The sequence below is a fragment of the Martes martes genome (genome assembly GCF_963455335.1).
Source record: "Martes martes genome assembly, chromosome: 10".
Classification (NCBI taxonomy): Eukaryota; Metazoa; Chordata; class Mammalia; order Carnivora; family Mustelidae; genus Martes; species Martes martes.
In genome coordinates this window covers 61,063,788-61,207,025 of record NC_137898.1, presented here as the reverse complement: position 1 = coordinate 61,207,025, position 143,238 = coordinate 61,063,788, and the positions used below count along the sequence as shown (strand labels likewise).

Below are 143,238 nucleotides of genomic sequence, written 5' to 3'. Positions count from 1 at the left end.
AAACTCAATGTAAGAAAAATGGGCACTTAAGACCTGGGAGTGAGCATTGCAATCTTGCTATCTTAGCAGGAGTGGCTGGAAAAGTACGAAGCCAGGAGGCTTATCTACCCTTCTGTACAATGCAAGTGTCTTCCTGGGGCTCCCTGCTCCCCCTACGCCAGGCCCTCATTGCCCCTCAACCATTGTCTTCTGCTGGCAAGCAACTTGCCAAGGTCTGGTCGTGTCTGCAGCATGGAGGTAGAGACCACCAGCCATCACAGATGGCCTGGGAGAGGACAGCTGCTGTCTTTAGCAGCTCCCAGGTATAGCAGGATGAGGGTGGAAGGGCAGGAGCTGAGCTAACAGATGCTGCTCTTGGCCTGCCCATTCCTGGACAGGCTGCTCCGTGGTCCAGGGTGCAGACTATAGCTGCGGGCAGTGACTAGGTGGGGTGGGAGGCAATCCCTCCGCCACCCTGCCAGGAACCGCAGGCCCACCTTTTACACTGCCCTGCTCTTCAGGAGCCACAGCCCTCAAGAGTCTGAAGGCCCCTGGGCCATGCCCCAAGCCCCTGATGGAACCACCCAGTTCCCACAGTCTGCACTCCCCGGCACAGGGCAGCCCTTTCTGCCCCGGCTCAGCTTTGCCACCGTGAAAGTTCGTCCTGTCATCAAGCTAAAACTTGCAGCGGGTGGCTCCCTGAGGATTCTTGCTGCCACCTTTGGGGTCCCAGAGGCCTGGCTGCCTGTCCTCAGAGCAGCCTGGAGGGACCTGGGGACAGTGACAGGGATATGAGCCAACTGCCCCCCATCCAGGCCGACCAACCCCAGATTCTCCAGCACTTCACCTGGACTTGGTTTCTGCAATCCCCCCACCCCTGCCCAGTATGGCCCCCAGTTACCCACTGATCCTTTGCAGAAACCTACAGGGACCACAGTTGGAGAGGCCACTGCCTCCTACACGAGGACAAATGTCTCTGCTCCCACAGGGGGTACTTATTAGAGGTGAAGCTAAAGCTGGAAGAGAGAAACCTCTGGTTATCCTCAGTGGGAAGGGCGCTTGCTTGGGAACCCATCTGGCGTGTTCCTCTACAAACACGCCTGGCTCCCCACACGGACGCACAGGCACACGAATTCTTCCTCGGCCAGCAGGAAGGCAATTTTGCACAAGCCCTGGAAAGGCGATTGCGCAATAGCTGAATACCTAAAAGCAGGTCCGACCTTTTACCCTAGCAACTCCACTGCTGAGGAGTTTCGGCACGGTTTTTCATTTTGGCTGTGTCGTTTTGTAAAATGACCCGTGGACGAGATTACTAACCGAAGCATCATTTTTTTGGTACTATCCAAACCTCAGCACCCCCTCCAGTGCCCATCAATAGGGCCCATTGAGGCAAATTCTCACAACATCCACACAGTGGGGCAAAGGGCAGCCCTAGAGAGGTAGGAACAAGATCTCCCTGGCCTGGCAGGGGAAGACGGCCCCAGTCACTGGTTAGGACAAAGCAAAGGGCAAGTCAATGTGGGCAGAGTGTCACTGACTGTGCTGGGAAAGGGGACACGCACTTGTTCATTTGCAGACACACCAAACGCTAGTGGTCCTAGTGGCCTCTGGGGCGGGGAATTTTCACCCACGTACCCCCTCGTCGCTTTGGAATTTTGAACAAGAACATATTACCTATTTTGAATGAACAATGAACGTATAAATGAACAAATGAATGAAAGAATGACTATCCTTAATAAAGAAGCCTTTGCATATAGAGAAATACCCTGGTGAATGTGAGGGCCCGTGTCTGGGCATGCGTGCCAGTATCTGCCTGGGCACTGATGTATGTGTGTGCAAGTGTGTGCACTGACGGGGCCATCACTGTCCCGCCGTCTACCCAGGCCCATCTCTCAACAAACGCCCTTGTGTCCTCTCACACACTTGATGGTGACGGCCACTGTCCTGATCGGTCCTTTATGGCTCACAAAGCACCCACGCCGCCGGCTTGTGTAACCGTGGCCCTAAGGAGGGGGGCTGCAGTGCAAGAGCCCCCATTTGACGGCTGAGCAAACTGAGGTGCAGAGGAGGGTAAGCGACCTGCCCAAAGACACAGACGACCTGAGCTCAGTCTCCCGCTGAGAGCACCTGAGAGACCCTTTGTTCCAGAACCAGAGAGACATCCTGAGACTCAGGACTGTCTCAGGGGCCATTTCCTTTCAGTCAAACTTGGAATGTCCAGGGCTCTCAGGAGAAGGCGCTTCCTGCACCAGCAGCCTGCCCCTCCCAGCTCCAAGACCTGGCCCTGGAGAACCTGTTCATGACCTTTTATATACCTCGATTACTTGGCAGTTTAAAAATGCAGGGCAAGCAAGGTCTGATTCAGTATTCTGGCTCGGGCCTTGGGGCATCTGATTTGTGGCAGATTTCCCAGAGGATTATGATATATATCAAAGTTTTAGAGTCACCCCCTTTACAACAAAGGAATCCCTTCCAGCTTCAGGCCTTTGGCCGTGTGTGTGTGTGTGTGTGTGTGTGTGTGTGTGTGTGTGTAGGTACTCGAGTCCTTTCCTGTCTCCCATCATGGCCAGTGGAAGGAAAGGCTTGGCTATTCTCTCTGGCCCTGGCAGCCTGGGTGTGCCATCAAGATGGGCTTCAGACCCCCTTGCCCCTGCCCTCTCCCCCTTGCACTCACGGGCTCACAGAACAGACACCCACTGACATCTGCTGCTGTATCCCCTCAATTCTAAGATACACCATTCCTTTGCATCTTAACATTATGTTCTCAAGATGCATTTGATGATTTCTCTGGAGGGATTTTTTTTCTTAGTGGTACATAAAATACTGCTGCTTTACCATTAAGAGTATCTTAGAGGGGTGCCTGGGTGGCTCAGTCCCCCAACTCTTGATATCAGCTTGGGTCTTGATCTCAGGGACACAAGTTCATGCCCTGTGTTGGGCTCCACACTGGGCGTGGAGACTACTTTTAGGAAAAAAAAAAAAAAAAAAGGATGTCTTAAGAGTTTAATACAGGATGTGCTGAACACGGATAGCTGGAAAGACTGCCCCAGGTGGTGCCCATTCCCAGCACCTCCCATGCCGAGGGATGTCAGTATACTGACTTGAGCCATCTTCTGTTCATGCTGCCAGGGAAGTAGTGGTGACAACATCCCTATTTTACAGATGAGGAAACTGAGGCATGAAGTTAATTAACTGCTTCTAGGTCACATAGCTAGTAAAGTGGCAGAGGCAACACTTCAACACAGGTGACCTGGCTCCTGCAGGCTCTGCCGCCTTGCAGGAGTCCCCAGGTGAAAAGTGGTGGGGGTTAATGGGGTGAAAGGGTGCACTTCCCAGTAAGGGTGCCAGCCCAGGGAACACAGCTCACCCCTGGAGAACTTGAAAGGCAAAGGGGGAAGGTGAGGCATAAGCAGCGGTCCAGGGTCCAGGGACCTGCAGGCTGGGCAAAAATTAGATTTGATTTTTAGGTGTCACGGGAGTCACAGCTGTTGTGGCATTGAGTATCCTGGCTGCTGTGTGCAGGATGGACTGTAGCAGAGTCCAGATAAAGAGCTGACTGGTCAGGATTCAGGTAGCTAGTGGGGGAGGAGTTTTGGAGACAGACCCTGGGCCCCAGAGCAGTTCTCAACCAGTGTCAGTTCCCTGGGCCCACCAGGGGACATGTAATGTCTGCAGACGTTTTTGGTTGTCACACCTGGTGGAGGGGAGTGCTACTAGTGGGTAGAGGCCAGGGATGAAGGCACCCCCCCCATCCATCATTTAGCCCCAAATGTCTGTGCACAGAAAGCCTCCTGAGAGCTGCTGGTTGGGGAGGGACAGCAAGGACAGGAACTGAGCAGGAAGGAGGCCCCCTCCCTGCAGGGCAGCCGGAGGGCTGAGAGAACAGCTGTGCCCAAGGCAGAGGCAGGACCCCTGGGGCGGGGCGGGTGGTCAGGACAGGCAGAGCTCAGTGTGAAGGAAGACCTTCTCCCAGGCAGAGCCCTCCTGTGATGAAAGGAACCATCACAGGATGAAGTGTTACTCCGTCCAAGTGCACGCTGGAGATCTGTCCTGGGCAGGCGGCTGGCTACCCACCTTCTTCTGACTCAGGTTAAGAGCCCCCAGTATTCTTGGTAGTGGGGGGAGTGGGAGGGAGGGCCTGAAGTCCCCAGTGACGTCCACAGGGCTGTGAGGACCTTAGGGAGGTCCCAGGTGTGGGAGGGGAGGTATCCTGTGCTTCCCCAGGCCTGCAGCATTTCCTGACACCAGGCCACAGCACTCCATCCCTTCTCAGGCCTTGGCCTGTGGAGACAGTGTTGACTCCAGGAGGATGAAATCTTCACCAGGGGAACCTAGCTCTGTAGCTGGCCTTCAGCATGAGGTGGGATCAGTGTCTCCTACGGGAAACATCGCCTGATTCTTCACCATCAGCTCTTTAGAAGCCTGTAGCATGAGTTCAGAAAACTGCAAGGCCCAGAGAGTTTCCCAATTCTGCTTGGAATTCCATCCATAGATGCTAGTTCATAAAATCACCCTAAGAACTGATAGAAGAATCTCAGAAATCTATATGCATTTGACAAGGGAAAACAGAATTCTGTGAATGTGTGTGGGAGAGTTACCTACCTTCTGCACCTCTCAAGATCCCAGCGTGGCGGGAGCTGTAAACGTATGTGGAGGAGTGGGAGGGTCTTCTGGGAAGAGGTGGGGATGGGGATCTGTGGGCCCCATCCCCAGCCCTGCAGGCTCCCAGCCTAGAACCTGCAAGTCAAGTGCATGCTATCTCGCCCTCTGCTGGCCACGTGGTGGTACTGCCCGTCCTCTGCAGGGGTGATGCAACAGGCCCTCAGCGGGCATCAATCCAGAAACCCTACACAAAGGACTGAGGCAGATCAGGGCAGTGTCCCACCAGGGCCAGTAGTGCCTGGCTAGGGGAGGATCAGGAAGGGCAGTGGATAGGATAGGCGCAGACCCTGTTTGTCTTTGTGGACAAGCAAATATGGGGAGAAGTCCTCCCCCAACATGGACTCCTGGGTTAGTTCGGCGCTGCCCATTCACTCTGCCCTTCCACAAGTAGCATCCCTCACGAGCGTGGAATTCTCTGCCACTCAACTTCCTTCCCTCTCCCCAGCCCCCACCCCGATGCCCTACCACCCAGCCCTGCCCCGTCCCACCCTTGCCCTTTGCCCAGGAGGCCCTGCTCACTGTGGAGCTCGGGGCTTCGTACCCCAGCTCTTGCCCAGCTTCCCCAAGTCCTCGCTGGGCCCCAGGACACTCAGAAGGGAGTCAGGCAGGAGCCCTGAGTCCACTGCTGAGTGCCCAGGAGTCTGTGTCCTCCACGCCCTCCCCCTTTGCCAGCTAGGGACCTAACACCAGGAGGGGTGGGAAGAGGTGGAGCTCCAGGATGGGAGAAGCCAGGCAGGTGTGAAGGTCAGAGCAGCCGGGCTCTGGGTTGTCAGAGCCCTCCCCCCAGCCACAGCCACATGCACGCTTCTCCACGCTCCCCATTGACTCGGTCACGTAATACTAGCACCTAGTGTCCTGCCAACCTGCACGGTGCGTTCCTGCTGGCTCAGCAAATCCGCCCAACTCAGTGACATGTGTGGCGTCATCTTCACATTACATATGAGGACACTGAGGCTAAGAGAGTGAAACTCCCCCAAGGGCACCGCAGGCTGCGGTGGCGCTGGCATTAGAACCTAGTCTGCCCTGCTCCAGAGGCCGCACTTTATGCCTTTCTTCTCCCGTTTCCAGGGGACGGCCAGCTTTCCCTGCCTGGCACCTCTCTGTGTTCCCCACTCCCTTCCCACCCTGTCCCATCCAGCCAATACGCCAGCCCTACCTGGCTGCCCAAGTCCCAGGACTGTCTGTCTGGCATTCGGTAAAGGAGCCAGCGGGTCTGAGGGTCTGCTTTACTCAGGACTGACGTTTGAGTCCAGGGTCAAGTATCCACAATGAGATGCCCCGAGTCAGAGTGAGAGATTCAAACGTGCACAGGGGAGGAGGGGTCAGTCTGCTTTCTAGATATCTGGGGAAACTGAGGCTCAGAATGGGCGAGGTTTTGCTCAAGGACACCCAGCAATCTGGAGATGGGGCAGGATAGAACCGAGAACCAGTTCAGGGCTCTCTCTCCCCTGCCCCTTCCCCCATAGTTCATGCACACGCCTCAAAACCAGAACTTGTTGTGTGGAGTTGGTCACACCTTTGTCCCTCTCAGGGTGTCATTCTCCCCCTCTGATAAAGGGTGGGGCTCGATGGTCTCTTGGGACCTTGAGCTTATTACCTTCACTCCCTCCCTGGCCGCTGAGGGCTTACACCTGTAGGATACATGTGTGTGCCCACAGAGCTCCTCCAAACCCTGACACTTCCCAACCCTGGGAAATGACGGCCAGAGCGAAGCGGGACTCTTCCCCAGGCCCCACAGTGGTGTAAGCTCTGGCCCCTCCCACCCAGCCCAGCATTCTGCCCCCCGCAGCCCGAGGGGCACTTACCCCGCAACCCTATCCCCGCCAGTGCCAGTACTCACCGAGATGGGGAAATAGTCCCTCATGTACTTCCACAGGAAGCAGCGCCTTAGGGCTTGGATGGGCCTGCCCCCCTGCAGTGGCTTGTCCCAGTCCAGGTACCACCAGGTCGCATATAGGACACTGACTAACCAGAATCTCGTGAACAGGAGGCCTATGAAGACCACAATGCAGATCTGGGCTGGGGAGGGAAGCAGGAGCCATCAGGGGTCTGAGAGAAAGGAGGTGAGACGTCCACACAGAGTCGCCTGTATGCCCTGCACTAGCAGCACCGCCCCGTCCAGCCTGTGGCCCCAGGAGGAAGAGCTCAGCTTCCCACGCCTTCAGGGAGGAAATGCACCCACCAGTGTCTTGCTTGGAGGAGACTGGAACCTAGGTAGGTTCAACTTCAAAATTAATAGTTCCCACTGTCCCGGCTCCCTTGTTCACCCTGGCCTCCTCCCTCCCCACACCCCACATCCCCCTAAATACCCCCCTCCCCACCGTCCCACCTCCCTCTCTCTGTAGTCTGCACTCCCCAGATGCTCAGTGAATGCCTGCTTCAGGACTGATTGGATTATCCATTTCTGGTTTCCATTTTGGGGGACCTCAGAGAAAATGGGGACACTCTTTCTGCCTACCCTCTGCCCCATCTTTCCACAGATCAATCTGGCCAGGTCTTCCTCTCTTTAAAGCCCTTCCCTGGCTTTCCTGTAACTCTGGGAGGAGCTGGCTGGCCCTACCCACCTCCTGCTCCAGCCTCTCCTCACCCACTTGCACCCCCAGTGCTCTGGCCACATGAACTGCTGTGTTCTTACAGCTCCCTGAACTCCTTTAGTCCCTTAGCTTTTGCTCATGCTGATTCCTCCTTCCCACAGTGCCCTTTCCCAGTGAAGGAGGGAAGGAGATGGCTGGCCGATGCTCAGGGGTGTGCCCTTTCCCAGTGAAGGAGGGAAGGAGATGGCTGGCCGATGCTCAGGGATGTAGCAGGGCTGGGCTAGGACAAGGCCCAGTGAGGAGCTCTCCCTCCGACCTGCAGGTCCGAATCCCTTGCCATAAACTAATCCCAGCTTCATTTCAGGGTCAGCTGGTCTGTGGGCCGTCCCTAATCTGATGCTGATGGAAAGAATACTGCTAGAGAATATGGCTCCTTCCCCACCCCCTTTCCTCCACTCAACACCATGCACTCATTCTCTTAAAGGTCAGCTTTCAGTTGTATATTCTACTGGAAAGGACGGTAGTTGGGCGTATCATTCCTGGCAGGTTTCCTGGTGGAGGGGACCTTGACCCAGTCCAAACAGTGGTAGAGTTCATAAGCCAGATGACATAGCTCGGGGCTCACAGGTGTTCACTTTACACAGAGCAGCTGTGACGGGCCAGGTGCTAGTGGGCGGCCTTGAAGGACAGACACAGAATCCTACCCTCAGAAAGCTAACGTTCCAGGGTCACCGTTTGGGGCACTTTGTGTTTTAAATTGTTACTGCGATAAAAGGCGCATTAACATAAAATGTATCACATTAACCATTTTTAAGCACAGTTCAGATGCATTAAGTCCATTCCCTGTGTAGCCATCACTACCACCATCTCTGGGACACCTTCCCCCCTCCTTTCCCTCCCCCTCCCAAATTCGAAACTCTGACTCCCCGAGCCCCCTCCTCCAGCCCCTGCTGGCCACCATTTGCTTTTCCGGCTCTACAAATAGGACTGTTCTAGGAAGCTCGTAGAATCGTCAAGTGTTGGCCTTTTGGTGACTGGCTTGTGTCACTTCACATGATGCCACGGCGGTCTGCTCGTGCCATCCGTGCTGCCCCGTGTGTCAGAATTCCCTTCCCTTTTGGAGCTAAATGCTACTCTCTCGTGTGCGCCAACCACGTGTTGTTCATCCAGTCCTCTGTCGATGGACAAAGGGCCTCTCAATCTGCCCCGTGGCCCCCATCTCCTAAACAGCTCCCAAATGGGGCCACATCTCCCCACCCTCTGCCAGCCTCGCTAGACCAGACTTGGCAGTCTTTTTCCTAAAGGACCAGATGGTCAATATTTTAGACTTTGCGGCTCAAGACCCAACGTGGATGATATTACATAGGTCCCTAACCATTTAAAATACAACCCCTTGAAAATGTAAACTTAGCTCATAAACTGTACAAATACAAAAGGGGTCAGTGGGCTGGATTCAGCCATGTGCCATAGTGTGGTGGCCCCTGATGAGGACTGGGATGGTGCCTTGCCATCAGCCCATCCCCCCACACTGAAAACACAGTACATACCTCCCCTGCAGCCAAGGGATCTTCAGCACCCAGAGGGACCTCGTCACTCCCCTACCTAAAGCCCTTCCGAGGCTCCCCTTTGCTCCCAGGATGAGGGATAGGGTAACACCTCCTACTCCCAGGACCAGGGGCCCACATCCCTTTTCCCAGCCTTCCTCCTTCTAGTCCTCCAGGCCCGGAGCTACTAGACCTCTCTGGGCCGCTCCTGACATTCCCAGGCTCCTATGACATCGCCCGCAGGGCTGGGGGACCGAGGCCGGGTGGGGTGCAGGGACAGGATGTTCAAACACACTCCGGGGCCCCAAGATCACAGAAGGCACGCTGGGCCTGACAAACCTTACCCCCTGGGATCCCCAGGCCACAGCCTATCTCTAGGCCCCCAGGCGACCTTTGTCCGGGAGCCCTCAGACTCGCAGCCTGTCCTGTTAGGCCTCCTTCCCAGGCTATCTCCACCAGCCTCTTAGCCTCTTACGCACACCTCCTCCCACACCGTCTGCCCTCCTCCTCTCTCTGCCCCTCCTTCCCTTTCTTCCTTTGGCTGTAGAAGGAGCCCAGGACTCCAGACCTACAACCTTGGGCAGTTAAGTTATTTCATTTCTCTGCCAGGGGTGTTTAAAATGTTTAAGAACCCGTGGGAGAGAGACACAGATGAATCATAAGGGAAACAGGGTGCTGGAGGCCCGCTTTGCTGGGGGTGAATCCTTCAGTGGCAGAACTGTGAGGGGGTTCTGAGGGAGCACCTGAGTGTGTGTGTGTGTGTGTGTGTGTGATGCTGGTGACCAGCTGGTACAGAGGAACCCCGGACTGTAACACCTGGATAGTGGCATCCGTGCACAGGCTGAACACCAGCCCCCAGGGAAGCACAGCCTACACTGTCTGGTGCTGGTGTGGGAACTAAGGAATCCCACACACACACCAACCCCCACCCCACCCCCCACCCCTCCACCATCACTCTCTCCCCCCGCCGTACCCCCCCCCCCGCCCTCCTCAAAAGAGTTCCCTTCAGCAGAGTGGAGTCTGGGCCAGGGTGGTCTCCCTGGCCACCATCAGTGTGCTTGTGGTGGGGGTGGGATGGGGAGGGGGACTTAAGCATACTTCCCATGGGACCCCAGCCCAGGGGTCCAGCCCAGTGTGCGCTGGGCAAAGCAAGCACATTCCTCACTTCATCCCACAACAGCTCTACCAGCTCAGCAGTGATATTCCCACTCCGCAGCTGATTAGAATTAGAGACCTGCAGAGGTTAGCTGCTCTGTTGCCCAGCCAGACTCTGAGCCAGGCTCGCCTGGGAACCTCCCTTATGCCCCAGTACCCTGGCAGTCTCTACCTTCGCTCACACTCCTATTCTTTCCCTGTTCCTTTCTCTTTCCCTACCCACCAGTCTGTTTCCTCCTCTCTGAAAGGAAGGAAGGAAATCCATCCCTTCTGAGAAGGCCTACAGAACCTGGAACTTTTCCATAATCACCTAGGTCCTTCCACACACCACCACCAGGCAGCCTGAGGCAGGGTCTCTGTCCTTGTACTAAGCTAGAAACCTCAGTAACCTGTCCAAAGCCACACACAATGGCTTCTACCACAACCTGCTATCCCTATGCTCTGAGACCTCTGAGAGCAGCAAAGGCCCCATTAGGGCGAATGTCTTTGCACCATCAATACACTTGTGCACCCGGAGTGGCAGGTGTCCATGATCTCCCAGCCCCCAGCCCAGCTCGCCTTACCCAGGGCCAGGAAGGAGAAGACCCACTGCAGGACCATGAAGGTCTGCAGCCTGCGCTCCCATGGCATGAACAGCGGTGCAAACTTCACCATGCTGGCTCCTCTGACGGCTCCAGCGGCTTCTCAGAGCGTGTCTATCGTCCGCGACACCAACTGATTTTTGTTGATTATTGGAGGTTGCATAAGAGTTTGTGGGGGAAATGGGGGAGGAGCATGCCCCACCCAGCCCCACCCAGCCCCACCCAGCTTCAAGGCCTCTGCCCCTACTGGGACGGGCTTCCTAGGAGAAACCTTTGAATCCACTTACGCTGGAGCTAGGAGGAAGGAGGGAGAAAAGGAAGTGTATCAAGCAAGGCCTTATCTGCCAATGACCTTTCTGTTTGCTTGAATCTTGCCCTTCACTTGGAAGGTGAAGCCCCAGGTAGATTAATATAATGCTGTCTTCATCTGTCCAATGACCTGGCTCCAATAATTATCTCCTCTCTCTCCTATCATGTGGACTGCTCCTCCTTCCACGAATGGGCAGTAATAGTTCACACCTAAAAATTCCTGGGTCCCAACATCTCCTCCATCTCCTGCGCCATTTCTCAGCTTGCCTGCATGGCGACACGCTTGGAAGAGCTGTCTGCAACCCCTGCCTTCACCTTCCTTTCTGTCCTCCCCTCCTCCATACTTCAGATGCCACTTGTCCGTGGAACTACCCTTGGCCAGTTCACCAATGGCCTCCATGTTGCTAAATCCAGCATCAGTTCTCAGATCTCGTTTCACCCTATCAGCGTGACCTTGAAACCACCTGGCCAATGGACGGCATGCTCTCCTCGTTTCCTTCCTATCTCTCTAGCAGCTCCTTGGTCTCCTTTGTGGCTCCCGTCCTTTATCAGATTAAATGTTTGAGCACCCTCCTGCCCCCTCAGCCCTTGGGCCTTCTCTCTTCTCTTCACACTCCCTCCCTCAGAGATCTCATCCACACTCATGGCCTTGCAGTCTATCTACACAGTGAAGATTTTCAAATCTCCATCTCCAGCTCTGACATCCCCTGGGGCTCCAGGCTTGAATATCTAGGTGGCTGCTTGACATCTTCACTTGAAAGCCTGATGGTCACCTCCATCATAGAATGTCTGAGACCAAACTTGATTTCCCCTCACCTGCCCATGCCAACCTTCCCTCTGCTCTTTGCCATCTCAGTGAAGGGTAACTCCCAGAACTTGACTCCTTGGGCCAAAGCCATAGGGTCACACTAGACTCTGTCCCCCTTCATCCACATCTATTGGTTGATTCTCCTTAATCTCTCCTTTTACCTATACACCTTTGAAAGGTCCCCCAGTAATGGGTCTGCGATTAAAAGAGCGAGACTGATACAAAGCGGAGTTCAAGCAAAGCTTTATTTTGCACCAAGCATCAAGAATCAAACCGAACGTTCGGGGCTGTGCCTCTTACAGAGAGGGCCACCTCTCTCTGCTTCACAGACTAGCTTTTAAGGGCAGAGGCCATGTGGTTGGGCCTGGCCACATACAGGTGGCCAATGAAATTGTAACGCACAGAGAAAGCTGTACAGTTATGTTAGGTCACACATAAGTGACCAATTGAATTACAATTTACCCTAATAGATATTTGAATTAGCCTATCACCTTAGTGAGAATTGGCGCCCAAAGGGCGGGGCCCATACCATCCTTGGTAACTAGGGAGACAGTATGCACCCCCCCACTGATTGGATGTCTCCACCTGGCCTGACCCACCCTTGTATTTGGGCTGTGTTACCTGGGACTGGCTTCCGGGATTTGTTTTTAAGTAGGGACAGTTTTAAGGGTTAAACAACAAAATTATTGTTTAACTGGATGGAAGCACTCCGGTTAATAGGTTAATACACTTAATTGAAGTGTATTCAACATATAGTAAAATGCACAAATCCTGAATGTACAGACTAATACACCTTCACAAAGTGAACACACTCATGGAACTACCACCCTGATCAATGAATAGAAAATGACCAGCACCCCATGTCCTGGTCAGCCACTCTCCTCCTCCCCGTAGGCCATTACCATCCTTACCTGTGCTTTTGAACTTCATGAAAAGTGAATCTTACAGGATATACTCTTTGACTTACAGAATATACTTTGGCTCAAGATTGTATTTTTGAGAACCACCTGTGATGTAGGAAATAGTGGAGTTCAGAGCCAACAGCCAAGAAAGAATTCTTGAGACATCTTTAGTGCAAAAGGTGGTTTTATTAAAGCACAGGGACAGGACCTTTGGGCCGGAAGAGCTGCACTGGGGTTGTGATTGATTATATACTTTCAAGTGAGAGGGGTTAGGGACAGCGTAAAATGTAGAGTTTTACAGGCGAGGTAAACACAACACCAGGCGAGGTAGGCACAAGGCAAGATTTATTAAAGGCGCTCTCCAGCGAAGTTTCAGGGCTCAGGAGAAGGGGAGCCAGGAAAGTCGCGCTGGAAGGAGGTGGGCATTGTGAGCCGAGGTTCGAGGTTCAGTGACTCGGGAAGGGGGAGTCGAGGAAGTCTGCTGGGAGGGAGTTGACGGGGTCTTTCATCCGGCCAAGGCAGGGCATGGGCTCATATCCATACATGGTAAGGTATTTGGTGATCAGAGGGTATGGGGTGGGGGTGGGGGTCCTGATGCTTCCGTTTCCTGCTAGGTATCGGGTTACCTATGGAGACGTGACCTGGGCATACAACATTTTGGCGGGAGAGTCAAGGGTTAAAGAAGGGGGGCGGGACTGGAAGATGGTGGCCCCAGCGTCATTTCTATTGTTCCTCCTTCTATTGTTCCTCCAGCATTCCCGGAGCTGCTACCCAACATAAGTCTCTAAGGAATTTTGGAAGCAAGGTCTCCAGGACCTCAAGGGAGGTCATTTATTACTATCTAATAAAACCATAGTCATGAGACTCTTCAGATGTATATCAGTGGGCCATATGCTTGGAGGATGAGAATGATTGTTAGCATGTATCTTGGGGAGGGGCGCTCGGGGAGCTCAGGCAGTTGGGCAGCCTACCCTTGACTTAGGCTCAGCTCATGATCTCTGGGTCTTGGGATTGAGCCTCACATCAGGTTCCGTGCTCAGCAAGGAGTCTGGTTGTCCCTCTCCCTCTGCTCCACTCCTCACTGGTGTTCTATCTCTCTCGCTGTCAAATAAGTAAATAAAATCTTAAAAAAAAATATATATATATAAATATATATATATATTTATATATATATGGGAGTAGAGATAAAGGAAGTTTGTAAAAGAATTTTTACAAGATAAGGTAGACTTATAGGATCCTGGGGGTCAGGATAATATTAAGCTAAGATCGCCTTTTGCCCTTAGGGAAGTTTAATGTGGAAGCAGCTGAGTTCCTGGAGGAATGTCACTCTATTTTAAGGACTTGTCAATGGGCTGTAAGTAGTAAGGAAATTGAATGTTTCTTTTTCTTTGCCTTTGTTTCCCACATCAGTCTAAGTTGTATTTGTAGTACATTTGTTCTCACGGCCATATGAGATTTACTATGTGAGTGTGCCACGATTTATCCATTGCATTGCTTCGAGGCATTCAAGTTGGCACATGTTTCTGGCTATTATGAACTGTACTGCTATGGATGGCCTCCCCCCTCCGCCATTTTATTGCAAAATACTTGCCGTGCATCACGGTATAAGTTTCAGGTACACGGCACGATGATTTGATTGGCATGTTTTATGAAAGGATTGCCACAGCAGGATTAGTTTTGAACCATCATCTCATACAGATACAACAAAAAGAAAGGAAAATAATTTGTGTTTGTGATGAAAACTCTTGGGAGCTACTCTCTTAATGACTTTGCTATGTATCCTAAAGCAGCGTGGATATTTTTGTCCATGTCTTTTGGTGCAAACTGGTGTATATTTCTGTCTAATGTGTGCCTGGGAATAGAATGCTGGTGTCCCTGGGATAAAACCATATAGTTTTCCAAAGCAGCTGGTGCACATTTACACGCCCACAGCCCAACATGGGAGTTCTGCCTGCTTCATATCCTCCTCGACATTTTAAACATTTTAGTGAGTGTGCGGAAGGGCTTCATTGTGGTTCTAGGATTTTCCTAACGCCAACTGACGTTGAGCACATTTTAATATGTGTATTGGCCACGTGGATTTCATTTTCTCTGAAGTTCTTGTTCTGGTCTTTTGTTGATTTAAATAACCCTTGCTTCGGAAAGCTGCTTTCCACCCCCACAGCCAGGCCCTTTGACCCGCTTGACACCAGCTTTTCTATTGGTCCCTCTGTCGCTAATGCCTCTTGGTCCTCCCACAGTCTCAGCACAGCCAGAGGGACAGCTGGGTCAAAGAGTGTGTGAATGCTCAAGCTTGGGAATAGTGCCAAACTGTTTTCCAAAATGGTGGCATGAGTTTACATTCTGACCGGGAATATGTGAGCGGTCCCATGGGTGCATACCCTCTTTGACCCTAGGTATGCTCAGACTTCTTATTGTTTTGCTAGGGTGTGAAGTACTATCTCATTGTGGTCCTGATTTGCATTTCCTGATCACCAGTGGTAGACACGTCTTCATTTGTAGGCATTTCCTTTGCTGTGAAAAGCTCATTCTTCATTTTTACCATTTCTACCAGTGTTGTTTGTGGGTTTTGCCTGAATTTAAAGAAGCTTTTCTATGCACTTATGCTACTGGTTCTTGGTTGGTTGCATATATTGTGACTCTCATCTCCTAATATTTAGTTTGTCTTTTCAGGTGTCATTTGATGAGCAAACATTCTTAATTATAAAGTAGTCGTGCTTATCAAGTCTTTTAGTCAATAGACTTTGCTTGGTCTGATTTAAGAAGCCTCTTCCCTTCTGTATTTTCCATTAAGAATTTCAACTTTTGTTTTTCACATATAAATTCTTTTTTTTTTAAAGATTTTATTTATTTATTTGGCAGACAGAGATCACAAGCAGGCGGGGGTGGGGAGGGAGGCAGGCTCCCCCACGTGGGATCGCAGGGCTCGATCCCACGACCCCGAGATCAAGACCTGAGCTGAAGGCAGAGGCTTTAACCCACTGAGCCACCCAGGTGCCCCTTTAAAATTTTTTAAATTAATATATAATGTATTATTTGCCCCAGGGGTACAGGTCTATGAATCGGCAGGCTTACACACTTCACAGCACTCACCACATATAAATTCTTGATTCATCTGGATTTTTATAGAGTATGAGTATAAGTATAGAGTATTTTATAAAGTATGAGTCAGGTTCCACTTTTGTCCTTAAAAGCAGATGACCATCTTTTGCAGTTCCATTTGTTGAACAGCACCCCCCTGCCACACCATCTCAAGGGTGTAACGTACCACTTCTGTCATCCGACAGCATCCCATACGTAGCAGGTCTGACTCTGGGCTTTTCTTCTCTTCCATTGGCCAATTTCTCTACCTCTGCCAGTGTCACACCATCCTAATCATTTAGTTCTCCTCTCTGGGACCACAAGCCTTCTCCTTGCTCTTCTAACCTGGAAGTGTCCAGGCTGACATCACCCCTTTATTGTACCATCATTTATGAATCATCTTAACAAATTCCCCCAAAACTCTCCTAAAACATTGCAGTTTATAAAGTGTTGAATCCACAGTTCATTTAGAGCAAACACATACACGACTAAAAATGAAACAGGGGTACCTGGGTGGCTAAGTAGGTTAAAGCCTCTGCCTTCGCTCAAGTCATGATTCCAGGGTCCTGGGATCGATCCCCACATCAGGCTCTCTGCTCAGCAGGGAGTCTGCTTCCTCCTCTCTCTCTGCCTGCCTCTCTGCCTACTCGTGATCTCTGTCTGTCAAATAAATAAATAAAATCTTAAAAAAAAAAAACAAAAATGAAAGAAAGCAAAAATGGGTTAAATTCATGGATCATAGTATCAAGCAAAAGAGCAATAGAGACACCCAAAAGAAAACACAAGGAGGAAAATAAAGCAGAAATTAATGAAATAGAGATTAGAAAAAGACTAGATCTAATAAATACATTAAAAGTTTTGTTTTCTACAGTGTGGAGATTCCTTAAGAAATTAAAAATAGAGCTTCCCTATGACCCTGCAATTGCACTACTGGGAATTTACCCCAAAGATACAGATGTGGTGAAAAGAAGGGCCATATGTACCCCGATGTTCATAGCAGCAAACGCCACAGTCGCCAAACTGTGGAAAGAACCAAGATGCCCTTCAACAGACAAATGGATAAAGAAGATATGATCCATAGGGGCATCTGGGTGGTTCAGTGGGTTAAGCCTCTGCCTTCGGCTGAGGTCATGATCTCGGGGTCTAGGGATCAAGCCCCACATCAGGCTCTCTGCTCAGTGGGGAACCTGCTTCTCCCCCTCTCTCTGCCTGCCTCTCTGCCTACTTGTGATCTCTCTGTCAAATAAATAAATAAAATCTTAAAAAAAAAAAAAGGATATGGTCCATATATACAATGGAGTATTATGCCTCCATCAGAAAGGATGAATACCCAACTTTTGAATCAACATGGATGGAACTGGAGGATATTATGCTGAGTGAAGTAAGTCAAGCAGAGTCAATTATCATATGGTTGCACTTACTGTGGAGCATAAGGAATAACACAGAGGACATCGGGAGATGGAGAGAAGAAGTGAGATGGGGGAGATTGGAGGGGGAGACAGACCATGAGAGACTGTGGACTCTGAGAAACAAACTGAGGGTTTGGGGGGGCGAGGGTTGGGTGAGCCTGGTGGTGGGTGTTAAGGAGGGCACATATTGCATGGAGCATTGGGTGTGGTGCATAAACAATGAATTTTGGAACACACACAGAAAAATTAAATTTAAAAAATTGTGTTTTCTAAAGAAATCAATGAAATAAACAAATTACCAGCTGATGAATCAAGAAGAAAAGGGGCACATCACACAAACACAAAATGAGAAAGGATAGTGGAAAAATAATTGAAACAGAAGAAATTTTAAAATTCAAAAGAAATGATGTTGCAAACTTCAATGCAAATAGATCTGCATGCTTGGATGAAATTGCTAGTTTCCTAGAAAATATAATTTACCAAAATGACCCAGTTAAAGATAAAAAACTTAAACAGATTAATTTTCATAGAAGAAACAGAGAAAATTATCAAGGAATTTCCTCAGAAAACACTCCACATTTACCAAATCTTTAAAGACTAGATAGCTCCAATGCTCCGTAATTTGTTCCAAACCTTTTTTTTTAAATTAATTAATTTATTTATTTGACAGAGAGACAGATCACAAGTAGGCAGAGAGGCAGGCAGAGAGAGGAGGGGGAAGCAGGCTCCCCGCCGAGCAGAGAGCCCGGTGCGGGACCTGATCCCAGGACCCTGGGACCATGACCCGAGCCGAAGGCAGAGGCCTTAACCCACTGAGCCACCCAGGCGCCCAGTTCCAAACCTTTTGAAATGAACAAAAACTTTCCAATTCTTTCTTATATAGCAAGTACGACATGGATATTTAGGTAATTTTTTAGAAAGCAGCAAATGAAAAAGAGACTATAAACTTATTGAATTGCTTATGAATATTAATACAAAGTATTTAAATAAAATACTAGAAATATTATATTAGAAAATACTAGAGGGCACCTGGGTGGCTCAGTGGGTTAAGCCGCTGCCTTCGGCTCAGGTCATGATCTCAGGGTCTTGGGATCGAGTCCCACGTCGGGCTCTCTGCTCAGCGGGGAGCCTGCTTCCCTCTCTCTCTCTCTGCCTGCCTCTCTGCCTACTTGTGATCTCTCTCTGTCAAATAAATAAATTTAAAAAAAAAAGAAAGAAAATACTAGAAAACATTCCATCACATATATCATGAACAGGTGGGATTTGGGAAGTCATTAATATAAAACATGAGCTTAATAGATTTTTAAAAAACATTTTATCTAAATTCAATTAATTAACATATAATGTATTATTGGTTTCAGAGGTACATGACTGTGATTCATCAGTCTTACATAATAATCAGTGCTCATTACATCACATGCCCTCCTTAATGACCAGTTACCAGTTACCCCTTCTCTCCCTCCCCTCTCTCCTCCAGCAACCCTGAGTTTGTTTCCTATGGTTAAGAGTCTCCTATGGTTTTTCTCCCTCTCTGGTTTCACCTTGTTTTATTTTTTACTCTCTTCCCCTATGATCCTCTGTTTTTTTTCTTAAATTCCATGTATCAGTGAGATCATATGATAATTGTCTTTCTTGATTGACTTACTTCGCTTAGCATATACCCTCTAGTTCCATCCATGTCATTGCAAATGGCAAGATTTCATTTTTTGATGGCTGCATAATATTCCTATATGTATATACACAGCACATCTTCTTTATCCACTCATCTGTTGATGGACATCTAGGTTCTTTCCATAGTTTGGGTATTGTGGACATTGCTGCTGTAAACATTGGGATGTAGGTGTCCCTTGGGATCACTACATTTGTATCTTTGGGGTAAATATCCAGTAGTGCAATTGCTGGGTTGTAGGGCAACTCTATTTTTAACTTTTTGAGGAACCTTGATGCAGTTTTCCAGACAGGCTGCACCAGCTTGCATTCCCACCAACAGTGTAAGAGGATTCCCCTCTCTCTACATCCTTGCCAAAATCTGTTGTTTCCTGACTTGTTAATTTTAGCCATTCTGACTGGTGTGAGGTGGTATTTCACTGTGGTTTTGATTTGATTTCCCTGGTGCTGAGTGATGGTGAGTATGTTTTCATGTGTCTGTTGGCCATTTATATGTCTTCTTTGGAGAAATGTCTGTTCATGTCTTCCGCCTGTTGCTTCATTGGATTATTTGTTCTTTGGGTGTTGAGTTTGATAAGCACTTTATAGATTTTGGATACTCGCCCTTTATCTGATATGTCATTCGCAAGTATCTTCTCCCATTCTGTCAGTTGTCTTCTGGTTTTGTCAACTGTTTCCTTTGCTGTGCAGAAGCTTTTGATCTTGATGAAGTCCCAATAGTTCCTTTCTGCCTTTGTTTCCCTTGCCTTTGGAGACGTATCTAGCAAGAAGTTGCCGTGGCTGAGGTTGAAGAGTTTGCTGCCTGTGTTCTCCTATAGGATTTTGATAGATTCCTATCCCACATTTAGGTCTTTCATCCACTTTTTTTTAAAAGAATCTATTTATTTATTTGACAGAGAGAGATCACAAGTAGGCAGAGAGGCAGGCAGAGAGAGAGAGAGAGTGGAGGAAGCAGGCTCCCTGCCGAGCAGAGAGCCCGATGTGGGACTTGATCCCAGGACCCTGAGATCATGACCTGAGCCCAAGGCGGAGACTCAACCCACTGAGCCACCCAGGCACCCTCTTTCATCCATTTTAAGTCTATTTTTGTGTATGTTGTAAGGAAATGGTCCAATTTCATTCTTCTGCATGTGGCTGTCCAATTTTCTCAACACCATTTGTTGAAGAGACTTTTTTCCCATTGGATATTCCTTCCTGCTTTGTCAAAGATTAGTTGACCATATAGTTGAGGGTCCATATCTGGGTTCTCTAGTCTGTTCCATTGATCTATGTGTCTGTTTTTGTGCCAGTACCATGCTGTCTTGAAGATTACAGCTTTGTAATAGAGCTTGAAGTCCAGCATTGTGATACCATCAGTTTGGGTTTTCTTTTTCAACATTCCTTTGACTATTTGGGGTCTTTTCTGGTTCCATACAAATTTTAGGATTATTTGTTCCATTTCTGTGAAAAAAAGTTGATGATGTTTTGATAGGAATTCTATTGAATGTGTAGATTGCTCTAGGTAGCATAGACATTTTAATAATATTTGTTCTTTCAGTCCATGAGCATGGAGTGTTTTTCCATTTCTTTGTGGCTTCCTCAATTTCTTTCATGAGTGTTCAATAGTTTTCTGAGTACAGATTCTTTGCCCCTTTAGTTAGGTTTATTCCTATGTATCTCATGGTTTGGGTACAATTGTAAATGGGATTGACTCCCTAATTTCTCTTTATTCTGTCTCATTGTTGGTGTCCAGGAATACAACTGCTTTCTGTGTGCTGATTTTATATCCTGCCACTTTGCTGAATTCCTGTATGAGTTCTAGCAGTTTTGGGGTGGTGTCTTTTGGGTTTTCCACATAGAGTACTATGTCATCAGCAAAAGTGAGAGTTTGATGACTTCTTTGCTGATTCAGATGCCTTTTATTTCTTTTTGTTGTCTGATTGCTAAGGCTAGGACTTCTGGTATTGTGCTGAACAGCAGTGGTGATAGTGGACGTCCCTACCATGTCCCTGACTTTAAGGGAAAAGCTCTCAGTTTTTCCCCATTGAGAATGACATTCCCTATGGGATTTTCATATATGGCTTTTATGATATCGAGGTATGTTCCTGTATCCCTATGCTTTTCTGTGCATAGAGTTGCTGCTATTCTTTTCTTCGATCTCCTGTTGAGTTTGCAAATGTTCAGAATGGTTTGATAACTGTTTCGCTGAATTCCTGGGACCAGACGAAATTTAGGTCTCCTACTCCTTGCCATCTTGGACTTCTGACACTAATAGATTTAAAAGAAAAAGTACATGATTATATCCATAGGCTAAAAAAGCTCTTAACAAAACACAGCATAGAATGAAAGTGATGTGTCTTTTTAGTATAATAAAATATATTCTTCATTCTTAAAGCTAGAATTTTACTTAACAGAGAAATACTAGAGACATTTTCGCTAAGATTAGCAATAAATTGAAGAGGACCTCTACTAGTCAGCATTGTACTGGAGGCAGTAGACAAAGCTGGTAGAGAAGAGAAATCAATAAGAGCACAAAAATTAGGAAGAAATAGAGAAAGTCTATCCCTTGCCGATGATAGGATTGTGTACCTGGAAAGCCCTGAAAGTATTTTGTATTTGTCTTTATTTTTACTGCCTCTGGAGTTCTTCATTTCTTTGTATAAACCCAAGCTTTACGTGGTATCATATTCTTTCTGCCTGAAGAACTTCCTTTAATGTTTTTTATAGCACAAGTCTCCTGGAATTAATTCTCTTGGCTTTTGTTTGGCTAAAATCTGCATTTATTTTTTAATTTTGAAAGCTGTTTTCACTGGTAATAGAATTGGGGGTTGGTAATTTTTCCCTTTCAGCTCTTTAAAGTTGTAATTCTTATCTTTGTTCCTCTGTCTATAATGTCTCTCTTTCTCTGGCTGCCTCCAAGATTTTCACTTTACCTTTGGTTTTTAGCAGTTTTAATATAGTGTCTATATTTTTCACTCTACATTCTTGAGTTTATGGTTTCATATATTTCATTATTTTTGGAAAATGTTCAACCTATATATTCAAATATTTGTTCTGCTCTGTTATTTCTTTTCCTTCTGGGATTTTGATTACATGGATATTGGACTGATATTGTACAGCTCTTGAAAGCTCATTCTGTTTGTTTGTTTTTACTCCTTTTTCTCTTTGTCTTTCAGTTTAGGTAACTTTTATTGACCTATCTTCCAGTTCATTGGTCCTTTCTTTGGATGTGTTGAGTCTTCTGATGAACTCAGTAAGGTTCTTCATCTCTGTTTTTGAGTCCTAGTGTTTCCATTTTACTCTTTCTTATTGTTTCCCCCTCTCTCTTAATTTTAACACTAAGATCTCAGCACAGCAACCTGCCTATCTTTGAGCCACACACTCTCTTCATCCCCTATGTTCCTCATCAACAAAGGTGCTTCTTCCATTCTCTACCTGCTGGGTCTCCATGGGTTGGCGGCATCCCTCCACTTAGCTCCTGTCAGATAGCTCACTCCTTATACCCATTCCCCCAGGCTCCAGTGAGAGCTCCCTCCCCTTGTTCTGTAGTGCCTGTGAGGGGCAAGATCCCCTTAGTTTGGCACACAGTAGACACTCATATGTTTATTGAATGAATGAAGAATGAATGAATGAAAGTATCTGAAACATAAAGTGTTGGGGGACTGGAGGGGGACAAGCATGGAATTAGGAGTTGAATTAGGACCATTTGGTAAAAAACCTTGAATGCCTCAGGGCTCTCACCCAGCAGGCTGAATTGCCTAACTAGAAAGAACTGAACTGACCTGGGACCAAAGCTAAGTGCTACGGGTGGACTACAGAATGCTGTGGACGCTGGCTGCTGAGTCCCACCCGTGCAGACAAGGTCCTGCCTGTTCTGTTATTCTAATGTCCTCTTGCCTTTAGCAGATGATGAAGGAACCTTTTTTGACAGTTTGGTCAGAGCCCAGGATTTCTTTTGGGGCCCGGGCTGTATGCTGGGCACAGAAGAAAGATGTGGAGTGGTCCCTGCTCTCTCCTCATTCCCTAGGTGACTTTAAGGAAGCACAGACTTCCCTGGGCCTCACTTTCTACATCTACACAATAGAGATGGGGCTAGAGGTACAGGTAAAAGAAAAGAGGGAAAAGGGAAGTTGGGGAGTGGGGCAGAGGAAGAGAAAGAGAGGTGCTCCCTCTGGTGGTCATTCTGAGCAGCAGCGTGCAGCATGGACTTTCTCCCAGGTCAGGCCTGCCCGTGCTCTGGAGAAGCCTGGAGAACAGGCAGAGCTGTGAGGGGACTGACTCACTGAGACGGCTGAGGGATCTATTTCTGCTGGCTTTGGCTGGAGAACCCTTTCCTGGCCTTGTCGGGATGGAGAATTCAGAGCCCTCCTAGGGGTGTTGTCATCTGTTGAGCCCCTACTTGTGTGTCTGGGGCTTTGGGGTCTTGTTCTGTGAGGAAGATTTAGTATCTCATTTTACGAGGAGGAAGCAGACTCAGAGGGCCTAGACAGGTTTCTCCAGCTCATCACACGAACATGACCTTGCTTGTTTGGTTGGTTTGGGTTGGGTTTTGTGGGTTTTCAGACCATTTGGGCCGCACGTAGGTCCTGGCCCTCTTCTCCCTTCATTCACACTCTCTCTGGCTGACCTGGCTCGGGCCGTGGTTGCCCCTTCCACCTTCCCCTCTCCTCTGGGCTCCAGACGGCCGCCTGACATCTGCGCTCACGCGTCCCGAAGGCCTCTCACAGCTGGCGCGCTGGGGTGTGGACTCCGGTTCTCTTGCCCACCCCGTCCCGGTGCTGCACTCCTTCGCCTCTGCCAGTCTTCCCCTGTGCAGAAACTGGCACATCATCCACCCGTTGTTGGAGGCAGAGACCCGGGAGACGTTCTAGATTCCTCCCTTAGCTGGCTGCTCAGCTTCGCCCATCAGCAACTCCTGTCACGTCTCATTCCAAAACACCTCCCGCTTCCGTGTCCCATCTCCGTTCTCCATCTCCCGAACCGTCAGCTGCAGGCACTGCGGCACCAGCCTCTGGACTGATGCTCCTCCTCCTCTTCTTGGTTTTCTCCCTCAGCACATGGGTGTTGGGTAGGCTTGAGCTGTTTACCAGGCACTCCTCTGATCACTGGGAACAAGGTAGGAGCTGGACTTAGGCAAATCTTCAATGGTGTTGTTGTTCTTATGCAGATCCCCAGCTTAGCAACTACAGGTGCCTTTCAAACTCTCCACCTTGGCCCCCAAGTATCTACGTGATCTGGTCTCTCCAGTAGCTTCTGCAGCCAAACTTCTCTTCTCCATCCCGGTGCCTACGGTTTAGCCACACTGCTCTCCTTTCAAACTTTCACTCCCTTAACTGTGCCATCCCCAGCCACCTGGGGGCTCTACTCATGCTGTCCCTTGGCCTGGAGCACTATCTCCCCAGCCTCTGTATTCCTGTGTCCTCTGCCTTCAGGTCTTGGTTAAATGACACCACACGTTCTTCCCTCTCCTTGCATTCTGGGTGTTTCCTCCACAGCCCTGATCTCAAGGGGTAGTACTGAGATCGATAATCTTTTACGTTTTAAAAACAAATAAACCCAAAACAATAATCTTTTATGTCTATCTATTACATAGTGGTAAGCTCCTTTCAGGCAGGAAACATGGTTATATAATTCACCAGCACCTCACCCTTACAAGGCGCATTTACCGAATAAGGGAAAGTGGAACTAAGGCTTTCTCTTCCCCCCTTGGGTTTTCAGAGAGCTGAAGGAGGACCTACTCCCCTGAAGCTTCTTTTCTTCAGGCCAAACACCCCAGGAATTGGCCTGGTCTATGCAACATTGCCCAAACTCTGTTTTGTTTTGTTTTGTTTTTTAAGATTTTTATTTATTTATTTGACAGAGAGAGAGAGATCACAAGTAGGCAGAGAGACAGGCAGAGAGAGAGGGGATCCCCACCGAGCAGAGAGCTCAATGTGGGACTCGATCCAGGGCCCTTACATTACTATCTCAGAAAAGTTTCATGATGAATTGAATTTAGAGAGTCAGAGTACACAGCATGGTGAAGGCTGTGAGAAGTCCTGCTGTAAAGAGCCCATTTAGGTCTGTTCATCCTTACTGTCCCCAACCTTGTCTGCCTAATTGTTTGGAAGACAATTTAATTAGAAAGTAAGCAGTCTCTGAGCTCAGGGGCAGAGGCCAGATTCTGCACAGGAAATGCAGCAGTCAGCCAGGAATAGGGACTGAAAGCCGGGGCCTTAGACCAGACAGGCTCCCAGGGTCTGAGTGTGGTTCCCCATGTCCTGGTGATGACACACATGCTGGGCACTACTGGCTGATTAATGGCCCCCAAAGATGACCACAACATCACCCCCCGATACTGTGCATGAGGCTAAAGGGACTGTACAGGAGTGATTATGAAGGAGTTTATGATTATCCTGGATTATTCTGTATTATCCACATGGACCCAATATGACCACAAAGGAGGGAGGCAGGGGTGAGTGTCCCAGGAGAAGGAGAGGTAATGATGGAAATACAGGCTGGAGTGAACTTGGAACACAGAGGAAGGTCCACAAGCCAAGGAACATGGACAGCCACAAGGAGCTAAAAAAGCAAAGAGAGCAGATCCCCCCTGCCTCGGGGCCTCTAGAAGGAACACATCTTGCCAATTGATGCCCTGATTTTAGCCTAGTGAGACTGATTTCAGACCTCTGATGTGTAGAACTGGAAGAGAATACAGTTGTGTCATTTTAAACCACCAAATTTGCAGCAATTTTTTTCAGTAGAGATAGGAAACTAACACAGCCCCTTGCCGGAGTTCAATAAGTCTTGGTTCTGAACTTTTTCTTTTCTCTTGCTGTGCCCAACAGCCATAGCAAAACCCTTAGCTAATAATCTGGGTTCCAGGGGCACCTGAGTGACTCAGTTTAAGCGTCTGACTCTTGATTTTGACTCAGGTCATCATCTCGGGGTCGTGAGACCGAGCCCCAGGTCTGGCTCCACTCTGGGTATGGAGCCTGCTTAAGATTCTCTTTCTCCTTCTCCCTCTGCCCCTTCCCCTCTCTCTAAAAAAAATATAATCTGGGCTCCATGAGCCAGTCTGCTCCTCTCTGTACTAGAAGACTCTCTCCCATATGTACCCCACCCAGCTTTCCAGACTCAATTCAAAAGCCACCTCTACCACGAGGCTTGCTGTGTACCCCCCACACCCACCAGGCAGAAGCAGAGACCCACATCACCTGAGATGGGGAGTCCTTCCACCTCGCAGCACAGCTCCCCTCATCCATGTCTCATTCTCCACCGGACTGAACATCAGCAGAAGTCTTGTGCATGGAATGAGCCAGTGGTGTAGTAGGGGAAAGCCCCAAGTGAAAGGGTTCCGCTTTATGGTCCTCTGGTGAAACAAACACGTTCTTTCTGACCTGGCTGGGTACTCTCATCTGTGCCTTCACCTAGGACCCCCCTCGTGAAGCCAGCATGTCACTCTGCATCCTGGATGGTTTCCTTTGCACATCCCACGAGCCCTTCAAGCCCAGTATGTTTGCATGCCGTGAACTGACATCAGTATCTCCTGAGCAGGTGCTCCTCCCACATTCCCTGGCCACGACTGGCACCACCACCCTCCACTCCACGATGCTGACGCTACCCAGAACTCTTCCTTCTCCTTCTTTCCACATCCAGTTATTTAGAAAGTCTTGTCATATCGACTTTAGGCACCTCTCTCAAATCCATCTTCTTCCTCTGTCTCCACTACCCCTGGTACACCCAGAGACCCCCAACACCTCCTCACTGGACCCTGCTCCAGCCTCGTCCCTGGTCTTTTTGCCTCCAGGAAGGCCCCAGCCAGCTCCTTTTCCACAAGTAGCCACCAGGGGGCGTTGTGAGAAGCTGCGCGGACCGTGTTACTCTCCTGTTTCAGGCAGAGCAAAGGACAGACAACAGCTGTTGGCAGATGCCCACCACCCCCCTCCCCGGGAGGTCCCCACCTACTGCATGGTGCTCCCCCATTCCACCAAGAGATGGGCTGCAGCTTCCTTCCTCTGTAGCCACCTCTGTGACCCAAAAGGACCCTGCACTGCGAGGCCAGCCAAGTCCTTCTCAGGCATTCCTAGACTCAAGTCCCATCCTCATCATGACAAGTGTTATAAACTTCTCCTGCGTCAAATACCATGTACTGCAGTAGACGTTTTGAAGAGGATTTTTGTAATTTTGAGTTTTGTGAAGAACAAATTATTCATTTTGTTTTGTAACTTAACTATAGTTATTATAAGTACGTAAGAATTGGTTTGGGTTGCCCATGACTGGTTGGCATAATACTGCCTTTGTAGACATTTTAATTCAACATTTGTTAATTTTGATGTTGCTGTTTTTCTGCTCACATTTTGGAGTCAATGTAGTTTTCTTCCCAGGGCTTAAATATTGGTGTAAGCTCTTGAAAGGTTCAGGGGCCCTAAGCCACGAAGCCATGAGACCATTAAAATATCCCTGGATCTCTGCAAAGAGGCCTGGGTCTCCAAAGAGTTTAGGGCTAAGCATGCAGCTGAGCTGGGTGGCTGGGGTCAGAGGGCTCCCAGAAGCTCACACACACACACACACACACACACACAGGCATCAGGGCCACTTCTGCTATGCCACCGAGTGGTGAGAACAAGGGGGGAAGAGGCTTTGGGTGGGGAGGAAATCTGGAAAATTCTGAGCATCTGCTGCCTCCATCTTACACCTCCTGTCTACCCTGCCCCCACTCCATGAGTTCTGTTTCAGATCTAGCTCTTTCTCTCTCTCTCTCTCTTTTTTTTTTTTTTGAAAATTTTATTTATTTATTTGAGAGAGAGCATGTACACATGAACAGTGGGGAGGGGCAGAGATTTTTATTTATTTGACAGAGAGAAAGAGCACAAGAAGAGGGAGCAGCAGGCAGAAGGAGAGAGGGAGAAGGCTCCCTGCTGAGCAGGAAACCCAGTGTGGGTCTCCATCCCAGGACCCTAAGCCAAAGGCAGATGCTTAATGGACTGAGCCACCCAGGTGCCCCTCTCCAGCCATTTCTGAACCCACAATGTGAACAGGCACGGAGTTCGGCCACCCGTGCCCTGGCTTCCTTCCCTTTTCAGGTGGTCATTGACACCAGGACACCAGGATACCAATCTGGTGGGGAAAAATGGGTGAGAGGTCTATTTATGACAAAGTTGATGTGTGTTGGGCACAGTGCTGGGTGCTTTAAGCAGGTGACACTATTTAAGGTCTACCTGACAGAAATCTGTATCTTTTCCTGACAGGCTGGCTCCCCCTTCTGCACTTCCAGTTTCCCCAGTGCTCCACCACTCTGCAGAGAGGTAGAAGGCAGAATGTGGCTCCTCTTGGTCAAGTTTCAAGCCACAGTCCCCCATATTCATCAAGAGAATGTTGATTCTAACTAAACACTGCTTCCCCTGACCCTTGCACTTGACCATACTATTTAAGGCCAGCATGAAGGCATATCTTTTAAAATAGAAAAAAAAATGTAATTACTTAATTTAAGCAGTCATCATGAAAGATTCTGAGTCAGCAAACCAATATAATGGATTGTGGCTAATGCATTTTCCTTGCAGAAAGCAGATGGCTGGTATCCAGCTTCCATCAAAACTATAAAAGATGGCAACACAAACTTGGCCCATCCTTCCACTCTCCACCAAAACTTCATGTGGCTTTCTCGATTCCAGGGGCAATGTTTCAAGAAATTTAGGTCAAATACTGCTCAAGAAGCAAGAAGTAAGTTTTCTAAACTGTCTTCCAGTTACTATCACTGTCATCATCATCAACACCACCACCACCATCACTACTTTCAACCCTATCATCACCACCACTATCATCAACACCACCATCCCCAACACCATCAGCACTACTATGACCATCACCAACACCATCACCACTAACATCATCAACACCACCACCATCACCACCATCACCAACGCTACCCCTACCACCACCACCATCATCACCATCATCATCACCACCATCCCCAAAACCAACATTATCACCACCACCACAACCATCACTACCAACATCACCATCATCATACCACCATCCCCAATACCATCATCACTAATACAACCATCACCAACACCATCACCACTAACATCATCAACACCACCACCATCACCAACTTCACCAACATCCACAACACCACCCCTACCACCACCACCATCATCACCATCAACGCCATCCCCACTACCACCACTATCACCAACACCACCACTACCATCACCAACACCACCATTATCACCAGTGTCCATCCATCATCTATGAATGTCTACTACGTATCTGGCAGGATCTACTCTACATAGCTTTGAGGTTAGTATCTATTTTCCATGGAGAAAACTGAGGCCCAGAGAGAATAAATCATTTCTCCAAAATCACCCAGCTCGAAAAAAGTAGGGTTGAGAGGCAAAGTGTGGTCACTCTAACTCTAATGCCTAAGTTTTTTCTACTGTGACATAATTTTGGTCCTCTTCCTCCTCTTATCACCCCAACACACCTCTTCCTTTGTTTATCAGCTCCTATTAGCACCTCCTCTCCAATCCTCCCTAATTTCTGGCATGCCCTCAAGATTAAATTCTTCATTTTCACCCGCATGTCTTCATCCATGCTCTGTATAATGCGCAGGTGGGCACCTTACTGCAGTGCTTACCAGTCTGTTATTATTTTATGGCCACTACTCTCCCATCCCCCTCCACACTTATACTCCTTGAGGACAGACAGTCTATTGGTCAGTGTATCCCTGGAACCTAGGGCTTGGTTCGTGATTTACTCATGGTTTACTCAAAAATCTGCTGTCTGAATCCATGAATGAATATATGGACGCATGGACAGATGAATGAGGAGACATGTGAATCAGTGGGGGAGTGATTAAGTGCCCTAACAGGTGGTTAAGGAAAACTCTCAAATCTACATTTGTAACCTTCTCCAGTTCACCTCACTCTTATATCTCCAAATGCCTGTCAGAGTTTTCCACTTGGCACCTTTGCTGTCATGTAAAACTGAACCAGTACAAACCTAAATTCCACCCCAGCTGATCTCTTATTTCTTTTCTGACAATAGTGGTACTATTCTTCCCAAGGTCCCCATCACAGGTCCTCTGATTGGTTCATTCAGTCAACAATATTTTGTACTTGTGTGTGTTTTGGGCTGTCTGCTACATGCCAAGCACAGTTCTAGAGAATGGAAACAGTATGAATAAGACAGACAAGTTTCTGCAGGAACTCAGAAGAGCTCACAGTCAACAGTGGGGTGGAAGATAGCATAGCAGACAACAGGCAAGTAAGAAGTTAACAAGATAATTCCAGAGCAAAATGAGTGATACTGTAAGGAAATACATAGAATAATGAAAGAGAACTAAGAGATATCACACTAGATAAGATGGGGAGGGAGGGCTTGTTTGAAGATTTAATATTAACCAGGACCCAAAGGATGAGAATAAGCCATTCAGTGGAAGAGCTGAAAGAACATTCTAGGCAGAGGAACCAGTAAGTACAAAGCTTCCTGGGCTGGAAAGAGCCTGTTGTGTTTCAGGAACAGAAAAGGAGGGCAGATGTGGCTGGAGTGCTGTGAACAGCAGGAGACTATAGGAGAGGAGGTGTTAACAGACTGCAACCAGGTCCATTAGGGCCTTGAAGGCCATGGCCAGGAGTCAGATTTTATTCCAAGAGCAGTGGGAAGCCATTGAAGAGTTTCAAGCAGGGGAACGACATGACCCTTCTGGCAGATAGGCAAAGAGCTCCACCCACCCCACCCCAACGGCCCCAGGTGCAGATGATTCACAGGTAAGTTATCTCAAGCCATTAGGAAAGGGTTAACTCCAATTCCATTTAAACCTGTTACAGTGCACAGAGAAGGAAAGCATCCTCCAAATGCTTTTTGTAGAGTCATCATAGCTCTGGTGCACCGCCCCCCCCCCAAAGGCACCGCTAAAAGGAAACAGACTGAGCTGCTTTGTAAGTATCCATACAAAAAAAAAAATGTTTTAAGTTTTAGTAAGTAAAACTCTGAAGCACTTTAAAAGAACAACACACCACAACCAAACTGACATTATACCAAAAAAGCCAAGAACGGTTTGATAGTAATAAGCTACGTGATAATTACATATGTTGAAAAATCAAAGTGAAAAAGACATGAGCATGTCTGAAGAGACTGAAAAGACATTTGATAAATTCACCATCTATTCTTGATGTTTAAAAAATTTCTTAGTAAAATCGGAGCAAATGGATAGTTTCTGAATATTTTGTACCAAAAGTCAACATCATGCTAAATGATGAGATACTGGAAATGTTCCCATAGAAGCCGGGAACAATAATTCTAGAGGCACATTAGGAGCAACTGGGAAAGAGGAAGAAATGAGAGATATAAATCAGAAAGAAGGAGACATAGTTGTCATTTTTGGTGAACGATAAAGCTATAAACTATTAAAACTAGTTAGAAAGTTGAGTATGGTTGATAAACAGAGATCAATACATGCAAAAATTCAACAGTCCTGCTGTGTATGACTATAATAAAAGATGACATTTAAAAATATGTCAGTTCACAGGAACGCATGAAAAGATGTTCAACATCAGTAGCCATTAGGGTGACGCTAAATTAAAACCGGGATGAGATACCAATGCCCATATATCAGAGTGGCTAAGATAAAAAAGAAATGATAACACCAAATACTGGCAAAGAAGTCCAGACCTGGATCTTTCCTCCACTGCCGGTAAGAATGCAAGATGGCAGAACCATTCTGGAAAGTATATGGCAGTTTCTCATAAAGCTAAAAATACGCTGAAATGGCTCCTGAGCGCTTATCCTGGAGAAGTGAAAATGCGTTCACAGAAAAACTTTACATGCATCTTCACAGCACCTTTATTTGCAATATCCCCAAACTGCGAACAACCCAAATATCCTTCCGTGGGTGGACAGTCAAACAAAATGAACTTTGTCTACACAATGGAATAATACCTCAGCAATAAAAAGAACAAAGTGGTGATGTACGCAACAATTTGGGTGACTCTTAAGGCAATTATGCTGAGAGGAAAAGCTTACAAACAATATGATTCCAGTTAATGATGTTCTAGAATGTCAAAAGCTCAGAGATGGAGAATGGATTGGTGGTTGCCAAGGAAACCAGGGAAATCGGGGAAGGGTGTGATAATGAAGAGGTAGCAAGAGAGAGATCCTTTGTGGTGATAGAACAGTCTTGTATTTTGATGGCAGTGGTGCTTACACAAATCCATATACGCGATAAGAGGTCGTAGAACTCTGCATGAAGGCATATTCAAAAATGAGTGCATGCAAAAACTGGTGAAACCCAAGCAAGGTCTGCAGTCGAGTTAATTGCATGGTATTAATGTAAAAGTCCTCATTTTGGTAACGTACTGTACGTATTTGAGGTGTTACCACTGAGAGAGTGGAGGTGGCAGCTACAGGGGCCTCTCTGTAGTGTTTCTGCAACTTCTCTAAGTTTATAATTATTTAAAAATAAAAAGGAAAAGACAGTGCTATTTCCAGTTACAACAAAAACCATGACAAAAGAACATAAAAGAACTCAATAAACAGAGTTTTGCCTCTCTACATGAGTAGAAAGTCTCAAAATCCCCACAATGGAAATTCTCTTAAAGACTAAATAAATTCAGTGCAATTTCAGAAAACATCTCATAAGACTTTTTGTTCTCATAAAACTCTCCAAAGAATTCGACAAGCTGATTCAAAGGTTCATATGAAAGAATTAAGGGCAAGACTTCCAATGCAATGAGAGTTCTATGACCATAGAGATGGTTATCTATCTTGTTCAGTTCCATACCCCAGAGTCTGGAACAGTGTCTGGCCGCTGGTGGGTGCTCAAAAAATATTTGTGAACAAATGGATGACAATCTAAAATGAGAGGAAGAAGAGAGGTTTGCCTACCAAATATTGAGACCTGCAATAATTTTAGACTATAACATCAGCATGGGGTAAATAAACAGACTGATAAAGCAGAATATAAAGTTTAGAAACACATCCACATACATATGAAAACTCATTTTCTACTAGAAGAAGCATTTCAATCAGTGGAGAAAAGATAAATTTCAAACATGCTTAAAGAATGGGCATGTGTCGTATGGTGACGGAAGGCAGGTAGCTACACTCACGGTGAGCGCAGCATAATGTATAGAAGTATGGAATCCCATGTTGTACACCTGAAACTAATGTAATGTGGAAGCCAAGAAAAACAAGGCTGTACCCACCTCAAGTCTAGCCTTGACGTAAGTACAGCCATCTTGGCCCTGGCAGCCATCTTAGGTCTCCGTGACCGGTAAATGACCCCTGGCTCCAGGAAGACTGACCAGAGGTTTTGAAAACAAAACACCATACCAAAAACTAATTAGGAATAGGATAGCTTAACGAGGTAATAAACCATGTCAGAAGTAAGATAGCTTAACACTGTAATAAATCACAAGAACATAGGGATACGATCATGGCCCAATCACCTACTGCCAAGTCCACCCCCACTCTGTCTTTAAAAACTCTGACTGTAATCTGGTTCGGGGTCCAAGTCCCTACTCCGCTGCATCGGGTATACTTGGGCCCAAGCTTAAGCTTGTCAAATAAACCCTCGTACGATTGCATCGGTGTCAGCTCCTTGGTGGTCTCTCAGATGTGAAAAGTCGGGTGTAACAGTAACATCATGTGTCAACTGTAACCTCTCTAGTTAAAAAAACAAAACAAAACAAAACAAAACAGAACTGGGTGTTTATATGGAAAAAAAAAAAAACCACTCTAGGTCCTTTTCTGTATTAAGATTTGCATTCTGCTATAAGCCACCCAAAAATGGCCTAACCAAAAATGGATTTCCTTTTTCTCATAAAACGAATTCTAAATATGAACAAAAGAAAAACAATCACAAAAATTAAAAGTCAACAACAAAGTCCAGAGGCACACTGGTGTAGCAGCCCCACAGTGTCATTAATGGTCCAGGTTCTTTCTCTCTTTCTTTCTTTTTTTTTGATTTTTGAAATTTATTTATTCATGAGAAAGAGAGTGAGCATGCATGAGTTGGGGGGAGGGGCAGATGGAAAGGGAGAGAGTCCCAGGCCAACTCCCTGATGAGCTCAGAGCCTGACACGGAGCTTAACCCCACAACCTTGAGATCACCACCCAAGACCACGACCGGAGCCAAAACCAAGAGCTGGACGTTCAACCAAGACTAAGCCACCCAGGCAACCCTGCTCCAGGTTCTTTCTGTCTGTTCCTCCACAGTCTTTAGCTTGCAGCTTCTGTCTTTAAGATTGTCACCTCATAGTGGCAAAAGGCTGATTCACTTCTAGCCTCTGCCTATTTTTTTTTTTTTGCCTCTGCCTATTTTTAAGAAAAGAAGTAATAGAAGAAAAAAGGGAGGTGGAAGGGAAAACACCCTTGGGTCAATGTTTTCCCAGAAATCTCTAGCAATCTTCTGCTTATACCTCAGCGACCACTTCTGGCCACAAGGAAGTCGGGAAAGGTGGATCTGACTTGAAATAATTTGAGCATATTATAAGTCGGGCAGAAGGGCAGCCTGCCACACAACTTTACATGGTACACAAAAAATAGGTTGAAACTACAGAGATAAAAACTTCTCAAAGGCAGTAGAGGAGAATATTCTTATAACTAGCAGAGCAGGGAAGAGTTCTTAAAGATGCAGAAAGCATAAACTTTGACGAGTATGTTTAACTACATTAAAATTTTAAACTTCCGTGTGTCCAAATATACTATAAACAACATTAAAAGATAAGCCACATACTGGGAGAAGATCTTCACGATACATAAAAGCCATGAGTGATTAATGTGCATAAAGAATTCATATAAAATAATTTTTTAAACAACCTAACAGAGAAAAATGGGCAAAGGATATGAACAGGCAATATACAAAAACTCCAGTAGGACAATAAGCAAATGAAGATACTCAACGTTATTCATATTCAAATTTAAACACCCGTAATTTAACATTTACACTCACCAGGGTGGCAAAAGTCTAAAAGTCTAGTCATTCCAAATATCGGTGAAGACGTTGAGAAACAGGAACACTCGCACATCACAGGTGGGTGTGTAAATGGGACAACACCTTTGGAGAGCAAGTTGTTTTTCTTTTCTTTCTTTTTTTTTTTTAAAGATTTTTTTTTATTTATTTGACAGACAGAGATCGCCAAGTAGGCAGAGAGGCAGGCAGAGAGAGAGGAGGAAGCAGGCTCCCCGCGGAGCAGAGAGCCCGATGTGGGACTCAATCCAAGGACCCTGGGATCATGACCTGAGCCGAAGGCAGAGGCTTTAACCCACTGAGCCACCCAGGCTCCCGCAAGTTGTTTTTCAAGGCACGCATTGTATGGCCTAGAAGTTTTACTGCTGGGTTACTTACCCTAAGAGAAATGCTCTGGCATGGGGTATGGAGACACACATAAGAAAAAATATGTTGTACTATTTGTTATAGTTAAAAAGTGGAAACAATTTAACTATTCCTCAGGGGAGGAACAGATTTTTTTTTTAAGTGGTTAATCATACAACACACTGCTAGAGACCAGTTATGATGGCCTAACTAGTCCTGAGTATACAACATGGGTGAATCTCAAATTCCTGTTGGTGAGGAGAAAAAGCACATCGTAAAGGTTTCATAAAGTTTGACGCCCTTCAGAAAAAAATGTCAAATCATAAATGTTTAATACACATGAATTTTACTTATTTAATGCTAAATACACATGTATATACATGTGTATTAATAAATGTGTGGAAACATGCATGCTCACGGTCTTCCACATGGCGGTAACATTGGAGGAAGGAAGGCAGGGTGTGTGTTCCCTCTGGAACTTACACGTGCCTGTGTCATTTTATATAAGGGAGCTGCAGAGCGATCACCCAGGGCTCCCACTGAGAAAACGATGGAACAGCTTGAGCAGCAAAATAAAAGGGGATAGTAATAGATTAACGCCTTTGGAAAAACTAAGAATGCATGAATCCATGCTGGTATAAACCAAGATGCCAATGGCTAAATGTAGAAGGAATAATAGAGTTGGAAAATCACTTACTTGGCAAACATTGTAGTAATAATTGTCTCAGGCAACAGCCATCAATGGTTGTTAAAAGTCATGGATGAAAATTTGATGAGTAACAGGAGATCTATAGAATCTCAAAGTATCTGGCTTTAGTATAATATTTAGGTATTATACTAAATGAAGAAATTGGGAATATTTATCCTGAAAATAGAAGATCAGGGAATATGACAGTTGTTTTTTTTTTTTTAATATGACTTTAAAATTCTGTCATATGAGGTCTTGAGGCAAGATGGAAATTGCAAGAATTTCTATTTTGGCTTAATATAAGGAAGAATTTTTTAGCCTGCAACAGTAAGTGGGGGAAAAAAGGTTCAGAAACATATTAAATGATTCCCAGACTCAAGGAATTTTAATGTTCATTTATTCTAGGATTCTAGAACTGTATCATTCAATTACTCTGAGATTCTAGGACTCCAAATATGATTCCAAGATTCTCATTCTTTTATTTTGATTCCAGGATACAAAGATTTCATGATTTTGGTATAATCCCTGTTTCTGTGGTCATTCCAGTCATAGTAAGAGCACTAAGGTATTTGACTCTAAATCTCATTTACCTTCATAGCCGGAAATCCAAATGCATTAGACCTTCCTACCCAACCTTTATGACGGGATCAACTCTCCCCTGCTTGTGTTCCTGAAGATAAAGCGAAGGCTTCCAGCATTTAACCCTAAAATATATTATTTCTAGTAGGTTTTTGGTATATATCCTGTGACATACTAGGAAGTTCTACCTTGTGAAGAGCTTTTAAAATTAATTAAAGTGTGTGAACTTTTATCATGTTTCTCAAAATACATCTATGTGAGATGGTTGTGTGATATTTCTATTGAATCTGTTAGCATGTAATATTATATCTACAGATTTTCTGTTATTAAATCAGTGTTCATTCTTGTATGAACATAACTTATTGTTGATAAATCATGATTGTTATGTACAATTCTGAATTGTTTGCTAGCATTTCATTTAACATCTTTGTATATATGATCGGCTTATAATTTCTTCCTCTTCGTATTACTCTTGTCTAGTTTGTCTCGGTACATCTATTATATTGGCTTTCTAAACTGGAATGGGAAGTTTCCCCCCTTTTTTTCTGTTTAATGGAATAATTTACCATAACATACAGATTGTCTGTTCTATGTAAGTTTTGTGAGACTCACCTGTAAAATCAAATAGATCACATATTTTGTTTTATCTTGTTTGGTTTTCCTTTGCAGGTAGATTTTTTAACTACTGATTCAATGTATTGAATTATTCAGGTTTTCTAGTCCTTTTTTTTTTTAATATTTTATTTATTTATTTGACAGAGAGCTAGAGAGAGAGCACAAGTAAGCAGAGCGGCAGGCAGAGGGAGAGAGAGAAGCAGGCTCTCCGCCAAGCAGGGAGCCCGATGCGGGGCTCGATTCCAGGACCCCGGAATCATGACCTGAGCCGAAGGCAGCCGCTTAACCAACTGAGCCACCCAGGCACCCCTTTCTAGTCCTTCTTAAATCAGTTTTAGTAAGATACTTTTTCCTAAGATTTACTTATTCCCCTGAGTGAGTTAGCTGTCTCTTGCCATATAAGAAATCACCCCCAAACTTCAATGCAATTCCGATGAAAGTCCTAGGAAGTTATTTTGTGGATATCGATAAACTTATTCTAAAGTTTATACGGAGAGTCAAAAGACCCACAATAGCCAACGCAATATTGAAAGAGAACTAAGTTGAAGGACTGATGCTACCTGACTTCAAGACTTACTATAAAGCTGCAGTAATCAGGACAGTGTGGTACAGTGAAGGAAGAGGCAACTGGATCCATAGGACAGGACAGTACTCAAGAATGCACCTACATGAATATGTGCAACTGATCTTTGACAAGGGAGCAAAGGCAACACAGGAAGAAAAGATAGTCTTTTCGGCGAATGGTGCTGGAACAACTAGACATCCACATGATTTAAAGAAAAGGCTCTAGGTGTTAGCCTTTCACAAAACTTAATGATCATAGACCTATATGTAAAACAGGAGAAAATCTACATGACCCTAGGTATGCCAGTAACTTTTTAGATGCAACAACAAAGGCACAATCCATTAAAGAAAAAATTGGTAAGCTGGATTTCATTTAAAATTAAGCACTTCCACAGTGCATGGGTGGTTCCGTTGGATAAGCATCTGCATTCGGCTCAGGTTATGATCCCAGGGTCCTGCGATGGAGCCCCAGGTCATGCTCCCTGCTCAGTGCGAAGCCTGCTTCTCCCTCTCCTCCTGTCTCTCCACGCTGCTTGTGTGCACATGCTCTCTCAAATAAATAAGTAAAATCTTTTGAAAAATCAAATTGAATTAAATCAAACACTTCTGTTCTGCATTCAAGAGAATGAGAAGACAAGCCACAGACTAGGAGAAAATATTTGCAAAAGACATATGTGATAAAGGACTATTACCCGAAATAGAGTAAGAACTCTCAAAATTTCCAACAAGAAAATGAACAATCTAATTTAAAAATAGGCAGAGGACCTGAGCAGACACCTCACCAGAGAAGATGTACAAATGGTAAATCACATAAGAAAAGAGCCCAACATCACACGTGATTAGGTAAATGCAAATTCAGAAAACAATGAGATACTACTACACACCTAGTAGAACGGCCAAAATCTGGAATGCTGGCTTCACCAAATGCTGGTGAGGGTGTGGAGCAACAGGAATTCTCACTCTGCTCCTGGGAGTGTAAATGGTACTTTGGAAGTCAGTTTGGCGGTTTCTTACAAAACTAAATATAGCCTTATCATACGATGCAAGTAATCATGTTCTTTCATATTTACTCAAATGAGCTGAAAATCTATGTCAGTACAAACACTTGCACACGGATGTTTATAGCGGTTTTATTTATATTTTCCGGAACTTGGAAGCCAGGATATCCCTCAGTGAGTGAATGGATACGTTAACTGTGGTACATCCAACGAAATATTGTTGAATGCCAAAAAGAAGTGAGCCATCAAGCCACATAAAGACATGGAGGAAGCTTAAATGTGCATTACTAAGTGAAAGAAGCCAATCTGAAAAGGCTCCGTACTGTATGATTCTAAGTGTATGGTATTCTGGAAAAGGCAACACCATGGAGACATTAAGAAGATCAATGGTTGCCTGGGGTTGGAGGGAGAGAGGGATGAGTCTGCAGAGCAGAGAGGATATTTTTGGCAGTAAGGTGATTTTGTATAATGCTATGATGGTGGACGCATGTTGTTACACATTTGTCAAAACCCATAGAAGGTAAAACACCAAGAGTTAACCCTAATGTAGACTATGGACTTTGGGTGATGTGGCACCACTGTGGGCTCATCAATCATAAATGTACCATTCTGGCATAGGATGTTGATAGTGGGGGGAGCTGTGTGGGTGCAGGAAGAGGGGTAGAGGGGAACTCTTTGTGGTTTCCGCTCAGTTTTGCTGTGAACCTAAAATCTCTCTAAAAATTAGTCTATTTAAAATAAATATGTAAACAAAGTCTATTTAAAATGAATTACCCCGGGCCACCTGGGTGGCTCAGTGGGTTAAACCTCTGCCTTTGGCTCAGGTCATGATCTCAGGGTCCTGGGATCGAGCCCCACGTCAGGCTCTCTGCTCAGCAGGAGCCTGCTTCTCCCCCTCTCTCTGCCTGCCTCTCTGCCTACTTGTGATCTCTCTGTCAAATAAATAAACAAAATCTTAAATAAAATAAAATGAATTACCCCCAAACTTAGCACTTTCAATAACAAGAAATATTTCTTAATATCGTGTTGTTTCTATAGGTCAGATTCCTAGATTCCTGGTCAGGAATGACTAGTGGGTATACTTCTGGTTCAGGGTCTCATATGAAGTTGTGGTCAAGATGTCAGCCAAGGTGGCAATCATTTGAACATTTGAGTGGGTCCAGAAAATACACTGTAATTTGGGTCACTCACGTGGCGGATAGCAGGAGTCCTCAGTCCTTCAGCACATGGAGCTCTCCCTAGCATTGCTTGGGTATCCACAAGATGGTGGCTGGCTGCCCCAGAGTGAGAGCCCCAAGAGAGAGCCCAAAGGGAACCACATTGAATTTTCTGACCTAGTTGTGAAAGTCAAATGCAGTCATTTTCACGAGATCCTAATGGTTACACAGGTCAGCTCTAGTCAGTGTGGGAGAGGACTTCACAAAGCTGGGCCACCGGGAAGTCAAGACCATTGTAGGCCATCCTGGAAGTTAACTACCCCATAAGGTTTTGCAAATTTATCAGCAGAAAGTAACTGTTAGTATTTGCCAGTCATCTGCTGTATCTACAACTGTCTGTCTTTACAATCCTTGTCTGTTGGTTTTTGTTTCTGGATAAGTCTGTCAGAGATTTTATCTAAGTTAAGGAAGAACTTTTTGGATTTTTTGACGGTCTCTAACATATGGTTGATTGATAGTTAATTGCCTTACTATTTTCTTTCATTTTTCCCCCTTCGGCTTGCTTTGGTTTGTTCTGTACTATCTCTCACTTCTTGAGTTTAATCACTAGAGTATTTTTACTCGTTTTTGTTTCTAAAGTATGTTTTTGGTTACATATTTCTCTGTGAATGTTGTTTTTAGCTGTAGCTCGTAAGCTTTGCTATGCAATGTTTTTGTTTCCTCTCAGCCCTGATTATTTTCTAGTATCCCGTATAATTTCTTTTCAAAGTCATGAATCAATTTTGAAGCATTTTACTTTCTGAAAATGTGGAGGTTTGTGACTATCTTATGTTATTGGTTCCTAATATCATTGTACCATCACCAGAAAAGGGGATTTGTTTGTCTTTGGTGCTTGTTTATATTTTCTTGTGCCCTAATACATGGTCAAGTTTTATACATTCCTTATACATTTGTAAAGAATGTATAGTCTCTAATTGCTGGGTGCAAGGTCCATTAGATCCACTTTATTGTTTAAATCTTCTGTGTTCCTAACAACATTTTATGTGTTTGTTTTACAAGTTATTTAGGTGTGTTAAAAAAAAAAATCTCTCGGGGCGCCTGGGTGGCTCAGTGGGTTAAAGCCTCTTCCTTTGGCTCAGGTCATGATCTCAGGGTCCTGGGATCGAGCCCCGCATCAGGCTCTCTGCTCAGCAGGGAGCCTGCTTCCTCCTATCTCTCTGCCTGCCTCTCTGCCTATTTGTGATCTCTGTCTGTCAAATAAATAAATAAAATCTTTTAAAAAAAACCTCTCTAACGATGATGATGAATTTGCGCATTTCTTCTTGAAATTCTGCCAAGTTTTGCTGTATATATTTTGAAGCTGTTGTTCGGTGCAAACCATATTATGTATGGTGAAATGTTTCTTCTACTTTTATGCGATGATTTAAGTAATCTCTATACTCAACGTGGGTCTTGAACTCACAACCCCGAGATCAAGAGTTGCATACTCCACCAAGTGAGCCAGCCAGGCACCCCGTCTGTGATGACCATTTTTGTCCTCAGTAATTTTTGTCCTCAGTAATGCCTTTTGTTTTAAGATCAATTTTGCCTGATAGTAATGTAATCGTACAGCTTCCTTTTGGTTATAGTATTTTTCTACCATATCTTTTCCCATCATATTTTCCCCTATGTTTAAGTTTCAGTATAGTTTTTTTATTTTTTTTTTTTTATTTTTTTTTTTTTAAAGATTTTATTTATTTATTTAACAGAGACAGAGAGAGAGAGAGAGATCACAAGTAGGCAGAGCAGCAGGCAGAGAGGAAGGGAAGCAGGCTCCCTGCTGAGCAGAGAGCCCCATGTGGGGCTCGATCCCAGGACCCTGAGACCATGACCTGAGCCGAAGGCAGAGGCTTAACCCACTGAGCCACCCAGGTGCCCCTCAGTATAGTTTTTTTAAAAAGTATTTATTTATTTGAGAGAAAGCGAGCATGCCCAAGTGGTGGGAGGGGCAAAAGGAGAGGGTGAAAATCTCAAACAGACTCCCTGCTGAGTGACGCAGGGCTGGATCTCACAGACCTGAGATCATGACCTGAGCCGAAACGAAGAGTCTGAGCCAACCAGAAGCCCCATGTATGTCAGTATGTTTTAATGAAAACAATGTCTGGTTGCATTTTGCTTTGTTTTGTGTTTTTCTCTAATCTGACATTCTTCATCTTTGACCCTAAAAGTTTTGATTATTTACATTTACCCCCATCACTAATATATTTGGAAATATTTATGCCACTTTATATTGTTTTTGCCATTTGCCGTGCTTTTTCCTCTGCTTATTTTTACCCTTTTTCTGGCCTTAATGAAGTTTTCTGTTTTCCCTTTTCTTTCTTGTAATGTACATTTTTAAGTTGATCCGCATTTTAGGTTATAAGTTCATCAGTACCTCCACTCTCCTTACAAACAAATAAGGACTTTAGAATATTGAAATATGATCATTCCCTCCCATCAGACATATTATTTTCCTGTATTAAAATGCTATTTTCATAGCCCTCAAATTAGTTTAAGCATGGCCAGATCCAAATGCTCAAATGACTAATAAACGAAAACAGAGATCTTCAAAGCAGTGGTTCAAACGAGAGAGAAGTGCTCTTCCTTTCTCACACAGCGTTGGAGAAGCAATCACATGGCCTGAGGCTGTTAAGCAGCTGCATCCTATTAGGTCTCCCAAGATAGGTTTCTTCCATCTTGTTCTGCTACCCTCCCCTACCCAGGGTTAAATCCTGGCACCGGAATGTTCTTAACCACCTAGTCATAGTCATTTTAACTACCCATGTTCTACCCTTTGGGGAGGGAGAAAGATGAAATTGAACACAAGCAAATTCCTTTAAGGAAGTGACCTGGGACGTTGTATAATTGCTCTTTGCTGCACGGGGTCTCTTGCTGGGTGACCGAGAGCCCAACCACAACTTGGAGGCTTCTGTTCTGAAAGGGAAGAAGGTGAGAATGGGCTTCAGGAAACAAGCTGCAGTCTTCATAGACATTACCAGAATCCTGTGTCCTCTTCTCATTTTCTCTGTGTTTGCTTCCACCTTGGGCAGGGAGCTCCCCCTACCCCCCACTCCCAGTGATGGCAGAGATGATCACTAACAACTCTATTCTCGTGGTCTCTCATTTTAGCAATTCCAGTAAAAAAGAGAGTGCCTCCTTACAATTAGTTCCGGCTAAAGTCTAGGATTTCCCCCTGATGGCCCCAATGTGGATCAGCTAGTCACTTTGGCCAGGGGGACATAGTGCCCTGGTAACAGGTGTGGGTCACATAGTCAGCTTTGGAAGGTGGGCTAAGTAAGGTTAATCCCATCCAAACCCTATGAACTGAAAGCAAGAAAGGAGTGGTCCCCAAAAGTCAAATAATGAGGTGCTGTTGTCATCAGAATGGATACTGAGCAAGCCACAGTAACAGAGAACCATTAGACTTATCTCTTGGGCCATTGGATGGTTCGAGAAGGATGTATCACTGAATGTGTTTTAGAAATCCAAATGAATGAATATGGAAGGTGATATTGATAATGAAGTTGCCTGGAACGCTCTTATTTACACTTCTGATAGGAGAGCTTCTACTCATTTCTCCTTAGTCATTCATTCAGTACCTTGCAAATGAACCTCTTTTATGCTGACCATACTGTTTGCTAATTATTTGTCTGTCTTCCAATTGTCCATAACACACCCCTCTAATTGAGGGCTCCCACAGAGCTAGAATTCATTTGTGTTCCACAGTGCCCAGGGCACAGAGTGAGCATCAGGAGATGAGACTTGCTAAACGAAAAAAAGGGAAAGTCTCAATGAACTCTCAGTTCCCCCCTCCAATTTCTAGTTGCCTTGAAAATCATTATTGGAAAGACATCAGCCAAATCCCACGGAGATCTACAGAATTGAGGGTCAGACCAGATTATGTTGTTTGTAGAAATGTATCTCCTAATGACTGGAAAACAGTGCCAGGCATCATTTTATTTATGGAACTCAAATCAAATCATAAAAGACGAAGACCCAAATAGGAGGAAGTTCAACAGATAACTGATTAATCAGAGTTGTCTTCTCATCCTGTTTGACTCCAAGGTTTTTAAAAAAAAAACCCAAAACACAGTGGTGTTTTGCAGTTCCCAATCTAAACCCATAAATGACTTTCTTCCCTAGAAACCCCAATGCCCCCACCTTACTTGATGCTGAAAACTCTGCCTGTCTTGGAGAGAAACAGAGCTGAAGGCTAGTGAATGTTGCTAGGGATAAGGAATAGAGAACGATGCAGGAAATGTAAATGGAAGGATATCAAGGAGAGACCAAAAGGTAGTAGGAAAAAGAACAAGAGGTCTTCCTGAAGAAGGTGTTCAAGTGGCTGGCCTGCTTGGAAAGCTCCACCTAGGCTTTCCTGGGTGCGTCCTTTGAATACTAATAGCTACCATTCATCGAGTCATTGCTATATACCAGATGTGGTGATAAGCATTTTTAGCGCATTATCTCATTTTAATTCTCAACCCTGCAAATTCAGAATTGGTACTCCTGTTCACAGAAAAAAGATCAGAAAGGTGCAGTGACATGTCCATGGCTATACAGCTAAGGAATGTAAAAGCCAGAATTTGAATCACTGTGGACTTCATTTGACTCAAAGCTTCTGCTCTGAATCCTTAACTCTCTTCACAAAACGACTTTGAGATAGCTCTGATTTCCTCCATTCTACAAAAGAAGCTACTGAGGCCCAGGGATGACCCAACTTGCCCAAGTGACACAGACAGTGTGTCAGAAACAATCAAGCCTGTCGGACTCCGAAGTCTACTGTGTGTCCTAGGTAGAGGAAGAGCAAAAGCCAAGGGTCAGGAACATGCCAGTAAGTCCCTTTGCATCAGGCGCAACCCTGCCCTAGGACACGATTTCCTTGTTTCCTTTCCATCCCCTCCAACCTCCACACTTAAGGCCATTACAAGAATTTTCTTTTTCCTGGCTCTCCCCAGTATGGCCTCTGGGCTGAGTAGGGACTTGGTAGTTCTTGGGAGGCTCTAAGACACCCTTTCCCCAAAGGTCCCCTAATAAAGAAACAGCCAGGGCCCCACCAGCCTGGGAACTCTCACTTCCCTACACATCTGAACAAGGTTTGTGCATGAGTGACTGGTGCCAGGAACCAGCCAAACTGAGTTCAAATTCCGCCACCAGCAACTGGCCAGTAACACCAGCTTTCTTTTTTAAAAGCATCTATTCTGGGATAGACATTTCACTAGGGATATCCTTCATATTTTAAAATTGAATTCCCCCTCCTCCATGATTGGCCCCATTTTACAAAAGAGGAGCCTGAGGCTCCCGGCGGAGAAGCGACCAGCGTAAGGACAGCCAGTCGTCACCAGTCTGGGACTTGAAGCCACCCAGGCCCCAGATTCTGCCGTTGCCTAGGAGCCGAGGAGGGAGGAGCTGCCAGAGCGCAGGGGGGAGGGGAAAGAACCAAGCGAGCTCCGGGCAGCGCGCGCTGACGACAGCAGGTGATTTTTTTCTGCAGCGCGCTTTCTCTCAGCGCCTTCCCTGGATTTTTCCCCCAGTCGCCGAGCAATAGATAAGGGTGGGGCCGCTTCCCTGCTGCAGAGACGGCAGCGGCAGTGGCTGCGGCATCATTGGGAGCAGCGGCTGCAGCAATGCTCGGTCTCCGCTGGAGGTGAATCACCTCCAAGCCCTGCTGGGTGGCCGGCTGAGACGGGACGCATCGGGGAGGGAGAATAGAGCCTCGTCCGTGGCCCCTGAGGCCACCCTGCTCGGTCCTTCCTCTACGCCATGGCTTAAGCCCGCAGCCACTTCGCCTCGCGTCGCCTCGCTTGGCCGGGGTCTGCGCGCCGCCGCAGCAGCAGGGAGGGGCGCGACCCAGACGCCCTCGCCCGGGGACTCCGGGACGCCGGGTGGCTCACCCATCGGTGCCCGCAGCAGACTGCGCTCCCAAGACCTTTGCAGGCGGCTCCCGGAGGCGTTTGCTGCCGGTAATCGGGGGGACTTTACGGACTTTATCTCAGTGATAGCTTGACCTTCCTGGGTGCTCGCTGAGGGAGGAGAGTGAGGTAGCTCAGGCCACCAAGGGAAAAAACAGTGGGAACCAGACTGGTCGAGGGCCGAGGGACTGAAGTAAGATTAGAGACTTGCTTTAGAGCCACAAAAAGAAAGAGGGAAGGCCAGCTTTGCAGCTAGCATCATGGCGTGGCCGTGCATCACGCGGGCCTGCTGCATTGCCCGCTTCTGGAACCAGCTGGACAAGGCGGACATCGCCGTGCCGCTGGTTTTCACCAAGTACTCGGAGGCCACCGAGGCCCCGAGCGCCCCGCCGCAGCCGCCGCTGCCGCAGCAGCAGCAGGCTCAGCCGGCGCACGCGCCCCCCTCGGCGCGGGCGGTCGCCATAGAGACGCAGCCGGCCCAGGGCGAGTTGGATGCAGTTGCCCGGGCAACGGGGCCGGCGCCCGGGCCTAGCGGGGAACGCGAGGCGGCGGCTGCGGCCGGCCGGAGCGGGCCCGGCGCCGTCCCGAGCTCCGGCTCCACCTCCAGCGCAGGCCCCGCGGACTCGGTGATGCGTCAGGACTACCGCGCCTGGAAGGTGCAGCGGCCAGAGCCGAGCTGCCGGCCGCGCAGCGAGTACCAGCCTTCCGACGCGCCCTTCGAGCGCGAGACCCAGTACCAGAAGGACTTCCGCGCCTGGCCGCTGCCGCGCCGCGGGGACCACCCGTGGATCCCCAAGCCCGTGCAGATCCCCGCGTCCTCCCAGGCTTCGGTGCCGATTCTCGGGGCCTCCAAGCGCCGGCCGCAGAGCCAGGAGCGCTGGCCTGCGCAGGCTGCCGCGGAGGCCCCAGAGCAGGAGGCGACCCCTGGCGGAGCAGGTGGCCCCGCCGCCGGAAAGCCCTCGGGGGCGGACGAGCGCGACACACGCAGGAAGCCTGGGCCCGCCTGGATGCTGCGTCGCGCCGAGGGGCAGGCGCCGGAGCAGACGCCGCTGCCCGCCGCCCAGGCCCCGGTCCAGGCCGCGGGCCCGGAGGCTGGCAAGGGGCGGGCAGCGGCGGACGCCCTGAACAGGCAAATCCGCGAGGAAGTGGCGAGCGCGGCGGGCAGCTCCTACAGGTGAGACGCGGGCCGCCGCTCAGGCGACGGGGCGGGTCACCCTTACCCTTTTGCGGAGGCTGCCCGGGGGTGGGGGGTTGGGGGTGGGGTTCATTCTCCGCACCGCGGGCCTCCTGTGCGGCCCCTCCCCTGCCAGACCACACCCTCTCCTCGGCCGCAGCTCAGACACCCTGCCAAGGCTGACTTCTTTCAGCTCTTTCTTACGGGAAGGCTGTTAGTACTATCCGTCCCCGCCTGCCCAGGTCTTTCCCTTTACCACTTGGGCATCTTTCCCCCCATCCCCGCCCCACCTCGGATCCCCGCTTGCTGGACCGAGACCCTTGGCAGTTTCTTCATAGGCAGTGCCATTCCGCCCCACCCACTTCAGCGGCATCGGCCCCTCGCTGCCGGCTCAGCTGTTGCCTACATCAGCCTTGGCGCTCCCCCTCAGGGCCCCGTCCTCCTAGAAGAAGAATTCTCTCTCAGTGGCCAATCCCCTCCTCCCTAGCCCAGTTCCCTCCGCCTTTCATCCCCCCCACCCCCCACCCCCCACCCCCGCCTTCAGTCCCTGGGAGACACCCAAACACCACACCCTTTTCTTGATTCCCCGCGGAGCTCTTACAGCTCACCTTCCTCCTTCTACCATCAGGCTTTGAAGTCGGATTCCGTCCTCCTCTCAGTAGCTGTGCCACACTGAGCACGTTTCTTAACCTTTCTGAGCCTTAGGTTCTTAGGTGTAAGACGCGATTGATCATAGATTGTTCTCTTAGACTTGCTTGTTCATTTATTAATTAAATATTAATATTTAACATATTTTTGAGCACCTACTATATGGCTGGCACTGCACGAGACATTGTGAAGATTACATGAGATGGCCGGGGAGAATTAAACCTGGCACACAGTAGGTGATGAGAATGTCTTAGTGCCATTACGATCTTGTGCATGATCCCTCATTATTCTGATTTCCACTTCCTAGATACTTCCAGCCTTCTCCCCTATTGATGCATTTCCTTTCTCTCTTCTCTTTATGTTTTCCAGTTGCGTTGCTCATTCCATTTCCACCAAGACCCTCCTCTTAAGCACATTTAAATTCCCTCTAAATGAATGCCTTCAAGAAAGCACATATCCGTTTTCTCTCTTTCTCCCTCCCTCTTCCCTTGCCTCTCCCTCTCTCCATCCTTCTAGAATTCTCTCTGTGCTGCAGCCTCAGCCCTTCCAACTTGCTTTCTCACCCTTTGTGCCTCCAATATGTTTTTCTGAATGCTTAGCTCTCCATCCTCCCCTTATGTTTCCACCCAGATCAAGCACTAAGAGATCTCATTTGACTCTGAACATGTAACATTAGGCTTTAGGGTCTCTGGGGAAACAGATGTGCAAGATGAAAAATTGAGCTAGAGGGGTTCAAAATGTGGCTTATGGGGTCCTTCGTCAATGCCACAGCCAGTTGCCTCCTTCCTTCCTTCAGCCAGTTGCAGAAGACTGTGGTTGGGAGGACTGCAGAGTTAGTGTCTTTTGCCAAGACACTGTATGTAGCCTCATACCAGACTGATGGGTTTCTCCAGTGAACGTACCAACCACTCCCTCATATGCTGAGGGAAGCATAGCGGACGGAGATAGATATCCTCTTTTTAAAGACAAAATTCCTCTCTCTTCCAGATTTTAAGTCTGGAAAGCATTTCTCAATGAGAAGGGGCAGCTAATATTCGGCTCTGACTCCATCTCCCCCCCCCCACCCCACTTGGCATTTCTCTCTTGGTTTATTGTTAGCACAACCACAGTGGTCCCCGAGGAATGTACTACTTTTTTTTTGGCTTTGGGTTGGGCAAGATCCTTTTCCTTGGTTCAGAGCCATCAGAAGTAGAATTTGCACCATATCTTTGTGCTACTGCCAAGGGAAAACCAAAAAGAAAAGAAGGAAGCAAATAAGCAAGGGGCATAAAAAACAAAACCAAGGCGTAGTTCTGTGATTCTGCTTGTTTCCAAGGCAGGCCCCACTTCATTCCCAAAAAACCCTAAGATTCGCCCAACATCACAGATTTCTGATCTGTCCTCCTCATCTTTCTACTCCCACTCCCCTGCTCCTACTCCTGGGTAGTAGTACCTGGTGGCAGGTGGAACCTTAACACCCACCATGCAGGAAACTACCCCTCCCCACCTCCAGAGAGCCAATGCCAATCAAGAGAGATCGCAGGGGCGTCTGGGTGGCTCAGTGGGTTAAAGCCTCTGCCTTCGGCTCAGGTCATGATCCCAGGGTCATCTGGGATCGAGTCCCACATCGGGCTCTCTGCTCCGTGGGGAGCCTGCTTCCTCATCTCTCTCTCTGCCTGCATCTCTGCCTACTTGCGATCTCTGTCAAATAAATAAACAAAATCTTAAAAAAAAAAGAGAGAGAGAGAGAGAGATCCCAAATTCTCAAATCTCCTTTGGTGATCCTACTCCGTTTATATTTCCAAGTCATTAGGACTTCCTTTGTCCATGAAAAATGGGCTAGACAGTCAGGGGATGACCTACCCTTCAGATACAACCCACTCCAAGTATATTGGCTTGCACCTTTGTTCCATATGGCCTCTTCTCCCAAAACCCCACCCTCACTGTATAGTAAGCATGTCAGGCTTTACAATTAGGATTATACTCACACTGCAAGTGATGGGATTGAATGGGGGAAGGCTCTGCTTTTGCAGCTGGTGAAAATGATTATTTTTAGTGGCTATTAGAATCAGAACTCCACCAACCTGTCAAAAAAAAAAATCTCTGAGCACCTCAAAAGAATTTTTTTTCTCATTTGGGTCTTCTGTAAAATTTAATTATGCATGTGACTTTGGGGCCAGCGGTTCCCTTTTGCTGTATAATCAGAAGGGTTTGGAAGTATTAAGAGAATGAGTGTTGCTAAGAGACATCAGTTTCCTTAATGGGCAATTTAAGTGCATGACCAAGTTGGTGGGAAATTTAACATTGTTTTCTGTTTTAGAAGAAAAATTAACCAATAGGGAAATGCACTTTGGGTGAAAGTAGACATGAAGAAATAAGACAATTAATCAAATATCCCATAAAGAAAAAAATGCCTGGAAATTGTAGGCTTATCTGGAACATTGATTCTCCTTCCCTATTGTCTCATGTTCTTTTCCTTGCTATGATTCCAAATACCTCCTGAATCTAAGTATGTCCCACGACCGGCATAGATGAGTCTTAACATTGCCTTATTAGAAGCCAGGTTGGGTTCCATTTCAAAGATAATTTGATTTACAAAACCCTTTTCTTCTGCCAGTCTACATAAATCATGGTGGCTTACACCGTGGTGACTGGTTCATCTCATGGGCTTTCCAAGTGACATCTGTCACATGACATCAATGTGAGCAGTTGGCTTAAATAGAGAAAAGGACACACAATCCATCAGCTTAACATATTGGCATATAATGTAAAATATACAGTCAGCTTGCGGAGACATATACATACTCACTGGTTTTTCTCTTACGATATACAGTCAGTAGAAAATACCAAACATCCTTTGACACGATGATTTTGAGAAACCTTCCCAAATCAACAGTTCATCTAATTCATAATGTATCTGCACTAGCCTGGGATTTTTGCATTAAGTGCTATCTCGGGTATCTTTCATTATTCACAATCATGAAGTTGATAAATTTTTAGTACACTCATTTTACATAATGATGTTATAAGATTGAGAAGCATGTCTCTGTTACCACTTTGAACGTTAAAGATGGATTTCGCCAGGCAGCCACTTGTGACTTTAGACCTAGCATTCTCAATTAGAAAAGAGATGAGTCATGAGAAGGGGATTAAAATTCTCGTCTCAGTCCGTCCCATTGCCCCAGCCATCAGTTAATAGGGATAGATGGGGTGGCAGGTGTTCCCCATAGAAATGCTAATGAGAGACTTCTCCTGAAAGAAATCAGCTGAGGCACCAGGAGGTAGAATTAATAAACCAGAGGCAAAATATTTGACAAATGAGAGCAGTAACAAGGAAATTGGAAAGAAAAGGAGCCTTTCGTATCTGCCTTACAGTCTTCCATGAAGGTTAGAGAAAGGCCCGTCTGACTTGGCTTCTGCTGGCAGAACCGCCCTTTGCTTCTAGAGCAACTCCCCACTTCCCTAATTTCTTCCTGGGCAAGTCTCAGCGATACTGCAAGGCCAATGTCAGATACTGAATCTTTAAGGATATCTTCCAGGTGCTGCCATTCAGAGCCAGTCTTTCTTGCATTCCCTTTCTATATTCTGTGCACTCCCATTGTCTGCTCAATTATAAGATACTGTTGTCTGTATCTGCCTCTGCCACCAGATCACAAACACTGGGAGAGAGGGCTGTATTTTGTTCATCTCTATACATCTCACAGTGTAACATTGCACCCAGGTGCTATATAGGTTTGCAGAATCCAGTACATTTTTAGAATTTGATGAAAATTTTGTTCACCTACACATTGATTCATTTCATTCAGTTTTATTTAGTTGGATTTATTTCAGAAAATGACCACAAAGCCCCTGCTGTGTATCAGACAGGATGCTGGGGATACCAGACGAATAACTTATAACCCTTATGTAAGGAAGTTATGGCTGCCTTAATCAAGATAAAGTCCATTCTCTACTAGGTTAGCCCTAGAAGGAGATGTTCAAATGAGGACGGGCAACAAACCTTACAGATCTCTTGTACCTTCACCCAGGGCAATGACCCTCAACCTTGACTGACCTTTGGAATCATTGGAGAGCTTTAAAAACATTGACACATAGGGGCCTTGCCCAGAAATTCTGATTTAATTGGTCTGGGGTGTGGCCTGAGCATCTGAATATTTCAGAAACTGTCCCAGGCGACTCTCATGTGCAATTCAGGTTATGACCTACTTCCCTAAGTCAAGGGTTCTCAAAACTCAGTACACCCAAGAATCATCTGGCTAGTTTTCTAAAATACAGATTCTTGGGCCTCATCCTCAGGCATACTGATTCAGTAGGTTTAAAGTAGAGCCTAAGAAACTACATTTTAACATGCAGTCTAGATAATTTTGATGGAAAATACTGCTTGGAGAAATTGGCTGTCCTTAAGGTATTGAGTTTTCTCATACACAAAAACAGTGTTGGTTGCCGTTTATTTAAGTCTTTGATGTCCTTCACTTACATTTTGTAATTTTCTGCACAAGAGTCTCTCTCTCTCTCTCTCTCTCTCTCTCTCACACACACACACACACACACAAATGCACACACATTTTTTTTCAAGATTTTATTTATTTATTTGACAGACAGAGATCACAACCAGTTAGAGAGGCAGCCAGAGAGAGGTGGGGAAGCAGGCTCCCCGCTGAGCAGAGAGCCCTATGCGGGACTCGATCCTAGGACCCTAAGATCATGACCTGAGTTGAAGGCAGAGGCTTAACCCACTGAGCCACCCAGGCGCCCCTGCACGCACATTTTTAAGTTTTATTATTCTATATTTAAATCTTTAGTAATATAACTGGATTTTAACCTTATGTGTGGAATAAAGCAGGGAATCCAGTTTTCTTTTTTGTCTTATGGAAACTCATTTATCCCCAAAGTGCAACTTTTCCTCATTAGTATCTCCATGAATCTCCTCTATTGCGTAAGGGTCACATATGTTTAGATATATTTCCAGGATATCTGTTCTATTCCATTATTCTGAGTTAATGCCACACTACCACCTTTTCTTTTTGTCTACGATATTTCCAATTATTTTCCTATTGTGAGGAGTAGATTTTGTTACATTTTCTAATGGTTTGTTGCTCATATGTGTTAATTTTTGGATGTTGATCTTGTATTGAGGAACTTTATCATGCTCTCTAATTAGTTTTGTCTGCAGACTCCCTTGGGCTGTCTGTGGAGATAATGTATGTTTTTAGCAAATACCAATTTATTGTCTTCCTTTCCAGTATTTATATATCTTTTGTGTGTGTGTGTGTGTGTGTACTGCTGCATTGGTGAGGACATAGGGTGTAGTTTTGATAATAGGTGATAATAGGCATCTTTGTCTTAGGATGTGGAAATGCTGCTTATGTTTTAAAAACTTCTTAAGTTTTATCAGGTTTGAGGTTTGCTCTGTGTTTCTATGATATAGCTTCATATCAGATTAAGAAACTTCTCTTTATCCTAATTTACTAAGGGTTTCTAAAAATGTGGATGGGTATTGAATTTTGTTGACTGCTTTTCCTGCATCAACTGAGATGATCGTATGGTTTTTCTTTTTGAATCTGTTATTAGATTATTTTGATATTGAGCCATCTTTGCATTCCTGAGATAAACCTTACTTGTATAAAAATACAGTTTGTATTGTTGAATTTGGTTTGCTGTTTTTTATTTGAAATGTTTACATATATATTTATATCATCCCCAAAGAGGGAATAGAGAAAATTACCCATCAGAGAATGGAGGTCTGAGGGATACAAGTATTTGGGGGGTATTGACCGCAGAAGTAATAGCCATGAAAAAGACAAAGAAGGAGTGATCAGAGGGGTAAATCAGAACAGAGACATAGCACAGAAACCACACGGAGTGCCTAACTCAGCAATGCCTTATGCCTCCTTGGAATTTTTTACTGAGGAATTACTGTGTGCAAAGCATTACTGTGTGCAAACCATTGGTTGACCTTGTGCAGTTAGCTCTCAGAGATATAATGTTGACTGAGACTAACCCACAAAGAGGAAAGGAGATAAGATATAGGCAATTATTGGTTGCTGTCTGGGGAGGAAGGAAGGTACTTACTGCATATATGAATTAAAAAAAAAAGTCAAGCCAGTGATAGTTCTAAATCTACAATCACTAAGAATCACTCAATTTCCCAGACACAAAACTAAAACACTCCAGTAAATGTCCACTAAGATTAAAGAGCTATTTCTATAATCAATGCAGCTCTGGCTTTACAAATTATGTCAGTTGTATAAATGTAGACCTGCGAGCTTCTAATTCTCTGCTGAATGAAGAAAACTGCAAGATGGGCCTCAACCAACAAACTAAAAATTCTCTGGATGTTCACTAAAAGTCCTGGTTTTCACTATTAGAATTAATAATAGTAGCTAATTGAGTGCCTACTATGTGCCTGGCGGACTGCTACAAATCTTAGATGCATTTTCTCCTACAACCTCTACAGTAGCCCTGCAGGAATGGTACTAGTACTTCCCTGTTGGGGCTTAGGACCTCAGGGCCTCTTGTCTGCCCTGAGGCTTTTAGATTTGAAGGCACAGACTTGGCTTAATGCTGTTTCTCAATACACACCACGTCCTCCATGTCATATTAACATGTATTATCTCAACTCAGTTTCAGTCCAGGAAACATGATTAGTGTCTACTCTGTATCAGGCTCATTCCTAGGATGACAAAGCAGTCCTCGCTCTTGAAAGGCTTCTGTGTATTAGGCGGAGACAAGTGTGCTGAAAAGTATCCTAATAAAAAGTCTGTGCAGGGTCTGGTGGGGCACAGAGGAGAGAGAGGTTAAGTCTGCTTGATCTGAGGGCTGTCGGAGAAAGGGTTCAGGAGAGAGGGGACTGGCAGTGGATCTTCAAAGAGGGGGACATTGTGGGGAAGGGGTCAATTTGAGTAAATGGATGAGAAGAGAAATTGTAAGCAGTTCTGTGCAGGCAGCAGTTAAGAGGTCTCATGGAATGACAATAGAATGGTGAAGACCAGGTAGGGAGGCTGGGCCAGCTCCTTTGTCCTATAAGCAAAGAGAAGAGCAGGATTAGGTTTGGGATTTGGGAAAAGGTGACTTTGACGGTGGTGGAGGGATGGATTGGGGGCATGGAGCTCGGGAAGGAGCTGTAGTCTGGGGCAGAGATGATGAAGACCTCCAGCAAGGAAAGAAGGCAACAAAGCACTGACACTATTGGATGCAATAATGTTGTGGCCAAAGAAAAGCAGGTCCAAAGGCAAAGAGAGGAGGCTAGGACATTGCCCAGATCTCATGCTTTGGATGTCCGGGGAAACAATCATTCACTGAGTAGATAACACTGTTTTGAACCAGTTGAATTTGAGGTGTCTTTTTCCAAGGTTGACATGGAGATGTCCAGTAGAAAGTGAAGATAGAAATCCGCCCTGCTGGTTAGGGTGTAAACTGGTACAATCCTATAAAACTCTTCAACATTATCTACTCAAGGTAAACATATGTTTTACTCTAAGACCCAGAAACTGTCCTCTCGAATGTACACCCAAAAGAAATGAGGACAAAAGAGTTGTATAAGAATGTATATAGCAGCTTTAATAATAATAGCTAAAAAGAAAAAACAACGCAAATGTCCATCAACAATGGGATAAATTGTGGCATATTCATATAGTGGATTATCACATGGCAGGATATGGCAGGGAGAATAATGCCTCCCCAACCCCCCACTCAAGTATGTCCACATCCTAATTCCTGGAACATGGGAATATGCTATGTTACAGAGCAAAAGGGACTTTACAGCTGTCATTACATTAAGCATCTTGAGGTGGGGGAGTATCCTGAATTATGGGCCCAGTGTAATCACAGAGATCTTTACAAGTGAAAGAGTCAATGTCACAGTGATGCAGTATGATAAAGACTCGGCCAGACATTGCTGGCTTCAAAGATGGAAAAGGGGGACATGAGCCAAGGAATGCAGGCAGGTGCTAAGAAACTGGAAAAGGCAAGGAAATGGCTTCTCTCCTGGAGCCTTCAGGAGGAACACCTTGCTTCTGGTGACATCTTGATTTTTCCAGTGAGATCCATTACAGACTTTTAACTTACAACTAGAAGATAATACATTTGCATTGTTTTAAGCCATTCAACTTGTGGTAATTCATTTCAGCACCTGTAGGAAACTAATACAGAGTTTCTCAATCTTGGCACTACTGACACTTTGGACTGGATAATTCTTTGTTGTGAGGAGCTGTCCTCTGCCTTATGGCATCCCTGGCCTCTTTCCACCTCATGCCGTAGCACTCCCCACTGCACCCTCGCCCTTGCTAAGCCGTGAGCATCAGAAATGTTTCCAGGCATTGCCAGAAGACCCCTGCAAGGGGAAAAATTGCCCCTGGTGTGAACCACTGTTGTATGAAAAGTAAAATTACTGCAATACTTTATAATATGGATATATCCCACAGCCGTGGTGATGAGTGAAAGGAACAGATACAAGACACTTACTGAACAATCCCATTTATATGGATTTCAAAAACAGGCCAAAGGAATTGACAGTGGTGGAAGTCAGAATAGTGGTGATCTCTGGGGTGGGGCAGGTAATAATTGAGAAGGAGCACAAGAGAACCCACTGAGATATTGGAATTGTTCTGTGTGTTGATCTGGGTGGCGATTATGTGGATCTAGACATGTGAACAATTAAGGTTTATGGACTTTATCCTATGTATGTTAAACCTCAACCAAAAATTTCAAAACAAATACAAGCCAAGTAAGTGGAGATCGAGGTTGGATGCTCAAGAGAAAAGGCAGAACAGAAAAGATCCGGACCTGAAGCTGTCAGTGAGGATCAAACCCACAGGCATCAGAGTGGGTGGGGCATAAAGAGGGTGGGAAGAAGAGACCGCTTGGGGCGGGGCCCAACCAGCACTGACAGACCCTTAGTCGGAAGAAGAGTCAGTCCGGGATGAGGATGGGCCGTTGGTGTCTATATGGAGTGAGAGCACAGGCCTCAGCTCCGTTCCTACTTCCCACCTCCCCTACCTCCAGCCTCTGTGTTACCTGCAGGAGCTACCCCACTTGTAAAGCATCATAGTACCCTTCCCTAGCCTCACTGGACCAGCATAGCCCATTGCCAATGTATATTTTCTCCCAAATGACTGAAGACGCTTCTGCAGAACTAAGCCTGGCATAATCTCTTTTGGTGGGAAAATTGAGCTCAGGCCCCCAGCCACAAAATGCACCATAAGTACCTCCTTGAAACACTGCCTCCTGCCTCCTCCATGGTGCTGCTCCCTATGGTCACTGTCTATTTCGTGCAGTGGCTTCGTGCTGTCTTTTTGGCTCCCACTCTCCTAAGACCAGGCTTCCTCCTTCACCAACTTGTTTTTGCAGTGGGAGAGGGTTGCCTGTCTCACTCCTCCTTATCCCGAACTCTCCGCAAACTCCCTTCCCATCCAGAACAAGAACTAGCACCTCGGGCTGCAGTCGAGGCTTTTCAGGATCTGACCTATCTGGTTGTTCCGAGCATTTTTGCCCACTGTTCCCCACACTCACCTGGTGCTTTTTCCTGGGGGTTCTCAGTTCTGGTTGTACATTGCAATCATGGGGGCCCAGCAGATGATCTAGCCAAATCACAGTCTGACCTGGGCCTTGACCAGCCCTATGTGTAACTGTGGCTGGATTTTGCTCCCAGTTTTCCCTCCTGCTTGCCTCTCATCTTCTCTAAATCCCTCCCATCCTTCAGGGCTTTTATTCCATTGTGAAAGAGGCTTATACTGTAAAAGCAGGGAATTAGGCTGGATTTATTTGATCATAATAGCATAATAATAATAATGCAGTGGGCTTAATATTATTTTTATTCTGAGTTCAGTGCAGCATCTTCAGAGCATGCAAAAGCTGGGACTATGGGCTCTGAGGATTTAAGATGCAGAGCTCATGATCCCCGCTCACAGGAGCTTGCCATCTTGTGACGCAGGTAACATGGATACAAGCATCCAAAGCACCAGGCAGGGCCTGCTGAGGGTTCAAATCAGGGGCCAGAGATCTCTAGGGCCACAACAAGGGCTGGTTAATTTTGTTGGAAGATTCATGGGTGGGATGGTGGGATGAGTCCTGGGAGATGTACTGGTGTCCTGTCAAGGATTTGCTGACCATTAAAACTAGGCTCAAGTCATTTCTCTGTAACTTAAAAATCTATGTGACCTTGAAAAAGTCTTTTGTTTTCTCATAAATAAAATGGAGATAATTGCACAGTAGTGACTTCAGAGTTGTGAGGAAGATCGGGGGAGATAACACTTTCCCCAGTGCACGCCCATCACACTAAGTGCTGGCCACATTTGTTGTTATCATTGAGAGAACAGACTAGAGTCAGTAACCAATGAAAGTCTTTCAGTTATTCACTCAGCAAACCTCTGTCAGGTCGTGTCGCAGACACTATGCTAGGACATGGGGATATAGAAATGAATTGTACATATGCCCTGTCCTAAAAAGAGCTCTATTGAGAGAAACATTGAGAAAATTATAGTATTAGTAGCATGTGCAATAGTAGAAATATGGAGAAGATACTGTGGAGATGTAGAGGAAAGGGCGGGGGGAGTCTGCCTCAGTGTGAATCAGGGACCACTTTCTGAAGGAGGTGTACCTGTGCAGTGTGTCAAAAGTGTGGAATTAGCTCCATTGGGAAGGCAAGAGGTTTGGAGCTGTATATTCCTTCCTGCAGGTCTTCAACAATGAACTGAGAACAAAGAAGGCCACTTAAGAGTACAATACTTACTAGCAATTTCAGCTCCTCTCAGATGTCTAGCTTTATCTTGGGACTTGTGTTCAAATTCTGCTCACCACTTGTTAACTATATGACTTTGGGCAAGTTATTTAACCTCTCTTGTCTGATTTTGCTTCCTCAGTGGTAAAATATAATCAATAATATTGCAAAGTTGCTGAAAGACCAAATATTCCATTAAGTTTGTGACTTGTGACTCTCTTGCCTGTCTTTTTTTTTTTTTAAGATTTTATTTATTTATTTGGGAGAGAGAGAGAGAGAGAGAGAGAGAGAATGAGAGCACACAAACGGGGGAGGGGTAGAGGGAGAAGGGAGCCGACCATGGGGCTTGACATGGGGCTTGATCCCAGGACCCTGGGATCATGACCTGAGCCAAAGGCAGATGCTTAACCAACTAAGCCATCCAGGTGCCCCCCTCACCTGTCTTATTTACCATTGTACTCCCAGCACCAAGTACACTGCGTGGTATTTAGGAGATGCTTAATAGATATTAATTGAACAAATGAATAATGATGTATGTACACTACTTAGCATAGTACCTAGCCCATAGTAAGCACTCAGTAAAAGACAGCTATTCTCATCATCATTATCCCAAGTGGGGTTCAGTACCACTCAGCTAATAGAAAGAGGCAGTTTTGCCCTTCTCTGTGCACAGATTCTGAATTTCTGGAAAGAGAACTGTGAAATGCTTAAATGAAAGATTTTCTGTGGGGCGCCTGGGTGGCTCAGTGGGTTAAAACCTCTGCTTTCGGCTCAAGTCATGATCTCAAGGTCCTGGGATAGAGTCCCGCATTAGGCTCTCTGCTCAGCGGGGAGCCTGCTTCCTCCTCTCTGTCTGCCTCCCTCTCTGCCTACTTGTGATCTCTGACTGTCAAATAAATAAATAAATAAATCTTAAAAAAAAAAAAAAAAAAGAAAGAAAGAAAGAAAGATTTTCTGTGACTATTTTTGAGTCTGACCTGGAAGATCGGAGAAGACTTCAGAAGGGAGGGTAGCATCTGAACTGGATCTTGAAGCATCAGTCTCATTTCCGTAGGCAGGCATGAGGTGGCACATTCCAGGCAGAAGGGAGAGCTGGAGCCTGGAGAGCTAGCTATGCATTGTGGAGAATCACAGACATTCAGATATGACAAGTGTTCCAAGTGTGAGGAGTGACATAGCAGGAGATGAGTCTGGAAAGGTCTAGAGCAGTGATTGGTAAACTTTCTGTAAAGGGATAGATAATAATATTTTAGGCTCAGCCAGCCCTTATATAACAAGAGAGAACAAATTTCCCAAAGTTTTAATGTTGAAATTCAAAATATGATAATAATAATTGAATACAATATTTTGTAATAAAGGTCTACCAATGAGGAGAATGGCTTTTTTTAGGGGAATAACATTTGCTGAAATGAGATTCAAAATTAGTATTCCCCTTCATCATTTTGATTACAAATACTTATCTCCAAACGTCATTCTTAGCTCATAGCTGAACAGATTTGGCTCATGGACCAGTTTTGCCAATCTCTGATCTGTATTATTTGTTTAAGATCTATTTATTTGAGGGGTGCCTGGGTGGCTCAGTGGGTTAAGCCTCTGCCTTCGGCTCAGGTCATGATCTCAGGGTCCTGGGATTCAGCCCCGCATCAAGCTCTCTGCTCAGCAGGGAGCCTGCTTCCTCCTCTCTCTCTCTGCCTACCTCTCTGCCTACTTGTGATCTCTCTCTGTCAAATAAATAAATAAAATCTTAAAAAAAAAAAAAGATCTATTTGTTTGAGAGAGAGAGAGCATGTAAGAAGGGGGAGGAGCAGACAGAGAGGGAGAGAATCCTCAAGCAGACTCCCTGCTGAGCGTAGAGTCCCATGTAACCTGGGGCTTGACCCCAGGACCCTGAGATCATGACCTGAGCTGAAATCAGGAGTTGGCTGCTTAACTGACTGAGCCACCCAGATGCCCTCCGATCTGTATTGTTGAGGACAGAACACCATGCTATCAAGTTTCAGACTATTTAAGTGTGGAATAACCTGACCACAGTGCCTGAGAATACTTGGTTTGACTGTTCCTGATTAAGCACATCACTTATTCTTCCCAAGTGGCATAGGCATTCTCTTGTTTCCTTACAACTGAAGAGCAACAGGGCACTGACGTGTGTGTGAGAGAGTCTCTTTGTCTTCATATATAATGGGTCAGCAGCCCGTCCCTCACAGCAACCATGGACACAAGGTATGGGGGTCGCCGTTGTGGAACAGTATCAGTGTCTGGCTGCTATGACCATTTCATGTGGGCTTCTCCCGGGAGCTGGAACAAGGTTTTAAAAAAAAAAAAAAAAAGATAACGACAACGTGCTGTAAAAAGGTGCCTGAGGACAAATCCCCTTGCCTAGAATGAAACCCCTATGAGAAACACAGAAGAGACCTCTACCGTGAGAGGACTGTGGTGACAGCTCAAAGAAGTTCTGTTCTGGCCCTTCTCCAAGGGCTGGCTGGAAACTGGAGAGAGTCTTGGTGATTCCAGATGCTAAGAATCTGATCTTTTCACTCCATTCTCTGGGGAGCCTTTTATTTAGCACATCATAATAGTCCCAACCCAAACTACATTTCTCGGAAGGTGATAGGTTATAAATGCTACCTTCATCTCTATCTAGATGAAAGAAGTTGGGGAAAGAGCATTACTTTGTTAGTAAATCAATTCGATCCAGTTCCTATTTGTTGAGTACTTCTATGAATAAGACGCTCAGCTCGGCTCTGGGGAGATGACTGCGGGGTCCGCAATTTGGCACTTCCTGATTCAGTCTGTGTCTGTTCCTACTTCAGTAGTAGGGAGAAGCATGATGATGAAGGTGATGATGATGATGATGATGGTGATGGTAAAGGGAGGAAGGGGCAGGAGGGGATGATGCAGTAGCAGAAGCATGGATGCTTTCAACTAAGCAAGGTCTTAAGGGGTGGGGTGATAGAAGAGGGAAGAGTACTGAAGAAAAAGTGAAGAACAGAAGGAAAATTAGTAATCCCAGCTCCTGATCTGATTGCCGTGGTGCAGAGGATCAACCAAAAGACCTGGCATCAGAGAAACCTCAACTCAAAGCCCAGCCTTCCCACTTACTGCTGATGTAACCCTGGTGAAGTCATTTCAAGTCTCCAAGCCTGAATTTCCTCCTCAAGAACATGGTGCAATGTTATACATGTCGTAGGTCGCATGGATGCGTACCTGTTTTATGAATCATTAGGTCCTCACGGTCAACATTTTAAATATTAACACTCAAAAAGAAGCATGGAATCTGGCTGCACTCCAGTTTAGACAGATGAGTCCCTGAGGGACAGGCTCTGAACTAAGTTGGATGACAGCTCTGAACAAGATAGAGGCATTCACCATGGAGTGAGCAGGAGAATGAGAGATGCGGTGTTAAGCATGCATTCCAGCTGCTGGTTACTAAATATAATTGTGATGAATTTGGGCCAGGGAAAGCACAAAGTGCTAGGAGAGCATTTGATGGGACCTGACAGGCCTAACCTAGACCAGGCGTTGGAGCTGTTGTCTGAGGAGGTGATGTTGGAGCTGAAGCCTGGGGGGTGAAGGTGAGCCTCCATGCCTGCCTGGCCTCCTGTGGGCCTGGCTGGAGCCCCTCCTTCTGGCTTCATTTCCTGGCCTGTCAGTAATGGGTTGGCCTAGTCCCCTCTGCAGGCCTTCCCGGCTAAGGAACCACATTCCAGGATCCCCTTAATCACCCGAGTGTGCGATGCCAAAGCACCCTGTCCTGAGGCTTGCCGGAGAGAGCGTAGGGCAGAGGAGAGAGCATGACTGCTACGGGAAACTGATGACACTGAAGAGTCAGATCATGGCCAAGGATTTGGTTTCATCCATTTGATACTGCTCTCATTCCCCCTAAATATCTGATGCTACCTTGTCTGAGAAACCTTTGAAGCACTTTCTCTTTTTTTTTCCCTTAGAAGTTAAAAAAAGTACACTACAAAGAAGAGTGCATATTCTCATATTCTCATATTCCATATTCTCACTACCCAGAATTTTAAAAATTAACTTTTTATTATATTTACTTCCAGTTTTGTTTGTGTCAGAGCATGTTTTTCTTTCATAATAAAGTTCTCTTTGCCCACCTGACCCAGACCCATTCCGCTCTTCCCTCTATCCCAGGAGGCTACCGCTCATGACTTTGGGGTGCATATCTCTTTATCTATAAACTACAGAAGAAATTACATACGTGTGTATGTGTTAATTTATTTTTTATATAGCATTTGATGACTTTTTAACAAGTTTTTTTCTTAGGTATTAATTTTTTTAATAATCTCTGTACCCAGCGTGGGCCTCCAATTCACAACCTCAAGACCCTAGTCACATGCTCTACCAACTGAGCCAGCCAGGCGCCCCTGTGTTTACTTAGATGACAGCTAACACTGTGTATCATTCTGTGATTTTATTTTTTTCACCCAACATCATATATGCTGAAGAAATACAAACAAGCAGCCATAAGCACCCACTTATTTATAGTTCCTTCCTTTTAATGGCTGTAAAACCTGCCAGCATTGAATATATCACATGTTATTTATCTTACTCTATTTATATTAGGTTTTCTTAATTTTTAACTGTCAAAAATGGTGCTACAGTGAGTATCCTTATACATATCCTTGTACATCCATATACATATCCTTATACGGTGAAACTATGTAAGAGAAGTGAAACTGTTGGATCTAGGTTATATGCATTTTGCTAGATATCGGTAAATTGCTCTTTTTACTGGCTGGACTCATTTATACTTCAACTAATCGTGTAAAAAGTATCCTTTTTTCTTATAATATCACCATTTAAAATTTTGCCAATTTTATAGTGAAAAAACGGTCATTGCTTAATTCCTATTTCCCCGCTTTTCAGCGAAACTCGGAAGCTTTCTATGTGTTTATCAAAATCTCCAGTTTCTCTTCTGTGGGCTGCGCGTTCACACCCCATGCCTGTAGTCCCTATAAGGTGTGATCTCATTTTAATTGACCTACACGGACACTGACAACTCATCTTCTTTTCTGTGACTTGGCTTTCGCCTCCATTTCCATGGTCTTTGTCACATGGAAATTCTTCATTTCAGTGTATTCACTGTGTTCAGTCCTTGCCTGTGTGGTTTGTGCCTTTTTTTCCTAATTTCAGAAAGACTTCACTCCCAAAGTGATAGACACAGTCTTTTATACTTCTGATAGTTTCAAGGTTTATATTTCACATTCAGGTTCATGGTACATCTGGAATGAATTTTGAATGATATGAGTGTGAGATAGGAATATATTTCCATGTTCTTCTTTGTGGAAAGCCAACAATCCCAAATTCATTCGTTTAACAGGCCCTTCGTTCCCACTGACTTAAAAAGTTCCCTCTCTCTGATAGCAAGTCCTCTCACTTGTGTGCGTCCATTTCTGGGCTCTCTGCTTTGTCACATTGACCTATTTGTCTATTCCTAACAAATACTACACTTAACCTAATTATGATGGCCCTGTGATGTGTTTTGATTTTTCACAGGGCAAGTCTCTCTCTTGGTTGTTGTTCTTCAGAATTGCCTTGGTCTGACTTAGACATTTACCCTCCCATATTTATTTTGGACTTTGTTTTCAACTACTACAAAAATTACTATTGAGATTTTGAAGACAGGTTAAAATTACAAGTTAATCTGAAAATTGACATCTGTGTACTATTGAGTCTTTCCGTGTATAAACAAGATACATCATTCCATTTACTGTGGTCTTGTTTTATATCCTTCGATAGATCTTTTTTCTTTGCTCTTTCCTAGACGTTTTCTAGATTCTGTGGCTATTGTGAGATTTTTTTTTTGTTACCTTTCCTAATTGGTTATTGGTGATTTATAGGAATGACATTGATTCCTGTATATTTAACTGCTGCCTGTAAACTTGATGAATTCTCTTGTTAATTCTAAAATTCTCTTTTCAGAAATTTCTTGGATTTTCTATTTACCATGATTTCCCTTTGTTCTTTCTTTGATTCATTTCAGCCTTTTACTGAATTGATTAAATTTTCTCTTTCCCTTCTGTGTAGAAGTTGTGCATTCTTTTTTTTTTTATTTAAAGATTTTATTTATTTATTTGACAGACATCACAAGTAGGCAGAGAGGCAGGCAGAGAGAGAGGAGAAAGCAGGCTCTCCACGGAGCGGAGAGCCCGATGCGGGGCTCGATCCCAGGACCCTGGGATCATGACCTGAGCCAAAGGCAGAGGCTTTAACCCACTGAGCCACCCAGGTGCCCCGAAGTTGTGCATTCTATTTCCAGTTTTTTGTTGGGTGGTTGGTTTTTTGGTGTCTATCCATCCATTTTTTTTTTAATCTGTAGGTCTGACTTACAATTTCAAGTTGGTCAGACTTGACCTGTGATCACCCCTCCAGCTTCCATGTTCTTGTCTTATAGTTTAGCTCAGCTTTGCTTTACAAGTCCTCTAATTTAGAAACAATTAGTAATAAGATTTTTATGTCCACTGCTTACTTAGATTTGCCTCTGTATTCAGTAATATTTTGCTCACCACTGATTTTTGAATCCCACTCTTGCTTTCTGGAAGTCTGCCCTTTGTCTGAAATACTTTTTTCTCACCCTCATACTTTAGTGATAGCTAGCTGAGGGAAGAATTCTGGGTAGACATGAGTTCTCTCTTAGCACTTTAAAATATCACTCCACTATCGGGGCACCTGGGTGGCTCAGTGGGTTAAGCCTCTGCCTTCGGCTCGGGTCGTGATCCCGGGGTCCTGGGATCGAGCCCCACATCGGGCTCTCTGCTCAGCAGGGAGCCTGCTTCTCACTTCCTATCTGCCTGCCTCTCTGCCTACTTGTGATTTCTCTCTCTGTCAAATAAAAAATTAAAAAAAAAAATATCACTCCACTATCTTCTGGCCGTGTTGTTGCCTATGAAGAATGGATTTTAATGTAAACTGCTTGGATTAGTACTCAGCACATAATAAAAGTATCCTAAGTATTATTGGCAGCCGTGGCCGTCATGGCAGTAGAAATAATAGCATCAGCTTTCTGTACGTTCTATCTCGTCTTCCCAGCTCTGTCCTGTAGGTGCTGTAATCTGAGGCTCAGAGAGGTTGGATACCTTTTCCAGTGTTGCACCACGAATAACTGAAGACATAATTTACACCCCTGAATAGGCCACCTAAAACCTGTTTCCCCCTCTCCCTAGATCACACTGCCCCTATTATCATAATGGTTTGGACACTGTTGGAAACTAGAGACTGGAACGAGTATTTCCCAAGACCACCAGTGAGAAACCGGGAGACAAGGGCCTGGGTACTGATGCTCCGCACTTCCAGAACAAGCTGGGACAAAAGCGCGGGACAGCGTAGTGTTCTTGGGAGGGACCTCAGAGTCCCTCAAAGTTTATAGTTGTAGAGTCATTCTTATAGTTAAGTATTCTGGTTTTCCAGGGCATTGAAAATATAAACTGTAGTATATAGAATCCTCCTAGGGGAGGAGCTGCTTTTCACATCATTCATCCATCCGTTCCTGGATGGAACAAAGAAGTCACTCAAATTATTGGCAAATGAGTGTGGTTCTGACATAAATGTTGGCTGGTATTTTTGTTTGTGTTGAGGAGAAGGTGAAAGGGAAGCAGTGAGGGTGCCTGAAGACACGTCACAGCTGCACTCATTAGCGAATGCTGTGAGCTTCTTTGCTTTCTCCGTTAAGCATTGTGAGTACTGGAAAAATATTTCCTCCATTTTTTGTGCTGCCTACAACGTAACAGCTTACAGAGATGACACACTCTTATGTTTAATCTGCATTATTAACATTGTACTCCATCACTTTTTTAAGTCTGAGCAGCCAAGAAGACAATAAGCCCAGTCTTGGTTTGCCCCATTTGCTGACTTCCGCTCCCAGCCACGGAGCTGGAACAGCCCCGCAGAAGCCACCAGTACACGGTGTTCCCACCAGTGGGTACAATAGACCTAAGTCATCTCAAGAGCATAGATGATGGTAACATGGGGCAAAATAATTAGAAAGTGATATTTTGAGCATTTGTTACCTTGTTACAAAGTTGGTTAATTTATATTTATATAATTACATTTATTTATACTGGCTGTGCTTAACAGCTGGTTCGGAAAATTTAATACATGGCCCTCTCAAGACAGCATGAGCTGGCTCCAACACCCTACCAACATCTAAAATAGATATGGAAATCGGAAGGACAGAGAAATCTTCTGAAAGACTGATGTTTGAGCAGGGTTCTGAGGCTTGAGTAGAAGTCTGCTGCATAAACTGGAGGGCAGCATCTCAGGCAGATGGAACAGGATGAGGGAAGGTAGATCCCGGGGCTTCTGAGGAACATGGGTGGAAAGTAGGGAAAGGCCAGAGAAGGAGGGCAGAGCTTATTCATGAAGGGTCTTGTGGACTCCTTATCCTGAAAGCTCCAGGGAACCACTGAAAGATGTTAAGCGAGAGAGAATGAGTGTTTGATCTGCATTCTCAGGAGACCTGTCTGGCACCCGGGAGGGGAGAGGTTTGGAGAGGGCCAAGGCTGGAAGCAGGGCATGCATGGTGCCGGGGTGGTCAGGAAGGTGCTCGAGAGTGGAGGTCAAGTGGTGAAAGGGGAAGTGCATTCCAGAAACCCAGAACAGCATGTGCAAAGGCTTGAGATGTGAGAAACGAAACCAAGTACAGGAAACAGGGAGGCCCAGGTATAGCCTTCCTACCAGGGAATGTCAGGGCTGTGACTGGAAATCTGGGCACTGTTGACACAGGGTCAAGTACTCCTGAACCGGTGGGTGTGTTGGATGTAGTCCTGTTTCGGGAGTGCACAGGCAGGAAGTGGGGTCAGTGTGCTTCACTCTCTCTGAAACAAACTATTACATAATTGTAATGTCCTTTGGCTTACCTGATTGGGCTTTTGGCAGGTCATTGTGGTGTGAACTAGCCTCCGGGAGGCTGACCATCTAGGTTCTTATTACTCAAAGTGTGGTCCATGGACCTGTACCATTGGCCCTTCTTGGGAGCTAATCAGGTAGGCAGAATCTCAGATGTTACCCCGGATCTACTGAGTCATAGTGCATTTTAACCAGACCTCCCGGGCACTCTACAGCTGGAGAATCCCTGAGCTAGGGCAGGCTTTCTCTCACGTGGCCCAGACAACCTGCCCTGGAATCACACGGAGTGCCTGTTGAAGGTGCAGATTCCTCAGCCCCATTCCAGACTCCTGGGTCCTGCCAGGCCTTCTGGATCTGAATTTCTAAGGTTGGGCCCAGAACTGGAAATTTCATCATGTTTCAGAGTCATCCTCATGCACATCAACAGTCCACACTTAGCCCAAAAAGACTTGGCCCAAATAGTCATGTTTGACTTGAGTCAGAAAAATTGAACTCTTTCAACTGTCCTGATAAATTATTTCCTTCCCTTTCTATGCAAAGCACTTTGTAGGTCATTGTCTGCCAGACAGTAGGTGCTCAATAAATGCTAGCAGTTGGTGTTATAGTATTTGTTATACTTGAAATGTTGTGAGTTCCTTGTCAGGGCTAGGAGCAAGCAGGATCTAGGAAAAAGGGTGTGTGTGTGTGTGTGTGTGTGCGCGTGTGTGTGCGCGCCTGTTGGGGTGGGGGTGAGCAGAAGGATGCCAGGTACTAGATAACTCAGATGTCCTCTCAGCCTGTTCCCCGCCCAGTGCCAACGACCATCTGCTTGGAGCAGCCGCCTGTCTGGGAATCGGGGGTATCCATGGGAACCAGCAGGGAGGTTGCCAAGAGGACTCCATGGCCACCAGCCAGAGGGGAGAGTGGAAATCAAGTGGAGCTGAAAGTGACAGACGTGTGTGTTCAGCAAAGTGGGAGGTGGTCAGCTGTGAGAGCAAGGGTGGGGCCTGAGCACAGCCAGCCCCGAGGCTCAGCGCCCAGAGGAAACCAGCAGACAACTCTGGCTGGCGCAGCTGTGCCCGGGAGGATCACTTGAGGCATGAGGCAGCCTGAAGAGTAGTGTTTCTCTCTCCCCCTCCTCCCCTCCCTCCCTTCTTCTTCCTTGCCTCCCTCCTTTATTAGGAAGCTTAGTTGTTTGTTTTTTTTTTTTAAGTACAATTTGTAAACAAATAAAAATGACAATGGCAGTTGCCCCAAATCCCACCGCTCATATACAGATGCTGTAATTTGGGTATTAGTTCCTCTTTTTCTCTCTTCATATTTTCATAAAGTTAAAATCATGCATTTCTGGTTCTGTATTTGACTTTCCAAAAAGTTCTTCTGAGTAATTTAGCTTTGAGAAAAAAAAAAGCATGGGATTTGGAGATGCCACCCTACATTCACATCCCAGATTTGCCTGGTTAAAAACTGATGGCTGAGGCCAGAATGAGAAATTAATCCAAAATGAATATTCCTAAGTGGATGCTGTGGCACCATCTTAGCTAGCAGTGCCATTTTAGTTTTTGAATTGATTATTTCTTATGGATTTAAGCCAGTTTGATAAAGCCTGTGCATAAAGGGGGAAAAAAACCCTCCCGATAGGGAGAGAAGTGTGAGGAATTATTTTGCTTAGATATTTCTGAAAAGAGCATTAAGCTTTAAAATTGCTGTATTGACCCCAGAATGTGATCTAATGGGGTAGGAAATGTTAATCTGGATCATGTCTCCTTCATTTACTGCTATCTGTCCTCCCGTGGCACCAAGAGCACTTGTGCCCCAAGGGCAGGTGCCACATCTCACATGACCATTTGAGGGAAAAGTGAATGTCACCAGCTGAAATGTGCAAACCTGCTGGGGAGACCACGGTGCCACGTCAATCAGTGTTTCTCAGAAATTCTCTGAAGTGGGGCCGTCCAAGACATTGTGGGTAGCTGAGTTTAATTTACTCCATGTGTTTCTATGCTTTTAAAGATTTCTGTCCTTTTAAGTATTTATCTACGAGTCAGTGGTCTGTGGGCTGGGGTGTGAAATATGTGGGCAAGCAAAACAGAAAGGTGGAGCTGTAGGTCGCTTGGTGAGAAAGAAGGGAGCACTGGGCCAGGAGTCCAGAAAGATTTAGATTCTTCCATTTCCTGCTCTGAAGACCGTGTCTGGGTGCCCATGAGCAGACCACAACCTGTCCTTTTAAATGTTTCTGTCCTCTGAAGTGTTTATCTGTGAGTCAGGACTGTCTGTTTTCATGGCAAACGAGAAGGCCGGAACTGCCCCTTGTTCCTCTCAGTGTCAGTAAATGTTTCCCTTGCGTGACTGAAGGGAGCCTGTGATAACCCAGCATTCCACACGATCTGCCATTCGCTTTGACACTTGGCTTGAGAAAAACAACAGAAGTTTGGGAGCAGCTTAAAAATTGACTACAAATTCTAACCCCCAAAGTGAACAAAATCACTGATAGAAGGCTTCAGTTAAGCTTGACTTTTAAAATTAATTTAACGAATTTTTTTTAAAGGTTTTATTTATTTATTTGGCAGACAGAGATCACAAGTAGGCAGAGAGGCAGACAGAGAGAGAGAGGAGGAAGCAGGCTCCTTGCTGAGCAGAGAACCCGATGCGGGGCTGGATCCCAGGACCCTGGGATCATGACCTGAGCCGAAGGCAGAGGCTTTAACCTACTGAGCCACCCAGGCGCCCCTTAACGAATATTTTTTGAACACCCAAAGTGAACACTACAGTGAGTTAATCTAATAGTTGTTCAGAGAGAAAGCATTTGTCCTCAGGTCACTTCTAGTTGAGTATGGGAGACTGCTTTCAACATGCAGGTTTTATTTTTATTCGGGCGTGGCAAGGCACCAGATCCAGAGAGATGACTGCCATTGAAAGGATTGTCTGCTCTCGAGAGGAGGGGACGGCCTACACCATACATGCCAGACCACATGGGGAAGCCCCAGGGTTGGTCAGGAGGCCGGAGGAGGAAGGGGAAACTGGGCAGGAGACTTCATTGTGGTTTTCCCAGGAAGAAGTGGGTCAGGCAGGGGAAGCAGGCTAAGAAGGTGTAGGACTGGCTTGTTTGAATAATTTTAGTGGCCTCTGGGGCACAGGGGCTGTCCATAGTTTTCTGGTGCCTAGCCCTGGGATGATTAGGGCAGGAGGAGTGTGGCCCAAGTGTGAGAACCCAATAAAGGCAGTGTCTGGGGTCTGGGCAATGGGTGGGTTGGGTATGCATACAGAAGGCATGTTTACTGCCTCTAGGAATGGCTAGCCCTGGGGTGATGGTGGGGAGCAGCTTCCCTAGATGCCAAAACACCAAAATAAAAAGACATGCTTAATACAGAGGTAAGACAGGTGCTTAATTGTAGCATTGCATTAAGTGGAAGACTGTAAGTAACTAAAAAGAAGCACACTTTGGGTGTTAAGAGGAAGAGATTATTTCAAGAATACTTATTTGGACAAAGGCTTAATGGAAGAGATGGCTTTTCAGCAGGACGGGGTGGGGAGGTTGGGGGGTTGCGTCCAAGCTCCTACCATTCGGCCACTTGGCCCACCCTAGGCCAATTATTTAAACCCCCTGAATAATGTCTCTTCTGTTTCTATCCCAAAGTTAGGCAGGTCAAGTAAATACCTCAGTGTTCCTCTTGCTGTGCATAATCCATGGACCTCTGTGAGAACCGTGGTGTTTGCTTAAAGCTCAGCTTCCTGGGCCCCAGAGTCAGACTGTGAGGGTGAGGCCCAGGAGGCCGCATTTTAACAAGCCCCTCACTCCCACCTGAGGTGATCCTTAGGAATACTGCAGTTGGAGACCAGCCTAGAGAAAACAATGCTAGGCACATTCTAGAATCTAGAGGAGAAAGTACTCTGCATGTGAAAAGAGGGTTCCGTGTACTTATCACAAATGAGAGGTTTTACCCACCACCGTCTCTCATACATATCAGCTCTTTAGACAAGAATTATGTCTGGGTGGCCTGCCTTGTGGAGCATCTGCCCAGCTCCGTGTTAAACGCAGAACAAAAAGACAGCCCCCGCAGCCCTGCCTCCTGCGGCTCTCACAGGCTGTGGCCAGCTGCTCCCAGTGCTGGACGTTCCAGATGTTCCCTCGGGCCCCAGGATGAGCGCAGGCGGGAGCCAGGCCCCAGACTGCGCCAGGCTCCCCGCACAGCCTGCCCTCGATGCAGCTGTGCCATTTCAAATTCCATGTTTATCCGCATGGGTTTCTGTTTTTACCTCCCATTTCTAAAAATATGAACCGACAGACTAACCAAAAGGTTTTTGGCACTTTCAAGGGAAAATAGATGGGTAAGAATTATTGAATAATTGCTAAGCCCTCCAGCCTCGCTTAATTGGGTTTTTGGCAGACAGATGCTGTAGGAACCGATCGTGACTGAAAGTGGTCAAAGAGGAGTCTACCACTTCGTGAGCGCACTCGCTGGAGCCTGGGAAGTCTTCAGTCCTCTCGGAAGACCTGGGAGGTGCATCTTTCCCATCTCGCTTTCATAAAGTGAGGCTCAGGCAGAATCAGGCATTTGCACCAGGCTTCACGGGAAGGAAGGGGAGGCTGGGCCTTCCACGGACCCCGACTGACTACAGAGTTGCCATGCTTTCCCAGCCAAGACTGCCTCTGAGAAGATGCCGGGTCCCCAGGGCAGGGTCAAAAGGCGTGCTTCTCGCTAATTCCTTTTATAAAACCATGATGACACATCTCTCATTTTATGAGCCCAAAAAACTTTCACTTTACTGACTTTCAGGGAGATAATTCTTATCAGATCTCTGACATAACAAACCAAGTCTTGGCTGCTTATTTTGCTCCACATTTTCCTTCCCACTCTCCCAGTAATTATGCAGTAATTATTTTGTGGGTAATTACCTCATTAGTAATCTGTTGTGAGAAAGCTCAGTGAGAGAGTAATAAGAGGGCATCTCTTCATAGCTACAAGATTACAAATGACAAATACAGTTTTAATGGCCCTTAAACCCTCATTAAAAGAAAAGGGAGAACTTTTCCTCCCCAATATTTTGGAAAGTGTCAGCATATCTCTTAATCAATCCATGTTTCCCTGTGGTTTGAGAGCCCGATCCTAAGTGAGTGAAGGCATTCAGAACATTCCAGGGCAGAGGAGCAGCAGCAGCTACCCTGACCACCAGCCTCACGGGCCCCGCCGCTGCCCTGTCCCCGGGGGAGAGGGAGAAACGTGGGGGAGGGCGTCCGAAAAGCGGGAAAAGACACGTGCCCTGACAAAGGGACTAGTGTCCCAGCCATGGTCTCCAGTGCCAGCACTGCACAGGCCTTTCTATGGAAACCAGCTCAGAAGCCCCGTGGGCAGAGCCTTTGTCCAGCTTGGGCCTCCCTGGCCTGGCTCTCAGCATGAGTACTGGAGCAATGGGGATCAGGGCTCCTCAGTGTCGCCTGACTCCTCAGTTGTGCCCCCCGTCAGGCTCCACTGACTGCCGTATACCCCGAATGTCCCCTACCCTCTGACGACAGCCATCCCTTGGGGTCTTCGTGGAATTTGCTTTCACCCTTTGGGCCACGAAAAGCTATGGATGCCATCTCTGGTGAATTCTTGATCATCAAGACTCAACTCGTGTCCTCCCTTACATTCCTGCCCTCTCTCCCATAGGTAGAATAAACCTTCTCATTTATTTGCCCTTAGCAATTTTGACATACTTCCTGTATGGCATTATTCGAATATCCTCTTTACTTGGAGTCTCTTTCCACCTGGCCTAGTGGCAGGGACACAGCTACTATAGCCCATTCCGTTGTCATCCTTCATCTGGATCATTCAGATAGCCTCCTAGCTGGCCTGCCCGTGTCCTCGTCCTCCTCGTTCTTAACCTCCTAAAACAAAAGGCAAATCGTGCCCCTCAGCGCGAGATGAGCGCCCAAATCCTCCAGGGGCTCTGCTTCTCACATAAGACGAAATCAGATCTCTCACTCTGAGCTGCAGTGCCCTACCCGACACACCCTTGCTCCTCTGAACTTATCTCCCACTCCTCCTCCCCTCCTCTTTGTCAGCTCCAATCCAGTGACGGTTGGCCTTTGTTCTCACACACACCTCTTGCCTCAGGGTCTTAGCATTCTGCCCAGAGGACTCCTTCACCAGAAGTCCACAAGGCTCACTTCCTTCAGGTCTCTGCTCACACATCAGTTCATCAGAGAGGCTGCCCTCAACCCTAGGTAACACAGCACACATATACATACATACAAGCACACGTGACTCTCTGTCACCTTTACTAATCTTTTTTTTTTTTTAATTCCTAGCCGGAACTTTTATTTTTTTTTAAGATTTTATTTATTTATTTGACAGAGATCACAAGTAGGCAGAGAGAGAGGCAGAGAGAGAGGAGGAAGCAGGCTCCCTGCTGAGCAGAGAGCCTGATGCGGGGCTCGATCCCAGGACCCTGGGATCACAACCTGAGCCGAAGGCAACCCACTGAGCCATCCAGGCGCCCCTCACCTTTACTAATCTTGATAGAACTTCCCGCCACCTGGCATATTATGGAACAACTTATTGGTTTAGTGTCCATCCCCTGTCCCTGGACTATAAGTCACTGCTGTCCAAGACAGCAGGGATTTTGTCTGTTCTGCCTTCCGTTCTATCCCAATCCCCTCTCAACAGCACCTCGGTTAATATATGTGGAATAAATGAAGCAGCGAGTTACTGAGCATCATCCAGTGAGCCCTCAATAACTACTGATGGAAAATCATAAATACGGCCAGAGCATATGCCAAAGCAGGGAAGTTTAATTTCAAGTTATATGAAGATTAACATAAAGGACTAATAGTCCAATGGACTTGTTGGAAAGCCTTCACATGTCCCATGGGATGGGGGATTTATGAGAAAGCATCAAGAAATTTGAAGAACACAGTGGAATAATTTCTAATGCCATGTAAATGGTAACGCAAAATGAAATGCTTATGTAAAGGTATGTTCCCAAGCTATCGGGTTTTGTGCAGGTATTATCAATTGTTGTTTTTAATGACAATATATATTAGCAGCTTAAAAATAATCAGACTATCCTGCTGAAAACAAAACAAAACAAAAATTAGACTAGAAAATGAGAGGCCTGAGAGTGCTGGTTCTAACCCTGCCTCTAGTTTGCTGTGTGATACAATGGAGTTCCTGGCCCTCTGTCTATTTTCCCAATCTATAAAATTAACATACTGGATTAAATTATTTCTGGAATGTCTACCAGCTCTAAAATTCTAGGCCCTAGGGATTGTTGGTTGGCTGGTTGGCTGAAGCAATAGACAGGGACTGTAGTGTCCACGACATCACCCCAGTCTTAACTCCCTAGGTTGGTTCTGGGTCCTTCTTCCCACTCTCTTCCCACTCTTTCCTAGCCCAGAGCAGCCCTACTCTTTATCTGAATTTTTTTTTAATGTACACCCCAAAGGTCCCTATATCTGCTTTGAGTAGTAGACAGAAAACAATAGAATATAAATTCATACGAAACATAAATAATGGTAACTGAAGTGTATTTATTCAGTGAAAAGGGAAGGAAAAAGAGGGATAGATATGTTGACTTACATCCAAGAATCGGGGAGCATATAAAATTCATGAGCCTATTTACTTGTGACTGTTTTTGAAAGGTATTTCTTTATAAACTTTTGCACAAGAATTACAAAATATTACACATTGAATCTTCCCTCTGGCAAATTGTGATCACAGATGTTTGGACAAGGAAAGACCCAGAAGAACATCTGAAAGGGAGGAGATGTTGGCCTCCTAACCTGCTGTCTTTGGGCAAGTCCTCAAAGTTGCAGTGGATGAGAACACAGAGAAAGTCTGCCTGTGTTCAGGTCTACCACTCACTAGCCTGGTGACCTTGGGTAGGGCACCCCCTATACCTCATTTTCCTGGAAATAGAATGGAATTAATAGGGTTGAAGTGAGAATTAAATAAGAAAGCTCAGTGAGGTAAAGTAACTTGCTCCCAAGGTGACAGAACTAGTCCTTTGATTCCCAGAGCCCTAGTAGGAAACAGATGTAAAAAGAGTCAAAGAAGACTGTCTCATGATCTTAAATCTAAGATTGACTCTGTTGATTAAACCAATGGATTTGAAGTACAAAATGTCTAAATGGTGCCCAGTGGGTAATTCCACCATGGGAGAGATCTGCTCACCCACGCACTTTGGCATCCATTGCAACAAAATACACCAGAAATGCCTTTGCCGGGGCAATCTGTGGGATCGAATTATACTATGCCCGCTGAGTTACACAACCGGATGGCTAGTGCCTGTCTCCTGCGACAGCAGAAATGATCACTTTTCATTGATCTCCTCTTAGATCTGACCTTGATATTCCTTCCTGTCCCCCCTAAATATAACAGAGCCCCTGAAGATATAAGTATGTTCCCTTTCAGCTGAATTTCCCTGGTCTCATGTTGAGGTTGGGGCTCCGAAGCGAGCAATGACAGAGTCTGGATCTGATCCTCCAGCCCACATAATCTTCTAGTCACCGGCCTTTGTGCCCTTTCCCCCCTTTCCATGTCTGCATTTTGTGAACTCAGAGCGCCCAGCAGCCATCCGTGCCCACAGCTGCGAAGGCATGTCTGTGCTGTGGCCTGCTGGCCCTGTGTTAAATGAGCCCATGCAAAGGAGGAGCGTGGGTAGGGGGGTGGGCAAAGGACAGAAATCCATTAAGAAAAATACTTCTAGGGGCGCCTGGGTGACTCAGTGGGTTGAAGCCTCTGCCTTCAGCTCAGGTCATGATCCCGGGGTCGTGGGATCAAGCTCCGTGGCGGGCTCTCTGCTCAGCAAGGAGCCTGCTTCCTCCTCTCTCTCTATCTGCCTGCTTCTCTGCCTACTTGTGATCTCTGTCAAATAAATAAATAAAATCTTTAAAAAAAAAAAAAAAGGAAAAATACTTCTAGGGTGGGGAGATGGGCAGCAGGGGTGATGGGGATGGGAGATCCAGGCTTCCAGCTGGGGAATGAGAAGTCCTGGGAAGGAAGGGCACAAGGAGTGTAGCCAGTTGCACTGTAAGGGCGTTATAGGGGGCAGACGCTAGCTACACTTGTGGTGCACTCGGCATCACGGACAACGAAGCTGGGTCACTCCACTGTGCATCTGAAATGAAGGTAGTCTGCTGTGGCAACTATACTCAAGTAAAAAAAGAAAAATTTTTTTAAAGAAAAATCTTCTACAGTATTTCGTTAAATCTTCTACAGTATTTTGTTAAATCCTCACAGTACCATAGCAAGGTAATCCTCACAGTTAAAGGTAATCTTCACAGTTAAATCCTCACAGTACCATAGTAAGGTAGGTCACAGCATCCCTGGTTTACAGGTGAGGAAATGGAGGCTTACACAGGGCAGGGGACCTCGTTAGAGTCACCCAGCTGGTAAAGGGCATATTTGGGGCTCCAAACCCCAGCTCCTGCTGGCGGGCCGTGCTTTGTTACTTTTGAGAGTAGTGGAGATTGAGGAAGAGTGACCAAAAATAGCTAGGGATGGGCCACAGGCCTGTGGACAATGACATCTCACCACAGGAAACCCTCCCCAAGGCACGTCGGATCATGCTAGTCGCCCCAGCACCGTGGGCCTGCCGCCTCCAGCCAGGTGCTGCGCCAGGCCCTTTGCAGACACTATCTCCTCGAGTCATCGCCTTTCACCACAGGGTCACCAGAGTTGGCCTCTGAGCAACTATATCGGAATCACCCTATGAGCCTGTTCAAATACAGTTCCCAGGGCTTTGCCTCAGGGGCAGGAACAGTTCAAATTTTCGTTACTACGAAGGAAATGCTCTCACGGAGTTAGGTCCTCCAAGTCTGAGAACAGGTGTTCTTCAAAAGCAGTAGATCCTTGTCATTAATGAATCACTTCAAATCCCTTGCTGCCTTTTTCTGAAGCCTTTCTAAGTTAAGCATTTTGTATTTAAAATATAGTTATGGACTCTTTTACTGAACAGTGGATTTAGGAAGGATTTGAGTGGGAAGCTAGAATTCAGCATCACTTGAGTGAATTTTACCCAGAGGAATTTGAGGGAACTTATTTTTAGGACCGACTAGTAGGTCACAACTCTAAAATTCAGGTCCTGGTATATATAGTCTGAAATTTGGCCTCCTGTCTGGACTTTTGTAATACTCTGTAATATAACAAGTAGCTTCTTGGAACTATTTAGATAAAACATAATAAATTAGGTAAGATACAAAATTAAAGAGATAGATTCAGTTCTACTCAACATCCTCATGCTTCGGCTATACACTAGGTAGAGTGCACTACAAACACAAAGAAGTGGGTGAATCCTACCAAACATTCAGAGAAGAATTAATGCCAAGCCTTCGCAAACTTTTCCAAAAGATAGAAGAGGAGAGAGCACTTCACAACTCATTATGGAAGGCCAGTATTTTTCTGATCCCCAAACCAAAGACATGGGACTCCGCAGTGAAGGTAGGCTGTGTTTAAGCCCGAGTCACCTGCTGGTTCTCCGACTGGCAGGCGGATTTCAGGGAGAGGGCTGAAACAGAGCACAGTGAAGACATTGATAATGGTGATGTTTGTAGTGGTTGTAATTACACAGCACATGCACACAGTCGCACAGACAGATGTGAAATCACATGGCGTGTTTTTGTAAAGCATTCTCCTCTAGGGTAGGTCTTTTCCTTGCTCCAGCTATCTCATTGCTGTGGATTTTTAAAATGTATTAACAGGGACTCCTGGGTGGCTCAGTTGTGTCCAACTCTTGATCTCAGCACAAGTCTTGATCTTAGGGTCCTGAGTTCAGGCCCTGCGGCAGGCTCCATGCTGGGTGCAGAGCCTACTTAATAAGAAAGAATGCATTAACAGATGATAAAACAATTAAATATATATCTTAGGAGCAAGAATTGGGACTTTTGTTCTGGTGTCAACAAGATTTACTCTCACTGACTGATTTTTTTTTCCTCTGCCCATTTTCTGCCCACTCAGCTGAACTTCCCTCCCATTATTTTCCCACTGTCCTGTCTCTGTGCACCCCCACCATTGCCCCCGCCAGTGTATCTCCAAGCCGTGTCTTCCAAACTTGAATTCATATCTCGATCTAGCCCCTTTCATTGGTGTATTTAGCTATGACCACTGTAGTTTATGTTAATCCTTTGACAAACAGTCACGTAATGGCAGCTATGGAATAAACTGCTTTCCAATCTCTTTGGTCTCAAAAAAATATGTATATTTTTTGTGTCAGTATTTAGAGCAAAGCTTTTTATCTTTTCTAGTGGAATCTTTATTGCACACCTGAGAACAGAATTGATTCAGAAGAAATGTACTTGTGATTTGAGGATGCAAAACAAAACAAAAAAAATCCCTTCCTAGGAACCGCTTTGTTCAGCACAGGCTGACCTGCTAGAGTCCCAAGCAAAGACATGGTGGAAAGATCCAGACTTGGAGTCCTTGTGAGTTTGGGCACTGTATTCCCACTTGCCAGCTCTATGACTTTAGAAAGGTCACTTTACCTCTCTGAGACTCTACATTCTAATCTCTAAAATAGGAATAACTTCCATCTTGAAGGGTTGGTTGGCTTAAGATTAAATAAGATCAAGCATATAAATCAATTATTAGAACTTTTGGTATACAGTAAGTTTTCATTCATTGAAATATAACTTTTAGATTGAACAAAAGCAATTCTTAGGACATAATTATAAGGTACCTTTATTTCTGCTTCCCACTATCCTTTTCTATTTATTCTGTGGGACAAGTTCTTTTGCTACCCTTGCTTGAAAATTTGGGCTAGTTGTATAACTCGTACAGCAAATTTCAGTAAATAAAAGTCCTCTGTCATTAAAATGTCCATCCCATGTTATAGTCAAGATGTCAGCCTGTTTAAAGTTACTATCTTTTTTCCTTGTGCAGCTCTGGCCCGCTTTAGAGGAGAAGCCCATGGTGGGGCTTCTACTTCACTTGTCCTATCCCTTGCCCCCTATTCAAACTGCCCAAATTTGGGGTTCAGGGGTGAAGAGCAGGAAGCAAAGGGAACAGAGGTGTTCTTTGGGGACTGGTGTGGTCGCAGTGATTGGTGCTCTCCGGACTAGCAGGCTTTCCAGATGGACTGTCTCTTGGGGGTGCTTTGCCGGGTTCTCTAGAGGCCCCCACTCATCACTGTAGACCTCTCCCTCCAGGATAGGGATAAAAGGGAATCCCTCTAGCAGGTCCCATACTCCTTCCTCCACCCTAGGCATCCCACAGTCCCTCCAACTTCTTTCTGCTGAGACATGTTTGCCCTTGAGGTAGCCCTCTTGAACCCATCTGGCCCCAGGAAGCTGCCTCCTGTGTTCTTTGCCCTAACCACAGACAGCTCAAGGCACCCCCAATGAAGCGCTTTCTCCCTCTCTCCACTTCTGGACAGACCAGCCAGCCATCTTTGACCTTCAGATTTCTCTGGAGAGTCACTACTGTATCCCCCAAGATCCAAGTGTCCTTGACCCTCTCTCTTGACTTCATTTGGAGGGAAAGCAACCCCTTCATGGCACACTGAGTTCTCACCAGTGCCCTGTCCCTGTGCCTTTCTCAGCCTTTGCTCTGGAAATTCTGCCCTTTAACAGCATGCCCTAATTTGCAGTGCGGTACTGTCTCCTTGCCTCAGCTGAGTTCCCCACCTCAGTCCAGGGACACGACTGCTAACTGTATTATTCTTGTCTAACCTCGGCATCTCCACTTACTGCTGTCCAAGGTCAGGACACTTAACTACCCTCAGCTCCAATTTCCTCATCGGTAAAGTGAGAAGGGTAATAACCCCGACCTCAGGAGGCCTCTGTGGGGATTAAATGAGATAGTGCCTAAACTTACTTCCCTCAGTTGCTGGCACTGGCAAGGTTCTCCGTAATGTCCGCAGTTTTCACTGCCATCACCATTATCATGATGAATCTTAAAGCGGAATTACAGGTCCTTTTGTTAGCAACGCCCCGCCCCCTCCCTGCTCGGCCAGAGCCCGCGCATGCGCACACGGACAGGACACGCAGACAGCTGCCCTGGCAGAGTGGTGGCTGTCTGGAGGTGTCTCAGTCCCTAACCCTCTTTGATGCTGGCTTGCCTACACTGGGCACCCGTGGTGCCCTGTACCCCCCTCCTGTAACCCCTCTCCTGTAACCCCCTCCTCCCAAATTCATTTATCTCTTTACACGGTCTCTCACAGCAACCTAATTAAGTGGTGGGCCCGTGCAGAGCCATCTGCGGCTGGATTGTCATCCCTCGGTCTCTCAGGATCCCTGAGACTCCCCCAGTGGCCCCAGAGTTTCCCGAGGCAGAAGGATAGGGCTAATCCCCATTGCTGGGAAGTCACACGCAGGAGCCTGTGTTAGGTGACAACAAGCCTGAAGATGATTTTTGTGTCTCATGTGACTCTGCTCAGCATATTTGTCCTTCCGCTTTCAGCCATTTCTTCCTAGGTTTTGCCTAGTCTGGTTTTGCTTCAAAAAGAGAAAACCTAAGCGATAGGACAGTGGGCCTATCTCCAACTTGTGCTGTGTTTCTTCTGTCACCTTTCACCATGAGATCCCATGGTGGTTGGGGCCCTGCTGTGGGCCTTTCCAGCCCCCCTACCCCGCCCCCCGTGCTTCTCTCTGCTCTAGCACTGCTCATACCACAGGGAGCCAATCCGTTTCTTTCTCTTCTGGCCCTCACTAGCCTGTGGGCTCCTTGTCCTTTACCCCCACGTGCTCACATAGTGCCTGGCTCGCCCTTTCTCAGGCCTTAGGTAGTAACTCCGCCTCTCTGAGCTTGGTTTCCTCACCCACAAACTGCAAAGTAATAGTGCCCATCCTAAAGGGTAGTGCTGAGGATTCAGTCACACCAGGGGTCAAAGCTCCTTGCACACTGTAGGCCTTTAGTAAACAGCGATCATCTTATAACTGCTGCAGATGCTCAGCAATTGAATTAAATCATTTGTCAGCAGAGTTGACAGTAAGTTCTAATTCATCATCATTAAACAGAACGTACGTGACTCTGCAGCCTCCAGTCTCTCCCTATCCCCAGGCTCTCATGGTCCCCAAGGGGCCTGAATCACCCAACCCAAGTGCCTCCCGGTCCACATCATCTCTTCACTCCACCACTTGAGTGGCTCCGGCCACCTCCAGAGTCAAGTCTGAGTTCCCGTACTTGACCCAATCCCACCTCCCCACCTGGCTTGCCTCCACTGCCCTTTATGTGATCCTTGGCAGTAAAATGAGGTGAGGACGTCTTTGGGTGCCTGTCCAGCTTTGCTGCTCTGTGATTCTCACACAGTCCTGTTCATTCAGCTGGCCTTTTCTGAATGCCTGCTCTGTGCCGGACCCTGAGCGGGGCCCTGGCCTACGGATCCTACCCTCGGGACCTCTAGCCCAGAGAAGAATATAAGCGTCTTCAAGACGTGGTTGAGTTGGGGAAGGACACACTTTGGGAGCTGGGGCAGAAGTCCTAAGCCTGTCTAGAGGTCAGTGATGGCTTCACAGAGTTCGTATTGTGGGGCGGGGATGGGGGGTGGTCAAAGAGCCTAGGAGAGCATTCTGGAAAGAGGGAAGAATATGAGCACAGACTAGTGAAGACCAGTGCAGGCTTGTGGCTGAGCACCTCAGGGGATGAGAGTGGGAGGCAGCAGGCCTGCAGAGGTGGGCCATGGCAGGGCCAGAACCAAGGTCTGGTTGAGGAGTCTGGCCTTGATCCTCCGGATGCAGAAGCAGCAGAGGTCCTTTAATCACTCCTCCCAACACAACCTCCCTTCTGGTTGCCCAATCTGCACGTTATGTTGGGCTTCACATTTTACTCCAATAGTTACATGAGAGAAAAAAGTCATTTTTAAATTTTTCATTTTGTTTGTTTTGTATACAGAAACGGATTAACATAAGACAATAGGAAAATGTCAGATCTTTCGTTAGTCATTCACTCTGGAATATAGCAGCTGTATGCCCTTGAGCAAATCATTCACCTCTCTGGGCCTTGGTTTTCTCATCTGGAAAAACACCTTAGAGCACTTCTGTGGGGATGACATGTGACAGCATGTTTTTGTGGGGCATCTGGCACATTGGAGGCCCTGACACATCTCTTTTCTGCTCTCCCCTCTCCGTCATTGGGTTTCGAGTCACCCGGATGCCAGCCCAGTGACCTGCGCAGTGACAAAGAGTGCCAGGGCACTGATGTGAAGGAGGGTTCCCATGAAATAGTCACTGCCTCCCCGAAGGACCAGGGGTTTTGAAGGAGTGTGTTCCCCCTGGCTGAAAGCTCTCAAGCTCACTGGCCAGAACCTGCCCAACCAGGCTGTCTGGTCCAAGTGCTGAGGTTGTGTTCAAGAGTTTGTGGATGTGATCTTCTTCCTCTGCATAGCCTTGGAAAGCTCAGAGTTGGGATACTGACAGGAATTTTAGTGCCTCCTCTTCTTTGAAATCTTCTGTTTATCTTATCAAACCCCCTCAGATTCTCTTGGGAACTTTGAACTCCCAGAGCACATCTCAGCGCTCAGCTGGAAGTTCCTTAAAGGGAATGATACTCAGAGGGGCTTCATGAATGCTTAGGCAACAGAGCACCTGGCAGCAGCTCAGAGGCATGAAACCATGGTTAAAAGATCAGTTTGAAGCCCTGTTGCACAAAAGGTGTCGTGTTCAGTATGTTTGCTGGCCAGTGGGCCCGAGCCGGGAGCCTCAGGAACCTAAAGCACAGTGCGATGCTTACCTTTCTCAGGAACAAACACCTTTTCCTGATGGCCCCGCAGATTATGCTGGATTGTGTCTTTAACCTGTTCTCTCTACCACCTTCTTTGCCTCTATCTGAGCGGCATTTTGAAGTAGCTTCTTTCCACCCAGCAGAAAGTGGAAAGACAAAATTCAAGGTGAGGACAGACCTGTTATGCCCCAATAATGGGTCCGTGATTAAAGGAGCGGGACTGATACAAAGCGAAGGTCAAGCAAAGCTTTATTTCGCGCCAAGCATCAAGAATCAGACCGAACGTTCGGGGACGCACCTCTTACAAGAGAGGGCGACCCTTCTCTGTTTCACAGTCTAGCTTTTAAGGGCAAAGGCCATGCGGTTGGACCTGGCCATGTGGTCGGGCCTGGCCACGTGCAGGTGGCCACTGAGATTGTAACACACACAGGAAACTCCAGTGATGCTAGGTGACCAATTGCATTACAATTTACCCTAGTAGACATTTGAATCAGCCTATTGTACCTTGACCAGGATTGGCCCCAAAAGGGTTCCCAAAGGGCGGGGGCCCATACTCCTTGGTAGCTAGGGTGACAGTATGCAACCCCCTACTGATCGGATATCTCCACCTGGCCTGACCAGCCTTTGTATCTGGGCTTTGTTACCTGGAGCTGGTTTCCGGGACTTGTTTTTAAGTGAATCCCCTGGGGGAAGGAGAGCAGGGACAGTTTAAGGGTTAAACAACAAGGTTTTTGTTTAACCTCAATGAAAGCCTCTTGCTAAAATATAAAATAGGTCCTTACAAGACCCATGCAAAGACACAGACTAATGAAAGTATTTCAAGCTTTCACGGGGCAGAATTAAATTAAGGAGGTCAAATTGTGGAGTTGGACAGACCTGGGTTCAAATCTGGCCCTGAGTGACTGAGACACCCCATGTAAATTCCTGCACTGATCTTGGACTCGGGAGACTCCAGCCTTCTGGGGCCACCCTGAAGATTAGAGACCAAATATGTGTAAGTGCCTCCCACCCGTGGCGTAGAGACGAGATAGGAAGTCATGCAGCCCTGGCTTTCCTGTTGCCCCTTAGCAACTGGCCTTTATGGGTTTTTTTAAAGAACTATTTACGTGAGAGGTGGGGGAGGGGCAGAGGCAGAGGGAGAGAGAAACTCCGAGCAGACTGTGCTGAGCGTGGAGCCTGATGCAGGGCTTGATCTCACGATCCTGAAATCGTACCTGAGCTGAAACCAAGAGTCGGGCACTGAACTGACTGAGCCCCCCAGGCACCCCACAGCTGGCCTTCAAAGGTGTCACACCAAATTACTGTCCCCCTGATTGCTGGCCCCAGCAAGTGACTAACAGGACTGAGTGTGACACTGCAGCTTCATGAAGAAATTCTAGGTCCCATTTTTTAAAAATGATTTTATTTATTTATTTGACAGAGAGAGATCACAAGTAGGCAGAGAGGCAGGCAGAGAGAGAGAGAGGAGGAAGCGGGCTCCCTGCCAAGCAGAGAGCCCGATGTGGGACTCAATTCCACGGCCCTGAGATCATGACCTGAGCCGAAGGCAGAGGCTTAACCCACTGAGCCACCCAGGCGCCCCTAGGTCCCATTTTTGACAAAAACCCCTCCAGATTTCATGGCCTGAAGAAAAGTCTCACATTTTTCTCTGACTTCAATGCCTCTGAGTATGTCTGTTATTTCTTTAGTGTTCACAGCTTGCTGAAAGACTTGCTGGGGAAAAAAAATTGCATTGTGGAAAGAGAGGCACTGAAGCTGAGAGCGTTTAGTTGTACCTGGGTAAATGAAGTCTGTAATTCCCCTCACCAGACTGCCTACCCTCTTGCTGCCCGGCTGCACTCCCCCTGCTGTGCCCCCAGAGCTCCCGCTACCTCAGCTGAGAAGACGCTTAGGCAGCCCAAAGCAGAATTTAATGGTGTCACTTCCAGTGAATCATTAGCAACACAAAACAAGCGTGACATTAAATGCACCAAAAATGGCATCATGGGGATCACCTACTTAATATTTTTTATGCTCACCATTACTTAATAATTTCTGAGATTTGGTCATGCTCCAGCACTGGCAGCCTTAGAGTGAATTCGTAGTTCCAAACAAAGGAATAGTTTGCAGCCTTCACACACATGATAATTAAACAAGAGTTTGAAATACATGAAAAAATGTTTTCTTTTCCAGTTATTTCCTTATGACAAGTTTCTAGAAATGGCATTGCTAGATCAAAGGATAACAGTTTTAAAGGCTTCACTCCTTAATTCACATAGTCAACAAATACGCAGTGAGGAGTTATGATGTATCAGATCCTGGGGCCAGGGGTTGGGGAGGCACAGAGGTGTCCTGCTGGGTTGAGTCAGGCTGCACTTTCCCCACACCCTTGCCAGCAGAAGCTGCAGTGCTGCCTTTCGCACTTGAGCAGCCTACACAAAAATCGTAATATATTTCCAGACGCTTAAAGATTTAAATGTAAGAAATAAACATGCAGAGTAGAATTACAGGTATTTCTATGATTGTATCATAGGGAAGGACATAAGGATATGGAATCATATATATAAGGATATGGAATCAAGAATAAAAGATAGTAATTCTTTGCAACTCTGCTTCGAAGCCACCTTGGCCCTCCCAGGCCTCACAGATAGGCTTGCAAACAAATAGCCAGGAGCACGATGTGAGAAATCAGACAAAGAAGTTGGTACAGGGAAGTCCCAGGGCATCAAAGCAGGCCGGGATCACCTCCCTGCAAGAGGAGGGGGGTCAGGGAAGATGTTCCAGCTGGATTTTTTAACAGCTTTACTGAGATATAATTCACATAAGATACAATTCACCCCTGTTAAGTGCACAGTTGGATAAGATTTGATAAAGGAATACAGTGGTAAAACCATCCCTTAAAGGGTTTTAGAATGCTGCCATCCCTTGTGTTCATTTTCAATCAACCCATCCTCCCGCCCTAGGCCTAGACAGTCCCTGATCTTCCTGTTTCTACAGTTTGCCTTTTCTAGAAATTTTATGTAAATGGCATCATATAATATGCAGTGTTCTCTGTCTGGCCTCTTGGATTTAGCATGATGTTCCCGAGATTCCTCCATATTGGTTCATTCCTTTTTGCTGCTGAGTATCATCCGTTCAACGGATTTACCCATTTTGTCTATTCATTCATTAGTTCATGAACATTTGAGTTCTTTCCAGCTCTTTGGCTCTCACGAATAATGCTGTTACTAACATTCAGGTATAAGTCATTCGTAGGTGTGTATTTTCATTTCTCTTTGGTATTTAGGAGTAGAATTGCTGGGTCATATGGTAAGTGTATGGTTAACTTAAAAATTATTTTTTCCCCCAAAGTAGCTGTACTGTTTTACATTCCCATCAGCAATGTAGAAGAGATTGATTGCTCCACATTTTTTACAACATTGAGCAAAATCAGTGTGCTTTATTTTAGCCATTTTCTCAAGTATGTGGTGGCATCTTACTGTGGTTTTAATTTGTATTTCCTAATGACTACAATTTTTTCATGTGCTTATTTGCCATTGTAGGTCTTCTTTTGTAAACACTCTATTAACATTTTTCCCATTTTTAAACTGGGTTCTTTGTCTTATCATTGAGTTTTAAGAGATCTTTATATATTCTGAATGCAAATCCTTTATCAGATGTTTTGCAAATATTTTTTCTCAGACTATGCTTGTCTTTACCTTGTTTGAATGGTTTCTTTTGAAGAGTAAACTTTAATTTTGATGAACTTAAATTTATCATTTTTCTCTTTTATTGTTTTGGGGTTTTTTGTCAGATCTAAGAAATCTTTGCCTACTCCAAGGTCACAAAGATTTTCCTCTGTGTCTTCTCTTACAAGTTGCATGGTTTTAGGATTAACATTTAGGTCTCCAGTCCATTTCTAATTAATTTTTTGTGTATGGTGTGAGATAATGGTTGAGATTCGTTTTCTTTTCACATGGATATCCACTTTTTCCAACACATTTGCTGGAAACACTTACGGTTTTCTCTATTGAATTACCTTAGCACATTTTTTCAAAAATAAATAAACCACATATGTGAGCAGTGGTATGATGGTAAATGTTTAACTAGCTCTCTGGAAAAAAGGAGGGGCCTGATTTGTAGTGTTGGGCAACTTCCTGATACTTTCACATGGCTGATTTCAAGCTACCAGTAGAACAATCAGCTCACCAAATTACAGAAAATTTAACAAATTTAATCAGCTCTGTACCCCAAGATAAGCCAGCTACAATGCACTAACTATATGCAAAAATCTCTTTTGTTCTTAGATCAATGTGTCTACCTTCATCAATGTGTCTACATACCTGATTACTGTAGCTTTATAATAACTTTTGAAATCAGGTGGAATAAATCCTGACTTTGTTTCTCTTTCTCAAAATTGTGTTGGCAATTCTAGATCTCTTACATTTCCATGTAAGTTTTAAGATCAGCTTGTCATTGTCTACAAAAGTCCTCTTGGGATTTTGATAAGCATTGCTTTGAATTTATACATCAATTTCTAGAATTGCTGTCCTAACAATATTGACTCTTCCAATTTAGGGACATGGTGTATGTCTTTATTTAGGTCTTCAATTTCTCCCATCAGTGTTATGTAGGTTTCAGTTATAGGCATTGCACATCTTTTGTTGAACTCGTTCCTAAGTATTTTACTCTTCCTGATGAATGGATTTAAATTTTTTTTCTTTTTCCAATGTCTGTTACTAGTCTATAGAAATAAAATTCATTTTTATATATTGAGTATCCAGCAACCGTGCTAAACTCATTCATTTGTTCTAGTACTTTTTGTAGATTCCTGAGGATTTCCTAAGTGCAAGATCATATTTATATAAATAATGACAGTTTTACTTCTTCTCTTCTAATCTGTGTGCCTTTAATTTATTTTTCTTGCTTTATTATACTGGCTATGACCTACAGTACAATACAGTACAGTACAATGTTGAATAGAAGTGATGAGAGTGGACATCTTTGCCTTGTTCCTGATTTTGGGAGGAAATCATTTAGTCTCTCACCATTGAGTATGATGTTAGTTATAAGGTTTTTGTAGATGCTCTCTATTAGGTTGATGAACTTCCCTTCTGTTCCTACTTTGCTGAAGGTTGTTTTTTTTTTTTTTTTAATCATGGAAAAGTGTTAGATTTTGGCAAATATTTTTCTATATCTATTAAGATGATCTGTGGTTTCTGTCCTTTATTCTATGAAAATGTTATATTATATTAACTGATTTTAGGGTGGTAAACCAACCTTGCATTCCTGAGATAAATCTCACTTGTTCGTGGTGTATAAACCTTTCCATATGTTGCTAGATTTGATTTACTATTCTTTTTTAAGAGTTTTAATATTTATATTCATGAGAAATACTGACCTGTAGTTTTCTTGTAAGGACTTTGACTGACTTGGTATCAGAAAAATATCTGATATTACCCATCTTAAAATGAGTTGGGAAATGTTCTCTTTTCTAAAAGAGGTTGTTAGGATTGGTATTTATTTTTTCCTTAATGTTTAATATAACTCACCAGAGAAACCATCTGGGGCTGGTTTTTCTTTGGGGAAAGATTTTAAATTACTAATTCAATTTCTTTACTTGATATGTACTTATTCAGTTTTTCTATTTCTTTTTTAGTCAGTTTTGTAATTTGCATCTTTCTAAGAATTTGTCTATTTCATCCAAATGTATTGACATGAAGTTCTCCTAGTATTCCCGCATAACTAATTACATTTTAAAGAATAAATTAGCATGGGTCTCAATAAGATATAAAATGCCGTTTTCTTCAGCACCAGCTTGATTTGCGAAAAAAGATGTTTACTAAGTACTTCCTGGACACCAAACAAAGAATGAGGAAACTTAAGCTTATCGAACATTTCTCTAGATTTATCACGCAACATCCTTGGAACTGTTTGGAGCTCACCTCATGGGAGTGTACTCCCAGAATCCTAGGTCCATCCCCAGAAGAAGGCAGCACTTTCAGGGGATATACTCTCCGTGTGTCCGTTTCCTAAGGAGTCATCTTTCTGCAACTAATGGATACAGAGCTTTGGGACCTAACTAACCAGAAGAATGCAGGCTTCCGTTTTCAACCTCAGCCAGATAACTCTGGTCTAGTGGCAAAACCACCCCAGTATTCCTATGACTAAAACACCCAGCTACTAATGGGAAAGTGGGGGGCAGGGCAGAGTAAAGAGGGAGTCATTGTGATTTTCCTATAAGCTCTCCTCTAATTCTTATTTTTTTCTACCTGAGGTGTGTTTGTATGTGTATTTATTTTAACCACCACACTCCCTCACTCTTATCCTCCACCTGACAACTATAGCTTTCTTATTTTGCACCTTTTTCTTCCATACAGTTCCTAGCATAGTGCCTAGTAAATATGGCAACATAAATTAATTTGTGTAGAATCACACTGACTCCTAATTGAGCAATTTTATTTATTTTTATTTTTTTTAAGATTTTATTTGTTTATTTGATGGAGAGAGATCTCAAGTGGGAAGCAGGCTCCCTGCCTAGCAGAGAGCCCAATGCAGGGCTCAATCCCAGGACCCTGGGATCATGACCTGAGCCGAAGGCAGAGGCTTAACCCACTGAGCCACCCAGGCGCCCCCTAACTGAGCGATTTTATTTTTAACTCTTTGTCCTCATAATTCTATACATGTTGTGCACATTAGCTTTCTTTGTGTGAAACACTATTTCCCAGGTACACAGGGCTTGTGAGCCTCTTGCAGCCTGGGACAGGACTTAGCAGTTACCCACAGAATCTCCATTTACCTAATGAAGAAACCGAAGCCCTGATCTTGTCATTGCCAACTGCTACCCATGGCAGATCTTTCCATGTAAAGGAAAGGGCGGATTCTTTTCCACTCATTCTCTGTTCACGTTAGATGAGCTTCAAACTTTTCTTTATATACAGACATTGATTTGCTCAAGTACATGCCTTCTGCATTTTAGAAATCTATTATATATGTATGTGCATGTGTTTACTGGATGTAAATGGCCAAGAACTGTGGTCCTAAATGCTTACAACGTTGGCATTCTCCATCAGATCCCCTTTTCTCCCTCTCACACAAAAGAAGCTGAAAGCAGCAAGCAAATACACAGGCATAGCCCATAAAGCTCCTCTCCCGACCCAGTCATTTCTGCCAGGAAGAAACAATCTTTCGTTCCCCTTCAAAGAGAGAAAAGCCGCTCTAAGCCCCCTGCAACCCTCTAGGCTCAGGTGTTCTTTTCTTTTTAATCTCCAGATCTTACTTCCTTGAACAGGCTCCTGACAATAGCTTGGCAACCGACAGCGTTCACTGACTTGTTTCCAACAGATTTCATGAAAGAGCCTGCTTCCTTTCTTCGAGAACACTTTAATATAACAAATGTAGGCAAGATTTTTGAACAGAGACTCAACGTTTCCATGACAATGTAAATTACCTATGAGAATCCGTAGGAAGATTTTAGACCATTAAGACTTAAAAGCACGATTTTCTTCCATCATAAAGCAGTGGAAGAATGTTGTTGGAAATTTTGTTGTCAAGAGGATGGGGAGAGAATTTATTTCCCAAGAACTTAGATATGTAATAAATCTGGGCCTTATGGGCAGAGACATGGAATTTATATTCTAGCGTGGCTGGCAGTAATCCATTATTGACTCCCTACTTTTGTGGAGAAGTGATTTGCACCAATTAACACATGTAGATATTCTCCCCAGCAGTAGAATTATTCCTTGTATAATTCTATCTCATCATTTCTTGTAAATGCTAGGCTTTTTCAAATTAGAAATGAAAGAGCAGCCCCTATTCTCTTCTTTGGCAACGCTTTCTCTCCAAGGCCAAACCCTCTCGCCATTCTCCTGATGCCTGCCCTCCTCCCTCTCCTGGAGCCGGGCTTCATCAATCAACTGGCTCCCTGCCTGTCTTCAGTCTCCCCCTCCCCCCATAATTGCTCTTTCAGTATCTCCCCTTGAATCACTGCAAGAAAATGTGTGTAAGTGGGGCAGGTCCTTAAGCGAACGTCTGTGTGTGGTGGACATTCAGTATTGGAGATTCAATTAATCAGGCATTCACTGAATGCTACTTTGTTCAAGTCTAATGTGAAATGCATTCAGAAATAAACCTGCCATCGGAAGCTGCAGCCCAGATTTTGCCCTCTGTTAGCGTCGGAATGTTGACTGCAGTGGTCAGAAATACAACCACTGCGGGGGCGGGTGGAGGGGGTGCCTGGGTGGCTCAGTCGTTTAAGCGTCTGCCTTCGGCTCAGGTCATGATCTCAGGGTCCTGGGATCGAGCCCGCATCAGACTCCCTGCTTAGTGGGAAGCCTGCTTCTCCCTCTCCCACTTCCCCTGCTAGTGCTCCCTTTCTCGCTGTGTCTCTCTCAGTCAAATAAATAAAATCTTTAAAAAAAGAGAAAGGGGGGCAGACATCTGATGGCGTGGTTGTCTGTATCTTCCAGCCCGACTACCAAGCCGGTGGGGGCTGTTGTTGCTTCCGCCTGTTGGCACTGCATTGCTAGCTCTGGGCCTGGAATGTAAAAGATACTCAATAATTTTTCTTGGACAAATGACTCTGTGATGAAAACCAAATACATTTTTTATACAGTTATCCAGCGTGGGCTTTGTCACACTGGCACAAATGGGCAGGTCCTCTTCAACGACAACATTCTCCTTGAACCCTGCATCAGCCCTGTGATGTCGGTCTCAAGCTCCCTATGGTTCAGAGCAGGGGTTGGAGCTGGGCTGTAGCCCAGGTTTATCCCACTCCTGAGCCTGTGCTCTTGCCAGTGAACCCCCTTCTCTGTCCTGACGACGGCTCTGTGCCGTTTCTCACCTTGTTAAACCCTGCCTGTACCTCCCTGTGTATGCCGTGTGCTCTGAAACACGGTTTTCTCCTGAGGGCCTGTGTTTCTTTGTTTCTGCTGATGACCTGGCCTCAAGGCAGCCTCACCTTTATCCGCTTTGTGGCATCGGAGGCCTTGCTACCTCCTAGTGAGGGCCACAGTATGGTCCCACCCCCACCCCCCCAGTTTCTTGCAACCAGAGCAGGACCTTCTGTTCACTTGGTGCCACATTTCTGGTGGAGCTTGAAATTCCTGTGCTCTGCTCACACCAGGGCTCTCTGCCTCGCTGAAGTGAAGTGTGGGTGTTTTAAGCCCCTTTTGAGGAGAGGAATAATTTCTGATCAGGGTGCATATTAGAATCGATTGCTCTGTAACACCTGATTCCCACCACTTAACAGCTTAAGCCGACCAATGTTTACTATCTCCTACAGTTTCTAAGGGTCAGAAACCCAAGAATGGCTTCTAGAATGGTTCTAAGCACTCTCCCAGCATCATCTGAATCTTTTCGGGGGGCTGAGGCTCCACCTCTAAGATGGCCCATTCACGTGCCCTTCAGCACGACACTGCAGTTCTTGCACACAGGCCTCTCCGTGCGTGGGGCGTGTGTGTGAGTCCTCCTGTCGTGGCCACTTTCTGTCCTCAGTGTGAGTGCTCCACAAGGAAGCAAGCAGGAGGCTTGGCCAGTCTGTAGCAGCCCAGCCGGGGAAGCTCCGTGCGGCCACCCACACCAGATTCTGTTTGTTGCAAGGAAGTCATGGAGTCCCGTCACATTCAAGGGAAGCGGAACTAAGTCCCCCCTGAGGGACAAGTGTGCAAGAATCTGTGGATATGGTGGGAAGTGACACAGATGCCCAACGCCAAGAGACTCTTAGGCGGCCCTCTCGTGCCCTCACCCAGCCGGGGCAGCCGGGACTTCTGGGGCAGCCAATCCTGCGGGCGAGAGAGGGGGAGGCTGCGTTTTGAATCACTGGCCCAGGCTCCGCGAGCATCACACAGATGCAGAGGGACTGTCCTGATCCTCGACGATGGCACCTCTGGGAGGGAAGAGAGAGACCTACCCAGGCCACCTGCCCTAACACAGCTCAGTGAGTGCTATGGAGGGATAAGGTCAGAGAACAAGCTCCACGCACCAGCCGGGGGTATGGAGGGAAGAGGATGCTGGGCACAGGAATGGCAAGGGCGAAAGTTCGGAGGAGGGGCATTGCGGCAGGTGTGTGGGGAAGGGCCGTGGTGTTGTCACTGGCAAAGTCGGCCATGGTAGCTGCAGCTTGGGCTCGGGCTCGTAATTCGTTTAAAGAGCTTTGTGCCGTGCCTGGTGCCAGCGGGTGCTCACTGACTGACGACAGGGTGGCTGGTGAGGACGAAGTAAGGCCAGAAGGATAACTGGGGGCTGAGTCACAGGGCCGTGCACATCATCCTGAGGAGCCACAGCGTGAGCAAACTAGAGGGGGCCTTGGCTTGGAGCACAGCTGGTCCTGTAGTGACTGGGATCTGCCGCGGTGTTTAGCAGGGAAGTAGTGTGCTCATGGCCGAGCTGGAGGACGATCTCTCCTGGAGCCTGGGCCAATGAATCAGAGGGAGGTGGGAGAGCCTGGGACTCTGATGCTGGGGTCCTGAGGCCACGGTCCAGGGAGAGGAGGTCTCGAGGGCTGAAGTGAGATGGCACAGGGGGACTGGACAGGAGGAGGTGAAAGTAGGGTGTTTGTTGCCTCCTTCAAAATCTTTGCCTGGTCAGCAAACTGCTTTAGCAGCTGCTCAGAATGCAAGAATGCACCTGTCTAAAGGCCCCGTGGGAACAGTCTAGGAACATCTTGTCTACCAGGTCTCTGTGAGGTGGCTCACCCTGGGCCTGTCTCTGCTGTTCCTTGATGGGAGCTTGGAGGCTGGCCCAAGCTTTTCTCCACACAGGAGCCATTAGAGGAGTCTGTTAAACCCAGACCTGAACATACTGGTTGAGCCTACTTCCCTGTGTGGTTTACCCAGTCACAGAGGGTCATCATAGTCCCAAACCCTGCTCTGTCCCTGCAGGGAGTGTGCAGGAGAGAAGTCCTGCATCGAGCCTCGAATGATCTGCTGTGGAGGGGACCGTGGGCCCTTGGCAATGCAGTTGGAAATCCCATCCCCATGGCTTCCCTGGATCATGATACAGGAGGAGCCATGGCATGCGGAGCCTCTCTGGGATGCCAGGAGCAGCAGCCAGCAGATGTGGGACCCTCCCTGTATGCTCACAGCCTCATTGGGGCACCCAGACTGGCTGAAGGGAAGTGCTGTCTTGTGATTGCTACCCGGAGCCGAAGCTGCCATGAGCTTGCGACTGGGTTACACAACCACCCCCAAGTGTGGGATGGCGGAAGGGACACGGGCTTTGAGTCAGACAGACTCATGGTCCAGTAACAGCTTACTGGCTTGGCGAGTCTCTTCACCTGTCTGTCCTCAGGTTCCTCATATATAATGTGGGGCTAATAACAGTGACCTCACAGGGATGATGAAAGGGTAAACTAAGGCTGGTTGCACAGAGAGCTCAGCCTAAAGGAAGTGGGCTTTGGGAAGTGTTAGCAAACTCTTCCTCTCCTTACCTGCCCCCTGACTGTCAGGGCTTCCTTCCTGCCCCCAACCCTTTGCCACCATGGTGGCTTCACTCACTGGGGGCTCTGGGCAGCCTCCTGTCAATCTAAGGAGGGTGGCTTTTATGAAAGCTTGGGAGACACCAGATGCTTGCTTTAGTATGGACAACTCTTTCCTACAAGAAGAAAGGACCAGAAAGGGGATCAAATAAGAGCTAATTGCATGAAATAGTCACTCAATGCCAAGCCCTTAAGTCCTGTGAAGAATGTGAAAAAGATATGGAACACAGCTCTGAGTGGGGGCCTGGGTGAGGGCCAGGGCCTGACACAGCAGTTAAAGACCAGGGGGTTTCTCACCCAGCTCTGCCCCTAACCCGCAGTTTGACATGGGGTAAGTTAAAGGATATCCCTTCACAGCCTTGCAGATGAGGTTGGACTCAAAAGTAGGGTTCCGTCTGGAATTTTCTGTTATGTATCTCATCCCTCAGGAGAGGTAAAGTGAACTCATAAAATAATTAAAGAGCAATGTGAAACTGCATGGGTCACCACAAAGTTGGACAAGGTAGTAAAGCATCCAGGAGGCAAGAGAGAGGAAACTTTGGGCTGAGAAATCCAGGAGGGAGTCCTGGAAGAGGAGAGCCCCAAGCTGGGCCTTGAAGAATAAAGAAAAGTGGGGCAGTCTGAGAGGAGGACATTGTCAATGGAGGAACAGTGCTGCTTCGCTCAGAAATGTTCAGTGGCTCCCCAGGCTGACTGCAAGCATGTAAACAAAGCATTCCAGGCCCTGTAAGCCTGGCCCCAGCTCCCACCTAGCCTGGTCACCTGGACATCCTTCCAAGGACCCCACCCTCCACACCCTGAGCAGCTCACCTGCTCTCTGAACCTGCCTCAGGGACTCAGAGTGCTGCCTGAATTCCCTTTGTCCACTTCTCTGTCTCCATCCTTTAGTGCCGCCTTGAAAATTAAGCATCCTTTTCCCTCTGTCCCTCTGTCCCATTTGCTTAGGATCACACACGGACAGATCCTGACCTACTAAACTGTAGCCACCTCAGCCACTGGGTCACATGCCCTGTGGGACACACGCCCCACCCATGGCTGGTGTTTGGCAAATGCCAAATGAAAAAGGAATGAACCATCAAGCTGAAATCTGGCTGCACGGAAAGGGGAGTCTGTGTGTACAGGGGACCACAGGCTGGTGGCAAGAGGCTGTTGTCGTGACTGAGCTGAGAGCGTGGCCCATGCTGCTCTGGGAGGAGCATCTCAGGGCTGGAGGAGCTCAGGGGTCATCTCATGCAGCCATGTCACCTACACCCTCCACAGCATTGCACTCAGCAGGCCTGAGCCGCACAGGCCCCTCCAGTGAGAACAGGCCAAACACACTGTGGCGCTGACACATGGGGGAAGTGCGGCAGAAGGATGTGGGCCGTGAGGCCTCGTGGACCCGGGCTCGTAGTTCAGTCCTGCTTCTTTGCCAGCTCTTTGGCCTATGCAAGTCACCTAACCCCTCTGAGCCTGGGTTACCTTCTTTTGTAAGAGAAATACAATACGGCCGCCTCTCAAAGTTGTTGTAAGGATTACAGAGAATATACCAAAGCAAACCCCAAACAATCCTCCAGCTTATAAAAGGTGGGTAACGAATGGTAGCTGATTCTATTTTTGTGAAAGATGCTTAGTTACAGCTTGTGGCTGGGGAAGGTTTTGTGGCGAGTTCAAAGAAAGTTCTAAGTAGCAGAATTTGGGTTTCAGGCGAACTGTCTGTCCTAATTGCAGTGACCTTATCATGGGACTCACTATGTGACCTCATATGAAGATCAGTTGTTTAAGATCGGGGTCACCAGACTGATCCCACGAGGACAGGCCCCACGGATAATGCTCACTGTGAAATGCCTGCCAGCCCAGAGGCCAGGCCAGAGATGCAGAAAGCTGCAGAGGCTGGCCTGGGAGAAATGATCCAGAAACAGTTCTCAGGGCCAGTGTAGACCTGTGTCAGTCCTTATTCTGGAAGCAGGCAGAAGTAGGAGCAGAGAACTCAGGGTTCTGCCCCATATATTCAGGAGCCAGGTCGTTACCAGTAAGCCACGTATAAGGGGCTTTGGCAATACTCGGGTCCTAAAGGGTGGGAGGAAGGAGGGGGGTCCTGGAGCCTTAGGCGGGTCATGGTGGCCACAGCACCCAGTGTGACCCAGCCCAGCCCAAAATGGCTCAGAAGTCAGGTCGAAGTAGCTGGTTGAACCCACGGAAGTGTAAAAGGGTGGAGGAGAGCCCAGGAAAGGATATAATGCAGCCTTGAGGCTGGAGCAGATGGGGGCCATTAACAGAATCAGGAGGGTCTCAACCCTCCAAGTCCCCTTCTCCTCCCGGTTTCCCCAACTCAGTGGGTAGCACTGCCATCCTCAAATCAAAATCCTGGATCTCTCCAGATTCCCTTCTGACCCTGGCCTCCCTCGGCTCAGCCGCTTTCAAGTCCTGCCCACTTCCCTCTTGACTCGGAGCCACTCTTGATCCCCACTGCCACTGTCCTTGTTCAGGCCTCTGTCTTCCTCCGGGCTCACTGCACAGTCTCCTGCCTGGCCTCCCGACTCACCTCACCCCATCTATGTGCCATTCGCACTGCTGCCAAAGTTCTCTCTCCCCAAACTAATCTGGCCACATTCATCTTTGGCTTGGAACCATCTGGCAGCTCCTTGATACAGTCCAGACCATCCCTTCAGCATGGCTGGCAGGACCTCGAGATCTGTCCAGCCTCCTGTGCTCTTCTTCACAAGCTTCAGCCCAACCACTCAAACTGCGTGCAGAAGGCCATGTCTCAGCTGCCTCTTTGGGTACCCCTCATTCTGCCTGGAACCCTGGCCAGCTCCCTGTCCCGGCTCTGACTCCACTCCAGAACCTACATCTCCGACTCGCTCCCAGGCTGGCATAGGCTGTGTTCCCCACTCCCCCCTCTTTCATGGCTCTTTTCTTACCGTCCTGGACAAACCTCATTCCCTTCTTGCGCCCAGGGCTTCTCTTACTGAGTTTGGCTCCACAGAGCTCAGCATCCTGCCAGAGAGACCCTAGGCACTCAGGAAATGTGTTGCGAATGAATGAATGAAAGAAATTGAATGATGAGGGAATGAAGACAATTTGGTGGGGGAGACAAGATGCTTTGGTTCTAGGGATGTTGAATTTGAGTCAGTGGGGCCCCTAGGTGGGGGTCTAAGATGCACTGAAGCTTGGGTGGTGGGGAGGACAGTCTCTTAAGAAACTGTGGTCTCAAAAAAAACAAAAAACAAACAAACAAAAAAAAACAACAAAAAAACTGTGGTCTCTCTCCTCACAAATGATCCAATTCCCCTCAGGAGGTCAAATGACCAACAAGGGGCTCCGTGTTAACCAAACCAGCCTGATCAACTCAGAGACCCTCTGAGCTAGAAGGTCATATGATAAGGACGTTGTCTGGTCTGAGTCTTTTTTTGACTGACTCAGAGAGGGGAGGGGCCTGCCCCTCAGCTCGTTAGAGGCCGGGCTGGGACTGCAGGACTCTCACAGCCTCAGCTCTTTCTGTCATCCCTCCTGTTTGTGCCACTCGTCTCTGAGCCCCGAAAGAGGGCCTCATCAGTGAGGGTGACGAGGGCGCTGGAGGAACCTAGCCGCACTTATGCACACCCTACCTCTTCCTTTCCCACAACACAGCTTCTCATGGCCCCCAGTGGGAACAGATCCGTTGGATGTCATGCACTCAACAGGATGGACCGCATGGCCTCTATAAGCAGCCGCATGTACTCAACCCTGCTTCAGACATTGTCCCCATCTAGTCTCCAGCCCTGTAACAGATCAGAAAGAGCTGGTTAGGAGCCACGATAAGAACATGGACACACTGACTCAGGAAAGAGCAGCAGGTGGTGGTCATTAAAGGGTCAGGCCCGATAGCCATTCACACCAGAGCACGTGAAGATTGTCCTGCGTGTACTCACTGAAACACCCATCCTAATAGTGACTCCATCTGTGTTTGGTACATTTTGCTTGTTTGTATCTGCAAGCATTTAGACATCTCATGAGTGTTTTCATCTACGGGGATTAAGACTGTTAAATTTCTGGCAACATAAGAAGCAAGCCCTCTGCTAGCAGGAGGAGGAATTACCCTTGAGGACAAAGGGTCTCAGCATGACAAGCCGGGGGAGGCGCCTTGGTCCTTGGCCGTGGCATACCAGACACACCTTCTAACACATCTCATTCTCACACTCTTGACCTCCCACGCACCAGGCATTCAGTCCTAGAGGTTGAACCCAGGCGTGATGGAGTGGATTGCGTGTTTTCGGCCTCGTCTGAGATAGTGCAGAAACAAGACCCAGAGACTAGAATTGCCTCTCTGTGACCACACAGTGGTGGCTGGGAGCCTGAGCTCCATCTTCCTACAAGGGCTGCTGCCGCAGCCAGCACCCAGGAGGCAGGAAGGAAACCACGTGCTTCCTGATGAGGAGACAGGGAAGTTCACTGCTGAGCCACCCCTCCATCAGCAGTGAGCCCCGCTGAGAGCTTTGCTGTGTTTGCAGCCCTGTTCGAGAACCACTGCATCCCACCAGATAGTGTTTCATATCGCTTATGCTTTCTTTGATTCACAGAAATGAATTCAGAGCATGGACGGATATCAAGCCTGTGAAACCGATAAAAGCCAGGCCCCAGTACAAGCCTCCAGATGATAAGATGGCTCACGAGACCAGCTATAGTGCCCAGTTCAAAGGAGAGGCCAACAAGCCCACACCAGCGGACAATAAGGTCATTGATCGCAGAAGAATACGCAGCCTCTACAGCGAACCTTTCAAGGAACCCCCAAAGGTGAGCTAGATCTTGTGCAGAACCCCTCAGCACAACCTAGAACCAGGGGCTTGAAGGGCAGCAAAGTGTGAGGGCGGGGCTACTGCCCACCTGGCCCACCCCCAAGGGCTCCTGGGAAATTCCTGCTCTTTTTGGTAGCACAGAGATCAGGGAACAGGAACCTTGGCTAAATTCAAAGGAAATGTTAAAAAGGAGCAGTGCCTAAAACAAAACTACTTGAGGACTGGCCGGTTTTCAGAGAACTAGCTTCTAGATTTTAAAAAACACCCACCCCCCAAAAAAGTGGCAGAAAACCTCACCTGAGCCCTCAGTCCCTCCTTCTTAAAACCACTGCTTTTGCCCCTGAAGTGCTGGCCATTGGAGGTGTCTTGCTGGCTTCCTCCCACCCTGCCCCTGCCAGCATCCTTGGCTCCAATCCGTGGACAACTCCTTACTCCTTTTTATCCTTTTCCTCCATAAACACTAGGCACCATCGGCTCAGAGCACCTGTCTCATCAGCTGCAAGATGTATTCCGGGTAATTTGTTACTGTAATAGACAGTTTGTGAATGATTTACATTTCTAAGTAACTTCCAGTGGATTCAGGGATTTCCATTAATAACAGTACTTTGCCTTATTTGCATCCCAGTACACACTTGTGAGGGGGAGAACCGAGTTGGAGACTCAGCTGGAAGCAGGAATCATAAATGCCAAGGCTGATTCTGTGAAGTCAAGCCACATGGGATTGTGCAAATATCCCCTTTTATCTATAAGAGCAGGAAAAGCGTGAGAGCCTTTCCTCTGCTTTTGTCTGAAAGTCTTGCACTGGAATAGTTTCCCGTTTGGCCCTGGACTAATTTCTAGGTAAAGTGGGAACTAAGCCAGCTTGACTGGACTCCTCCATTTGGAGCACTGAGAGTTCTGTGTTCTGTGAAAGCCCTCAGTCCCGGGCAAACCAGAAGGTACAGGTCAGAGGTGACTGAAAAGCCCTGGAGCTCCCTGAGTGAATGTCTTAGCCTGCGAGGCCCAACAGCATCTCTGGCCATCTTCCGCTTTGCACAAAAGAAGACTCAAGGGAAGGAAGGAGGGAAGTTTGGGGAAGGTGAACCAGAGATGGAGGGCATATCAAGGGACCATACACAGTGACCCCAGGGTTCTTGGGAGAGAGAGGGCCGGGCCGTCTCCTGGGAGTGAGGGGGCAGAGTTAGAGGCGAGGGTTTGTGGGAGGTGGATGGGCTGGAAAGGCTGCGCTGGGGAAGAGAGTCCTGGGAGCCAGCAGGAGAGGAAGCGTGGATGGAGAGCAGTGTGAAGGCCTCTCCAAGATGAGACTGCCTAGCCCATTTCTCCACACAAGCTCACCTTCCTGGAGACAGAAACAGAGGAAAGGCCAGTTTATACGGTCGGTGGTGATACCGCCCCCGAATCTTTGCATCTTCTACCAACAAAGGTTTATTTCTCACTAATAACTGTCCACCATGTGGCGGGGCCCTACTCCTTGCCACCTCTACAGTGTGGCCCTCGGGTGACAGAGAGCCTCTCTCGTGGCCAAGGAGAAGAGAGCAGGGGGAAGCACCAGCTGGCCCTCCAGTTTCCTCTGGAGGTGACCCCATCCCTTCTGCTCACATTTCATTGACTAAAGCAAATCCTAGGCCTGCCCGAGTTGAACAGAGTAATGAGGGAGGGGCGGCGGGTATCGGCAAAACAGCCACACCATCTACCACCACGGTCGTTCCGTGGTGACAGCCGCCAGGCCGGGGAGCCCCTGTGGCCAGTGAGCCTGTGGCCAAAACCCCTGACCATCCGATTCCAAAGCCAGATGACCTGAGTCACTGAAAATACTTCAGATGCCATCAGGTGTCATCATGACGGTTACCGTAGAGCTAATCATGTCTTCTCTCTAACTTCTCTCTCCCATTCCCTCCCTTTCTGTGTTTCTGTATTTGCGGTCTGTCTGTCTGTCTCTCCGAGCAGGTGGAGAAACCTAGCGTTCAGAGTTCCAAACCAAAAAAGACCTCAGCGAGCCATAAGCCCCCGAGGAAGGCCAAAGACAAGCAGGTGGTGTCAGGCCGGGCCTCCAAGAAAAAGAGCGCAGAGGGCCCCACTGCCACCCAACCCGAAGACAAGGAGCAAAGTAAAGAGATGAACAATAAACTGGCTGAGGCTAAAGAGTAAATTTCACTGCACTTTCCTTTTATTCTTCTTTTCCTTTTTTTTTTTTTTAAAACCAACCAACAAAAAAGGCCACAAAATTGCTTAGAGGTTTCTCATCTGCCTTGGTCCTGAGTGTTCCAGGAGCTCTTCGGTTTGGTTTCTTTCAATGGAGGAATGCCGTCTCCAAGCCCAAGCGGCATGCCTCCTCTCCAAATCGAGACCTTACCGGGCTAAGCACGGCGCAGGGGTCCATGCCGCGGGGCCCCTGGAACACCAGGAACCCCGGGAAGCGTTGCTCCCTGGTTGTGCCTCCCACAGCAGGTGAGACTGCTCGCTGGCTGCCGAGGGAGGGAGGTAGGCCTTGGCACGCAGAGGCCATTCCCAGCGGCTGGAAGTCTCCCAGTATGCTCGGGAATGCCCATAGGGTGCCCTCCTCCTCTTCTCCTCCAAGGTCTGTGTCAGTGATCCGCTCTGAACTGTAGGTAAATGTGTCCTTTTCCAAAATTCAGAGGGTTATCATGTGCTAGAGAAGCTCGCTTTGGGGCTTCAGTGGTGGATGGCATTTGTGGAAATATTTAAAAAGCAAAAAACCTCGGCCTTAATGTCCATAAAATGAATTGTGTCCGTTAAGTCATTTTTTTCATAGACTTTTCTGTTAGAAACGTGTGACTACGTTTAGTTTCCTATCAGTGGGCTTGAAATTGTATGCCAAGTAATAGATAGGCCACTGATGACTAAAAGCAGGCCAGGGTGAGAAGGTTCGGTGTTTTAGGTACGTTCTAGACATCATAGGGAGATCCACCGGCGTGAGGAGATTGTTCTCCTCTGTGTGCCCTCGGCCCATCCAGTGCCAGCGGTTTGGCAGAGTAGCTGGCCGCAGATGACTGAGGAGGAAAGTTCAGGGGGTAGGGGTAGTGGACTTAGAATGTGGCTTCCTCGCTTCTGAGAAACGCAAGGTAGGAAGTCGACGTCGTGGCAAGTGTGGCGGTGCTCACTCTCCCTTCCCGCACTGCTTGCTCTGTTCCTCAGAGAGGGCAGAGGACGCTGAGTTTCAGGTTAGTGGAAATGTCTGTGACTTAGCTGAAGATTAGGAGAGTTCCTTACTAAGTGATTAGCAAGCGTTTCTGACCTCACTGATGAGTAAAAGCAGCTCTCACTGTATTGTGTTTCGCGTGTCTGTGTGGCCAACGCCCCCTGGGGGCGGCAAGTGGCACCTTAGTTGTGCTAGAGTTGTGTTGTAGGCATTAGAGAGTTGTACAAAGACCCCCAGTGCTCATGAGGGAACCCAAGATACCTACCAGAAAAATTACATTTGCAAACCTTGTGGCGTGTACATTGCTCAGTTTGCTTTGTTGCCCTGTCCTTGAAGCCCTTTCTGTTGCCGGCACCGTGACACGGCTGGGCTGTGGTCCGGTGCCACGCCCCTGCTGTGGAAGGACAGCAGCGGTGAGCAGGGTCCCAGGCTCCTCACCTCGGCACTCCCTTTTGGTCCCTGTGGTGTGTAGGAAGCAGGGCCTCCCCCAGTCCTCTCCTGTTCTGACCATTCAAGCAGCAAAGTCTCTGTTGACACCATTTTGTCGGTCACCCTGGGGCTGACTGAGAAGTCTTCTGCAAATTCATTGAGCGTGTGCTTTGTGGGCCACATCTGCTACTAGAACGGGACTCCTAGAAATGAGGCTCTCGGCCAGGCCCACTGTCATCTTCCTTTCTATCTCAGGGCGTGCAGCTGAGAAGAAGCTTGGAAGAAGGTAGAAAATATGAGGGAGTTTCAGTTCCGAGCACCCCAGTTTGGGATGCCTGTCTGGAAATGACCAGGGTAGCTCCCAGTACTGATTGTAGCTATTCGATGGCTAATCTTAATGTTAACCAGAGAGCTCTATCAACACGAGCTTAACTTTACCCAGAGAATTTGCTGATGGACGTTCATTGTCTCGAGGTCCGGCATCGGTCAGGCGTATTGATGTTAACTGCAGTTTGGATTTCTCCGTAGAACAGTCGTGTATGTTCTGTAGATCAAGTAAATCAAAGTGCACGATCCACAGGGGAACATTCGTTCCACATTCACGTCCTGAATGCCTGTGGGCCAGACACCGTGCGAGACGTGCGGGGCACTATACATACACCTGTGTCCACAACAGCACAACCAGAAAGATCCATACGACTTGATCTCTGTGTCTGATTCAAGTTTGTTGGCCCAAACTGTGGTTTCCCACCCACCTCGCAGCTCCAGGGACTGAATTTCCAACCCTGCCCCGCCTGCAGCTTGAGACGTGATCCCATATAATGTCTTTTCAACCCTTCAGCAGCCCTTCAGTTAACTCCTGCAACTGGGAAAATTCTTATTTGTATTCACTTTGACTCTTGAATGTGTCATTTCATAGCAAGAAACTTCCTTTGATTTCAACTGTTTACAAATAAAGCTCAGCCTGTCTCATTCTGCATCTCAAACGTACTGATTGAAACTGATCATGGTTTCATAAACAGTGTTTCCGTTTTGCCCTTCTGAAGATGACCAAGCTTCCAATGCCTGGCTGTCCATTTTTCTATATCTTCCTACCGATCTCTGAGCTCCCCTGGCAAGAGAGCAAGGCATGAAGCTTTCCTAGTGTCTGCTTTGCTTGCCTGCAAAAATAACCCCTAAGGCTGTGCGTTGGCTCCCCAGTTTTTTGTTACTTGCTGGTGCTTCCAACCGGTCCGCTCTATCTTTGCCTCTCCAAGGCAGACAGGAAGTGTCTAATTACGATTTTGTGGCCTGGGTTTTGTTGCAAACCACAGATTGTCTATGTAATGTGTAGCGCACACCTCTCTTGGTGCTATTTCATTCCTGCTGTTAGTAAGAAAATGACAACAAATATTCATGTATAGCCAATTGATTGTGACGTGCTTGTGGTCTGTGCTTGTTCGGAAACAAACAAACAAACAAACAGTTTTTTTTTTCCAAGTATAAATAAATGCTAAAGACGAACACCACTTTCTTGATCTTATTTCCTCAGTAAGGCCCAGCTGAGTAGGTGAAGGAACCAACCTTTGCCATTTGAACCACCCCCCACGAGACGAGCTATCTCCTGCAGTTTTTCTAGGGTTCTCCCTAATGCAGCTTGACTCTTTTAGATTGCCTCTCAGATTCTAATTGCAAGCAGTCAGAGCTAAGTGTTGGGAAAGGCGAAGATGGACCGAGAGACCCACTGGCCTACAAGGTAGTGTAACGTTTTGATCCCATGTTGCTGGGGACAAGTGACTGCCTGCGCCCAGCACCGCATCGCCACGCTGGGAGGCTGGGCCCTGAGTCTCCACCCCCTTCCCGTCACCCTGCAGGACTGGCGGTTCTGGTTTTTCTCTTCCCAAGGGATGGCAGACATGCCTTCACTAACTCATTGAATCCGGTCACAGAGAAGGCTCCACCCTCTGGGGCTGGCTCAGTGTGGGTTATCGGGAAAGCCTTGTGTGTGCCTAACACCAGGGAGTTGAAACAGCCGTAAGAGAGGTCCGAGTAAGGTAACAACAGACCAGGTAGCTGCTTGCTCATATGAAGGACAGGTCTCTTCCTACTGGGGTGGGGAGTCAGAAGGCTGCACTGGGAGGGAAACTTGGAGAGTGGGTGGGTTATGGGTGTGCAGGGCATGTGGGACAGGCCTGTAGGCAAGAGAACAGACGTGGGAGGGAACCTCAGAGCTAGGGCCAGGTTTAACTGCTTGGATAACCTTCTGCTAATGTGGGAGACAAAAGATGATAGACTTTTGGAATGGGACCCTTCTTCCTTTTACTAACATGTGTTGATTGAATACCTATTATGTGCCAGGCACTGTGCTGGGCACTAGGGAACCAGGAGGACTGAGACCCCACCTCTGGTCACTGTGGGGCATGAAGGAGGAGCCTGTTCTAGCTGGTTCCATGGATCAGGGAGAACTTCAATGGATGAGGAGGTGATGACCAGGTGATGACCAGGTGAACAGAGTCTGGGGTGGCCCAGGCGTGCCAGACAGAAGGAGCTGCAAGAGCAAAGGTGTGGAGGGGTCCAACACCAGGTGAGCTCAGGTCCTGGGGGAGCAGTTCACTCAGGGAGGGTCAAGGCAGGGGCCGAAAAGTGGCAGAGACCATCTTGGAAAGTCGTGCCATGTGAGTGGGCGGTTACTAACTGGGATCTCCATTCCATACACCCAGATTTCACCCCCCCCCCAACCTTTGCATGCTCCCTGCCATCATGCTTCTTGCCCTTACCTACATATCAGGCAACAACCACAGGTCCTCTCTTGCTTTAGGCTAGGAGCTCTAGGCTGGGACTTTTATTCTACTGCTGGTCCCCAATTTCTGGGTTTGGGGGAGAAGCCATGGTGGGAATCAATCAAGGATAGTATATATGAAAACCCACTCTATATTTGTTTTCCAGATGAATAGGAAACATTCCACCCACCTGCCTGTTTTTGTATAAGGCAGAGAACACAAAATTCTGCAAATACATAAAGGTCTATTATTCAGCTCTTGTGTGACCAGTTAAAAATTGTTTTGATCAAAACCAGGGATGGAGAAAAGTAGACAGGGAAAAAACAAAGAGGTAGAAACAGAGACAGAGAGGGGGAAAGACCCACATAAAAACTCATATATGAGAACACTGATGATAAGCTGAGAGAAGGTGAGATGTACTCAGAGAGGGGGCAAGGCCCCGGCAAGGGAGGAGGAAGGAAGGTGAGGAGAGAGCCTTGCCAGCTTCATCTGTGTGACCAGCCCTCGGGCCTCACCCCAAGCCGCAGCCTCTCCACGCTCCCCGATGCTGCCCCAAGCCCAGGAGGCAGATCTATAACTCATTACCAGTGTCGCTCCCAAACAGCTAACAAAATTAAAACCAGCCCTCTAGTTTTAAAATAGGTCATTATTGTTAAATTAGTTATAAGCATATTGTCATTCTTCCTTACAGTTTGCGTGTTCTTACGAATTCATTCCCTGGTTTGGTTTTGTTTTTGCTTTTTGTTTTCTGCTAGGGTTTAAAAATTTATGACCTGTTTCTCTAGATTTGGGGAGTGTTAAGTCCCACTTCACAAAGGCTATAAACCCCCCTTACTGTGTCATTGTGGTTTCAAGGTCCTTTTAACTGCGAAAATGTCTTAAAGCAGCTTACATTTTCAAGACCACAGGTATAGAAGTTTCTGTCAGCATGTGGCCTGTGGAACATCTACAGTTAAGGTGAGGGCCCTACCCCAGGCTCACCTGAGCCGGCTAAGACAGGAGAGACAACAGTCTCGAAGGACTGGAATGAAACCTTTCTTAGCCTCCCCTCTTACAGAGGCAGGCACATTCCCAGACCTCCTCCATCGCACTGCCCTCTGCTGCCCAGATGCTCAGAACACTAGACCATCCCAGAATATCTGTAATAACAGAGCCAGCACCATCACATCCGTTATCATGAGAACCGGTTAGCACTGGCAGCGTACAAGGTGTTTACAATGTTCCTGGATGGCACTGCTGCCAGCTGTGCAACGCTGTGTCATTCCTTAAGCGCTGTCAGCCTTGCTGTCCTCCTCTGAAGATGGAGACACTGACCCCCATCTCAGAGAAGAAGACCGAGGATGAAATGACATGATGGCTATAGGTAACCTACAATGGACACTAAATACAGGTCATTTCAGGCCTCCCCCCTTCCCTTCACACTGCTTGAAATGTCCATGTTCACGATCTTTCTCATAGTTCGCTTTAGGTCACCTCAGACAACCTGAGTCTGACTGAGGCAAACACTCTGAGAAGAAGGCTTTTAAAGAATTCTAGCTATTGAGTCACCTTGAGTCCACGGACCTAAGCAATAACATTTTAACAGTTTACATTTATTGACTGCCCACAAAGCGTTTCTTCTGTGCCATTCCATTGAGCCCTCCCACGTGGAGCAGGTGGGCGCCCCAGAGAACAGACAGAGAAGGGAAGCTCAGACGGCAGGGAGCCTGCGTGGAGCCTGGGTCTTCTGCTCGGCAGCCCGCACTGCTTCCCTCCCTCATGTGAGGGAGGCTGGGGCTGGCCTGAGGTGAGTCAGGCTTCAGACAAGCTGGACTCTTAACTAAAACTACACCCACAACTCACAGGGCCACAGTCTGATCAGCCCACAGCAGGCCCACCGGTAGGCTTACCCAGGATCTTCTTTAAATCATGGGATCCAGATACAAATGGGGGGAACTAAGAATTTGATCAGGTCTCCACACACAACTGGTTCGAACATCCTGACCAAACTGACCAACAGTCTCAGCCAAATATACAGGCTTTCTCCTCTGGGTACTAGATTAACTGACTGGGTAACAAAAATGCGTGGTTATTGAACCCAGAAGGATCCAACAGATTTTTCATTCATAAGGAATCTATTTGGGACTGGAGGTGCCAAGAAAAAGCTGGCGTCCATTTCCTGAGGCACTGGATCAGAGACCACCATTTTGCACTTTTTATTTCAAACAGTAGAACTGAACTCAACTCTCTGTCCCTTGTCCTCATATAAATGGTCCCCAATCACTCATCAACCTGACATTATCTATAACTATCCCAACCCAGACATCTTATCCGGGGCCGAGGGAGCCTCAGATGCCACGGTAAATAAATTCCTGCCACTGCTACTGGTTTAAGCTGCCAGAGGGATCTTTAGAACGTGCAAATCTGACCATGTCACCCCCTGCCTTCAACCATCCGTGGGCTCCTTGTGGCCCACAGAAGCTTCTTGTCCCCCCAGCGCACCATGCTGCTTCTCACCTCCATGCCTTTCCCCACGCCGCCCCACCTGCTCCGAATGCCCTCCTCCTGCTTCTCCACCTGGCTAACTCATCCTTCGAGACTCTGCTCAGGCGACCACTCCGGGAAGCCCTTCCCGCACCTCCCAGGCTGGGTAAGATGTTCCCTGTGTGTGTCTTCATCACAGAACTCACCACATAGACTGTGCCACCCGCTCGTGTGCGTGTCCCCGGCTAGACTGTGCTCCCCCAGGGGCCAGGACCGGCTCCTCTGTTCACCTTTGTAGCCCTAGTGGCTGGTCCAATGTCTACCTGGGAGAATGTCTGCTAAATCGTCTGTTGAATGAATAATGAGTGAGCGAATGAGTGACGATATTCGCCATCTACCTCCATGTTCACCACGGCGCCACGGCAAGGCTTTATTCTGCCTACTAACTAGTAAATGTCTCTGTGCACGGGAAAGGGGTGGTTTCAAGAGAGGGCACGGCACAGATCACAGAGCAGCCAACGGCTGGTTCTACAATGGCCAGCCTACCCCTGTTCCTTACGTAGCCACTTTTTTCGAAGCAGGCCTGACTTCAAAAAATCATAGGCTCTTAGTTATAGAGTAATCTTATGAGGTTGGCTAATCCCACCCCCTGCCCAGTGCAGATCACCTAACTTCACGATGGCAGAGAGACATCCCCCTGGGGACATCTCTTAGGAAGAAACCCCGGGGAATTAGAGCCAACAGGCCTGGTTTTAAATCCAAGCTCTACTCTTCACTAGCTGTGTGACCTTGGCTGAGTCTCTTAATCTTTCTGAGCCCTAAAGAGATAACAGTAATACAAGTATCTATCACTCTCCCAATCTGATTGGTTCCCAAATCCAGAAAGTAGGAGTTAGGTCAGCAAGGGACATAGTATTATTTGAATCTTTTGATTCTAGAGTTTAGGACAGCAGCTGCTAAAGGCTCTAATGGCCGGAGTTACCACTTCTGATCCGCAGGGCTCTCTGTTATGAGGGCCCAATGAGTGTCCATGGGAAAACCCACCATCAACTGCAAAGTGAAACACCCTTGTCAACAGTTCATTCTGTGGATGGTTTTGCTGACCCCTCTGCTGACCCACCCTAGGTCCCCACAGAGTGGTGGCTGGAGCTACATGTGGTTCAATCCACTCCCTCCATCACACAGCCTGAGACGGAGCCCACCCAGTGCTGGGTCTTGCTGCCCTCCCTCCCCCAGGCCTTCTCCGGCTCCTCCTCTCTCTCCATGCACACCCGGTAATCACCAGGTTCAGATTCCATTTCCGCAATTACACCTTTGTTTTAACTGAGCCCCTCTGGACACACGAAACTAATTTTGATTAATTGCTCAAGATCCCACCCTTCACTTTAGGTGGGGTAGGAAGAAAGGACTAAAATTGATTTGCAAGTTCCCAGGAACACAGAGCTAGACCAGAACTGAGCCTCTACTGTCTGGTTGCCTTAGTTCAGCACTTCACATTTTTTTTTTAAAAAGGGTCATTAGCCAGATTATCAGCTTCTTGGCAGCCCACTGAGACAGTCCACGCTGCCTTTGCCTTTGCCTTCTTGGCGTTAAAACAACCAAAGACACGTTTTGGAAATTCTTATTATACAACGGGGAGTCTATTTAGTTTTTCTTAGCAGGTTATATCTAGAAAAGCTATTTTTTTAAGGATTTTATTTATTTATTTGACAGACAGAGATCACAAGCAGGCAGAGATAGAGGAGGAAGCAGGCTCACCGCCGAGCAGAGAGCCCGATGTGGGGCTCGATCCCAGGACCCTGGGATCATGACCTGAGCTGATGGCAGAGGCTTTAACCCACTGAGCCACCCAGGCGCCCCTAAAAAAGCTATTTTAACAGCAAAAGGGAAAACAGCAACAACACAGGGCAGAAAACCTAGCGTGCCGCTCTCTCGGCGCTTCACAAGAACGCGTCTGCCGCAGGGAGCCTGGAGTGGTGTCTGGAGCCCGGAATCTGCCCTGGCCTGTGGTTGCACGCCGGTAAAATGCAGAGCTGGCCCGGCCCTGGGGAAGGGAAAGAGCATTTGTCTGGCCTTGGCGCCCTCATCCTCACTAAACCCTCACATAAGGCTAGAGAGTTTAGAGGTCTTTACAGATAAAGAAATCAAGACTTAGTGATTAAATGGCAAAGTCACACAACTTGTAAGAAGTGGGCCAGGATTTGAAGCCAAATTTGGGTCACTAAAACCCACTCTTTGTCCTGTACGTGGGACCATTTCTAGGATTTCCGAGGTAAAGAAGTTGTGCCTCCTCCTACAACAGCGGCCTCTTCGTCCTGTCCTGTCCCTGCTCCAAATCCTTCAAGGGCTCTATGTACTCTTCTCATCTGTGGGAAATGAGTCAGGTGAAGGTCTGATGCTGTTTGATCCGCACAGTCACTACCCCTACCCACCTTCTGCCCCGCGACCCCCCGCTCCCACCCAGAATGAAGCCTTGTGGTGGCCGCATTTCTCCTAGCTGTGGTCCCAGCTGTTTCCCTTGTGCTGATGTGCCACATCTGGGTGCAGTCTGGATGAGGGAGGCTCTAGGCTGGTAGACCAAGGGGCAGCTGTACAGGGCTTACAGGCATGGGCGTAGTGGGCGCTCTCAGACCAGGATGCTGCTGATGTCTGGGACTGTCTTCTTTGCAGGGTCTGCTGAATACCAGGTGGGAAGCCTGAGGGCGTCATTGTGTAGTGGATGCAGGAAGGGTTGAAGTGAAGGGGGCCTGGTTGCTGGGGGCCTGGCCCCCAGAGGGGCAAGTTTCTCAGGAGATGCGGTTGGGATCTTAGAGCTGGGGACCTGCAGAGGTCAGTGGCACCAGCCTCCTGTACCAGGCAGAACAAGTCAGGGTCATCTCAAGGCGGACCCTGTCCAGACCTCTGCGGAGGAATTTGGAATCTCTCTAGTTGAGGTTCCATCCCCCAGGGATATTGTGGTAGAGAGCAAAGAGCTTCACTGAAGTCTGTCCTCCCTGGTTCAAGTCTTGACATCGCCACAAACTCGCTCTGTGAACTTAGGCCACTCGCTTCCCCTTTCTGAGCCTCAATTCCACCTGCGGCTGGAAAATGGGGGGTGTGGGTGAGACGCCGGCACCCCTCCCACCTGCCTGGCACACACAGCTGCTGTGAGAATACAGTGTGCCACATCAGGAAAGGTTACATTTGGAAGAACACAAAGGGGCAAACAAAGTTTAAAAGAGGACAGGATCTGTGCGTCAGGTAACGGCGGCTGCTGGAGTTTGATCTTGAGTTACGTTTACAACGTCTCTCTCCTACTGCGTGCCCACCCCATGCCAGAGCTCTCTGCTTCTCCACTCTGTTCAGTGACTCGGCACGTAGTAGGCACTTGCTATATGCTCATGGAAGGAAGGAGGGGAGGAGAGAGGGAGGGAGGGATCGGTGAGGCAGACCGCGGTCTCACCCCCATCTGGAGAGCTCCGTGGGAACACGGGAGAAGGAGGACTGACCGCTGCACGTGGAGGGTTTCACGGATGAAGGGGGTCTGGAACTAAATCTCTACTTGCTGAGGAGAAGAGGGGCTTATAGACAGCTGGGGAGGGGTGCTGGGCAGCAGCGACGACGAGGCTGAGAGGAAGCCCAGAGCTCGAGGGACAGAGCTGCCAGCTCCAGAGGCGCTGCCTGCAGACCTCACTGTCAGCTCTGGGGGTCACACTGGCCAAGGGGCGGGGAGCCAACCTAGATGTGTTGTGAGGAGAGCAGTCAGGACAGCAAGGACTCTGGAAACCAAACATCTGAGCTGTGGTCAGGGGTCTGCTGCCCAGAGAATCCAGGAAGGGGGACACAACCGCTCCTCCTTTCAGATACCCGCAAGGCTGGCCAGGAGCAGGCAGCATGGCCGCCTCTGAAAGGGCAACACCCCAGGAACCGGGACGGGGCAGGAATGGGAGGGAGTGGAGCCCCCAGAAACTGGGTTCGATGACTCGGGTCTGTCCTTCCAACCCTGGCCACCTTTGATTTGGCTCAGGAGGGGTTGTGCTTTCATAGAGCAGGGAGGGAGGACCTTTGCGCCTCTCTGGTTAAGAGACACAGGCTGATGAAGGCTTCAGGCCGGGGCTGCTGGGGTGCTGGCTTTACAGTGTGCACGGTGTGCTTACGGGTCTGTCCCCGGCTCTGCACGGGGCTCCTTACAGGCCCCAAGGTCATTTACTCCTGTGCCCCCAGCACAGTGCCAAACCTGGAGTGGGGGGCCTCAGCTGACTTTGTCCAATGAATGGATAAAAGAGGGGAAAAAATAAACTAGAGAAGAAAAGCTACATACCAGCACCTGCAGGCACTACCCCCAGACTCTGGTGATGGGAAGACGAGCAAAAGAGTCCATGGGCCCGCCGGAGAGGCAGGTCACTACCAAAAACCATGGTCCTTGCTAAAACAGAGGCTGCCATGGAGTCTGCAGGGAACAGAGTCAGGAGCGGGGGCTCTCGTCTTCAGAATGCCTTGTCTCCTGCAGATTCTTCGTAAGAATAGTGAGCCTTTCAGAGATGGTTTCTTGGCACTCGCCCTCTAGTAGCGGCCCTCTAGTACCGCCATGGAAGCCTGGCTAATGTCTGGGAAAACCTCCTGCGTGAGGCCCATGGGAACAGACAGGAGGAGGGTAAAGCCAGTCCACTGTCTCCTCAACCTTCTGCCAGAGCCCCTGAGGGGCAGTCGGCCTGGGTCCTGACTCAGCCCCTCCTGCATATCTTTGCTTCAAGTGAGTTTGCTCCATCCCCTCCCACCCAACCACTAAGACGTTGAGAGGCCCACGTTTTCGTCCTGGACCTGCTATCCACTGGCTGTGTGATTATTGGAGAATCACTTGCCCACTCTGGGTCAGTCTCCTATCTGCAGAGTAACACAACCGGACTAGATCACTCGTTCCCTCTTTGGAACTAACATGTGCGAACCATCACCCCTATTCCAGGGATCATGCCATGAGTGTTCACAGACACTAATCCTCCCTAAACGGTGAGCACTGCAATCCCCATTGTATAGATGATGGGTGCTGAGGTACAGAGACTGGCATGCCCATCATGACATCGCATGGGCTAGAAAGGTGTTGGGTTGGCATTCAAGCCCAGCTCTTCTGGCCCCTAGCCCAGCCCGTGCACTTTCTCCCCCAACAGTCTGCTCTTCACATTCTTTTTTTTTTTTAAGATTTTATTTATTTATTTATTTGACAGAGAGAGATCACAAGTAGGCATAGAGGCAGGCAGAGAGAGAGGAGGAAGCAGGATCCCCACTAAGCAGAGAGCCCGATGTGGGGCTCGATTCCAGAACCCTGAGATCATGACCTGAGCCGAAGGCAGAGGCCTTAACCCACTGAGCCACACAGGCACCCCTGCTCTTTACATTCTAAGAAATGATCTTTGTTAAAGCACTTGGACCAGAGCCTGGCACATGGTTCCTGCTCAGGCGATAGGTGTTTCTTTCTTCCCCAGGGCTTTTCCAAGCTGTGGAGGAAGGGGACTCAGGGACGCGGCCGGCCGTAGGTCCATGATTTCTGAACAGGGCGCTCCTACAGGACCACCGCCCCAGCTCTGGGCTGTTTTGATGGTGCATCAGGAGATAGTCTAAAGGGATAAAGAAAGAAAACAACCACAGGGGTGGATGATGGAATTAGAATTGTGTACAAGGGTAGGAACCAGCTGGAGGGAAGGAGGCCCTTTCTCCAGATAGTCTTGGGCAGGGCTCAATAATCCTGCTTCCAGACTCTTGATAAAGCTTGCATCCAAGGCCAGTGTGTGTGTACCCAGGAGGCATTGCCTGTCTCCATGGTAACAGGAAGAAGGGCAGAAAATTAAGTTCCTAAGACTTAGGTTGTCTCATGTGAACTTGGAACATTAAATTTTGCAAATAGGACAAGCCTGGCACAGAAAGGTCTCATTTCATTTATTCATTCATTCAACAAGTATTTACTTGGGTCCTTCCCTTCATTTTAGGTACAGACAATACAGTGATAGGCAAAGGCAGCCTGGTCCTCCCCTCTGAATGCTTCAGTCCTGTGGGGGAAACATTAATCCAGAAGAATGCAAGTAATGAGCTTTGTTAAGGGGTAGGGGAGGGTCAAGGACTAGGAGAGCATGCAGCAGGCGACCGGGTCCCATCAGTGGGGTCAGGGAAGGCTTCCTTGGGAAAGTGCTCCACTGAGCTGAGAGATGGAAAATGAGTACACATTAACCAAGGCAAGAAGGAGCAAGAGAATGTTCCAGGAGGAGACAACAGTATGCGCAAAGCCAGAAATGAAAAGGAGCAGGGCATACTGAGGAAGAGAACAAAGTCCTGAGAGGCTGGAGGGGACATAGAGCCAGGAAGGCAGTGGGAGCAGGCTGGTTGGCTAGGTGGGACCATGCAACAGGCTTTACTCTTTATTCTGAGTGCAAGAAGCCATGAAGAGTTGTAAGCAGGGAAGGAAGATGGTGCTTTTTGGAAAGGTCATTCTGATTTCTGTTTGAAGAATGGATTGGATAGAAGAGGCTACCAGTTAGGGGGCTGTGACTGTGGTCCACGGAGATGATGGCACAGCTTGGGGTGGGGCAGGGAGGAAGGGAAAGACGTGGGAATATTCCAGAGAGAAGTGTTAGGAGCTGGAAGGGGTGGTTCCTGATGGATTGTGTGAAGATTTTAAGGAGGAGGGAGACAGAAGGGAGGACCCTGGGGTTCTGCCTGGGGCCATGGGATAGATGATGAAGCAGGTCTCAGCAACAATGATCTGTAACTCTTTCCATTTGATCTTCTTTGTTGCTGGCACTGTGCTGGGCCCTGGGGTTGCAGGCTGGGGAGAGGATGAGCTCACGGTCAAACCGGGGCTGAGTGGGGCGGTTAAATTAATGGAGGCACGTGTGAGTTGGGAGAGACTGTAGAGTGGTACAGTGAGGGAAAGCTCATTTGGAAAGATGCCACCAGGACCTTGTGAGGAGATGGGGTCTGAGCAAGCGGAACCACCAAGGATAGGCAGAGCAAAGTGGGTGAAAGGGGACTGTCCAGGCGGCAGGAGCAAAGCAATAAAGTACTGGGGCTGGATAAAGCAGCAGGGGCTGGCCAGAGGGCAGCAGCCTAGGGTGAGCGTGCAACCCCTGCCTTCGTCCGGGGCTGCCGTGAGGGTCTGGGGTGGGCTGCAGTAAGGAGTATGTGAGTGTCTGGGAAGCTGTTACTGAACCTAATGGGAATGGAGGTCACCGTGTGATGCAATCTACAAATGTCAAGAATCGTGATTTCACATCCCTGTCCAACAGGATCATCCGATCCTCTGTTGTAATGGTTCCTGCATTTGTATTGTTCTCCCCATTTCGTGGCGGGGGAAACCGAGGTCTATAGTAGTTGAGTAATGGCCCAAGATCTGGCCGACAATACACAGCACAGAAGCCAAGATAAATCCAAAGGGTTATTCTAGTTTACGAGAGGGTACGAGAGGAGACGATCTGCAGCTGGCTAGGGGCCGCAGATGTGGTTGTGCGGGTTAGGCCATGCCCAAGGACAGCTGGCCCGTGGGCTGAGCGGGGCCGAATGCAGCCCATCTCCACTCAGCACCCAGCTTCCACCCGGAGGGCTCGCCTTTGTCTCACTCACATAGAAGGCACTGTGTGTGCGGCTTCTGCCAGCCTTACTGGGCACGATGGGGCGTTTTTACAGATGGGGAGACTGGCAGGGCACCGTGGAACCAAGTGATGGCCAGTCAGGGTCAATGTGAGTTTTATGTTGCCTTTGAGGGTGGGTCTGTTTATAGGAAAACCAGCTGAGGCTGCTTTGGGTTGTTTTTTGTGTGTTTTTTTGGTTTGTTTTTAAGATTTTATTTTAAGTAATCTCTACACCCAGTGTGAGGCTCGAACTCACAACCCTGAGATCAAGAGTCACACACTCCACCAACTGAGCCAGCCAGGTGCCTCAAAGCTGCTTTGGTTTTAAAAAATGAATGTTTAATTTATAAAAGTAACACCTTAAAATCTAATAAAATTCAACAATCTCTTTTAAGGAGGATTTTAAAACCTAAGTAATTCAGTTCTGCTAAATAATTTAAATTATTAATCATTTACAATAAACTAAGCTTAAAATATAATTATTAGATTATCATAAAAGCTCCATTGTTGTTTTCAAAATTTATAAAATTGTCCAATACCTTTCAACTTAAAAATCACAAATTTGAATTAATTATTCCATTATGCATTTTTTAAAAGATTTTATTTATTTATTTGACAGAGAAAGAGATCACAAGTAGGCAAAGAGGCAGGAAGAGACAGGGGGTAAGCAGGCTCCTTGCTGAGCAGAGAGCCCGATGCGGGGCTCGATCCCAGGACCCTGAGATCATGACCCTCAGCCAAAGGCAGAGGCTGAGGTCACTGCCTTCCCACTGAGCCACCCAGGCGCCCACCCATTATGCATTTTATATTGGAATCACAAAGCTCATCTGTTAGACATTCTGATATGCCGAATTATTTTAAACATCACAAGTATTTTCAAAATAAATCTACACAGATTTTTCCTTAACTTAATACCAAAAAAGGGTAATATTATAGATTTGATTTTATCATTTCTAATCTTCATTCTAAACCTTCCCATGAGTAAGGAAGGACACTTACTACGGAAACAGGTTCACTAGCGAAAGCAATCTAGAGCTATTCATCCAAGCAAATTCGGGGTTAGCCCCCAGGTGGCTGAGAGGCCCATTGAACAGACACGTGGGGCATGGCACGGGAGCCACGGCCTCCAACATCCAGAGAAGTGCATTTTGCCCACACTGTGGGGCTGTCCCCGGTTTCATCTCCATGCCAGCCAGGGACACTGAGTCCATGTCCTGCCAGTGAGGTAGGTCTTGCAGTGCAAACCCCCAAGATCAAGTTAAGCTCTGCCCCTTTTGTGTCTCCTACCTCAGCTCTGTCACCCCTTCAGGATGACCCTACCCAGGGTGTTCACTCCCCGATAGGATTCATCTAATCAATTTCCTGCTTGCTTCTATTCTGAATTGGGCGGCTTTTAGTTCCTCTCTGACCAGCCAGCAAGTATTAGACGTCTTTTAACACCATCCTTGGATTCTGTGCACATCTCGTGGCCTTGCCTGGCTCTCTCTGCCAACACTAAGGTCCCATTGATGGCAGCCAGCTCTGTCCATCTGGCTCTGGGTCATGCTGAGTCAGGGAGCCACGCTGGCCCCTGTCGGTCCACTGCAATGCTCAGAGCCATCCGGAGGGATGACAGAGAGCCTGCCTATGCCACTGCCACTGTGTACTCTGATGAGAGAGGCAGGTCCACAGGTAGCTCGAGATGCTAAACACAGTAAGAAGCTTCTGGATTGGGGTGACATGTCAGAGCAAAAATGGTCCAAATATGTGTAACTTTACTTCTAAGTCAATAGAAAAATAATTGTAATATTGCATGGTAATATCCCGGGACAAGGGGCTAATGATCTCTAATCATACATTTCTCAGTAAATATCCTTCTATCCAATGACATAGATGACAAGCTTGGGGCCCAGAGAGAGGAAACCATAAGCAGCTATGAAAGTGTGGGCAAGCAGGGGTCTTATTGGGCCAGCTTTAATCAACACGTAAGAAAGACATTGTCCTAAAAGCTAATAGGAACTGTTAAAATGCTGAAATGGTTTTAAGCGTAAGACTTGATTGCTCACAAAGTATAAGAGAGTAATAATAGTTACCCTGTACTGAGCAGCGCAGGGGGACACAGCACAGGCCCCAGGAGTGGAAAGATCCAGACTCTAGAGTCCATGCAGGTCCCTCACTTTCCACCCCGTTTCCTCTCTCGGAACCTCAGTTTCTTCATCTGAAAAGTGAGGGTGGTAACATCCATGTGGCTTCATGGGGTGGCTGGGGTGCTGAAATGAGCGCTGAGAAGAAGCGATCTGGAAAGTGGACTGTGCTGGAGATGTACGAGGGTCGGTGACACCGGCTGAGTGGCTGTTCCTGAGTGGCGAATTTCAGCCTGGCCTGCAGGAACGAGTGTGTATTCTCAGCTAGACTGGTGGGCTCTGAGTGTGGCAAGGTTTGCCCTTGGTGTCAGTGATGTCACCTATTCTCTGTGGACAGGCCAAGGGATGAGGTGGGGGTCTGCAGTGAATCCTGGTGAGAGGCTTGGACTTGGCTGCAGGGAAATCAGCCCCAGAGCCTTGGAGTAAGTGAGGGCAAGGGCCCAGGGACGGTGGAGGGAGCCAGAAGCAGGGACAGAGCAAGGGGAGCAGGGCCTCCTCACTGCCTCAGTGGGGAGCCCCAGCCAGTCACCTGCCCAAGGTGGGGGCAATGACAATGGCGTGGGCAACACTGAGGCACATTGTAGATAGAGAATTTAAATGCAGTGGTAAAACTGATCGAAAGCCAGTCTGCTTTTTATTATCACCTTGTGCAGCCGATTCTAAACAATGTTCATGATAAAATACTTTCCCCCTGGCAGGGACATTGCTCAGAGGGACATTCCCCTGCCCTCTTTATTGTTCCTCTCCACAGTTAGCCCTTAGCAAGGGATCTGGGGAGGGGACAGAGCCTTGGAAGGCCCTGAGAAAACAGTGCGCTGGCCTGTGGGGCCATCTGAGCGGACAGGCTTGCAGGAGGGCCCAGCTACCACGGAGGCAGGAGGAACAGCCTGGGTGGAGAGTGTGAGTCCAGCTCTGGTTCCGCCCTTGTCACCTGGGGACCACCCTCCGTGCCACGTGCAGGTTATAATCAATTGGCAAGCACATTGAATGACTGATTCCTGAGCCTACCCCTCACTCCTCCCCATGTTCTGTTCTAAGAACATGCAAATCAGATTTTCCTCTCGGCTCTCCAGCAAGAGCTGCCCTGCCCAGGCTCCACTAGGCCAAGACTTATCAGGCAATCTGTGCTCTGCCCACTCCTTGGCCTGAGCTCGGGCCCTCACAGTGACTACCTCTCTCTCCCCTGCAGGAGCCAGGTTGAACTCGCCAGTGATTCACGTAAGAATCGAGGTCCTATAGCCACAGAGCCAGACAAGGATCGAAGTCCTGCGGGCCCAGGGCCGCTGAAGGATCAAGGTCCTGTGATCCAAGAGCGTCCGAAAGATCAAGGCCCCACGGCCCCGGAGCCTCTGAAGGATCAAGCTCCTGTGGTCTTGGCGCCTCTAAAGGATGTGGGTCCCGTGGTCCCCACACCAGTTAAGGATCAAGATCACGTGGCCCCCGAGCCTTTAAAGAATGAAGGTTCTGTGATCTCAGTGCCAGTGAAGGACCAAGGTTCCTTGGTCCCCGTGCCTCCAAAGAATCAAAGTCCTGTGGTTCCGGGAACAGTTAAGGAGCAAAGTCCCATGGTACTGGCACCTGTCAAGGAGCAAAGCCCTGTGGTCCCGGAGCCTGTGGCTCAAGGTCCCACGGTCCCAGCACCTGTCAAGGATCAAGATCCTACGGTTTCAGAGCAGCTGAAGGGTGAAAGCGCTACAGTCAGAGCACCTGTAAAGAATGAAGGTCCCCTGCCCTCTGAGCCTGTGAAGAACCAAGCTCTAGTGTTGCTGGAGCCAGTCAAGGATAAAGGCGGAGCAGTCCCAGAGCTTCCGAAGGATCTCGAGCCTGTGCTTGCAGGACAGACAAAGAATCAAGGTCCTGTGGTCCCAGCATCAGTCAAGGATCAAGGCCCCATGGTCCCAGAGCCTCCAAAGAATCAAGGTCCTGGGGTCCCTGAGCCTGTGAAGAGTCAAGTTCCTATAATTCCGGTGCCTCTGAAAGACCAAGACCTTCTGGTGCCACCACCAGCCAAAGACCAAGGTCCTGTGGTCCCCGAGCCTCTGAAGACTCAAGGTCCCAGGGGCCCCCAGCTGCCCGCTGTCTCACCTCCAACCCCAGTCATGATCCCAACCGTCCCCCACGCGGAATATATTGAGAGTTCCCCTTGACACTCACCCCTTGACATGCCAAGGAAGGAGCTGGCCGTGGAAGTGCTCCCTCCCAGGGGCGGCGAAGACACATATTTAATCTGCATGAAACACGTACCGTATAGTCTTGCTGGAATCTAATAAAACTTTTCCCTCTGGCTCAGCAGTGTTTCTCTTGGGCTCTCCTTGAATGTGTGTGTATGTGTGTGTGTGTGTGTGTGTGTGTGTGTGTGTGTATACATGTGCATACACACACACGTGTGCTCACATACACCATGAACATTTAAAATTGGGCATGCAGGACTCTGAGAAATCCCAGCTCCTGCAAGTAGACGGCATAAGATGGGAAGGGGTGAGAGAAACTAGGAGATTGGGGAGGAGACCCCATCATGAGGATGTGGGGCAGGACAAACCCGTGTTTCTCCTTCACTCTCACACTCCCACAGCACTTCCCTTCTGAGACCACATGTGGAACAATCATCTGACACCAGCAGGGGGTCCTGCCATTTAACTCACTTCCTACATCATCTACCTGGTTCCGGACCCCCCAGGTTTTGAGGGCTCAGTCCCACAACACTGTCCCCACGCCCACATTTCAGATGCCAACGGCAAGTTATAGTTCTGACTGTGGGCTATAAGTTGGAATTTCCACAAACCCCTACCTGGGTTCCATAATTTGCTAGAATGTCACATAGAACTCAGGGTAACACTTATTTATGTGTACTGGTTTACCATTAAAGGATAAAGGATACGGATGAACATCCAGAGAGAAGAGCTGTATGGAGTAAGGCATGGGGAAGGTGCATGAAGCCCTCACCAGGCACGCCATCCTCTCAGTACCTCCAGCAACCCGGAAGTTCTTCAAACCCCATACTTTGGGGAGTGGGGGTTTTGGAAGGCTTCATCATGTAGACATGACCCATTATTAACCCAATATCTAGCCCCTGTCAGCTTCCCAGAGGATAGGGGTGGGACTGAAAGTTCCAAGCTTCTAACCATGGCTTGGTCTTTCTATGCCCAGCACCCATCCTGGAGCTATCCAGGAGACCACCAAGAGTTGCCTTGTTACAGCAAAAGAAAGTCTTATCACCTAGGAGGTTCCTATCACCCAGGAAGAGTTTTAGAAACTCTGCGCCAGGAACCAGGGACAGAGACCAATATTTTCTATCATTTCACAGGTTGGGTCCCATGAAAGCTGAGGAACAGGTTCCAAACCGCAGTAGGCTGAGTCCTGGATTGGTCAGAGTTGAAGCCTAAAAAGGAAAGAGGAACAGGATTTATTTATTTATTTGACAGACACAGATCACAAGTAGGCAGAGAGGCAGGCAGAGAGAGAGGAGGAAGCAGGCTCCCCGCTGAGCAGAGAGCCCGATGCGGGGCTTGATCTCAGGACCCTGAGATCATGACCTGAGTTGAAGGCAGAGGCTTTAACCCACTGAGCCACCCAGGCGCCCCCAGAGGTCATGTTTCTTTCTTTCTTTTAAGATTTATTTATTTGACAACAAGATTGAGAGAGAGAGAGAGAGAGAGAGAGCAAGCACATGAGCAAGGGGAGCAGCAGGCAGAGGGAGAAAGAGAAGAGCCTCCCTGCTGAGCAGGGAGCCTGATGTGGGGCTCAATTTCAGGACCCTGAGATCATAACCTGAGCCAAACACAGACACTTAACTGGCTGAGCCACCCAGGCACCCCCAGAGGCCATGCTTCTTGAGAAAACCAGGCCTCTGATCAGAGAGTCCCAGGACACTCATGAGGATAGAACCTAACACCTGCTAATCCCCATTCAATGTCCAGGATAGCCCAGCCAAGGCTTCTAGAACAATCCTGAGGTCCCTCATTCATTTACACACACAACAGTCTTTTCCTTAGCATTCACTTTGTCTTGCTCAGTGTTGGCCATTGAAGTCACAGGGTTAAAGAAGTCTCAGTCTCATGAGAATAAAAGGTGGTGTGGGATGAGGCCCAAGGACACAACTAGAGGCGTGGCTTTGAGAGGGCAGTGAAGAGGGAATTCTTGGTGGGGGGAAGGCTTCTGGGAGAAAGTGGCCATGGAGTACAGACAGCCTGGGGTCTCATGTGGTGTGGGTATACAAGGTAAGCCCTTTCTGGAAGTCCTTGAATGAAAGGAACCCGATTTGCATGAGAGCTTGACCAAGGGGTATGGCAGGGCTCTGTGGCAAAAAAACGGGACCAAGCAGAATCTGAGGTCCTGAGGGAGGGAGGCAGACTGGGGAAGAACACCAGGGCACCCGCCAGGGCCAAAGTTCCACCTTGGTCAGAGATGGGTGTGTGAAGACACCACTGTAGGGGCCACGATAGCCCCGTGATAGTGGGGGAAACTCCACCTGTTGCCCCCACCAAAAGCCACCAAAGTCGGCTCCCAAGGAGCACTCCTACCCCTTTAGGGCCTTTAAGACCCATTATGAACACTAACCCCCTTTAAAGGTCTCTTTTTAAAGGGTTCCTTTTAAAGTAGCTCGGCTGGGTTGTTAAGAGAGAAACCATCACAGAAAGTACTGATGACTTCCAAATCGTTTTTTGAGCAATTGACCCCAAGACAGCCTCCTCGGCCCACTCCCAACAGCACCAGGGTTTTCTGCTCCCAGAAACCTCTCTCCTCTCCCTCTCTCATTCTCTCTCTCTCTTTCTCTCTCTCTCTCTCACACACACACACACACACACACACACACACACACACACTGTGAGGGTTCTTCCTGGCCCCACACAGAGCTTGCTGCCATACTAGTTCTCAGAGTCGGGGCCCTGCAGAAGAGAAAGGCCACACTGAAGTGAAAGGAGTGTTGTGCATGGAAACCTTCCTCCTTTCAGTTCTCCCTCTGACCCACACACCCAGTCCTGTAACTCACACACCCCCACGGGCCAGGCCAGTGACGGGGCCATCTCAGAGATGTGGAACCTCCAGGGGCAGGCGTCCGGGAGGTCAGGAGGGGTGGGGCAGGTTGGGGGATTCCCTGGGAGTCAGCTCCACATGCGGGAGGTTAAAGCTGTCCCAGTGACAGGGTCCCAATGGAAGAGAAGTGGGCCCAGTTCAAAGCTCTGGAGACTTTTATTTATTTTTTTTTAAAGATTTTATTTATTTGACAGACAAAGATCCCAAGTAGGCAGGCAGAGAGAGAAGAGGAAGCAGGCTCCCTGTTGAGCAGAGAGCCCAATGCGGGTTTGAACCCAGGACCCCGAGATCATGACCTGAACTGAAGGCAGAGGCTTTAACCCACTGAGCCACTCAGGCGCCCCCTCTGGAGACTTTTTAAAAAGGTAGGACAAGAAATGCACAAAGAAAGCTGAGAAGGCTGGCCCCAAGCTGTAAGAAGAAACCAGGGACCTTCCGTGCCAGGCCTGTAATGCCCAGAGTCAAGGGCTGAGAGAGGGCAGATGAGGACCTGGCTGTGGCTGCCGGTTAAGCAGCTTCAGCTGGGGAGCAGGCTGACCTGGGCTCCAGCCCTGCGCCAATCACCTCAGTTTCCGCACTTGTAAAGCCCTCCCAACAACGACTAGAGATCGTGCAAGCTGGGCTGGGGGGAAGCCTCCAGCCCAGGGCTGAGCTGCCGGCCTAGGCCCCACAGACCAGCTCTCCACTGCATGGGAAGAGGACCCAGTGAGGGAGGTGAGGGCCAAGGCCTCCCGTCCAGGGTTGGGGCCGGAAAAGGCAGGATAATAACTCTCAGAAGCAGACTTCATTCCCGGCCTGGTCCTTCCCAGCTGCAGCCGTGTCCCGGCCCCTCCCCAGCACCTGGCACCTCCACCGGTCCTTCTCCCTCCCAGGTCAAGCCCAGACGCCAGTGAACGGACCCTCTGCCTAACACTCCGCAGGCACCGACACAGCGCAGCACCAAAGGGTCCGGTCGCCTGCTGAGGAGGCCAGGAGGGGTGGGACAGGTTGGGGGGCTCTCTGCAAGGGGAGGCTCTCCCGTTCCAGGCCAGGACCAAGCCCAGGTCGGCCTGCGTCCAAGCCCACATCCGAGACTCAGGTCCAAAGATGCCCAAACTCAGTCCAAGGGCCCCCGAGCCCGGCTGGAACTTTCCAACCAGGAATCCTGCCCCAGAGTGATCAGTGAGCCCCGGCCCCAGGCAGCGCCATCCGCGTGTCCCCTGCAGCCGGGCCGCAGGGCCCTCGGGCCATTGGGCGAGACGTGCTGGGTGGGGATGAGAGAAGGAAACCTGGGGTGCATGAGCGCAGACCCCACCTGGGGTGGGCAGGGTAGGGGGGCGCCACCTCAAGGCCAGTCTTGGAGACCCTCTAGGAGCCCGGCCGAGGCCTCGCTGGAGCCCCTGGTGGCTGATCCGGGGACAGGCGGTGATTTTACTCCCGTTGCTAAGTGATCGCCTCCCTTAACAACTGCTGTCTGCCTGCCCGCAACACCGTGGAGACACCTTACCACACAGTGGGGGACAAGGACATGTCGTGTGTGGATCCACAGTAGGCCACCGGGGCCGGGTGGCACTGGGGCGGTACCTTTGGTAGTCTTTGTCCCGGGCAGGATGGGCCATCTAGAGGAAAGGGATGGGGAATGAACCCGGAGTGACCCAGTTCTCAGAAACCTGGAAATGATCGCGGGTTTGTTTTGTTTGGGGGTTTTGTTTTGTTTTTTTGTTTTTGTTTTTGTTTTTGCACCGATTTCCAGCCCTCCACTTCCAATCCAACACTATGACATGCCCACTCTACCTGCTAAGTAAATAGGGAATCTGCCCTCTTTCTTTATGGCCATCCCCTTTATCCCTCACAATTACCCCAATTTGTAATTCTGCATGGGAATTACGTCACAGTACTCAGGGCATGAGAAATGTGCTTTTCTTTACTCTCATAAATCAAATGAAATCTAGTTGGAGTCCCCTCCTCGCACTGCTAGGGTTGGCAGAACCTCTACTCTTATTAGTCATTTACCAGGAGGCTGCACCCCTCCCTGGGGCCAGTCACAGACCCAGGAGGCTCAGGCCATCCTGAGAGGAAGACACACCGGTTACCGCTGCAGTTGCTCCCAGGCCCAGCCAGGCAGGCACTGGTGACCCCAGGCCCCTACACCATGCTTGGCTGGGAGCTCCCAAAGCCACCTAGACTGAGTGGTGTTTATGCTATTTCTCCAGGGACCCCTGTAATCCATCCCTCAGAGACCCCACGATCCAGCTCGCCAGCTCCCTGCCCTTTGTACACACACCCACTCCCTTCCCCAAGTCAGGCCACTCTACCTCCTCATCCATCAAAGAACCTACACTTTATTTATTTATTTATTTGTTTATTTATTTATTTATTTATTTTGGATTGTATTTATTTGAGAGAGAGAGAGAGAGCGAGCAGCTCCTTGCCCTTTGTACACACACCCACCCCCCTCCCCAAGTCAGGCCACTCTACCTCCTCATCCATCAAAGAACCTACACTTTTTTTTTTTTTGGATTTTATTTATTTATTTGAGAGAGAGAGAGAGAGAGCGTACCTGCCTGCACACACAAGGAGGGGAGGGGCAGAGGGAGAAGCAGACTCACTGTTGAGCCAGGAGCATGATGCAAGGCTCGATCCCAGGACCTTGAGACCCAATGACCTGAGCCAAAGCAGACATTTCACTGACTGAGCCACCCAGATGCCCCCAAACACCTACACTTGAATCCCCTCCCCTCCTCAAGCAGACCACTTTAACATCCTCAACGGGCTTAGACCTGATTCTTGGGGGGCATCTCACACTCCCACCAGCAATGGATGAGGGCTCCAATTCCTCCACAGTCTTGTCAACACTTGTTATTGTCTTTTTTTTTTAATTATAGCAACAATTTCTTTGCTGATTCCACATCTTCCACTTTTTCTTACACATCCAGTGTGTGTTGAGTGGATATCCAGGAATCCAGGCAACTGCAGGCTGGGGCAGGAGGATGGACTCCGTTTGGTACAGGTTGAATGGGAGACACCTGTGGGACAGTTGGGGAGGGGTGTCTAGGAGACTCCTGGATGTAGGGGGTCTCAGCTTTGGACAGGGATCTGGAATGAAGGCAGAGATACGGACCTCACTGAAATTTGGGTCTCCCCCGCCCTGGAAAGATATGTGAGGCCACGAGAGAGGATGTGTTTACCCAGGCACAGTGTGGAAAGTGAGAGGAGGAGAGTCTAAGACAGAGCCTCGGGAAACACCAGCATTTAAGGGACAGGAGAGGAAGGAGCCCCTGAGGGGAGCCTGCCACCAAGTAGCAGAGAGGTCAGAGGAAAATTAGAAAAGAATGTCGCCTCCAGGAAAGCATCAGGGAAGAAGGGGCCAACAGGATCCGAGACCACGAGTACTTCCCTCCTATATAGGTTAAGACGTGTCCACTGAACCAAATGGGTAAGAAGTCAGTACATGTTGAAGTTTTGTGATGAAGTTCATTGTCCTGTTTTCTCAACTTTCACGTATGCTTAAAATTTTTCCTATTTCAAAAAAAATTTTGTTAATTCCCATTACACTGGCAGCAAAGAGATCACTGGTGAGCTTGGCACAGAATCTCGAGTGGAAGAAACAGGAGCCTGATTCTAGGAAATGAAGGAGGAAAGGGAGAGAAACAGTATATTTTCACCCTGATGCTGACTGACATCCCAGGGAGCGATCCCTGAGTCCATACACCTCAAGTATTCTGAGAAAAGCGATGACTGTGGATGACAGTCATTAATTACTTTATTGGTAATAAATAATTACCTAGCCTCCCACCCAGGGACCGTTCTCAGGTAGGCCCAGCAATAAGCCAAGAGCTCTTCCTCGAAAGGAAGAAAATTGCTCACCAAGGAGAGCCTGGATTTGCTCCTAAATCCTAGATGGTTCTTCTATCAGGGATCAAACACCACCCTCATCGGCCGCAGATACTGGAATCCCTTTGGGGTCATCGAAGCTCCTGGAAGAGCTGCCTTCCCTTCCGCCTGGACCACCCAGAAGCCTTCTCCTGCTCTGGAAGCAGGCAGCTTACAGGCAACTCAGTAAACTCAGAGCAGCTCACCAAATTGTGGTAGAGATTGCCTCCCACACACACAGAAGCCCAACAAGGGCACTTTCTGTTAGGGCCAATTTAATGTTAAAACCTGTTTAACTATTAGGGCCTGCTTAGCCAGAGCAACTCCATATTGCCTAGGTAGCCATATTGTTGTTTATACCCACGGACTTCATTCCGGGAATAAACGCCCCAGTAGTTCCTGGTATGGTTCCGAGTATCGATTCCGGGAATAAACGCCTTAACAATAGAAGCCACATACCTTGGGTCTGCGGTTATGCCCTATAAAACCAGCCTGTGAGATCGGGATGGGGTCGCTCTCTTCCGAGTCGGCCCTGGCCGGTCCATCTGACTTCTAATGCTTGGCATAGAATAAAGCTCTGCATAATTTTCACTTTGTCTCAGTCTCGTTCCTTTGATAACGGACCCCAACACTTTCTTTCTTTCCCTTTGCGGGATATGATGGTTAATTTTATGTGTCCACTTGACTAGGTCACAGGGTGCCAGGTGACTTGGTCATGCATTATTCTGGGTGTGTGTTTGTGGAGGATGAGATTAACAATTGAATCTGTGGACTGAGCAAAGCAGACTGCCTCCCCAGGGCAGGTGGGCCTCACCTAGTCTGTTGAAGCCTGGATTAGCACAAAAGGCTGAGTAAGGGAGAATGTGCTCTCTGCCGGACTGTCTTCAAGGGAGGACATTGGTCTTCTGCCTTCAGACGAGAATTTACACCGTCTACTCACTTGCTTCTCAGGCCTTCGAACTTTGACTGGAACTATTATCATTGACTCTCCTGGATCTCTGGCTTACCAACTGCTGACCTTGGGGCTTCTCAGCTCCATAATTGTGTGAACCAATTCCTTACAGTAAATCTCTTTATATCTATATCTGTATCATGTATGACTGTATCTTCTACTGATTCTGTTTCTAGGAGAATCGTAACACTAATCCTGACCACTGAACACCCAGAAACCTCACTCAGGGGGCCGGATTTATGTTCTAAAGATTTATTTATTTATTTATTTATTTGACAGACAGAGATCACAAGTAGGCAGAGAAGCAGGCAGAGAGAGAGAGAGAGAGGAGGAAACAGGCTCCCTGCTGAGCAGAGAGCCTGATGTGGGGCTCGATCCCAGGACCCTGAGATCATGACCTGAGCCGAAGGCAGAGGCTTTAACCCACTGAGCCACCCAGGTGCCCCCGGATTTATGTTCTTACGGGATTTATCTCCCATTCTCAGCACATCTGTGCCTCATCAGTGCATCTGAAGCACCTGCTACTTTCCACTCTCCAAGTCCTAGGAACACGCTGTCATCGAAGGAGCAGGTGAGGATGCTGTCCTCTCATTTGGAAGGACAATCAAAATCCCCAAAGATTAAATCATAGCTGAGAACCAGCAACTCGACGGGTTTCAAGACAAGAGGAGAGAGCTATCCTGCTGTCTCTGCCAAGAGAAAGAAGACCGCTTCTGGTGTTCTCTATAGGGGAAGAGAAAAAAATTAGTTTCAGAGAGTTTCACATCAAGTGACAAAAAATATATACATTTCCTCACACACACACACAAACACACGCACATAAAATCCACACCTCGAATAGCAGCTACAACTGGAATCCTCATCTGAGCAAGCCACTGATGGTTCCCTGTCACTCTCTGAGCCCCGTGCCTTCTGCAGAGACCATATCGGCAAAGGACACGTGACAGACACCATCCCTGCCACTTTGGAGTCTTTGATGACGGCACAAATTTCTGGGATTCTCCCGGAGTTGAACCATTATTTCAAGCTACTGATTGGTAAGAAGGGGACATTCCAGGAGTTTTCACTCGTCCCTTTTCTATGAGAATGGCCCTTATTCCATAGGCTTGGAGATCATAGGTCATGCGTGAATTCCACCTATAAATTTCTTTTTTTTTTAAGATTTTATTTATTTATTCGACAGATATCACAAGTAGGCAGAGAGGCAGGCAGAGAAAGAGGAGGAAGCAGACTTCCCGCTGAGCAGAGAGCCCGATGCGGGGCTCGATCCCAGGACCCTGAGATCATGACCTGAACGGAAGGCAGAGGCTTTAACCCACTGAGCCACCCAGGCACCCCCCACCTATAAATTTCTATTGTTAGCCCTGAAACTAAGAGAATAATTCCAGGATGGGTCCAGAGTCTCACTGGGTGCCACGAGCCTGGACTTGGGTCTAAACACCAGTGACCGCCCAGTCCACTTGAGCCCCTGCACAGTGCTTCTCTGTGTCCTCGGAGATTAGCATTACATACACTCAACGTCTGCTCACCTCTGAAAAGGCTGTGTATTTTCCCTTCACAGAGCACAGTTCTCTGGCAAATGGCCCGGTAAAGATTTGCAGGGGGAGAACTGAAGCTCTCTCTCATAGTGGCTCCAGTCAGGCTCCCAGAGCCCGAAAGGGAAGGGTCTGTCTGTTTACGGTTTTGTTTCTTCTGTTCTACAGAGGAAGGACTTAGAAACAGCCTGTTCGGTCCCTTTGGTCCCATTTGGCCTCTGAACAATTAACCTCTGCTGAAGATACCGGTAAGTTAGATCCTTCCGATCACCGCCCGACGTCTGATGTTCCAGAAGGCCAAGTGCTGCTGCGTGTGCTCTGCTCCCCCGGGCCCCAGCATTTCCACTGAAATCATGGAGCCCGTTTCTGTGGCAGCGTGTTCCACCAGCATCCCTAGCTTCCAGCGAATAAGCAGCGTGTTTAAAGACACTCCCCTTGCTAACATAGTTCCCAGTGTCTTGCTGAAGGGAGTTTCCTACAGGCTCTGTAATAGGAAGTCAGGAGTGTGGAGCTTGGCTACGGGCTATGTGAGTGGGTCACACCGGGTAAACCCACCTCAGCTCTCCTCCCTCCCTTAGTCTTTGGGTTCCTTCCTCTTTTTTTTTTTTTTAAGATTTTATTTATTTATTTATTTATTTGACAGAGAGAGATCACAAGTAGGCAGAGCAGCAGGCAGAGAGAGAGGGGGAAGCAGGATCCCTGCTGAGCAGAGAGCCTGATGTGAGGCTGGATCCCAGGACCCTGGGATCAGGACCTGAGCCGAAGGCAGAGGCTTAACCCACTGAGCCACCTAGGCGCCCCTTCCTCTATTTTAAAGCAAGAAATTCCTGGCATTTCAGCATCAATAAAGCACAGTTCCCGATTGAATCTGGGGTTCAGCCAACAAGCTAAGCCAACAATGAAAACCAGCCCTCACTGTCCAAACTGGAACACTGAATCTAGGACCTCAGGTAAATGTATCCTGTATTATAAATAAATTCAGGGAACGCCTGGGTGGCTCAGTCGGTTAAGCATCTGCCTTCAGCTCAGGTCAGGATCCCAAGGTCCTGGGATCGAGCCTTGCATCGGGCTCCTTGCTTCACAGGGAGCCTGCTTCTCCCTCTCCCTCTGCCTGCCACTCTCTGTGCTTATCTCTGTTAAATAAATAACTAGAATCTTTTTTTAAAAATTAAAAAATAAAAGAATGAATGGAATTAATTGATTGATTAATTAATTGATTCAGGCCGATGAAATTATATTTCTGCCTCCATGGACTAGCACCCACAGAAAATGTTCCCACCTATGTTTTCCAGATTTTGTGCTAATGAAAATTAGCAAAGTCCTGCAATGCTTTGGATGTGCATGCGTCCTCCTTCTAGACTTGACTTGACTCCAGGGCCAGCCCCCAGAAGCAGGTGAGCATCGAACTCCAGCCATGGGACTGGAGACAAGGGGAGTGAGTGGGCCCTGAGAATGCCTGCCCCTGGCGGGTAGCCTGCAAGCATGTCCAGGCTCTTTTGCTGCTCCTGTAGTCAAGAGGTGGAACGTGTGCCTCACCCCTGGGATCTGGGCACACCTTACAACTTGCTTTGACTGGCAGAATGTGAAGGAGGTGACATGAGGCCGGGCCCTAGGGCCTTAGCTCCTGCCTTCATCCTCTCAGAATCCTGAGGCCACCGAGCCAGGGAAAAGCCAGGATGCAGGACCACAGGTCAGGTCTGTCAGGCTCTGATGCCTCAGCCGCCAAGCACCAGGGCACCTGCTGGACCACATCCTTTGAGTGAGCATCTGTTAGTCACCTCCCCTGTACCAGGCCTTGTGCGAGGTCTAGGATGCGGCAGGACACAGGCAGACCAGGGCCTGCTCTCAAGGAGGTCTCAACTGGGGTCTGTTTCCTCTTCCACAGGTGCAGGATCACAGGGATCCTTGGGGTTAAGGGAATCCCATTGGTGACTGTGGAGTGTGGCAGTCACGCCTGTCTACCACTTTTCTCCTCCACAACCAGGAGGCTTGTGTTTCCAAAGAGGCCAGGCCTTGTCGTTGACCTGCTGGGTGGCCTTGGGCTGGCCACTTCACCTCTCTGAGCCAGTCTTCTCATCTGTAACATGGGACAGTAGTGGCTACCCCTTAGGGAAACTCTGTGGAATTAATGAGATCACCCACAGCAGGGCCAGACCCATAGTCTGCGCTCAGGAGAAAGTTAATCCCCATCTCCCCACACTTGCCCTACACTCAAGACCCTCACAATTGAGCAGTCCTCTCTCGGCGACTTTAACAACCAGCGTGGTGGGAATGACAGGAACTCCCTCCAATGGCCTCCGTTGGAAAGCTCACACAGGGCCTGGATGGGCCACTGGAGGCACTGTCCTGGCGTCCGGCCCCAGCCTGCCCTTGACCTGTCCCCCTCTGCCACCTGCCTGCCACCCTCCATGTCAGCAACTCCACTCTTCACTGTGAGGCGGGAGCACAGACTTCTCACCACCTCCCGGGATGTGCCCAGATGGCAACAAATGGCCTCAGGGCCCCCTTTGTGTCAGGGGGTTGCTGCCCCCCCCCATCCCAAGGCCTGGTTTTCTTTCCTGCGAGCTCCCAGCTGGTGAGGGAGCTGCTGCAGGCTGAACTCTGGGTCCTGGAGTCCTTGTCTAGTCTCTGCACGTCTCTGAGCTGTGCTTATAGGATTAGGATGATCATTAGGATGATCACTCCCGCCTAACTGGGCTATTGTGGGGAATAAGCGGGACGACATACATAGACCGTAAGCAGGCTATGCACCTTTAGAATCTGGCCAGGTCCCCTCCTGCCCTTCCTGGGTGACACGGAGCGGGAGCTAGCCAAAGTACTAGAAGCAATTCCAGCTCAGCCCCCCTGGCTGTGCTGGGGGTCTCTGCAGGTTATCTCCCTCAGCCTCAGTTATCCCACCACTAACACAGGGGTAATTCCTACCTATCCAAGCTGCTAAGAGGTTTGGATAAAATTATATCAAGTGACCAAAACAGTGTTTGACACAAACACGGTGTTAGAAACAAAATGCAAAGGTAGGACCAGCTGATATTTAAATCATTATTCTGATTTTTAAAAAATACCAATTCACCCTTCAAGGCAGCCCGTATGTCACCTCTTCCTGGGACCCTTCCATGGCAGTGATGGCTTCCCACTCTGTATTCCTCTAGCCCAGTGGTTTCACTTACTCAGCAGATAGGCTGTTTGTTTCTTATGTGTGTGTGATGCTGATTCCAGGTGCAGGACATACGGTGGGGGGACCAAGGCATGCTACTCACTCTTGCGGGGTTTCCGTTCTAAGCAATGGGGACTGACCGTGAATGCCATCAATAGGTGGAAAATTTCACAGCATTAATGAGTCAGTAAAATGAGAAAACACGGTATAGAAACTGAAGTAGGAGAGGAGCTGTTTATACTGGGTCATCAGAAGGCCCTGTTGAGCAAATGACATTCAAACTGAGTTCTGGATGACAAAAAAAGCACCCCTGGCAAAGAACAACTTGCCAGGCAAAAAGAACAGCTAGTGCAAAGGCCCTGAGGCAGGGGAATAAGCGTGGCAAGTCTGGGAACAGAATGGTCAAGGGGACTAGACCAGTGAGTAGTGAACCCAATTGCCACTGTAAGTTTCCACCTCCAAATGAAGGCGCTTGAGAGCAGAGATCTGATTAATTGGGTCCACAGCACAGGACAGACCCAGAGCTCTGACAGCTGAGCTAACATTCTGTTGTGGTACTAATAGAAGGGAGTCAGTTGGCCCTTCTGCAGCCCCGTTCACATTGTGGAAGGATTCTAGCTGTGTTGCCCAGCCAGGCAGGGACTCCTTCCCTGTACCAGAAACCCCAGGGCAAAGTTGTTGGAAGGAAGCCAGAAAGGTGCCCAGAGAGAGGGAGTGACCTGCCCAAGACCCCACAGCCAGCAAGCAGCAGAGATATGGGTCAAACCCAGTTTTCCTCTGCTCCTCTGCTTCCTTCTGGCCTGCGAATCCCCCCCCACCCAGTCCCTCCTTAGTTACAGTGTCAGGAGCCCCAAGGACCATGAGAGGGAACCAGTGTGAAGAGGATTCTCTTGCTACAAACCGAACAGAACCAGGATCCCACCAGCTCCTTCCTACCAAAGCCCTTGCTCATCCAGGCAGCACAAGCTTGTAGTCTGGCCCTGGATATGGACAACGGCTTCAAGTGGAAAGCTAAGGGATTGCAGACCAGACAGCCAGTGTTCAAGTCTGGAACGCCCTGGGCTCCTGGTCCAGCACTGCCATTCCTGCCCCGCAGCCACCTCTCCAGTTCAGCCAGAGCCAAGACAATTTCCCCAGTCAGGGTGGACCAGGCCTGCAGTTATCTGCTGGCATTTCAGGGCCCGAGATGGGCCCTAGCTCCACAGAAGGAGCCCTTGTTCCCTGGGAAGAACGACCTGGGAATCTCAGATCCAATCACTCTCCAACCTCCAACAAAACTTCACTGGACAAGTTTTATTGAAAAAGAAATTGTACAAATAAGTTCTTGGTTTGACAGCAACAAAGGCTCATTTTCCCCCTTCCCTCCCCACTTTTGAACATCTACAAAAGGAGAAAAAAAAAAAGTTCATCCCCATGATGCCTGATCAGAGTCTGCCCATGAGCGCCCCCCACCACGAGCAGGTTCCTGATCCTTCTCTGGGGCCAGGGCCATCGTGGGGGTACTTATCCCAGGGGCTGCAGCACCTTGTTATTTTAGAAGGGAATTGGGAGAGGACTGGAATAGAGCTGGAGAGAGGGCTGAGGTGATGGTAGGGTCAGGAAAAGAGGGCCCCCATTCCACAGGGCTGGGCTGAAGCCCCCTAGCTCGATTCCGTCTCACAGATGAGAAAGCACTTGGCTATAAATATGAACACTGATTGAGGCAGGCTTAATCCCAGGATGCTGAGGGCAGGACACGCCAACTGCCCCAGGGCCCACAGAATGTGGGGTATCTGGGCTCAGCATCATGGTATCTGGGGGCCCACATCCAGACAGAGTCAATTCTGCCTGGGAAGATCTGCTCAGACACCCAGGAAGCCTGCTCTGTTTTCCCACCCCCACCCCATGACACATCCAAGGTCGGTACCTCAGCTCCCCCCCATAGCACCCATGTGTCTCAGGAGCCTTGGGCTGCCTCCTGCCATCCTGTCACCCTGGGGCCCTACAGCTCATCTCGCATCTTGTCACCCTTGGGCCGGACCAGGCGCCCAATGAACAGCAGGGAGCCGGTCTGGGTGTCTCGAACCAGGAAGATGAAGGGGTGGTCAGCGTAGAAGAGCTTGGGACTGCGCAGCTCCTCACGCCCGTAGATGTCCTGGTCGAAGGGGTTGCCCTCTGTGTCCCACTCGAAGGCAGTGGCATGGAACACGCTGGCCAGGTACAGGTCCTTCTTGCCTGACATGCGTGACAGGTCTGCCTTGTTCTTATCAATGGCCTCAGTCAGACCCAGTCCGGCCAGGTGTTTCTGTGGGAGAAGGGGGGTGCCAGGTGAGGTCACAGTGGGCAAGGCTCCTAGACCCTCACCCTCCGCCCACACAACCCATCACCTCCTATGCTGTCTGTTTCCCTCCCGGTCCTCTCCTGTGTGCTGGACATGATGTGGGCCCTCTGAACCATGGCCTCGTCACTCTCATGACAATCCTCCAAGACCTTCTAATCACCACTTCGCAGATGAGGAAACTGAGGTTGGGGAAAGGGAAGAATTTATCCCTGGTCCTGCCAGCAATCCGGATCAGTGCTTCTCAAAGCAGGGGTTGTGGACAGCCAGTATGGGCAGCACCCGGGAGCTTATAGGAAACATACATCTCCTGAACCACTCCCTCCCACAGCCACTATCTCACAGTCTCCAGGGGTATACCCGGGAACCTTCAATAAAATCTCTAGGTAATTCCTTGCACACTCAAACATGAGGAAGAGTCATCTAAGGATAGCTAACCCTGGGGCTTAAAGCCTGTCCAGAGTGACAGATGCCTGGGACTTGCATCTATAATCTGACTGGGGAGGAATGGGTGTGTTTAGGTGAATCCTAATTGGTCATGAGTTAATGAGGAGTGAAGCAGGGTGATGGATACAGGACAGTTCATTATGCTGATCTATTTTTAATATATTTCCATAGAAAGAAAACACAGTCCCACAAACATGCACAGCCCCCCCCCCCAACATACACACTTTCCATGGCTCTGCAGAGGCCCTGGAAGCCAAGTACAAGCTCTTTCACACATGACCTGTGTTTGCACCATAGCCTCACCACCTAGCAGGCTCCAGCCCGCTCCCTTTCCGACAGCCTCACTGAACCATCAACGTCCACAACGGTGTCTCAATGGCCGACCCGCATCCCGCTAAGGTGCTTTCACCACCCCATCTTCCAGGAAGCCTTCCCTTTCCTCAAGACTGCAGCCCTGCCTCCCTGCGGCTCAGCACCCCAGCCTCACTGTTTCAGTGTCTGGGCCTGTCTCTGGCCCCCGGCTCAGAGCTCTCCCAGGGCAGGGCCCCGGTCCCACATCCTCCCTGGCTCTCAGCGAGGAAGACGCAGCCATGGAGGGCTGCTGTCTGAGTCCCCGGCAGCCTTGGAACAGCTCATTCCCTGGCAGGACCAAACGGGCACCTGACCTGGGGTCCTAAGGGTCAGGGGTCCTGAGGCAGGTGTTCCAGGCCCAGCCAGCGATTCCAGTCCCAACGACCCTATACAAGTTACACCCTTCCCATTTCCCAACTCCGTGTACCCGCTGGACTGGTGTGTCCCCTCAGGATTCCAAGAAGACACATGAGAGAAAAGGGGACAATGGAGTCAGGTAGCAGTGACTACAGGAGGAGGAGCTGGGGAGGGCCTGGGACAGGCTCAGGACACAGGGATGGCCCGTGTCTGGAAAGCGCAGCTCAATCCACAGTACAGACTCACAAGTGCCCCATTTTGTCTCGAGCTTTCCGTCCACTGCATCAGCAGTGACTCTGAATCAATCCTGTGAGGGAGAAGCTTGCCAAGAAACCCTTTCTGGCATCCAAGGCAGGAATGAGATAAAAGCTTCCTCTTTTGAGTATGTAAAGAAGTCTCTCTGGACGGACAAGGCCACCCTGACTTTTCACCATGAGGACTAACTACAGCTCCACCACTGACTAGCCAGGGTGGCCTCAGCGAGTCCCAGCTTCTCTCGGAGCCACGGGCCACCACCCAGGGTGGTCATGAGGGGAAAAGACTGTTGAGCACGTGGCTTTGGGTTCCAGTCGTGGCTAGTGCCACACAGCTGGCAGCCATTGTTAGTTTTACTGCTGCGTGAGCGTCGAGGTGGGCTTGAACAGCCCGTCGCTGGGGGCTCCTCAGACTCTCTGAGGGCACGGCCTGGCACCAGCCGCCTGAGCCACCGTCTGTGTGACTCTGGAGAAACTGTTTAACCTTCCTGAGCCTCCCTTTCCTCATTTGTAAGGAGATCGATAGCCCTACCTAACGAAGCTGTTTTGAGCATGAAAAGTTTAATATATATGAAGTACTCTGTATACAGCAGGCGCCCAATTATACTTAGCTACTGAGATCATCATCGTGTTCCCAAGGACAGGTTCCGTGCCTCCTTCCCCAGCAGCACCCAGTCCTGCCTGGACACCCACAGAGGCTCAGGACAGCCCTGCTGCGCGGACAAATGGGTGCCCCAAGCACCCCTCTCCTGCAGGCCCTGCAGCCCCCAAGCAGAGCCGTCCCTCACCTGCAGGTCGTGGGTCACCTCTACCACCCCCTTGGGCAGGGAGATGGCGACAGCTTTCTTCTGCATCTTCCCCATCCAGATCTTCAGCTGCTCCTTGGTCAGAAGCTTCTCCAGGCGCTCCAGGGGCTCCACGTGGTGCGGCATGAGGATGAGGAGGCTGGATAGCTTGTGAGCCAGGGGCATCTCCACCATCTGCAGCTTCTCCTTCTCGTCGTCGTAGTAGTTGTAGAGTCCTGCGGGGACAGCAGGGAGGCCGCTGGGCGGGCCAGGCCCCAGGCATCCTCACACCCCCAGCTCGGCCCCCTACTTGACCAGGCACCCACCTGTGCGGTGCATCATCGTCACCCCGACGGTATATGAGCGGGTCACCATGAAGCCTCGGTTGTCCACCATCTTGTGGTGGAACTTCTCGTCCCAGTGCGCTGTAGCGGGAGGCAGAACAGGGTCGGAAACAGGCCCCCACTAGGGAAACACGCCTTCGTTCCAGTCTTTGGAGCTCAGCGGCAGCCCCCTTCCCTCTGAGCGCCCACCCCCCGGAGTACATGCTTTCCCCGCTTTGGGGGACTGGGATGCTGGTCCCAGGACACTGCCGGAAGCTATGGCTCTCTACAGTCAGGGCCTGGCTGTTTCCACGTGACGGGGAATGCCTTCCGGAGGAGGACCCTCAGCTCAGGCACCACCCACCTCCGCCCTCCACTTGGCACCTGTCAGGCATTTAGGTGGCCCCTGCAGAGCTGCAGCCACCACCCCTGCCCAGACTCACGCTTGAAGAACATGGCGTTGACCAGCAGTGCGCCATCCGTCCGCTCCACGTCCTTGGTGACCTCAGGCAGCTTGCCGTCGGTGGTCTGCGCGGCCCACTCATTGATGGACTGCAGGGCGCTGCGCTTGTCGCGGAAGTTGATCTTGGAGTGCTCGCAGTTGTAGTGCTGCTTGCTGCTGCGCACGAAGTCCTCTGCAAAGCTCACCGAGCTGGGCCCATACAGGCGGCTGCCCAGCTTCCAGGTCACGTTGCGCGCCGTGCTGTTGCTGAAGGCTCGCAGCAGCTCGCCCAGGCCCGCGTGCACCTCCTCGTCGCGCAGCTGCTCTGCACTCAGCACTGCCTTGGCCTGGGACGCCGTGGCGGCCTTGCCCCCCAGCGACACGAGCCCCAGGGACGAGGCCACCACCACAGGCGACAGCAGGATGTTCTCCACCGCCTGGTCCTTGGCCATGGCCTGGTACAGGCTGAAGGCCAGACCGGCACTGCGCTCAGCCAGCGTGGCCGCTTTGGGGCTCAGCTTCTCTGCCGTGCCTGGGGCCGCCGCGGCCGCTGGCTTCTTCACCTCGGCGGCCAGAGCCATGGCCAGGAGGCAGCAAGTGCTGGTAAGCAGGAGGAAGCGCATGGCTGGGAGGCGGATGGTATGCACCACGAAGGACCTGTGAGGGCTGTAGAGAGGGTGGGCCTGAAACCCCGGGTATTCCTCCCTGATGACCATCCCCAGCCTTCTGGCAGCCACCAAGTCCCCTGCAGATGGGAGCGAGAAAGCCCCAAGTTCTGAGGAACCCAGCCCTAACTCAGAGCTGCCCAGATCCGAGGTCTTACTCGGCCCACTCTCTAAGGCCTTCTCTGAGCTCCTCATCCAAAACAGCGTTTCTAGCAAGCCACCACCTCCTCCCAATTGATTTCTGAGGCTGAACTGACAACGCTCAGTCTTATGCGTTCATTATGCACTACCTCCATGCCTAACTAGACTGTGACCTCCAGGAGGACAGGAAATCTGGCCACTCAGGTTTCCCTGTGTATCTCCAGCGCCTAACACACAATAGGCCTCAGCTATTCCTGAATAAACAGAAACCGGGGCCACTCGGCCAGACTCAGGGTCCTCAGTTTGCATAACGATTAGCTCTGATCTCACACCACCCCAGGGCCCTTCTCCCAGTGGAAAAAAGTGGCAGATGGACTGAGGGTCTGCATGAAGCACAGGTGCCTAGGCAAAGGATGTCCTGTTGGGACAGGCGAAGGCCTGCTCCTCCCCCCATGCCTTTCCTTCTGCCCTGGGATGTTAATGAGTCACTGGTTAGCTCACTCATTAAGCGGGAAAGCCCAGATGCTCCACTGTGCTGCCCCACAGTGCCCTTGCATGTCACCTCCTCACTCAGCCTTGGTCCCCATTTTCCAAGCTGTCAGGGTCTAGGTCTCCATGCCCAAGGCCTGTGTCCTAGCAGGGACAGGACTGCCCAGCTCTCCACGGTCCCTGGCGTGAAGGGGAAATTCCCAGGACACAAGCTGAGTGAGGGGTAGGTTTCCTGAGAGGAAGGATACTGGAGGAGGGGTAGGTCACAGCTCAGTAGAGCAATGACACCCCCTCCCCTTCACCAGAGGCTGGCCAGATGTGTATTTGCAGGAAACTGGGTCCACCTCAGGTTCCATTCTGCCCTCCCATCTGACAGTCGCTGCCACCCAGGCCCTCTGCTCTATGGCTTCAGGGTGGGCAAGACCCCTCCCAAACCACAGTGGTAGCAGTGGTCCCTAAAACAAGCTTCACTCCCCTCTCTGGGGCCTCCAACCAGGACAGTCTCTCTGCATGGGATACATCCCCCCTACTTTCATGCAGGACATAAGAGATGACAGGGCAAAGGGAAGGGTTGGAAGAACTCTAGTGGAGGCTGGAACCCCACTGCTCTGGCAGATCCCATCTCGTGGTTGTCCAGAAAGTGCAAATTTGGAATCCTGGTGGAAGACTCTCAGGACCCTCAGGACAGATCCTGCCGGCCTGTCTGTAGGAGCCCCGGGTTTCTGGGAAGACTCCACGCTATAGCTACCCTATGAACCAGGGCAGGTCCCCCCCCTCCCTGGGCTGCCAGCTCTTTGAAGGTACGGTGTAGAGGGAAAGCAAAAAATGCATGGGAGAGGGATGGGGTGGAGCGAGGCAAGGCACAGAGAGGCCCATACCCTACCGAGAGTCCAGACTGGGGAGATCATCTATCCCAGGGCCCAGGCCGCCTTCCTCCCAGCCCTAGCTCCTTCCCTACCAGGCCAGGAGCCTCAAAAGCAGAATGACCACAGGATTATTGCACAAACAAGGACACCTAAGAAAATGAAATGGAGCACTACTGATGATTACACCAGGACAACAAACATATGGCCACTCTATTAAAAGGCCACCACTAGTTCATACAGCTGTGATGCCAGAGCACAGACCCTGGGCAGAGGCCACGAGCAACTCATTAGAAGAAAGTCAAGGAGCCCAGCTCACAGCTCCGCCACGTGGCAGACACCATCTTGACAGCCCCCACCCACAGCCAACTAGGACCTCAAAGGACTGGGAGGGGCCTTCCAAGAAAGCGCCAAATGACTAGTTTGGGATTCCTCAGGCAGCCACAGAGCTGCGCTCCTGCTCCTGCTCCTGTTCCTGCTCCCACTCTGGCTCTAGGTGACGTGGCAGGCTGGAAACAGAATTATCTGCATCCGCCAGCAGAGGGGGGCTTCCAGCTTGGGAAACAGGAGGCCTGGGTTCAGGTCCCAAGGGGTGCCCCAGGGGCTCCCTGGCCTTGGCTATGAGTAGGCACATCTGGCTCTGCAGGGAGATCCGTGGCTGTGTAGAGGGCTGCCTTGTTAATCCAGCAGCAGTCACAGAGGAAGACAAGTCACGGCAAGCAAGCCAGCTTCCCGCAGCCCAGCAGCCCAGCCCACGTTGCCACAGAGAAATCCCAGGCCCGAGGCCATGGTTAGACGATTTACAGTCCCACAAAGGACAGGAGCCAAGGGCTGCGCCCATAGCCAGATTCAGCTGAGACTGGATTCCGGGCTTCTATAAAAAGGGAAGGGTAGCAAATTTTCGGGGGTCCACAAGAGAGGATCTCAAACAATTGAGGGAGTCTAAAGTACCTTGAAACTGCCTCAGAGGGAGGTCAATGCCTGCCTTTTTCATTCTGAAAGAAAACAGAAGAGTGAGGAGGGTGGGATAGGGCAGATCTGGGGTGGGTGGTGGTGAGGGAGGAGCCTGGAAGGCCTAAGCCCCAAAATGGGACTCTCCCCCTGGCACAAAGAAAGGTTTAACCAGTCCCAGATCCACAGGGACCTTGGAGGCTATCCACCTCACTGGGCAGTGGGAGCAACTGAGGCCAGAAAGGGGGCAGGGAGGCACCCCACGTCCCACAGGATCAGTGGGGGTCAGGCCTCCTAGCTCAGGGCTCCTTTCTCCCAGAAGCACCCACAGAGCCCCCTGAGGAAGCCAGGATGTGGTATCCTGTTACACAGTGAGTTAAAAAAAAAATTCTGCTGGGAATCCCAGTGACCAGAGACAAAAGGAGTGGATCAGATCAGGAGGCCTCAGGAAGGGGGGATGGGCGGATGAACCATCTGAGGACAAGAGGGTGTGGTACCAGCCAGAGACTTCCAGGGAACCAAGGCCCCCTAATTTTCCTCCGGCCTCCATCCGGGCCCTATAGCCCAGAGGGACATGCTGGACGGAAACCGGGAAGAGGAGGGGCCAGGCCTCCTGGCCATGCTGGAAGTGGTTTCATTCTTTCTCCACTCCAGCCACCTCAGGAATGTCCCTGGGCTGGGGGCAGGGAACCCTGGCCTCTGGAAGTGGTAGCCTTAACCGTGCAGCTACCCCCAGAACCAGGAGGCAGTGGACAGAGTTAAAAGTGCCTTCTAGTCAGCTAACCCTTCCCTCCTGGGTGGGGGGACAGGGACCCAGCTGTTCCTCCCCCCGCCCCGCCCCCACCCCGTTCTGGAAGGAGGTGGGGGAGACGGTGCTGGTCAAGTGCCTCCTTTTGCTGCCAACATCTACCGGTGCAGGCTGCTGATCAGAAAAGGAGCAACCACTGGTGACCCCTCGCAAACTGTGGGGAACCCAAGACACACACACCCCCGGCCCTGAGAAGAGCCTAGACTATTTCACCTCCTTTCCTACCTTCAGGAGGCTCCCCCCACCGCCAACAAGCCCGTCAGGAGCTGATCCACCCACCCCTGATGACCCCTGGGCCTCAGCCCCAGAGGCGGAGGCACCATTAACCGTAAAGCTGGCCTGGCCTCCTACCCCAGCTGGAAAGGCCCCCAGACCCCATCTTCTCCCTTCTGGTTCCCGCACAGAGGCGAGTCCCAACATCCTGGTTCCCAAGTCCACTGTTTCCTCTCTGCCATCGCAACCCCTGCCCCATACTTCTGCAGAACTCCGCACTTTGTCCCAGCCTCCCAGTGCTCCGACTCCCCGCCCCGCCCTACCCCTAAGGCTCACTCAGCCATCACCATCTACCCCCAGGCTCCGGATCCCAAACGCTCCAGCAGCTCCCAGGGTGCCAGGGCCTCCAGTTTGCGGGCTCTGGGTTGGCCCCCAACCCCTCCCCGAGGGCCTCCCACCCCCTCTCACTCGCCGGAGCACTCCCCAAGGCGCCGGCTGCACGCTCGCCGGCCCCCCGCCCTCACCTGGGCCGGGCGGGCTAGCGCCGGACTAGAGTCCCACTCGAGCCGCGGACCGATTCCACTCTCCGCCGCTCCCGGCTCCCCAGGTCTATATATGGCGTTCCCCTCCTCCCGCCCGTCCCGAGAAACTTCTGGAAAGTTGGAAAAGCTTCCGGAGGGCGCCCCGGCTCCGCCACAAAAAGCCAAAGACCTCCCCCAGACCGCCCCGGCTCCCGCCCCTCCCTCTGCGGGCTTTCACCCGGCCCCTGGGTCCTACTGCCCCCCACACCGGGCGGGGCGCGAGGAACCCCCGCAGAGAGGCTGGGCGCTGAGACCTGCACGACCTGCACAGGGCGCGGGTGACCTCTGACTCGGCGGACACTGCGGAGACTCCGGACTTTCGAGGTCCTGGAGATGGGGAGCGGGGGGAGGGCGGTCGTTCGAACCGCTGAGCTGGGATGGGACACTGAGCTCCTGGGTCAAGCTCCCAGGAGAGGAGCTCCCTCCTCCCCACATGTCGGCTTACCCCCGTCACACACCCTTCCAGCAGCCCTTTCCCTGGCAGGGGCTCTGCCCCGAGGCGATCCACTCCCCCGTTTTAGAACGGAAACTTAATTAGGTCCCCGGACACAACCCTCCTCAGTCGGGGTCCCTCGCCTTTGTCTTAGGGGAGGTGGTCAGAAATTGAGAGACCGTTATCTTTCTCCATCAGCAGCTTATCCTGAACAGCTCGACCTCAGCGACTGCCCTGCCGGTAGGATCCCTACCGGGCCCAATACCTGACCCTAACTGTGGAAAGTCCTGGCAGAGGCGGAGACTCCGGGAACGTCGTGGTTTGGCCGGGTCTGGACAAGTGCACAGGAAGGAGAACCTTGGCTGTCCACTAAGGAATACGTTGTATGATCCTAAGCAAGTTACTTGCCTTTTCCGGGCCAAGTTCCTTCTTTGGCTGTGAAACGTGCGGCTGTCATTCCTTGCCTAACACCCCCCCACCCCCTTGCTTCCCTGTCTGTGTGTCTGTCTCCTGCTCTCCTTGGTTATCCCTGCCCCCTCCCAGGGCTCCAGGGCTCATTATCAACCCCTCTCACCCCACCCCTCCCACAACTGTTAGTCCCTTGAGCCCTGAGCTAAGCTGGGTATTCAGGTCTGTGCTAGGTGCTGAAGCCGCAGTTGAGAACAGGACAAAGCCCTGCGCTCAAGGATGTACAGTGTGAGGTGGTAATGCGCATGTTAGTAGGGAACTCCGCAGAAGATTATTTAGGACATCCCACTACCTCCCAGGACTGCAATGATGGCTAACAGATGAGCCCAGTATAGAGAGGACAGGGCAGGGCAGAGAGACAGGACAGAGAGACACTTCATTCATTTGTTCGTTCAACCAACATTCAGCTGGGCTGAGTGTCTTCTGTCTTCCAGGTGCATCCTTGGATCTTGGGGAGCCAATGAATCTCAGCCGCTGTGGTGAATCATCTGGGTCCCCAGCAGCAGGGGTGGGGGAAGGGCCCTTTCCCTTTCCGGTGGTGACTAACTACAAAGTCTGGGTTAGGTGCTGCTGCTCAGAGTTTGAGGAAAAGGACTGTGGGAAATCTTAGATTCCAAGAGCTTCAGACTCTTTGAGTCAGGGTCAAAGAATCAGAGAGGACTTGAATCCAAAA

The 143,238-nt window shown here is 48.4% G+C and overlaps 3 protein-coding genes across 4 annotated transcripts in view; 1 reads left to right on the top strand and 2 right to left on the bottom strand.

Moving 5' to 3' along the window:
- MOGAT2 (monoacylglycerol O-acyltransferase 2) overlaps positions 1-10,528 on the bottom strand; it is a gene marked incomplete at both ends in the record, with an annotated part of 14,045 nt that extends 3,517 nt beyond the window's left edge. Inside the window, 2 exons of the mRNA XM_080817126.1 lie at positions 6,482-6,660; positions 10,438-10,528. Coding sequence (XP_080673252.1) covers positions 6,482-6,660; positions 10,438-10,528 — 270 coding nt within the window. The remainder of the gene's footprint in view (positions 1-6,481; positions 6,661-10,437) is intronic.
- Positions 10,529-45,699: 35,171 nt separating this feature from the next.
- MAP6 (microtubule associated protein 6) lies at positions 45,700-100,769 on the top strand (the record flags this gene model as incomplete). The annotated part of the gene is made up of 3 exons (XM_080816918.1): positions 45,700-46,613; positions 98,406-98,619; positions 100,569-100,769. 3 exons carry the CDS (start codon positions 45,700-45,702, stop codon positions 100,767-100,769), a joined length of 1,329 nt encoding a protein of 442 aa, XP_080673044.1.
- A 32,186-nt stretch (positions 100,770-132,955) lies between these two features.
- SERPINH1 (serpin family H member 1) lies at positions 132,956-141,788 on the bottom strand. 2 transcript variants are annotated; one of them, XM_080816790.1, is made up of 6 exons: positions 141,608-141,671; positions 140,063-140,106; positions 136,955-137,619; positions 136,515-136,613; positions 136,192-136,424; positions 132,956-133,961 (listed from the first exon to the last, which is right to left on the bottom strand). In XM_080816790.1, exons 3-6 carry the CDS (start codon positions 137,574-137,576, stop codon positions 133,659-133,661), a joined length of 1,257 nt encoding a protein of 418 aa, XP_080672916.1. In that variant the 5' UTR covers positions 137,577-137,619; positions 140,063-140,106; positions 141,608-141,671; the 3' UTR covers positions 132,956-133,658. The 2 variants fall into 2 exon arrangements, with proteins under 2 accessions (XP_080672916.1, XP_080672915.1); XM_080816789.1 differs by lacking the exon at positions 140,063-140,106 and having other exon boundaries at positions 141,608-141,788.
- Between the last annotated feature and the right edge of the window lie 1,450 nt (positions 141,789-143,238).

Coding starts and splice junctions, on each gene's coding strand:
- SERPINH1 (XM_080816789.1), bottom strand. CDS start 137,576: ATGCGCTTCCTCCTGCTTACCAGCACTTGCTGCCTCCTGGCCATGGCT. Junction 136,614..136,954: donor CAACGCCATGTTCTTCAAGC/GTGAGTCTGGGC, acceptor CTCCCGCTACAG/CGCACTGGGACGAGAAGTTC. Junction 136,425..136,514: donor GACGATGATGCACCGCACAG/GTGGGTGCCTGG, acceptor CTGTCCCCGCAG/GACTCTACAACTACTACGAC.